The sequence below is a fragment of the Sciurus carolinensis genome, chromosome 8, assembly GCF_902686445.1.
Source record: "Sciurus carolinensis chromosome 8, mSciCar1.2, whole genome shotgun sequence".
NCBI lineage: Eukaryota > Metazoa > Chordata > Mammalia > Rodentia > Sciuridae > Sciurus > Sciurus carolinensis.
This window is the reverse complement of record NC_062220.1, coordinates 146,937,333-147,043,518: the sequence shown is the minus strand read 5'-3', so window position 1 is coordinate 147,043,518 and position 106,186 is coordinate 146,937,333. Positions and strand designations below refer to the sequence as shown.

Below are 106,186 nucleotides of genomic sequence, written 5' to 3'. Positions count from 1 at the left end.
TTATCTTCTAAAAATGCATTTAAGTTCCAATTTTAGTTTGAAGAGTAACACAAAATTGTACATATAACCTGCTGATAACAGGTTACTTCATCCAGCTATAAAACATCAAATGACATGAATAAATACCAACCAAATTTGTTGTTTCTATACAAATCTGAAACTTTTGCTACACACAACTTTAGCTGGGAGAACACCAATGTGGCAAAGTGTCCTTCCTCCTTAGCTTTACATTTAACCACGTTTAATTTTTTTTTTTTTCATCTCATCATTCTTCTTTCCCAACAGGGAAGTTTTAATTATGTATTAAAGCACTCTGTATGAAGCAACAAAATTTATCAGAGCTAACACTTTCTCTGAACAGTTTTATGTACATATTTATCATTCCAGGATAATAATAAAAGGAAGCACTCGGTCACTTCACATTGAAGAATTTTGAGGGAGAGGAGCATCCAGCAGCCATTATGCATCTTTAAAATCTATGCTACTCCAAATCACAGCGACTTTGGTCATATTAACCACATTTAATTTTTTAAAGTACAATTTAGAATCCAGAGCATATGGTGACAAAAATCAAAGAATAGCCTTTAATCGCTTATGCATTTAGGAAACAGTGTTAATGATCAGAAATTTACTTAGACAAAGCAAACAGATACAAGATAGGTCTTTAAACTTTTACATAACACACAAGGCTTAGATTGACAGTTCTCAAATGCACACATATACCTACCTATTCATATATATTTTGGGAGCCAACAATATTGTTATTACCTAAATAAGGTCGTTTGTTTTAACCAGTTACAAAGCATTCATTTAAGACTTTAGAACAGGAGCACAGACTTAATTTTTTAAAGACTTAGTTTCCCCAAGTAATAAAACCTGACAAATACAAGAAATCATCTTGATAGGAGCAGATCAATGTTTTGGACTTTGTTTCATATCAGCGCACTAAAGTTTGAGTAAATTTAACGACTATGATAACTATAGCCAATTTAATCACAAACGCAAACTTTCTGAAATGTGCCCTTTATTTACTTAGACCTTCCTGTCACTTACACAGACCCCTTTTATGTTCTCAGACCTGCTTATCACTTACTCAGATGTCTGATTTCCATCACAAGTCTTCTCTCTCTTTCCCTTCGCAAACCTTCTTATATCTTTCTCTCCTTTTAAATTTACAATTTGAAAACAAATCTTAATAAAATTTTAAATCTAGACGAATTACTCCATTTCAGTAAGATGAAATACTTTGTTACAGTACTCTAACGGAAATGTAGTTGAAACTTTTGGAACCTTTCTTAAATTTATATTCTGAAACAGATCTTATGACTGTTACCTGTGCATTTAATTTACCCAACAAATTTCACCCCAGGAGAGGGTTGGACGGCGCTGGGATACTGGTTTAGCAAGAACTGTCTTTGTCCCCATGATGAACATCCTCTAGGCAAATGGGCAGTCCTGTCAGATCTTAAAAGGGGAAATTATTCTCATCCCCAGGTCATAAACGGATAGTGCTGGGATCTATTGCCACATCCTTTATGGACAACAGCCTCCACCCTCCAGGGGTGGAGGTGCTGGAAAGCAGAGATGAGGACAGGTTCTCTTTGAACACGTTTAGAGACCGGGCAGCTTTGGGGGGCTGGAGGGCGGGCAGGCGTTGAGCCCTTGGCCCCGCCCAGGCCCCGGGACTCCGCCCCAGCCCCGCCCAGGTACCGGGACTCCGCCCCTCAGGCTCCAGCCGCTGGCGGGCCTGTGCCTTCCTGGACAGGAGCAGCTGAGACCCCACCCACCCCGGTGCAGGGGCGCTGGGCACTTGGTGGGCAGTGGCCGCAGGGGAAGCCCCCTGGCGGCGACCCCGGGGCCCCCAGCAGAGGCAGCGGGCGGTGCTCGGAGCTGGAGGGGCGGACCCAGGAGCGGCCCGAGGCCGGAGTTTCCCGTGCCAGCAGCCGCCGCGCCTGCGCCCCCGCGGCCCGGCAGCTGGGGTCCGCGGACGGGGACAGAGGGCCGGTTGGCAAAGGCCACACACCAGGCACGCTCGGGGGACAGAATTTCCGTGGACAGGACAGCGCTAACAGAAGACGAGACTTAGAGGGGGGTTTACTGGAAATGTAACGCAGAGAGGGGTCAGCGCCGCTCAGGTGGCACAGGCGACGAGGGCAGAGGAACTCCTCCTGCAGGGACAGGCCAGCACACCGGGTCAGCTTCCGGTGGCCACCAAACCAAGGTGAACTCGAAGGAGAGTCCAGCGCTCCTTTCCTCAGAACAGATAACAGAGACCAGAGAGGACAAAGACACTGACGAGGGACATGTTGAAGCAGAGTGTCCACCCAGAAGGTGGTCAGTCGTTCACGCGACACCACAACCGACCATGAGCCGGACACATCGAAACCGAAGCCAGTTTTCTCAACAGAGTCAGAAAACCGATCCTCCACTATTGGCATCCCAATATAATGAGAGAGGACAGGGGAAGACGCCTCGTCGGGAGCTCCTTTCCCAACCCGGAACCGGAGCTGACTTGCCCCCTAGGAGGGTTAGAAGGACCTGATCCCTTTGCTGTCCGGGAATACAGCAGTCACTGCAGACATCCCCGCACTCGGTGGGAGGTGTGGGACCCTGGGATTTCATCAGGGGGCGCCCTCCTTGCATCTTCCTTACTGATCAGGAAGGTCCGGAGTGAGGCTGAGTCCTGGGGCCTGGGGTGGCCTGGTAACCCCCTTTCTCCCTGGGGCCTCCAAATGTAGGAAGTGCGGGATAATTACAAACCACCAAGCATGCTCAGTCAAATCGAAAGGGAAAAAAGGTCCTTTAATGAACGTGCCAGGCAAGCAGCAGATGGGAGCAGGCTAAGGCCTCAAAGAACTCCCAGCCCCTAATTTTGGAAGTACAGCGTTTATAAAGGCAAAACCCACAAAACCCTCAAGAACAAGTGAGGCACATATAGGTCAGAAAGACCCTGTACAGTGGAGTCAGGTCAGAACCAAATGGAATTACTTTGGTTTTCCATTTCAGAATCTCTACATCATTTGGGGAAGTACATCCTTCTTACCAGATTATGCCTTTCCAACCATGAACACAGTATGTCCTTACATTTATTTAGTTCTTCTTTAATTTCTTTCGACATTGTTTATGGAGGAAAAATTGATATAACATAAAATTAGCCATCTTAAAGTATATAATTCAGCGGTATTTAGTGTGTTCACAGTTACTATTAATAGTAAATTCTGAAACATTGTCATCATCTCCAAAAGACCCTATAACAATTAAGCTGGCAAAACCCACTCAACCCTACCCCCATCCCCTGGCAACCATCAATCTGTACTGTCTCTGTGAACATATCTACTCTGGAAATTTCATTTGAATGGCATTGTATAATGTGACTTTATGTATGTGGCTTCTTTCACTTAGCGTGCTTTTGAAGTCCATCCATATTGTAGAATGTATCATTAGTTCATTCCTTTTTATGGCTAAATAATATTCTTCAATAATGTTGTGTAGTATTCAGTGTAACATTCTTCTTGCACTTCCTTGGTTAAGTTTGTTCTGAAGGATTTTATTCTCTGATGGTATCGTACATGGAACTGTTTTCTTAATTTTATTTTTGGGTTGTTTATTGCTAGTGTTCAGAAATATAGTTCACTTTTGTATACTGATCTTGTTTCCTGCAACTCTGCGGAACTCACTAGCTCTAACGGGGGCGTGTGTGTATGCATCCTTCTACGGTTCCTATCTATAGAATCAGGTCATCTACATGTTCACACAGTTTAATTGTCTGTGGCCATACCACCCCGATGCACCCACTGTCACCTGACCTCAGACACTAAGCAGGGTCAGGCCTGATGAGGATGGGGAAGAGAGAAATAATTCTACTTCCTGCTTCCCAGACTGATTGCCTGTGTTTCTTTGTCTTGCCTAAGGGCTCTGATAGACCCTCCGGCCACGTGACAAGAGAGGCCAGCAGGCCTCTTGTCTTGCTCCTGATCTTGGTGGAAAGTTTCTTTCACTATTCGACACAGTGTTAGCTGTGGGCTTTTCCCAGAAGCCCTTTATCAGGCTGAGGAAGTCCCTTCTGTTCCTGGTTGGTCAAGTGTTCTCACGACGAGAGGTAAGGCTTGGTGTGAGAGGAGGGTAATAATGCCTAAGGGCGTTTTGAAGATAAGTACGGGACAATGGCAATGAGATGCCAGCGCATGTCTGCTGCTGCCCCCGGTGGGGGGCTGGGCTCTGGGCTTATGACGGGGCCTCCCCACGGGGTCTACAGCTCAGAGCAGCACTCGAGGTAGTGACGCTGGGCAAGTTATGCAACTCTCCTGGCCTCAATTTCCTTATCTCTAAAGTGGGGATAATAATAGCACCTGCTTCACCGGGCCGTTGCACCACCCTGGCAGGGAGTGGTAGATGTGATTTAAATCATGACCTTACTAAGTACCTGGGGTACAGAAGCTGCATGCTAGGCAAGATGTCTGATAACATGAGATGTGGTCCCCGTCCTTAAGGCAGAATGGTGCTGTGAAGGTGGCATCAAGTTACATCACCAGGCAGAAGGTGTCATGTGATGGGTGACAGACATGGTGTGCCGGTGAGAGTTCGGAGTCTGAGGTGTGGTGGGCCAGGTCAGGCAGGCCACGGGGAGTGAGAGGAAGCACCAGGAGTTCAGGGTGGGGAAGGGACAGGACGGCAGAGGTCGGGAAGACGTGGCCATGCTGGAACCCGGGATCCCGGGGTGAAGGGAGGCGAAGCTGGTGCTGTCCCGAGCGCTGGGCAAGGCACGGGGCCTTACTCTGGAAGAGCGGCAGCGGTGCTCTGGCGGGGGATAGGAGGGGCGGAGGTTTGAAGGGATGGTGTTCCGCAAGCTGCCCCTTTGGATCAGGAAGAATCTGCTAGGAGATGACCCTGACCGGAGCCAGTCACATACGTCGAATGGATGTACTGTCGGTGACATTTTGGAGAAAATAAATCGCACATTTGGCAGAGGAGAAGCGGAGGGCAGGCTGCCGGGGGAGAGTGGACTCCGGAATGCCTCCAGGATCTACCAAGGACAGTGGCCCAAGGGGTGGCCCTAGCAAGAGTGAGAACTTGGAAGATGACGAGAAACGAGAAACAGCAAGAGCTGCCACTCCACGGGAGCTCGCGGTCCACCTAGCACGTTCAGTCCCCGCAATGGCCGGGCGTCGTTCAGTCCACCATAGGGGACAATCCAAGTCCCAGGTTGTCGCTTTCCCAGGGCAGCCGGCAGGCCGGCCCGCAGGCCTCCCGGTGAGGACCGAGATCTCACTCTAAGCACAGTGGGAGCCTCAGGAAGTTTAAGCCCAAGGCCACCATCGGGGGTCTTAAGAATGGCCATTCTGGCCTTGTGGGTGGCGACTGAAGGAGGAGCCCCCAAGGTGAACCACGAGGACACTGTGTTGTCCAGGCCAGAGGCTGCGGGCGGGCCGAAAGGAGGCTCTGTGCCCCTGAGGGAGTAGCGGGGAGCCTCCCCATGGGAGCGGGGAAGGGGAGAGGAGGAGGGGGCGTCCCTGGGGATGGCGGTCAGCAGGGAGGCTGAAGGTCACAGAAAGGTTGGTTGGCGGAGGGGCCTGAGGCAGGGAAACCTGTGAGATGAATGGGTCAATGGAGAAAAGGACACTCGGGCAGGAGGGCAAGAGCAGAAAGGCCCTGGGGAGACAGGGACTGGAGGCACACCTGACCAGAGAGCAGAGGTCTGGCAAAGGCTTCTTCCTTTGAAACCCGCTCTTCCCTGCGGGCTCGTCCTGACGGCTCCTGGCCCAGGTTCCAGCTCCTCTGGGGTCTCACAAGGCCCCTCTGCTCAGGTTCAATACCCATTCCCCGACCTCACACAAATTAAGCCTTGGGCGCTCCAGGCTTGATCAAAGGGGAAAGCGGGTGAGGAGGGACGTCAAGGGAGGAGCTGGTGGGGACCCTGGTGCAGGTCAGTGACACTCCGCTGCTGGAGGCAGTGGGGACAAGCCTGGGAGGAGGGCGGGTGAGGGTGCTGACCCCTGCTCCCCAGGCCTCACTCCCACCACACAGCAGTCATGGAACCACCAGCCCTGTCGGGTCCCCTCCCCCAGCTCAGATCAGTCACCCTAGATCAAGAGATTATGCCCACTTAGGCAGGAAAGTAGACTCTTATCTTAGAAAGCTTTTCCCCTCGCTAAACAACAGGGTTTTCTAGCTAATGATTCAGCGAAACAGAAAATCTGATCAATCACAATACCCCATTCTCCAGGTTTCTCACCGAGGGTGACTTTTATAGCTTTTCACAAAGCCTTTGGGACCTTTTCAGTGACCGACACTGCAGGATTCTATGCAATTCTGGAAATGGTATTAAAGAGCACATTTGCTAGTAATGGGTGAAATCTATACTGTACCTTGGATTTGCTTTGAAATAATGGAGGTAGGACTGAGGTATAAATGGAACAAAACTGGCCTGCAGTTGACCATTGCTGAAGTGGATGATGGTTCATCAATGCCTTCTCTACTCTGGGTGTACTGGAGATTTTTCAGAACTAAAAAGTTAAAAAGCATGTTTATTAAAATACAGGACAAGTGCAATCACCCTACATAGGTTTAAATTCAAATCTTGATACACAAAAAGAGCTACCAACAATAAGAAGCAAGACTGTTGTCCATAAAACCAAGGCCACATCAGGATGAATGAAATGCTTTTATGGGGGCACAGAGGCATATTCAGGAGGCTGAGGCAGGAGGATCACAAGTTTGAGGCCAGCCTCAGCAATTTAGCAAAGCCCTACACAACTCAGCAAGACCCTGTCTCAAAATAAAAATGACTGGGTTCAGACCTCACGAATAGCTCTGTGGTAAAACATCCCTGAGTTCAATCCCCAATACCAAATAAAGAAATAAAATAAAAGATGAAATGCCTGTAATGGCATTTGGAGATTACTGTTACATCTGCAACCCAAATTACTGAAATTCAGGCGTCAACTCTATCATCTCAAGACTCAACCCCTTCTTTAGCCTGACATCTGTACCTGCTGGCTCCCATCTCCCTGCCCGCCTCCACCTCTCTGAGGGTGTGGGGTGGCTGGGGTGGGCCTGGGACTGAGTTCATTCCACATTACCCTGCCCCCGCCATGGGCCAGTTCTCTGCCCAGGACCCTTGTTGTAATAGGGAGATCAACCGAATGATCACAAACATGAGTGTCCTGGGCAGGCGCGGCACCGCTGCGCTGGAGGGGCAGCTTCATGGTGGGGTTGGGTGGGCGGGAGAGGGCTTGTGCAGTGCCCAGGGCTGCCCCTGGGAACCCTGGAGGCCCAGCAGAACAGCCCTCAGTGTGAGGGGCTCAGCCGATGGGCTGGAGCTCACGTGAGCAGCTGGCAACCCAGACACGCCCGTGGCCGTAGGATGCGGAGAGTGGAGGACGGATTTGGAGGAAATTGGGATGTTCTTGGTGTCAGGATGAAGGACGAGGGAGAGAGAAGAGGGGCATCAGGGCGATTCTCCCAGGTGTGGGCTTGGCAACTGGGGGGTGGGCAGGGCATCCTGGAGGGGTGTCCAGAAAGACGGTGGTCCTAAAGAAGCCTGCACTCACAGGGGAGGTGACAGTCCCCTGCGCAGTGGCTCTGCCGGGGGAACCATGTCCCAGGAGCATTGGAATTAAGAGTGTAGGCGCCACATCACGGCCATGGCCCCGGGACCTTGGGGTGGCCTTCTGTTTAGGTGCAGAGGTCTAGCGTCTCCTCTTCCACACCATCTTCCTCCACTCCTCGCCGCCCAGCCTGGCCCTGGTGCCTGCACAGGGCGGCAGATGGGGGAGCGAGCCCTGTAGGGAGCCGCTGGCTTGTTTCACAGGACAGCGCCCGAGTCTACCTCGACTTGAGTGGCTGAGGCACAGGCTCTTGTCTGATCGGACCCCCAGGACGCCAAGGAAACTCTTCATGCAACACAGCAAGACCTGGGGCCATGAGGACCACACCCTGCAGAGAAAGGCGACGGTCCGCAGATCCCTTCCGGCTGGAAGGAGCCTGGTTTCAGAGCTAAGCAACAGGCATCTGTTGTGTTCTTTCCACTGACTTGAGCCCAGTTCCATATCGTGGGCAGGATCTTAAAAGGTGCTAATGGTGGAATTTGGAGAAGGTCGGTATGGCTGGGCCAGGGAGGGAGCAGTGGTTAAAGTGTCACCCACTCACCCCGAGTCCTCCGTTCCAGGCTGAATCTACATCTCCCAAGGTCTGGCCTCCTTGCTTTGCCTCACCCCCAGCTCGATAGGCAGCATTGAAGGGCACACAGAACAGCTTTTCAAAAAAATAAGTTTTTTTTTAATTGTCTTAGATGCAAATATAGTTTAAAAAATGCATTGTAGTGTTGAATACAGCTGGTGGAAACAGGCTTCTTGACAGCAGAGCGCCAGAGGCTGCGCTCAGGTGATGCTGGCCAGGAGCCTCTGGTCAAACCAGACCCTTTCCTGCTTTGGGTTTTCATATCCCCAGGTATAACCACCTCCTCAAAGCAGCCCTGCAGTCACTGAAGTTCACAACAGAAAAAATTAGCCATGTACGTAACTGAAACCTGAAAGAGGAACAGAACGTGCTTTGCAGCCGTGGCGCTACAGAACAAGCCAGTGAGCCCGCTGCCCTGGGTCGGTGGGGGGCTGTGAAGATTCAAATCGGCACAGGGAGGGGCACTGGGTGCTCCCCGGAGGAACTACCTGGGAGAGGCCAAGCCCTTTAGGCCTTCCCACCTGCAGGATGCAAATCTCAGAAGGAAATGTGTAAAACTTTGGCTTCTCCCACCCTCCAGAGAACACCAGATCTCCACTAGGAAACGCCCAAGAGAATGCGCCAAGTTCACTACACCCAGGATATGACTGGATCCAAAGTTTGAAAGCCAGATGGAGGTGAGTTTTGCTAAATAACTGGAAAGGAATTTTATAAAAATAAAACTCCATGAAGTAAACACACACACACGCAGGCCTGTGCAAGCGTGAGGACAAACACAGTCTACATTCAACACGAAGAGCTCCCTTCTTCCTTAAAGGTTGGATTTTACACGTGCCATTGAGCAGCCTGGTCTGGTGAGCTGGGTGAGGCGCCTGTTTTCAGAACAGTCGGTGACTGACCCAGCCTGGCCCACCCGCAAGGCCTGCCCTGCGAGAGGCATAGGCCAACCCCATTCCTAGGGCCTCTGACAAGCTGCCCACGCACTTTGGAGTGGCCTGCAGATGGTGGCCAAGCTGCCTACCAAACCGTTCGAGTGTCAAGCCTATTGAGCTTTCAAGCTCTTCCATTGCTACCTCACTGTCTCGTGCCTGCACACGTGGTCAGACGTGGTTCAGTCCTCTTTAATACTAGCAGGCACCGAGGGGACGGGGTCGGAAGCCACGTCCTTCTGCTGCATGAACATCCCAGCAGACGGCACCTGCTGGCGCTCCCAACGCTCCCCACTGCACAGGCCACTGGAAGACACTTCGCAAAGCCAGTTCTCTTGCAGTGGTGGTGCTGCCTGGAGGCACTGCCCCAATGGGGAAAGGCTCCCATGCACCTTCGATGGGAGGCCTCAGGGGGTCCAGTGAGGACAAAGGGAAAGGGGCTTCTGAAATCAAGGAGGGGTGATGTCCCCTCCAAGCCTGCCCACCTGGGAGCCAGGGAAGAGAGGAGCCGAGCCCTGGCTGAGGCTAGGAAAGCCAGTGGGGGCCAGGACCCATGACCCTCCAGACACCCAGCGGGCTGCTGGCCACAGGTGGCCCAGTGCTATCTGCCACCTTACTCCTGCACCGGAGCACAGCTGGGGTCTGGGCATTGCCTGGGTCTGTGTGCTGTGTCCTCTGAGAATCCAAGTGGTCATCTCAGTCACCGCACAGAAACATTCAGGACCCAGCTCTGGAAAAGGGGTGGGGTCAGACCCCAAGTACAGTGCATGGGATTAAATTGGGTCACAAGAGCACGCAACGCTCCCTGTGGGTGGCAGGGGCGGGGGCAGGGCTGGGCTCCACTGCTCTCCAGTCTTCCTCCACAAGACCCAGTGCGTCGTCAGCGCAGACTCCCGAGTGCTGTGAAAAACCACTGGCTGGCTTGTCATAGGGTCAGGCCCCAGGAAGGTGACAGATAGTGTGACCTGCAAAAGCCCCTGGTCCCACCCCACCGTGGTCTCCCACTCATAGTGAAAGAACAAGCAGAGCTGCTTGCAGGGACACTGATGGCTTCAGAAGATTTCACAGAAACAACTGCGGAGATGTCTCCGCCCGCTGGCCTCTGGTTTCATCTCTCCATGTCAATGTTCTCATTCTCCAGAGTGTCAGCACTGACAAGGGGCGGGCACGGGAATGGGGGTGGAAAGAGGTGTAAACAAACTCCAGCGCAGGGGAGCGCCACGGAAGGTTGCTGGCAGCACGGCCTTGGCTGCCCCAAACGCCAGCCAGGGAAGCTTGGGACAAAAGTCAAGGACAGGCCCTTCCTTCTTGCCCATTTTCATCAGGCAAAATTATAAACCAAGAAAATTTCCAGGGCAAGAAACAATCCCGTCTGAAGCAGAGACAGCACTGTGGCCTCACGGCCACAACACTCAGGAGCACCAAGAGAGAAGCCCGCCTCAGACACAGACAGGCATGCACGCCCACACGCCCACACACACCCGGTCCAGTCTCACGTGACCTAACAGCCTTCGCTATCTGAGGAGACAGAACCATGAGCAGAATTCAGCAAAAGGGAGAGGGAGGCCAAAGAAGCAAGAGGCCGATTTCACATCCCGCCAAGCTTTGCTGTCTTCAGTTCTCCCAGCCGGCGGAGCGGGGAGTCTTGGCTGCTGCTGCATCATCTGCAGGTTACAAGGCACAGGAGTGGGAAGGGGCTGGGCCTGGGTCCTCCATGAGGCCCTCCCAGCAATGTCTGGTGTCCCTCTCTTCCTTCTGATCCTAATGGGACTCTTACCACTGTGGCCTTAACCTTCTGAGGGGAACCTGGAATCAACCTGGGTAAGGGATGAATTCCATGACCATCTCCCAGTGCAAGTCCCAAGGACCAGCGCCCACGTCTTGCTCACCCCTCAGCCTGTAAACACATTTTCTGAGGTGGCTGAGGGGTGCCACCACGCTGTTCCCACATGGGGCAGAAGTGCAGACAAGGGAGCAGGTGGCCAGTCAGGGGTCCACTACAGAGAGGGTGGCTCAGCCAGTGGTTGAGGAGAGTCCGCCCTTCTCCATCCTCTGCCACCAAGGCTGAGGTGGAACTGGCAGCCCATGCATGGGTTGGAACCTCAAGGGCAGCCCAGGGCTTCTCCTCAGGTGGCTCCTTCAGGATGCTGCAGGCAGGCATGAGGGTGAGGCCAGGCAGGAGGCCAGGGTTGAAAGGACAGAGCAGCACATTCCTTCCAGGAGTATACCTGAGTGCAGGGGAGAGCACCCGGCCACCTGCAGCTGTGCGCAGAAGCAGTAGAGAGAGGGCAGGGACCGACTGGGCTGCCCACCTGTCCTTCCGCATCCCTTCCAGCTGCAGCATGCACTAGGGACCCCTGTGCCTTTGGATGCCTGCCACCCTCCAGTCACGCCTCCACTGCACCAAATCTGAGTGCAGTCGTTCACATCTGACCCAGGAGACACCTGCAGATAGCTCAGAGGGCAGACCCCCTTGACCCCCAAACATTAGACAGGCCAGACTTTGAGCATGCTGACATTTGGTCCAAGACCTGCCCTTGTTTGGGGCTCCCAGCTGAACACCATCAGAAAAGATGGCCAGCTAACTACAGCAGCGAGGCCGTGGCCTTCTGAATATGGGAACTTGGGGAAACAGTTCCTGGGGCACACCCCTCTTCCTTGGCCACTGGGTGGAGGTGGGTGCAGGTCAAGGGCAGAGTGCCTCAGCTGCGCGGGGACACCCGGACAAGCCTTGGGCCAAGTCCCCAGCAGCACTGAAGAGAGTACAATGCCAGGTGGGACTGCAGGGCCTGAGCCAAGCAGCCACTCTGCAATGCTGTGTATGCCGGCACCTCTGCTCTGCCCTGTGCTCCAGGGTCTGGGAGGAAGGCACTTCCCCTAGCAGCTGGTGGGGCAGAAGAAGGCAGTCCACCCAGCCAAAGCTGGAACTGAAGCCCAGGTCGTCCACAAGGGACAGGTGCCGTCAGGTTCAGGGGAAGGAGCAAGGCCTCCACCCGCCCCGGGGCAGGATCACCAGAGGAGTGCAGGGAGACGAGGTGTAGGGCAGGAAGTCTCACGACAGGAAATCAGAGGGACCCTGGAGGTCTCCACTAGCAGGATTAGGCTTCGTCTCCCTGTCCCATCTGCTTTACTCACTGGTCCAACCCAAACAGGCCACCAGCAGGTCAGGACTAGAAAGGCGCATTTCCCTTTGTCTGGGCTGCCCTGTGGGCAGGGGAGGTTGGTGACTGAGGTCACTGAGTGAGAGAGGTCACAGCAAGGGGTTCCCAAGATGGGCTATTGCTGTGGGCATGCCCTGAGCATGGCATCCTGACAGCCAGCAGAGTAGAGGGAGGCCCAAGGCTATGTGTCAGGAAGAGCAGGGACAGTCAGGTCTCTAGGCCTCTCACGCAGTCACGCGCCAGCTACGTGGCTAGGATTCCCCTGATCTCTTGCCAATCCTGGTGACAGCTTCTGATGCCTGCTCTGGCAGCTGGGATGGGTCTGTCAGAACAGAGGTGGTGATGCTCAGCTGCCGGAGGGTACTCAACACCACTGAAAGACAAAGGGCACGTCAGCTGGGGACAGGGAGGGCCCCACGGCATGCAGAGCATATGACTTCATATACAACACGCCACATGATGATTTTTCAGGCATGATGATAACAGCTGGAGCCACTGCAGGGAGGACCCCCGGGAAGGCCCCGTGCCCCCCACACCCACCGGTGTGCAGCTCTCCAGTCCTTGCAGAAGCTGCATGAACCCCACAGAGCCCGTCTGTTTAAATGCTAAGCTTCTGTAACCTTCGTGTCTGGGAAGAGCTTCATCAGTGTTGTAGGAATTAAACCACCTAGCAAGTAACAGGTGCTCAAGAACGGAGGCCGGGCTGATCCCACGGGAGACATGGGGCCGGCAGCTTAGGGATCTGCTCCTGCCCTTGCAGCACCTTTTTGGGCCGGGGCCTCCTGTGCAGCAGCATCCTCACCCTGGCACTGCTGGCACGATTTCCTAGGCACCGACTCCAGCTAAAGGCCTCCCTCCCTCCAGGACCAGCACCAACCACCCGACTCACTTGGCCTGAGGATGGGCAGGGAGCAGTGCTGGTCCAGCCAGGACAGTGCTGTCTGCTGCAGCTCCTCCAGGCTGCGGGTGGACACCATCCCTTTGAAGGACTCAAACAGCGGCTTGATGATGATGCTAAACTGCAGGGCTTGGGTTAAGGAGAAGGCGAGCATGGAGCAGGGCCAGAGGACTTGTGGCTGAGGGAAGCAGAAGCCCCGCTGCAGCCAGGTTTGCCTCCCGATTCCCCCGGACTGGCAAGTGTCAGCCAGGTTGTTGATTAGAGAGTCAGAGAGACAGTCTTGTCTCCAGGCAAGCTGTGTCCTCGTGTGACTAGACAGTTTGCTCTAACTACCACTACTGAGTGAGCAGAAGGCGGACACAGGTCCTAGTACAATGCTGTGGGCAGATATTTACCTAACCCAGGAGGCCCAAAGCGCACTGAGGAGCAGCTGTCTGCAGGGGCTTGTCTTCTTGCTCCTTGCTGCTTCCTGAGCCGAGTGCCACACCATCCTAGGTACGCTCAGTGAAGGCACTCCATGCGGGCTGTCCATGAGGAGTGTAGTGTTGTACCAGACAGGTTCTAACTCACTTGAGACACCAGCTGGCTCCACTAATGACAGGAGGTGAGACAGGGCCAGACAGTGACACCAAAGCAAGCTGAGTACCATGATGGGTCTGTCGTCTCTTCACTTACAACCACCCACACGAGCACACAGGCACTCTGCCCTGCTTGACTGCTGCAGCTGTGATCCCCTCATGCCATGTGCCTGTCTCCTCCAACTGCCAGACCCTGGCCCCACGTCACAGCTGACCAGCTTACTCATCGGAGGCAGAGTGGAAGCTGGGTGGGGAATGACCAGGCAGAAGCTGTCCCTGTAAGAGTCATACTGCCATTTGGAAGGCAAAGACATGGCCCAGCACCCAGGACACTCAAAGCCAGGTGGCACAAACACAAAGGAGTCTGAGGGAACTGGTTTTAAATCCAGGTTCTGCCACTGTCAATTTTTTTTCTTCTTCTTTTTTGGTGCCAGGGATTGAGCCCAGAGGTGCTTAACCACTGAGCCACATCCCGGTTCTTTTTCTGAGACGGGTTCACTATGTTGCTTAGAGCATTACAGGCGTGCACCATGGCGCTTGGCTCTGCCACTCTGATTCCATAAGCCCTGTTTCTGCCTGTCAGTGGGGCAGGCGCCCCTCCCTGTAGTAGAAACTAAAAAGGTTGCTGGACAGAGACCCCTCTTCCTTCCCCTCTTGCTGCCTCTGCTGGTGGCTCCAGCATTTTTTGCAAACCTAGAAAGAAAAGTCAGCCTTTTGGCCTCCCTGGCTTCTCCTGTGAAGCGCCCTGGAGGTGCTAGCCCTGGATGCAGGCCGGGCCAGAACAGACCTCCCTCCTCTGAGAGAGAACCTAGCACTGCCTAGCTTGATGAACCAGTGACAACCACGCAAAGAACTTTCTAAGGGAATGGAGTGTCACTGTGCTGCTTCCGTACGCTGCCGATGGGAGGGAAGAACAAAACCCCAAAGATACAATCCAAAACTTCCAATTCTGCAGGATCCGACTTTTCACGTATTCGTCAAACATGTCTCTCATGTGATCAAACTGGAGCCGGGTGAGAGAGACTCCTGTGTCGGGGAGCAGCTGCTGGCAGGAGCTGAAACAACAGGAGGAATCAGGGAAAGCTCTGAAAACAGCTGGAGGCAGAGAAGGACCCTGGGCACCAGATGGAGGGTTGGCCTGCTGCTGGGCCACCGCCAGGCACAAACACAGGCCTGTGGGCAGAGGGCGAAAGCGAAACGCTGCAGCAGAGGCTCCATCAGCAACAAAACCACCAAAGGCCCCACCGTCCCGGGCCATGTGAATGTGTGGGGCTGAGCACCCAGCCAAGCCTCACAGGATGGTGGCGTTCAGCTCCTCGATCTCGTCCCGCAGCCGCCGGGCCTCCTCCTGCATCTGGCTCCGCTCTTGCTGCAGCTTGGTGATGTACTCCATAGTCTTCTGCAGCGTGATGGCGTGGCTGGTCTGCGGAGGGCAGGTGACTCAGAGGCGGCAGCACCTGGTGTACCAAAGGCACACAAGAGGGCCATCCTGTCACCCCCACCCAACGCTCTCAGGCAACTCACCGGCTTGGAATTATTGGAGATTAAACTGTTGAGGGTGTGAAAGCCCATTTTGATGTTGAAGCGCCTCTTCTGTTCAGCTGAGATATGCTTCATCTGCCGGTTCTGCTGGGGAAGTGACTGGTCACTAAGACAAGGGGCAAACCTTGGGCCGCATCCCTCCTCACTGCCCAACCTGCTGCTGAGCAGCTGGAGGCAGACTGGGACCCTGGGGCACATGATAGGCCATGAGAGCTATGCAGGAAGAAGGACAGCAAAAAACGAAGGGGCTGGGTGCGGTGGCACCTGCCTGTAATTCCAGCAGCTCAGGAGGCTGAGGCAGGAGGATGATGAGTTCAAAGCCAGCCTCAGCAAGAGTGAGGCAGTAAGCAAACTCAGTGAGCCTGTGTCTTTAAATAAAATACAAAATAGGGCTGGGGATGTGGCTCAGTGACCAAGTGCACCTGAGTTCAATCCTTGGTGCCCAAAAAAACCAAAAACCAACAACCAACAACAAAAAACACCTAAGAGGATCCAATGAGGGGCCCGAGTGGGCAGACACGTTACAGCCTCCACCTCTTCTCTCCAACCCAGGGCTTCCAGCTCCACTGCTTTCCTCAACTGGTGGTAGCCGAAGCTGCACCTCCGCCACACTAGAGGCTTCAGAGCTGATCTCTGGGTTCAGGGTCCACCCAGAGCTTTCTGACAGGTCCTCATCACCATGGGGCTGGCTGGGGGAAGGCAGGCAACAAGGAGGCCGATCTGCTCTCAATGTTTCTGGTGCTGCCTCAGCCTGCTGTACACCAGACAAGGCCAAACCAGTGGCTCTCCTTTCCAGATGGACACAGCTGCCAAGGTCCCCTCCCCATCCTGCCGAGGGAATCGCCACCCAGGAGAGACGCGTCATACCTTTAACGCAGCCACATTTTTGGTGTCTGCAGATTTCCCTGAGCAGTTGTTCTGGGGAGACTGAGGACTGGGGCTTTGCTCCGATGCACATGGAGAGGCCTGCCCTGAGTTCGGGCAGTCTCGACCTGGGAACAGAGACTGCTCTCAGGGCACAGCCTGAGAAGGGGACTCAGGATCGTGCAGCAAGGTTAGTGACCCTCAGCACAGGGATCCCCCAACTATTGAGACTAGCAAGTTCATTTTTTAACCTTCCAAACTTGCCCCAGAGCAAAACCTGGAGAAATCCTTGTAAAACTGCAGTGTCCGCTCAGCCTAGGTGAGGCCTGACACAGGGCAGTCAGTTGGGGGCAGGAACGCAGCCTGAGCTCTGCAGTCCCAGGTCTCGGGGAGTGGCAGCAATTAGAGGAGAGGTCCGCCTGCTGACCCAGCCCCCTACTACGACACCTCCAGGCAGCCAGGAGTTTCCACAGGGTTTGTAAGGTGCCCATTCTTACCCTATGTGTGCAGCACACTGGTATCTGTTTTATTCCTGTTCTTTAAACTCTACCAATATGCTTTCTTAAACTTTTATCTTACCCACTTCCTGAAATTTTCAATTAATCCCCACTATCACCTTTGGACCCACACAGAACACAATGGAGCAGCACTGTGACCTCTGTGGCTCTAGTCACTCGTGTCTCTTAGGGAGACATTTCCTTTCCAACCTTCTTGGCCTGCCCCACTTTACTGAACCAACACCCCTGGTTCACTTCCTCTCTATTGGATCATTTCCCCCAAACTACGGTCGGGCTCCCTAAACCCAGGTTCCTCTATCTCACAAACAGGGCTGTGCTGGCTCTTGGCCTTCCCAAGCTTACTTTAGGGACTAGACTCATAATTCTCTCAACTCTTTACCTTTCCAGACTGGAGTCCCTCACAGAAGACACTGGCTGCCCAAGTACGTCAGCAGCCTGTGCCCGCAGCCTGCCGCGAGCACTGCTGCAGTCACCCTGCTGACCACTCAGCATGTCCCACCTGGGCCACCTGCAGGCTGCATGTCCCAGAGGTCTGTGGGCAGCTGCTCATTCCTTATGGAGTCCCTACTGCCCTGATGAGTGTGAACACTCACTGGATCCTGTGGCAGGGACCTGGGGACTGCCCCCATGCAGCGGGGCCTGCTCGCCCTTCACCAGGGAGTCTTGCACTGTGCTTGGAGAGAAGATCCGGGAGACAGGGGTGGGCTGGCTGCTCGTGCTGTGGCTGAGGTCTGTCACCAGGACGCTGCTGTGGAACTCTGTGACTCCAGGGGCCTACGGTGCACAGGAAAGACTGGTCACCCGACTGCTGATGCACAGCAGAGCAGACCAAATGCAGGCTGCTCTGGGGTGATTCGACACTGAGGTCTACCTGGGGCCCTCCTCACCCTAGCGATGGCAGCAGGTGCGATGACCACACTGGACTGGGACACGGTAGATGCCAACATTCCTTCTCTCTTCGGAGGGCCTGACGTCATGATCACTGCTTGTGGTTGGCCTGAAAAGGCAGCTGACAGGACAAGGAGAAGGTGAGGTGACGGCCTGGGCCTGCCATTACTGACCCAGTCCCCGAGCTGCAGACGGCTTGGCTCCCCAGAAGCAGCGTATGCCCCCACCTCTTGGCCCCTCCCACAGGGGACAGGGAGACAAAGCCACCTAAGTTTATTTTGCAACTTTTTTTTTTTTTGGCAGGAGGAGGGGATACTGGATATTGAACTTAGGGGCACTTAACCACTGAGCCACAACCCCAGCCCTATTTTGTACTTTATTTAGAGTTGCTTAATGCCTCGCTTTTGCTGAGGCTGGCTTTGAACTCTCAATCCTCCTGCCTCGGCCTCCCAAGTTGCTGGGATCACAGGCATGTGCCACCATGTCCAGCTTTTGCGATTTCTTGAAGGAGACACATTATAGACCTTTGGAAAGAGATGCCTGGGACCATGTGTTCAATTAATTGCTTTCTTTCTCTCTCTCTCTCTTTTTTTTTTTTTTAATAATTTTAGTTATAGATGGACATAATATCTTTATTTTATCTATTTTTGTGTGGTGCTAAGGATTGAACCCAGTGCCTCACATGTGCCAGGCAAGTTTTCTACCACCGAGCCACAACCCCAGCCCAGGACCGCAGGACCGCATATGTTTTCAAACTGTGGGTTGATACTAACTTTAAAAAAAGACACAAAATAGAAAATAGAACAGATCATACGTATGGATTACCATGGCACTTCTGCTTTGCTTAAATGTGTGTGAGGGGGTGGCCTCAAATTTGACAGCCTTTGGTACAGGGGAACATCCCTCCCTGGAGATCCCATGCTGGTGCACTCCCCTGACTCACCTGGGGTCAGGTGAGCGTTCTTCAACACCAAAGACATGGGCTTGGGTTTGGAAGCAGGCACTATTTTGGGGGACTGCTTGGGCCTCCCTCCAGTCAAGGATACAGGTTTGGGGTGTACAAAAGTCAAACGAGGTTGCAGAGGCCCAGCAGCTGGTGGCAGGGGGGCAGGAGACAACGCCAGACCACAGGGGGATGGGGTGGAGGTGGGGTGGCGGGCTGTGATCACAAGGCCCTGGCTCTGGCTGAAGGTGGTGGTGCAGGCTGTGTGGGTGAGGGTGGTGGAAGCCGTGTGGGTGATGACGGGGGGCGACTTGCTGACGCCAGTAAACTTCTGCGGCTGCAGAAAGGCAGGTAGAGTTGGGGGGTTCAGGGTAGTGACAGGAGGGGGGACTAAAGGTAATGCAGGTGGGACAGGGGCTGGGGCAGGGCTGGGGGAGAGAACGGGCATGGCAAAGATGGGGAGGAAGGGTTGCGGGACGCTCGGAGGCGGATCCGAGGGACCAAAGTTCGTGGGCTGGATAAACGGGTCCTCGGTCTGGGAGGCGCGCTCACAGCCCTGCCCACCTGTGGGGTCAAGGGAGGGGGCAGCAGAGGGTGTGATGAGGCTGTCGGGAAGGCTCACAGTGGGCAGAGCGGAGGCTGGCAGGACACTCCCCTAGAAAGGAAGAGAAGTGAAGGGCCAGCATGGATCAGACCGTCCCTACGCAAAGCCTGACTTCAGACACTGGGACTGAGGGGCTGAAGTGACACCGCTCTGCTGCTGTGCTGGGGAAATGGATCTGTGTCCCCTGGGTGTCCACAGGGGTCTTGTTTCCATTAGGAACTGAATGATAACACAGCTCAGGCAAAGCAACAGCCTCCACACAGTTGGACGGCAGCCTGGGAATATCTGGTTTCTGGAGTCCAGGAAGGGCCTCCCCCCATCTCTGCTGTCTTCTATTACAGAGCAGAGGCGGCCTGGACTGCAGCTGCTCAGGGCTTCCCCCAGGACTGCTTCAGATGTCAACTTCTAGGCAGGCCACATCTTCTTAAGTGGGAAAAGCTACGAGGAATCAATTGTGCAGACCTCGATCTCTATGAGAAATTCTTCCCTGAGTCAGGTGGAAGGAGATGGTGCCAGGTTACCAGTGACTAACTGGACACAGGCACCAGTCAGAGAGGGCTCTCCCAGGGCAGCTCGTTCAGCTCTGTAGCCCAAGCACCTGGTAACCAACTCTTGTTGACTGCTTAATAAAAAAGTGAAAGAAATATACAGAACTTACTTTTACTAGTTATCTGTGTTTTTGTTCTGTCTAGCTAATCCTATCTCAACAGGTCAAAATAGAGCTGCACACATAGGTCAGGAGAAGCCTCAGGGGAGAACACGCATTTGCTGACAGTCTCCCACCTGTGGTATGTACGAACGCTTCCGAAGAGGGCTGGGGAATTCCTTTACACATGACCCCGGCGCTCAACACTGTATCTAGCAACACCCACTGCTTTGCTTGTGACTGCATGGTTATGTCGCTGACCTAGCTCTGGCTGCCAACTATGATAACAGCCCAAGCCTGCCACGCCTGGCCACTCCCCAACGTCTTTTACCTGAGCAGGTGGGCTGTTGGGATCTGGTACAGGTGCTGAGGCAGGTGTAGGCAGCATAGAGCCAAAAATGGAGCGACTGGAAGAGAAGAGGTCTAAAAGAGAACAAGGCGTGCAGGGGAGGTTTGAGCTGCATGCGCCCACAGTTCCTTAGGAGACAGACCCAACAAATGTAGGCTGGAACCCACCCTACCTCAGGGCTGCCAGAGAGAGCACCCAACCTCCCAGGGAAAACCTGGGTAAAGAGGCCTGTCTAGAACCACCACTGTTGACTGAAAACTCCCGAGGCCAAGCGTTTTCACAGGCCTGTCCACAGCAGCAGCTCAAGGACCTGATCTAACTGCAGGAACCTTTGCTGGGAGGTGGCTGTGTCACCAGTGCCCTCTGTTGCTTAGAGGGAGAACTGCTCACAGTCACGGCCAACCCGAGGCTCCAAACTGGTGACAAAGCCTTCTGAGAATGCCAACTTCCTTCGAGGGAGCAATGTCTCAGAAAAATTTCCCAGGCTTTGCAGTTACTACAAAATAAAAGTTTAGTTTTTGAAAAATTCTAAGTCTTCTCCCATGTCCATTCTAACCACTCTCTTTCTGAAAGGGAAGCACCAATGTGCTCTGTGCCAGGCAGGGACAGCCAGGTCCCGTGGTCCCTCTGCCCTGGGGTCCTCACCCTGGAAAGGTTCAAAGGTGTCCATGAAGTCCAGATTGGGCTGCAGAGGGATCAGCCCTGGCTGGATCATGTCTGCATTTCCTAGGTGGGCTGCAAGAATCAGGAGGGAGAGTTAGGAGACAGAAATCATTTTGCCTTCTCAGATAGGGTGTGGGAACATATAAAAGGTCTGGAATAGATCTTCCTGGCCCTGCTCACATTCTAGATTTTTCCAAGGAGAGCTGTGGGCAGCTGGCTGGAATTTCTACATTCTTGGAGGTTTATGGCCAATCTCATCCTCAGAAGGCAGGAAAAAAAGGGAGTTTTTACAAGATGGGTAAATTGAGTATAGGAATGGGACACCCCTGGGAAACCACGAATAGCTTGGCAGACGCCACCCTCTACTTTCTCTCCCAGTTCCAAGTTTCGATCTTCCCTGAGGGGTCAACTGGAAGACTGGAGGTCTCTGGTTGGGAGGTCAGGTCCAGGAGTGCTCCAGTTTTCTTTAGAGTCACATGCCCTGATCTGCAGGCCTCAGTACTGGCATGTGTCCCTGACTAAGAGGACCGTTATCAGAAATAGTACATTAGTCTCAGAGTGGTACCAAGGGAATGAGAGCTGCTGCAGTAAGACTGTCTGTGGTCCCCACCCCATTCAGTGCAGTGGTCCTCAGTTAAGCAGGTTGCTGGTCCTTATCTTCCTCTCTGCCTAACTTTGACCAGTGACGTGCAGCAGCTCAGTGATGACCCTGAGAGGCCTGGTGGAGAGACGCCAGCTGTTCTAGGACTGCGCTGGGGTTACCTATTTCCCGAGGGTTGGGCCAGGCCACCGGCTGGTGTGAGGACAGTGTGGAGAAGAGGGTGTCACTGAATTCTGACATGAGCATGTCTGTGTCCAGCAGTGGATCCTCTTCCATGGGCACTGGGGTCTTCCAGCCATCCCCGTGCTTGTGCCAATACAGCATGTCATCATCCTACCACCAACAGGGGGAGGAAGAATCAAAGGGCAGTAGTGGAACCCAGAATCCTCAATCCCACTGTGCACAGAGCTACGCTGGGACGATGAGTGGAGGTGGGGACACACAGGGAGCAGTGCCTCCCAGGCTGCTCAGCTGGTCCTTCACGGCTGCCTCCTCTTCATCCCAGGTCTTCAGCTGGACCTATCTCCACCTTAGGCAGTCACACGTGTCCCACGGCAGGGCTCACAGGAACGCTCACCTGGGCCAGGCTGGAGAGGTCTTCATCCTTGTGCTGCTGCAGCTGTGGACAAAACGAGTGGGATAAGGGGGTCACCAAGAACCCTGGCAGGGAGAGGGCCCAGCTTCACATCCCTGCCATGGTAGTGGACCCTCTGGAAGCACCCAGGTCTCATCTCTCTGGGAGGCAGGCGAGGAGAGGGATCCTGCTTGTTCCCATGCCCAGGAAGTGGTTAAAAAGCAGGTTCCCAACCAGGGTCTGTATGAGAAACAGCCCTGTTCAAAGCTGAGGAAACTGAAGGCCCCCACTTAGGGTGCGAACGCTGGGTCCCTGCTTTCCTTCTTGATGCTCTCCCTCCGGTGGACCAGTGTGGAGCCCAGAGCCTTGGGCCAGTGTCTGAATGGGGGCTGTGCTCCTTTCCTCTCCTACAGTGGCTTCCTGGACACGTTCTTTGGGGGAGCCCCAGCCCAACGCCTCTTGCATTCATTCATTCATTTTGAGATACCCTTTTCTTGAAGTAGGTTCTCCACTTGTGGTATTCCCTGATCACAAACTCAATGCGACTTTTCCAGTACTTCCCCTCTGTGGTGATGGCCTGTAACAGAGAGGCTACAATGAAAAGAGCTGTCTTGGAAAATCAGCAAAACTCAACCCGCAAACACTGAAGTACCCAAAACTCAGAGTGGGCCTCAGGCAAACCAGCTCAGGAAACCCCATCGCCGCCTGGCTACAGCTTCACTCACAGAGCATATCCCATTTCTTCTGGGCTATAACTGGCCCTCTGCCCCCAAAACACATCTTCATTTCAAGACCTAGAACAACCAAGCAGGATCCATGGTCTGGGTCCTAAGGCTCTGCACTGGGACACAGGATCAATGACCCAGCGGGAGGAATGCTATAGAAACGTGTGGGTAACCCACATATGTGCTTTTCCAGTAGACTCTGCTGTACTACCAAAGGGTGAAAATGAGCAGGTGATCACAAGAGTTTCAGGTGGACCAGGTACCCCAAGAGTACCAAGTCTACCCTTCCACGACACATGCCTTCCCTGTGGCCCTGGAGACTCAGGAATGAGCCCACTCTGCCCAAAACAGGCCCAGACTTCAGGCTTCAAGCTCACATCACTCCACCTGCAAACCCTTTACTGTGTGTCAGCAACAGTGAAGGATCATGTTTTTAAAAACAGGATTTCTTTTTTTTGTTTGTTGTTAATTTTTATTTATTTTACTTATTGATGGATTGATTTTTGAGACAGGGTCTCACAAAGTTGCTTAGGACCATGCTAAGCTGCGGAGTCTGGCTTTGAATTTAGTGATTCTCCTGTCTCAATCTCCCCAATTGCCGGGATTATAGGTGTGTGCCACTGTGACCAGCTAAAACAGAATTTCAATATTACCATCATACCTAACGAAACCATATGATGTTCAATACCAGATTGTACCTGAGAGTTTCAGGACTATTTCATTAGGTGACTTTAAATCACACCCCCGCCTTATCAGAATAGAAAGGCATTCTTAGACAAGAAGAATAAAGTGAAAACAGAGTCTGCCCTCCTTATCTGGCCCCCACTCTAATCTCACTTCCCAAAGGGACCCTCTATTGAAAGGTTTCTGGAGCTGGGGATGCAGCTCAGTGATAGAGCACTTGCCTTGCATGCATGAGGCCTTGGGTTTCATCCCCAGCAGCTAAATAAATAAATAATAAACGAATCCATATGCCCTTCTAGACATGTCATGCGTACATAGCATCACAAGTGCACACTTTTAAAATTTACATAAATGTACTAAAAATACTGTTGGGCAACTAGCTTTTTAAAAAGGTGCTCTTTCTTGATCTCAGTATCTAGAGATCTCAGGTCCCTGTAACTGTTAAAGATGTCTATTCTAAGAAGCCAGGCTTCCTTCTTGATAACTTCCAAAAGAAGGACCCACTTACACTAGAGGAGAGGATGAGTCTCCACCAGGTTGGCCTGAGGAGCGAAACTGGGCCAGAGGGTGTTGGAGGCCACTTGAGTCTTCCTAAGTTCACAATGACTGCTATCACAGTATGGGCCTCTGCCTCGTCCCCAGCCTCCCCTACAGAACCCAGCCCTCAGAGAGTCTATCCTGGGAAGTGAGGGCAGTTCCCTTTCCCAGCCCACCATGATCACTTGCCAAGTACCTCTGGCCGGCGGTGCTCGTCTACATCAACAGAGCCATCCAGTGGGGTGACAAAGTGGCACACGGGATTCTTGCGCTTCTCCAAATCTGGAAAGAAGGTGAGACTTTGTCATTGCACCAAGAATCCCTCCTATCAAGATGAGATCTTCTAGGGTGTTCCTCCCTTCTTCTCCTGGAAGCCACCCAGGTGCAAGGCAAAGAATCTGACAATAATGTGTGAGCAGGAAAGAGAATCAGCTCATGGAGAGGGAGGTGGCCTGTGCTAGCATGCTTCACCCACTCAGCTGGAGTCACCAGGTTCTCAGGCATCCAGGCCCCTGGGAACAGGACATAGTTGTGCCTGCATCTTATTAAAAAAAAATTGAGTGTGTGTACTGAGGTTCACCTGGGGGTCCTCTACCTCTGAGCTACAACCCCTGTTCTTTTTACTTATTTTTTAAAATTTTGAGGCAGGGTCTCACGAAGCTACCAGATGGGTCTTGAACTTGTGACCCTCCTGCTCAGCCTCCTGAGCGGCTGGGATCATGGTGTGTGCAGCCATGCCCAGTTGCCTGCATTTCAGACCTGCCAAAAATGAGAACCACTTCCCAGCTTCTCAAACGTCACCTCTTGACTTCACTCCTCTTCCTCTGGGCACAAGTGTCTAACATGCTACTAAGCACACTACACTGTGAACAATAGTCTCATACATCTGTACCTCCAAGACTGAGCTGTCAGTCAACTGTGCCTGGACACTGTTGAGTGTCCAGGTCCCTGGGATTTGGCTTGGTCTTCCCATCTCCACAGACTGCTTGACAGACTCTCCTGTTAGAACACAATGCCCCCAGAGCAGGTTCTGGACCCTGAGGTGCTCGGGCCTCCAATGGGTAGAGCTCTGACCCCAGAGAACTGGAGGCCCCACAGCCCCACACCCAGGCAGCGAGGCACTCACACTGCATGTACCAGGCCCGCCAGATGGCATTGTTGAGTCGGATCTTGTCTCTCCACTGGAGCTTCAGGCCCTTGAAATTCTTCCACTTTGGAGACACCAACTTCCCACTGAAAGAGAAGACAAAGCGGGGAGACTCAGTAGTTTCTCAGAAAATGAAGTGAAATTAAACAGTGCCACCCTGTTGTTCTGGACCCCGGAACTCTCAATGGATCCATCACCAGCCACAGGCTGGGCCCGACAGAACACGTCACTTCAGGAGTTTTCAGAGCATATGGGGTAGGAACAGGGCACGATGGCGAAAGCATCAGGGCATGGAGGACATAAATACGCAGCAGTTGATACCACGAGGGTTCACTTAACTCTTTGGACTACTTTTGCCTATCTGTAACATTTTCCAAATTAAATACCAAAAAGAAATCTATTGACCACTGGATGAAAACTAGGTTCCTTTCCTCTGGTCTTGACCCACTTCCTTTGTTCCTGGTCCCCATTTGCCCATATCAAGCCTTCTGAGAAGGGGACCTCTCTGCATTGCTCAGAGGTGGCTCCTGGTACAGGACTTAGAAACCTGAACCGACAAGAGGGCAATGCTTTCAGTAACGTTCCTTGCTTGCTGTTAACCTGCTCTGCAAGTGCCCTTCACGTATTCCCGGAAGAAGTGGAAGATAGACTCTAACGATTAGGGGTGGCACTGGCAATCCAGGAACAAATGTCCTATGGACCTTGGCACGTGGGAGTCCCTCCTGTTCAGAGCCCCTGACACTGTGTCCTCACTCTGGAAGGAAGGCCCAGCCTCTGCTCTGCCTTCCTGACGCTGTTCCAATGCCACCTCTTCTGGGCTGGTCTGGCCTCCCTTCTCAGCTTTAGTCAGCCTCTGGGACAACGATGCAGTGATGTCTGAGCATAGGTGCACACACACGTGTGACTGCAGCTCTCTTGCTACCAAGAATGGGTTTACTTAGTCATTCTTACTGGAATAAATTATAAGCACTTGCAAACCAAGCTAATAGTCAGCAAAGAAAGCTCCCTGGAGGGTGCAGGCTTCTCAGGCAATTCAGTGTTTCAAGAGCGACACCAGGAGTCACCTCTGACAACTGGCAGAGGGGTTCTTGTTCAGATGGTGTAAGATGGACAAGGTGCTATTTCTGATCTGTATCAAAGGAGGTTTGGAGTGATCCACCTCATCACAGGCCACAGCCTTAACTCTTCTCCAAACCCATTCAGAAAGTCCCCGGGAGGGCAGAGGTGTGCCTGCAACCAGGCAGCAGCTGGACTGTTGGAAAGAGGCCCTCAAGTAATAAGCATTCTTTGGGTATGTGTGGGATTGAACCCAGGGTATTCTACCTCTCCACTCAAGACATCAAGGAGCCCAGGCTTTGGATTATGTTGGCCAGAAAACTCACCCCCACAGAAGACATGTCATGGAACATTCTTTTTTTTTTTTTTTTTTGCGGTACTGGGGATCGAACCCAGGGCCTTGTGCTTGCAAGGCAAGCACTCTACCAGCTGAGCTATCTCCCCAGCCCTCATGGAACATTCTTTGCATGTAGGGGACACACAAGTAGCGGCAGCCTCTGCCCAAAGGATCAGGAACCTCAGAAGAATCACAACCCTTTGTGATTCCTTTGCTTCCCACTCCAAAGACTCCTTTGGTCCACCTCCATGTGACTGACCTGTCACCGCAGTTCTGGGGCTCTGAGCCTCGCCCGCACAGCACACCCCAGCTAAACAGGCACCCACCTGTCCTGGCACAACCTTTCCCTGGTAAAATCAAAATAAAATGCCCCGCCTCCAGGGGATTTTACTAAGGACTGAATGAGAGTGTGCATGTGTGCATACATATAGATCCCCCACCCGCTCTCTCTCACATACACGCACACCTGGTGAACCCTAAAGAAAATATAAAAAACTATGAGTAACCAGGATTAGATTTTAGTTATTTCTGAAAGCTGACTTCTGACTTGAGAAGTCCTGGTGTTTGCCACACTGCCAGGTGGCTGCACCTCCTGCACAGATGGAAGAGGGAGGTGACTTGTGTCCACCAGCAGAGACACCGGCAGGTCAGCCCTGTGGTGCCTGCAAGCCCCCAAAGTTGTGGGGCCAAGGGCTCCCTTCTTCGGTGCTTCCCATTTGCTCAACAAGTATCAAGCACCTACTCTGTGGTGTGGGGCTGAGAACCAAGGAAGGGCACGGCAAGGCAGTGGGGCCCTCGCCTCCCAGGCCTGTGCTGAGCAGGCAGGGTGAGGAGGGGCCAGGAGCACTGTGGGGCACACCAACCCAGTCGGAGAATCAAGAAGGCTTTCGGGAGGAAGCAGCATTTAAGCTAAGGCTCCGACTGCCTGCCACTGGCCAGGGCAGTGAAGTCCCCGGTGGCCAAGCAGACAAGGCTGGAGGCAGAGCCTACCAGAGGCTAACAGCCTCCACCGTGAAAAAGGCAACCCCCTCCCCCTCCCAGGAGAGGTTCTCAAGCAGTTAGACACCTGGCCGGTCTGGCAGGTGGTTCTAGAAAACAAAATAAAATAAAACTGCTCTTGTCTCTTTATTTCCTTAAGGAAAAAACAAAACAACAACAATAAAAAAAAAAACCCAACCGTGGCAACTCCCATTGGGTCCCCTCTTGCCCCTGCCAGAGTTCTATTTCTATTCTTCACACTTGAATAAATCCTACTTCTTTCACCCTTTTACACACAAAAGAAAAACAAAAACTTTTTCCATAATTGACACTCATTCCTCATCTGAAGCCGAGACTTCAAGCCACTCCACGTGCTCAGCAGCACCAGAATCTGACCAGGCACTGGCCTCCCAGAGATGACTGTGGAGCACTGATATCAGCTGGGGACTTTGGGGAAGAGGTGGCTGCTGGTGTCCTGATATGGGCTCTGAAGAATTAACCACCCGGCTGACACAGACCCAGCTCAAAGCTGGAGCAGTGACACCTACAATCCCAGCAACCCAGGAGGCTGAGGCAGAAGGTTCACAAGTTCAAGGCCAGCCGGGGCAATTCAGTGAGACCCTGTCTCAAAATTAAATAAACACAAAGAACTAGGTATGTACTTTAGTGGTAAAGTGTCGCTGGGTTTAATCCCCAGCATCGAAAGAAAACAACAAACAAAAAATCCAACCCCAATTCTGTCGAATACTTAGGCGAAGGGGCTGGTGTGCCACAGAGCCGCTTCTCAGAGTTGGAGTACCTTCAGCTAGGCACGACCGGAGCGGGAGGTAAAGAAATTCAACCGTATGGGCTAACAAGGAATCCTGACAGGGTGAGTCTGGGGATTCCTTGCTTCTTCCTCCCGGCTTGATGAAATATTCCCCTTGCTCCCCGATGTTTATGTCAAGTTCAGTCCCATTTCAGCAGGAAGTGCAGGATTTCAGAACTTCCATCACTCCAGGCTTGTGCTGCCCTCACAGCCAACAGGTGGCGCTCCACAGACACAAAGAAATGAGCCCAAATGCAAAGGCAAAACCTAAGACGGATCTCCTTGCCGCCACAGCAAGTCCAAATCAAGATCTGAAGAAGCAACACACATAGCAAATGCCGGGATGGGCCCAAGTCTCCTTCCTGAAGGGTTCCTTGGCCTTCAAGATGCTCAAATGCACTGTGTGTAGTAGGGAGGGAAGAGGAGACATTACATATCCCATGCAGACATCCACAGGAGCCTTTTCATGGAGGACCTCTAGTCTAGTTTCCCCTGAAACTAGGAGAAGCTTCTCTACATGGTTCCTCAAGGGCGCTCCAGAAAGCAGGAAGGGAGTTGCTCCCTGGCAGAGCCAAGAACAGTGCTCCCAGAAAGTCTCTCTAGTTAAGACTCTGCCCCCACCCTGCACAGCAAAACTCAACTTCCAGATGCTACGGAGGACAACGCTTCTCAGTCCAAATACACTCCTTCTTCAAAGCATAACCAGGACACTGAGGAAATTTTCTGAGACCACGAGCTTTCCCCCAAATACCCTGAAGTCCTCTGCCAGCCTTTGCCTCCCAACCCTGCCCCTGCTGACATCAGAACAATGATCCTGGTGGGACTTACCATACACTAAGCCTCCCTGCCCGCCCTGTGGGAAGGTCACTGGCAAGTTCCAGCTCATCCTGGGGCTGCCAGCACAGTGCCCGCTACAAAAGAAATGCCTTTACATCCAGTTTTTAAATCAACACTGTTTCCATGAAGAGAAGTCTTCACACCACTCTGCCTGGCCACCCTTCTTAGAAGGCAGGTTCTGGACATGAAACAGGAAATTCACAAGGACAACAAAGGTCCCTCTCAAAACTTTGCTGGACCGAGTGAATAAACCATAAATTCTTCAGAGATCTGGCAAGAGACTATTTGGGAATGAAAGGAAATTAAATTGCAAGACTTGTGCAGGCCAAGCTAGATAATTAGTAAAACAGGGAAGGGCAGCAAAGTGAGGGAGGGCAGGAGCAGGTCACAGATTTGAGCTTGTGGGTCCCAGGTAGACTTGGAACCTAACTCCTGGTCAAACCTGCTCTCCAAAAGGAAGCATGCTGAGGGCTCAGGGGCTATTCATTTGTTCACTCCATCATGTACGCTCTGGACAGCACATCCCTACTGTTACTGAGGCTACGTGGGCAGTCGGCCAATAGCGAAGCATCTCTAGCCCTTCCCCACAGACAGGTGGAGGGGGTGTCAGTGCAAGTACAGAAGGAGGGACTGGGCAGAGCTGCCCAGATCTATAAGCGGCATTATTAAGTGAAAACCAAAACCAAACAAGGTACAAGATGCACAGTGTCCCTCTTTTCTTGAGAGGGAGCTGCCCATATTCACCCTGCTCTGCTCTGCAGAGTGGACATGGAGGGAGAAAGTCAGCCTGGGGTTAACTCACCAGCCCACCCTCAGCTTGATCAACAATAACGGTAATATTCTGGCCATCATCTGCTGGTGCTTTTTATTTTTATCATGATCAATCACATATAACATAAAATTTGCCATTTTAGCCATTTTAAAGTATATGATTTAGTGCCACTAAATATGTTCACAATGTTATACAACCATCACCATTACCTAGTTCCCAAACTGTTTTTGTCACCTGTTAGCAGTCGCCCCTATTACCTTTTGGACAATTCATATAAATGGAATCATACAACATGTGGCCCTTTGTGTCAGGGTTCTTTCTTTTACCACAGTATTTTCTTTTCTTTCCCTTTTTTAAAAAGTGTGCTGCTGGGCATTGAACCAGGGCCTCCCAAACACTAAATAAGCACTCTACCACTGCGCCACACGCACGGTTCTACATATTTTCAAGGTTTACCCATGTTGCAGCAGGTTCAGAACTTCATTCCTTTTTATGGCTGAATCATATTCCACTGTGTGGCTAGACGACATGTCTGTCTACTCCTCCACTGATGATGTTTCCACCTTTGGGTTACTGTGAAGAGTGTTGCCCAAAACTAATTCCTTTGTCATATTTCCCAACTGGTTCAGAACACTGGCAGGGGAGAGAGGTCTCATCACTGAGCTGGCACTGGGGGCTTATGATGGGCAGAAATGATTCTGAACCTCGTTGGAGAGCACGCTTACAACTGTCTATCAACATTTTAAATGCACATCCTTTTGATCCACAATTCAAACTGTAGAAATTGATTCTATAGATCCAATTGCACATGGGCACAAATACATACACAGAAGTACATTAAACTCCAGCACTGTTCATAGAAGCAGAAGGCTGGAAACGACTAGATGTTCGCCAGAGGGGATTGGTTCAAACACTGTGATATATTCATGTAGTGGAACATTAAGGGGTCATTAAAAAACATTTGTATGTGCTGATATAGAAGCCAAATCTATAATTAAGTAAAAAACAAAACAAAACAAGGTACAAGGTATACAGTATGGTTTGCATTTGTAATTTTGTTTGTTTGCGGTGCCGTGAATCAAATTCAGGGACTCAGACATGCTAAGTATGTGCTTTACTACTGAACTACAACCCCAACCCCACCTGTATTATCAGGGGGGTATATAACATACACAGACACCCAAGAAGGGAGGAAGAAGGGGAGTAAGGAGGATAGACAGCCAGTCAATCTCAGGAAGGACACACGAGAAAGCGGTAACAGTGACTGATATCTGCAATTGCCTTTGGAAAAACAAACTAGAGAGTTATGGGGACTGGTAGGAAGGAATTTTCACTGCTTATTGCTTTGTCTTGTTTAAATGTAACATAGGAATATATTATTTTTTCAAAATAAGCAAAGAAAAGGTGTGGCGGTACATGTCTGTAACCCCAGTGGCTCAGAGGCTAAGGTGGGAGGATGGTAAATTCAAAGCTGGCCTCAGCAAAAATGAGGCCCTAAGCAACTCAGTGAGATTCGGTCTCTAAATAAAAGACAAAATAGGACTGGGGATGTGTTTCAGTGGTCTAGTGCCCCCAAGTTCAATCCCCGGTACCCACCCCGCCAAAAAAAGCAAAGAAAAATGATCAGACACAGTTCAGAAACATACAAAGCTCCAGTTAATTGGGAAAGGCAATTAACCACACAGACAGACATCAACTTGCAAATGAGTCCAAATGAATCAGTTCTGTGCATGAGACCCAGATAGGATAATGGTTAGTAAGTGGCTGTCTTTAACAAGTGAGTGGAGGAACAATGACCAGCCTCGTCTCTCCTCCAAGACTCCAGTTCTTTTTCTTCTAAAGAACAGTCTCTGTTGGATTGTCCTGGGTTCTGGGCCTGGTCCCACAGGCTGTAAGAGCCAAAACTAACGGCTACAGAGGGACAAAGGTTCATTGAGGAGCCGGGACAAGGGGAGCCAGCCACAAATGCAGGGCAGGAGAGGGCAACGTGTACACAGGAATCGCCATGGCACCTTGCAGCTGCCACCCAAACAGAGGACACTCCTGGCCCGAGGGTTTGGGGCCTGCTCCCATGCCTGAGCGTGGGCACCTCCTGCACCTGAAATCCATCCTTCGTGTGGGTCGCCTGGTTTGTTTGTTTGCTTATTTATTTATTTTACATTCAAAGGCAGCCTGCAGAGGAACAGTCTCTAAGGGCCGCAGCAGCAAGGCAGGAATACAAACTGCAAGTCCTGTTCCAGGTCGGTCCTACAGCAAGGTGAGCAAGAGCAAGAGCATGTGGAGATTCTACCTGGCTCCAATGCTGACCTCTGCTTCAGCCTGACTGCAACCTCTAGTGAACTGTGGTCTTGTCTTCCACTTGCAGATGGACACCACTTCTAAGCAAAGGAAAAAAGCAGAGGTTTCATTTCTGGACAAGTCTCATAATCTACCTGAGTCCACCTTTTGTACTGGTGAAATGTCCCCTGCACAAGAGCAGTGGGTGGGTTACAAGTAGGCATGGAGGTCTGGGTCCAGCACAGAGGAAATACTAGTCATTGTGGGGCACATCCCTTGGTTTTAAAGTGTTACATTCTGGCCATGGCTGGACTCACAGGGCAGGATACCACTTAAAGTTCTGTACAAATGTTTATCTGCACTAGGAGTATAGCTCAGTAATAAAGTGTGTGCTCAGCATGCACTAAGCCCTGGGTTCAATCCCCAGGGCCAAAATAAATAAATAGATAGATAGATAGATAGATAGAGGCTCATTTGCCAGGAAACTAAACTCAGGTGGCTCCCTTCCTCTAGATTGGGCATGGAACCAGACTTGTGACTGAAAAAAAGTAGTACCTCACTTCATTTTGTGTCATTTGTTAGTGACATTTAATAATTTAAAAAATCTGCTGGGCATGGTGACACATACCTGTAATCCCAGCTACTTGGGAGGCTAAAGCAGGAGGATCACAAGTTCAAGGCCAGCCTCAGCAGTTCACTGAGACCCTGTCTCAAAAATAAAAAGGGCTGGGCATGTAGCTTAGTGGCAGACTGCCTGCCTAGCATGCATGAGGTCCTGGTTCAATCTCTAGGACAGCATTAACTGTCTCTTTTATTTATTTTATGATTATCTGATTGTGTTTGTTTGTTTATTTATTGTAGCAGGGATTGAACTCAGGGGCACTCAACCACTAAGCCACATTCCTAGCCCTATTTTGTATTTTATTTAGAGACAGGGTCTGAGTTGCTTAGCACCTTGCTAAATCGCTAAGGCTAGCTTTGAACTTGTGATCCTCCTGTCTCAGCCTCCAGAGTCACTGGGATTACAGGCGAGCACCACTACGCCCACCTGGCTATGTTCTTTGTACTGTAAAAATGTAACTTTTAATTCTGAAATAATTACAGACTTACAGCAAGTTACAAATGGAACAAAGAGTTCCAGGTACCTTTCAGTCAATGGTAGCATCTCATATAGTTGCAGGATAATATCAAAACCAGGATAATGGCTTTGGTGCTTTACAGGTGAGAAGACTACAATCTTACTCAGCTTTTCAACATTCACTGAAATGCTGATTACTTTTTTCTTGCTATTTTATACTTAATATTATTATATTAGAGATATTTACAGTTAATGATATTTTAAAAGATGATTCCTCTAGGTCTTTTGCTTGTTTGGTTTGGGGTGTTCTGTTGGTCTTTGCAGCGCTGGGGGTGAATGTGGGGTCTTTTGCATGCGAGGCAACTGCTCTACTACTGAGATACATCCCTAGACCTCTCCGAGGTTTTTAATAGTCTTTTATGTATTCTTATAGCATGTCTTTGAGTAGGTAGTTCACAATTTTGTGTAGTTGTAACTACTGGTCTTTCCTTATGTGTTTTGTTGCTTCCCTCCCGGCCCAGATGCTGCCTTCAAAGATTTGGTTTAAACATTAATCTCTTTTTAAGCTTTTTTAATCTCACTGATTTTTTAAAAAAGATCACATGTTCACATTAAAGAAAACTGAAACAATACTGAATGGTACAAAGAGCAAAAGCAAATTCACATGCAATTTCAACACCTAGAAGTAACTATTGTTTAAATTTTGGTGAGAACATTGTGTATCTTATCTAAAGACAGGTATAACTTACCCTCAGTCTTGAATTCTGGGCCCCTGCAACTCCTGCCTGATAGGAGTGTTTTGTTTGCATGGGGACTCTGGATCAGGGGATATCAGTTCTCACCACCAGAGCAATTAAGGTCTCAGCTGGACCTCTGGAGGAGCTGGAGAATAAAGGTCAGCTATGAGCAATATGGATGGAGCCCCAGTAATAATTCTGCTCTTGGTTGGTGTTGAGTTCTTTCCCTGTAGTCAACTATAACTGGAAGTGCCAACAGTCTTCAGTGAATTCTGGGGTCTTTCTAGCAAATCACTGAACCTGGAGATGGTTTTGCAGACCCCACAATGTGCATTTGGTGTGTTTACTGAAGAAGTCTTAGGGATTGTTCTGACTTTGTAGCTGGCCCATGAGCCCTTTTACCGCATATTTATTCAGATGAAGACATAAATATATGAACAAATGTAACATATAAATAAGGGATCATGCTTTTATTTTATAACAGTTTTTTTACTTATATGTCACAGGTATTATATGGAGTTTTGCATTATTTTATTGGCTACAGAATAATCCACTGTACATATTTATCATAATGTACTTAACTACTTTTCCACAGATAGACATTCATATTAACAGACTCAAACTCTTTCAATTTTTTACTATTATAAACAACACTGTAATGAACATTCTGGTATATATATTTTTGTGCAATTGTGTGACGGTTTCTATAAAAATAATTCCTAGAAATGAAAAAGTTGAATCATAGCGTTTATATATAATTTGTTGACAAAGAATCTTTAAAAATTTATACTCATTTTTGCTCCCAACAGCAATGAGTAATGCCTATGTCCCCAAAATATTACTTATATTAATTACTAATACTTCCTAATCTGACAGGCAAAATCTGGTTCAATGATACTTTGATTCCTATTAGTATCTCTTTATGTGTGTTCCCTACTGGTCTTCTTAAGATTAAATGTTTCCTTCCCTGTTGGCTTCAGGCTCTTCATCTGGTGGAAATGTCTGCAACTTATGACAGTTACCATGCCCCGTCCTATTTGTCTTGACTGTTGAGGTAAAAAAAAAAAATTTTTGCCCCACTTAATGTTTTAATGCATGGTGGGTTATTGTTGCTATTTTAGCAGAAGTTTTTCATTAATGTAGTCAAAAGGTAAGCCCTTTCCTTTACGTTTGTTTTTTGTCATACTTTAGAAAGGGGTTTCCTACCCTAAGCCTGTAAAACTACTCATCTACATTTCCTTCTAGTACTTCCACAGCTTTATTTTATACATCAACTCTTGGCATCTGGAATGTATTTTGGTGGAATGAATAAGAGAGGGATCCTGCTTAGTCAGTGGTTCCCACCAACTTGCTAAACCCTGTTATACCAAACTTCCACCCCATCACATACCCTTTCCACACACACACGGGACCACTTCTGAATGCCCCACTTCTTATGCGTTTTCATGTATATGGTTTTTTGTAGGGGGGAATACTGGGGATTGAACCCAGGGGTGCTCTACCCCTGAGCAACACGCCCAGCTCTTTTTATTTTGAGACACAATTTCACTAAGTTGCCCAAGCTGGCCTTGAACTTACTTTCTTTTCTTTTTAGCATCTTGCTTTTGCTGAGGCTGGCTTTGAACTTCATCCTACTGCCTCAGTCTGCAGAGCTGCTGGGATTACAGGTATGTACTACGCCTGGCCATACACGTTTTTAATGATTTATCACTTTTAACATTCAACTCTTGATTCTTCACGGAGTGGGGGAGGGAATCAATGCAGTTCCTTACATAGCTCTCCAAAATAAATTCTGACTAGGTGTCTTACTGTCTCAGCATCCCCCACTAATTTACGGCATTTCCACAAATACATATGTCATCATGACATACAGTAGGGTCTTCTCTAGGGCCTCCTATCACTGATTGGTGTCCAATCATCTGCTAACATGACCCTGACAATAATTATAACTTTGTGACATACTATGTACTGTCTAGATAAGGTTAGCCCCCATCGTTTATTTAAAAATAATTTTAGAATTCTTGACTATATATCTTCCATTTGAACTTTACAATCATGTTGTCAACTCTCAAAAGAAAACTCTTGCCAGGCTCAGTGCATACTTTAGTCCCAGATACTTGGCGGGCTAGGGCAGGAGGATTACTCGAGCCTAGGAATTCAAAGACACTCTTGACCCTGTCTCCTAACAGAAAGGAGGGGAAAGGGAAGAAGATTAGAACATGCCTCTAGAATTCTGACTGGGGCTGTACCTATGGTGGCCCCACTGACATTCCGTTTGGGCCGCCCCATTCCAGGCTAGGCTTAGGTTCTCTACTTATGCGACCCACTTGAAAGGGAAGAGAAAGTCTGGGTGCAGCTCAGTGTGAGCTTGCCTGGCACTCAGCACTATAGGGGAAAAAAAGGAAAAGAGAAATCTGAAGCTGTTTGATTTTCTATATATGTCTTTCACATTTCTATCATAATACTTTTATAACATTTTTAAATAGTATAAAAATAAAATTTATAAAATGAAACCAGTAAAACAAAACCAAATTGTGGGGCTGGGGAGATAGCTCAGTCGGTAGAGTGCTTGCCTTGTAAGCACAAGGCCGTGGGTTCGATCCCCAGCACCAAAAAAAAAAAAAAAAAAAAAAAAAGGGTTAAAACCAAATTGCACAGTTACGCCCCTGAACTACAGCAACTCAATACAATAAATTTTATTGTATTCAACACGGCCCCACCTAGCTGATAAGGTAACCGTCCAGGGGTGAGCAAGGCACTGGGTACAGAGAAGAGTGAGTGACTTCTATTATATTTAGTACCAGGAATAATGTCCCCCCAAAATACACCTGCCCTAGCCTCTTCCCCTACCTGTGCAAGAAGGCAGGTTCAAATAGTCCATGGTAAGATTTTATGGTAAAGAATGAAAACCTTCACCCAGATGCAGACACCTGGCTTAAAGAGGAAGTGAATCGACAAACAGTTCTCTGGCCAGAGACCACACGAAGAGTGAAGGCTCTAGAAACTGGCTACCAGAGATGCAACAGAAATGGGTCATGGGTCAGCGAAGACTGGCAAGCAACAAATCTGTTATTATCACCTCAGTCATTTCTGAGGCATTGCCAGCTACGCAACCTACTTAAAAGTCAGGGAAACCTGAAGCCGTCTGAAGCATCTCAAAGGATAAGATAACACTCTCCAGGTAGCCAAGACCTATAAATAGGCTTCCATAGCTTCTCCCTTTTAGAGAGAATTCCAGCAGCTTAGTCCAAATTCTGTTCCAGTTCCAACAGTCCCAAAGCATTCCCCTCCCTAGAAAAGGAGATGGAGGTCCTAAAGAATCCAAGTGAGAGGTACCCAAATAGGAGTGGTTGGAGGTCACACCTGTTGCCATTAAGCAAAAGAATAAATACCTGGATCTGCACCACCTGGTTACAACCACAGACTGGCTTATCTCTGAGAAAGCAGTTCAACAAAGCAAACAAAAAGTTTTTACTGCCCTCTTCAGTCAAAACTCCCAAAATCTGTTCTCCTTGCCTGCTACAGATGACTTCCCTCCCAAGTGCTACTGCCATCCCAAACAAAATTCCCTCTTTTCATCAACTTAAAAACAGCAGAGGGAGATAAGGTGAAGTTGTAGTTTACTATCTGATCCCAATTTTAACATCAGACCTTTGTATATTATTAGCCCTGATGCACAGGTATTTCCTATCTCAACTACTAATGCAAATGCATAAAGAGAAATGTATGTTTTAAAGCTGCGTGTGACAGCAAGAACACCTTTAGTTACTCGGGTGCTATGAAAATCAAGTGGAGGGGTAACTAACGGATATCTCATTTACCCCAGCTTCAAGGCCTCCTGACAAAAGAGATAAAAAGAAAATGAGAATGCCTAAGCCACAGAATATTTAAGAAAACTATAGAAGTCAGCACAGAAAGTAATGGTCATTAGCCAGGCACAGTGGCCCATGTCAATAAGCCCAGTAATTTGGGAGGCTAAAGCAGGAGGATCACAAGCTCGAGGTCAGCCTCAGCAACTTAGTGAGACCCTGTTTTGTTTTGTTTTGTTTTTAAAAGTGGGGGGGTGGGTGGTGTATGGCTCAGTTGTAAAGCAACTCTGGGTTCAATCCCCAGTATCACACACACCAAAACCACATGGGCATTTATCTTCTCTTAACTGAAATCCCTATATACTGATGCAGCCAGGCCTTGCAAGAGCTTGTGGAACAACCAAGTCTAGACCAAGGGAGAGGAGCTCTCCTCCTTCTCGGTTCCCATAGACATTAGGGGCCAGTGAATTCTGCATGGGAGGAGGCGAGTAGGGAGAGAGGAATAAAGCCCGAAGCCAAACTTTAAATGGATTTTTTGACTGTAGGGTTTCAGTAGCCTGTGCTGGCTACGAGGGCCTGCTATGTTTTCTCAGCATAAGAAAGAAAGACAAAACCTGACTTTGCTATAGTCAAGACCCCAGACAGTATGGGGAGGAAATCTGGTTTTGTCCACTATATCTGTCCTGATGTCATAAAGTCATCTGACCTTTCAGCAGAAACTTGGCCAGGCACCCTTCATGGGTAGAAACACAGCGCCTCCCAATCAGGGTGACTTCAGGCACAGGGCCAGCTTTTCTAATCAGAAAGACACTTTCAGAATTACCCTGTTACCTGCAGCCACAGGAGAACAAGGGAAAAGGACATCGATGTCCCCCACTGTAGCACCGAGCACAGGAAGACCGCTGGCCTCTCTGAACTTCACTTTCTTTGGGAAGAAAGAAATAGATCTCACAGAGCTATGGTAAGAAAAAATGAAGTTGGCGGTTGCAGCAGACGGCTCCATCTGGAACACAAGTCTCCATTAAATAGATTTATGCAACCAGCTTGCCATGCCTTCAGATACAGGGACAGGGCACAATTAAAGGTCTCAAGGCATTAGAGTCAATGTAGAAAGGGAACAACTGGGGGCAAGGAAGGGGATGAACAAGGTCCTGGGAACTGGCCAGACCCTCTGAGAAATCACACCCCTTAACGAAAATACAAGACTTCAGCCAATATGGGTGGCACAGAGCAAGCAGTCTTTCTAACATCAGCCTGTTCATAGCCCACCACAGAAGGGCCCCTGCACAGTGGCAGCAAAGGGTGGAGCTGGGGACTTCCAGCACCCACACCCGCAGCATCATATCCTAGCTCCCTCAGCAAAGAAAGAAGTGCTGCAAAGGGACAGCCGGCCTTCATCCTCAGCTCAGAGGTACTGCATCACGCAACACCTCTCCCTGGCACTGAGCAGTCAGGCTAGAGAGCTGAGGGCCTGGCAGGAGCCGAAGGGAGGGCTGGACATGCCAGCTACTGCACAGTGCTCCGGGCGGCAGTGGGCCAGCCCATGGGCTCAGACACTTGGTCATGTAGTTACATTTCATTCAGTCTGACAAATCCACAAAAACAAAGAATACTGAAACAGATGGGTGCGGTGGCACATGACAGAGGCTGAGGCAGGAGCATCCCAAGTGAGATGGCCAGCCCCCGAGTCTTAGGGAGACCCTCACAACTCAAGATTAAAAACTAAAAAGTGTTGGGGATGTTGCTTAGTGGTAAAGCACCCCTGAGTTCAAAACCCAGCACCAAAAAAAATAAATAAATAAAATAAAATAGCCAGGTGTGGTGGAATACTCCTGCAATCCCAGCTACTCAGGAGGCTGAAGCAGGAGAGGAGAATCAAAAGTTTGAGGTCAGCCTGAGCAGCTAAGTAAGACTCTGTCTCAAAAACAAAACAAAACAAAACAAAAAGGCCTGGGTAGACAGCTCAGTGGTAGAGTGCTCGCTTAGCACAAGACCCTAGGTTCAATTCCCAGCACCACTAAAATAAAATAAAAATCATAAAAATGAAATAAGAAAAGATCCCCCTCGAAGGCTGAGAGTTAGCTGCAAGAGTTACAAAGGAAAAGGCCAAAAGACTTTAATTCTTCAACTACTTATAAGGAAGGTACGAATTTAATATGTTTTTTAATAAATGAAGGAAAAAGAAAAGAAAAGAAAAGCGTTGGCACCTGCATCTTGCTTTCCCCACCAGGGATCAAAGCATCCTACTGTAAGGAAGCAATCTTCCACAGGCCAGGAAATGAAGCATCCCAGCAACACCCACCCAGAGCCCGCAAGGTGTCCGCTTGCGCTGAGGACCAGGTGACAAAGTCAGTGCCTGGGCTCTACCCTAGAACCTCACAAGCTAATGGAAATGACAGAAACATCCACCTCCGAGTGAGCTGAGGTCTGTACAGAGCAAGCACAGGGTAACACAAAGGAAGGCCATTCAGTGGTGGCTTCCTCCAGCAGGATGACTCCGCTTGTCTCCAGGCTGGACAGAGCTGATCAGGGAAGGGGAAACAGAGGAAGGGCTCCCGGCAGAAGGAAGGATCCCCTCTCCAGACATGAGCAGCCTTAGCTCCTGGGCTCTTCTTCCCTCCCTCCCCTATCAGCACCATAAATGGGTCCTTAGTTTTGAAGGAAGGAGTTAAGATAACAGCACCTGAATGCAGGGAGCCAAGGGTCAAAGTCTGTACCTTCCTGCTGTGTTCCCTGCTAGTGGGAGACCAGCAGGTGTCAGTTAAGTTTTTGAAAAAAGAAAAGGGCTATGGGAAAGTCTGCTGACTTAAATCTCACATTTAGGCAAAGGGTAATTTTCTGAATTTATGGTCCAAAAAGATGGTGGAACAGGAGGAAGAGTTCCCCTGTCAAACCAGTGTTTGAAGTGAAGCAGAAAGGGCAGGGCAGGGGCAGGAGGGAGGAAGAAGGGGAGAGAAAGGCTCATAAAAGGGATGTTCTGGAGAGACACCTCTTTTCCACTGTTGGTGGTCTGACCATAAAAGACTAAAATCTGTTGGATGTGGTTTCACACACTGTAATCCCAGCAGCTCCAGAGGCCAGGGCAGGAGGTCTAAAACATTTCTTTACAGTGAGATCTGGCAGTTAATACCAAATCAAATGACTGAAGTGGGCATCACCGACAGTGGGGCAACCTGACATTACACACCCACGAAGCACCCACCAAAACTGTTTAGCCCAATCTAATCAAGTCTTTTAGGTCTCATATGTGTTTTACAGGAAGTGAAAGGGGACAGGTGCACAGTGTGAACACCCTAACAGAAAAACAAATGCAGAATGTGGGACATTCTCAGCTAGGTCAGTCCCTTTAAAAGGTCAATGCATGCACGGCACGTGCCTATAATTACAGTGATTTGGGAAACTGAGGCAGGAGGATTCCAAGTTTGAGCCCAGCCTAGGTAACTTAGCAAGACTGTCTGAAAATTTAAGGGGAGGAGGGGCTAGAGGTGTAGCCCCATAGTAGAACACCCCTGAGTTAAACCCAAGTATCACCAAAAAAAAAAAAAAAAAAAAAAAAAGTCACTGCATGGGGAAAAGGTAGAAGGGTTATACTAGATTAAAAGACTAAAAAGATGAAAACCAAATACAAAGTATAGGCCTGAACTGGATCCTGACTCATAAAAACTAGTTACAAAAGACAGTTTGAAGAAAAACTGGAAACTTTCATGTAGACTGTGTATTTAGGAATGAAACTTCATAAATGTATGCAACTCCCACCTCCCCCCACCTCCGGCCCTATTTTGTACTTTATTCAGAGACAGGGTCTCACTGAGTTGCTTAGCGCCTCTCTGGCTTTGGAATGTCTGCAGCTTTGTTCCTGAACCATCTGAAAGCAAGAGACACAGATACAGCAAGTGTGGCAAAAGCCAACAAATGGGGTCTGCAGGGGGGGACAGTAATGGTGGTGGCTGCACCATTATTTAAACTTCTCTGTTAAAATGCTTTATAACAAAAATCTGAAGAAAAAAAAAATTGGAAAATAGGGGCTGGGGCTGTAGCTCAGTGGCAGAGTGCTTACCTAGCAAGTGTGAGGCACTGGGTTTGAGTCTCAGCATACAGAAAAATAAATAAAATAAAGGTATTGTGTCCATCTACAACAAAAAATATTTTAAAGAAAAGCCTGGAAAACAAAGGCCCATGTCCCAATTTTTTATTTTTTTAAGGAACAAAAAAGGTTGGGGGTAGCTTCAGGGCTTTCCAGGAAACTCATAAATATATAATAAATGGTCAAACTTTGGAAACAAAGAAATTACTAGAGATCAAAGAAATAAACATTAAAATACTGGTGATACCATTGGTGATTATCAGATTAACAAAGATCTTTAAAAGCAGGGTAATACTAGCACACAGCTTAACAAACAAACAAAAAAAAGAATACAGTCATTCTGGGAAACACTTTCACAGTTTCTTGTGACGGTGAATACACATTCGCATACGACCCCAGCATGTACTCAAAAGAAATAGAAACTTTTTTTTCTCCCCCAACCCTTTTTTGTTTAATTCTATTTTCCTACAGTCTAATTGCCCAGGCTGGCCTTGAACTTTGATCCTCCTGCCTCAGCCTCCGCAGACAGGTTTGCTTCCCCTTGAAAACTTTATGTCCACAGACTTGCAGATGAATGTTCTGAGCAGTTTTATTCATTATAAAGTTGAAAACAATAAAACTGAATAGAAGCCAAAAGTCCCATCAACTGGTGAATGGATAAAACTGTGATGCACAGTGAATGCCTGTTGGTGCCCACAGCAACTCAGATCAATCTCAAAAACGCTGACAAAAGAAGCCGGGAGAAGTACATCCTATACATTATGCAAGGCCATCTCTGATGGACACCCAGTGGGAGAAGCGAGCTTCTCTGGGAAGGACTCAAGGAACCTTTCAGTGCTGTACCTTGATTCTGTTTTTCTGTGGTGGAGGGGGTAACTGAGGATTGAACCCATGGCACTCAACCACTGAACTTTGCCCTTGGCCCTTTTTTAGATTTATTTTGAGACAGGGCAGGGGATAAAAAGGCCTGGGGATATGGTTTAGTTGTGGAGTATCTCTGGGTTCTGCAAAAATAATTAATTAATTAAAAATTTGCCAGGTGCCGTGATGCACAAGGCTTGGGAGGCTGAGGCGGGAGAATTGCAAGTTCAAAGCCAGTCTCAGCAATTTAGCAAGGCGCTAAGCAACTCAGTGAGACCCTGTCTCTAAATAAAATACAAAAAAGGGCTAGGCTTGTGGCTCAGTGGTAGAAAACTTGCACAGCATGTGTAAGGCACTGGGTTCCATCCTCAGCACCACATACAAATAAATAAATGATATAAAGGTATTATACCCATCTACAACTGAAAAAGAAATATTGAAGGAAAAAAAATAAAAGAAATGCTGCACTCTTTAGCTATCACCCTCCAAACCTAAATAGCTACTAATCCATTCAGTCTCCACACGTATGTTCACTCTGGATAGTTTGCAATAACTGGAATGTACTATATGACTTTTTGTGACTAGCTTTTCCACTTAGTATAATGTTTTTGAGGTTCACTCACATTAAAGCACGTGTCAGTACTTCATTCATTTTCATGGTGGAATCATACTCCCCTGCTTAGATTGTTAACATTTTGTTTATCCATTCAGTTGATGGACACTGAGTTTATTTCTAACTTTTTGCTATTATGATAATGCTTCTACAAAAATTCATGAACAAGTTTTTGCACGGACATATGTTTTCATTTCTCCGAAATGAAACTGCTGAATCATAGGGTAATTCTATGTTTAACTTTTGAGGAACTGCCAGACTGTCTGCCACGGCCACTGCACCATTTTACATGCCCTTTAGCAGTGTCAGCAGCGCAACAGTGCTGAATCCTCCATGTGGGCTGCGGCCTAGGAGTAGGAAGTGGGATCTCACTGTAGTTTTGATTTGTATTTTCCTAATGATTAATGATGCTGGACATCTTTCCATGTGCTTCTGGTCATTGTGTGTCTTTGGAAAAATGTGTAGTCAAGTCCTTTGCTCATTTTATAAATTAGGATTTTTAAAAATTTTGAGTTGTAAATCTCTTTTTAAAATACCTTTATTTTTATTTATTTATTTTTATGTGGTGCTGAGGATCGAACCCAGTGCCTCACACACGCTAGGCTGAGCCATAACCCCAGCCCAAGTTGTAAATCTCTTTATATGTTCTAAATATTTACTAGATACATGATTTGCAAAAATTTTCTCTCATTCTAGGGGTTCTTTTCTAATTGGTACAATTTTTGAAACCCACTCTAATAATATATATCAAAGATTTCAGCCACGTGTGGTGGTACACACCTGTGATCTCAGTTACTTAGGAGGCTAAGGCAGGAAGACTACTTGAGACCAGGAGTTCAAGGCCAGTTTGGGGAACATTTTGAGATTCCTGTCTCAAATGAACAAAAATTGAAATAAAAAAATAAAGAAGTGGGGTGGAGTTGTGGCTCAGTGGTAGAGCACTTGCCTAGCTCATGCAAGGCACTCAGTACCAAATAAAATAAAAGTACTGTGTCTGACTACTATATATATATATATATGTATATATATATATATATATATATATTTTTTTTTTTTTTTTTACATAATAAAAAATACAAAATAAAAAAATAGAGAAGTGTAATGACAAAAGGTATAAACAAGGTTATTCATCCTATGTAAACTGAATTCCAACCCTTACCTCAAACTATATACAAAAATTAACTCAAAACGAATCGCAATCCTAAGTGTAAGAACTACAAGTATAAGGTTTCTAGAGGCAGAGGGTATAGCTCAGTGGTAGAGCTCTTGCCTAGAATGAGCATTTACTTACCATGTGAAAGGCCCTGGGTTCAATCCCCAACACCACAAAAAAACTTCTTGAAGAAAACAGAGAAGAAAATCTTAGAGGCCTTGGGTTTGGAAAATATTTTGTTAATAGAGCACAAAAAGCATGAACTGTAAGAGATGACTGGTTTTTAAAAACTTCTGCTCTACAAAAAACAACTGAAGTCAGGCACAATGGTGCACACTTGTAATTCCAGCAACTCAGGAGGCTGAGACAGGAGGATCATAAGTTTAAGGTAAACCTCAACAAGTTAGTGAGACCCTGTCTCAAAATAAAAAGTAAAAAAGGGGCTGGTGTTAAAATGCCCGGGTCAATTCCCAGTACAAAAAAAAAAAAAGAGAGAGAGAGACACCTGAAAATGATGGGGCAAGTCTATTTTACTTACGTGGGCACAGAGAAAAGTTAAAAGGACAGTAACAAAATGGAACCCCCAATGGGAGTGTTTCCAAGGATTCTGCCCTTTCTTCCTGTCTTTAGGGAAGCATGTATCGCTATGTACTGAGGAGGGTGGTAGGGAAGAACCTACATAAAAGAATTTCCACTTGGAAAGGGGAAAAAGTGAATGTTCACCTCACATTTAACATAAAGTAAAATTCAACTAGTCAGGACACACAGTTTGTCCTGTTGACTGGATTTTTTTATACTTGGAACATTTGAGAAATGAGAACACACTGTAATTTTCTTTCCTTTTTTTTTGTGGCACCAGAGATTAAATCCAGGGTCACTTAACCACCGAGCTGCATCCCTAGTCTTTTTTATTTTTTATTTTAAAACAGGGTCTTGCCAAGTTGCTGAGGCTGAACTTGTGATCCTCCTGCCTCAGTCTCCTGAGCTGCTGGGATTGCAGTATCTGCTATCATGCCTGGCTGTAATTTTCTTAGGAGTCTAGTATCCATACCCGTTCCCAGAATTTGTAGGTCATTTCTATCTAGTTAATTTGACCAACACTTTCAGTGACATAAGTGGGTAATTACAGCTTCAGAGCATTCCAGAAAAGAAGTCCATACACGGAACATTCTCTCACAACTATCTGGAGCTCAATTTAACTATCTAGGAGTGAGTAAAAGTAATTCCAGATGGATGAGAAAGGTCTGTGCACTTGACTCAATGGACAGTCTCCAAACCTAAGTTAATTACTCTTATTTCACACTCAATTTAACAATTTATGCAAACCAATAGAAAATGGGAGACCTGGCTGGCAGTGTGGTGCATGCCTGTAATCCCAGTGTTTTGGGAGGCTGAGACAGGAGGATTATAAGTACAATGTCAGCCTCAACAACTCAGCAAGACTCTAACTCAAAATAAAAAATAAAAAAGGAGTTGGGGGTGTAGCTCAGTGGTAAAATGCCCCTGGGTTTGAGCCCCAGCACCCTAGACAAAGGAGTGGGTTCTGCAGTGAACTCACTGCAGAGCCTGTGGAGCTGACAGTCTAGAAGGGACAATCATTAAAGATTTGAAAACCGGGGGCTGATCCATTCCTAGATTCTTCTGTTCTCCTCAGATAGAATCATGAAGGTGCTTCCCAAGTGTCTCTGAACAAGAACTAGCCCTACGGAGAAGGTCATTTTATATGCACCCTACCACATGACTCTGTCACCGTGCAGTCTCCTCTCACTCCTGCAACCCAATCTTTGAGAAAAAGAACTTTAACTTATTAGTTCCATGGGGCAAGAGTCTTAAAACTTTTTTTTTTTTTTTCACACTCTGTTGCTTAGGGCCTCACTAAATTGCTGAGGTTGGCTTTGAACTTGTCATCCACCTGTCTCAGCCTCCAGAGCTGCTGGGATTACAGGTGTGCGCCATTGCACCTGGCTTACCTTCTAAACTCTTTGGATGTCATTTGTATGCATACTGCACTTAAGAGCTATTAATTCAAATGTACAGAAATGAAGTTCTTGAAAAGGGGGTCCGGATCTCACTACAAACACCGTCCTCTGTGAGCCACCTCAACCCCAGGGGAGTTCCTGATCTCCCTTCCCTTCAGGAGTAGGAGTTCCAGAGACATCTGGATGTCATAATTTGACCCCACAAATAGGACACTGCACTGAGAGGTGGAGGTGAGACGACCCACTGAAGCTGGCATCGGAAACCAAACTACCGAGGCTCTACTCCTGTCCTTGAGGGAGCTCAGCCAGACAAACTCTTCGCTCTCGCTGATTACCTCTATAACTTGAAACATCATACACAAGATAGGGACAGATGCCAGGTCTAAAGGGTCAATTGGGAGGTCAGCCTTGGCAGCAACAATAGCAGGCAGGCAGCCTGGCCAGAGCAGGAGGTCTATGTAGGGAGTAGGCTAAGGCCACCAGCAAGTGTTGATTCCTGCTCAAGGGGCCTTACCCAGAGGTAACATGGACTGCAGCCCAGTTGGGGTCCAGGGTGGTTCTGGGATGCCACTGGAGCAGGAGACAGCTGCCTACTCTGGGACAGCTAACAGATGCCCTGCTGTTGCTGCTGAACTACAAAGGGAAGGCATTTCTCCCCTCCATGGCTGGTGGTCCTCCTCCCCACCTGCCCTGAGAAATAGCAGCAGAGGTAGAAGGAAAAATAAAGCCAGTTTCAGGGCACTGGTGCAACTCAAACCAAACCAACTGACACTTTATTCAAAACAATGGTGGCTTTGTCAGGAGATTGCAACAGCCCAAGAAGAGTTGAAAAACCTGCCCTCCCCATCCATGACTACCCTCCAGTCCCCATGACTTTGAGATATCATGTTAAAAAGAAGGAAAAGAGTTGGGCACGGAGGTGCACGCCTGTAATCCCAGCAGCTCAGGAGGTGAGGCAAAAGGATCACAAATTCAAGGACAGCCTCGGCAACTTAGCAAGGCCCTAAGCAACTTAGTGAGACCCTATCTCGAAAATAAATAAATAAAAAATTAAAGTTAAAAAATTTAAAACGGCTGGGCACCAAGCATGGAGGCACACGCCTATAATCCTAGCAGCTCCGGAGGCCAAGGTAGGAGGATTGTGAGTTCAAAGCCAGCCTCAGCAACTTAGTGAGGCTCCAAGCAACTCAGAGAGACCCTGTCTCTAAATAAAATACAAAAAAAGGGTTGGGGATGTGGCTCAGAGGTTGAGTGCCCCTGGGTTCATTCGCCAGTACCAAAAAAAAAAAAAAAAAAAAAGCTGGGGATGCAACCCTGGGTTCAATCAAAAAAAAAAAAAAAAAGAAAAAAAGAAGAAAGAAAAGAAATTATACACATAAACCAACATCAGCCAATGCATGTGATGCAAGAGAAGGTCACCAGCTGCCCTTCAGAGACGACACATCACTAGAGCCACCTGTTGCGCAGCAGGGATCTCCTACCCAGGAGCCAGGGCTCCCGGGACATGTCTAAATCTCACTGATGAATTTCCAGTGATCCCAGCCAACAAAGAACAAAGGGTTGAAACATCAAGTATTCTATGGGCTGCAGTGTCAAGTTCCAGTCACTTGGGAGGGAAGCACTTAAGACCTTAATGTGAGCTACCAAGTTGAGATGGCTACCTGCTATCTCTCCAAGACCCTAGAAGCGGCTTCCCCAGGGTCCTCTAGGACAGGATTCAGGACACTCCCTATGCAGAAGAACTGGAGGCTCGGAGAGAGCAGGTTCCAGTATTTCTCACGCCACACCCTGCCCTCCTCACTTCATCCTCACTTTCCAATCCGGGCAACCTCCTGCACTCCACTGACACACCCAGAGCTCCAAGGAGCCAGCAGCAGGCACAACAACAAAGGTAAGCAAACAAACTTATCAGGTGAAGAGCAGCTGGTTACACACAGGCCACACCAGCCAGCTCCGCTGTAATCTCTGGTAAGCTACTGAGAAGGATCTGGAGGGGCCCTTGCATATATCACAGGTGAGTTTTACCTGCCTGCTCGCTCTCAGCTACTGTGCAAGGACAATGCCAAGGACAAGCCAGAGCCGAGCTGATAACTGGGTTTTTGGTTGCTGTGAGGGCAGGCTTTCCTATGGGCACTGCCTCTGCCAAGGTTTCACAGTAGGGAAAAAACATGAATTCTAAAACTAACAGGAGGCCTGGGATGTAGCTCAGTGGCAGAGCGTGTGCTTAGAAAGTGTGAAGACCTGGGCTTGGGCCCCAGCACCATGAAAAACAAAAACCAAAACAACAACAAAAACACTCCAAACTAAATGGAAACAGATGGTCCAATGGATGGGATTACCCGCAAAGAACAGGGAGCTGGAAGTCCAACCTACAGGTTCCTCAGTAAGCGGTCTGAGCAAGAATGTGAAAGGTGGACATAGATGCCTAGGGCTCCAAGGCTCTGCACTGGGACCCCCCCATCACACAGGACAGGCTAAACATAACCAAATTCCTTGTATCTTGAATCACCAGGCCCCTGCCCAGCACTCAGCTGACAGTGCAGGAGGTGGGACAGACAGGACCACAGAAGCCCCTCAAGTGAGGAAGGCTGCCAAAACCTGCATCTCAGAACTCCACCTAACAGAAAGTTTTTAAACCATGTTTCAGAGTGAGTCAGCCCTTCCTTCCATGGTCCTTCCTCAGTCCAGTTCCTAAATCGCAGGAACATGCACCCACAGCACTCGACACTGGGAGCTCACCACTGAGCATCCGCAATCGTACCCTTCAGAAGCCCTCCCCCTCCTGACTGGAACAAAAGGTCAAGGGAAGCCGGGCATAGTGGCGCACGCCTGTAATCCCAGCAGCTGGGAGGTTGAGACAGGGGGATTGAGAGTTCAAAGCCAGCCTCAGCAAGCCCTGTCTCTAAATAAAATACAAAACAGGGCTGGGGAGGTGGCTCAGTGGTTGAGAGCCCCCAAGTTCAATCCCCAGTACCCAAAAAAAGGCCAAGGGACAGCATTCACCACCAGCACCACTGTGATGACTGCCTCAGGATTCTGACAGCTGGCAAAGCACACTCAGGCTCCTGTTGGCAGCTACCAACTGTCTTCTGTCCCCTGCCCCTCTGCAGGGAAACACAGGGAGCTTTCAAATAAGCAGTCGGGGGCACCAGAACAAGGCCACCGTTCAGCTCTCTACCTTCTCACCACAGTTCCTGCACACACCTACCTGGTGTGGTCATATGAGGTGCTGCCTCTTTTCCTAGAGTCCTAAAATGTTCTCAGGGCTAGGCTAGGGTTGTAGCCCAGTGGTACAGCGCTTGCCTGGCATGTGTGAGGCACTGGGTTCGATTCTCAGCACCACATATAAATAAAGAAAATGAAGGCCCATCAACAACTTAAAAAAAAAACTTAAAAAAATTTTTAAAATAAAATGTTCTTAGGGCAAATTATTCTGTCAGGAAGGAGGAAGAGGCAGAGGGACGTTTTGGACAAAGGAGCCAGCCTGGAGTTTGCAAACAGAACAGGGGCCCAGAAAGCTGAGGTTCCAAAAAACACCTTGGAAGTCACTCTCCAGGGTCAACAGAGGGTTAAATAAACAGCTCGCACAATGAGATATGGTTCAGCAACTAAAAACACTGCAGATGAGTATTTTGGAACTTGGAAAGATGTTCACAATCTCTTAAATGGAAAACAAAATATACTCGCCATGCCAAAAATAATTTTAAAACAAGGTTTGGAAGGATAAACACGAGGGAATTGACAGGTTATCTCTGGGTGTTGTGATTTTTCTTCGTCTTTTAACTTTATTTGTATTTTCTAATTGTCTATCATAAAAATGCAGTTTAAAAGGAAAAGGTTCGTTTTATTTTTTAATATTTTTAGTTGCAGTGGACAAAATACCTTTATTTAACTTTTTTTTTTAATGTGGTGCTGAGGATCAAACCCAGTGTTTCACACGTATTAGGTAAGCGCTCTACCACTGGGCCACAATCCCAGTCCCTCATTTTATTTTTAATGTTAAAAAATACTATGGACATAGAGAAATAATGACAAATAAAATCTGGAAGGAGGCCTGGAAAGTAAAGCCAAACTCTAAAAAGTAAGAATCAAAGCTTAGAAGGATTCACCAACTTTTCAGTGAACATGTCTCAGCAGAGGAAATACTGTATCTCCAATAAATTTAAACTCCGTTTTAATCTGGTTTAGAAGCAGAAGTAATGCATTTGTGAACCATAAGTCTGTTTGCCAACATCTTTATAAATCACATCAAAAAGAGACAAACAGGCGAAATCTGATGGCTGTGTGTAGTGGGTGTGTAGGTGGGGGGCTCTTAGTGGCACCCACTATTAGGCTACCACACACACACACACAAAGCAATAAAATGAGCAGGTTAGCAACTTCAAACGGGAGGCAAGAAAGAGGCCCACTCCATCCAGAAGCTGTAATTTTGTTTGAACTGTAACCAGATCAACTGCTTGAAGTCCAACTTTTTGCCACGCTCCCCAAACTCAGAATTACCCTATGAAAACAGCCCCATTCTAGTCAAGTGTGGTGAAGGCTGAGGGGTAGTAATTCAAGAAGGAATGTAAGGCTAAGATTAACCTACAGTACAAGAATTTCCTCCCTGGGAAAAGAGCATTGAGAATCCTGGTCCTCCTTATAACAAAGAGCCACTGTCTTTGAGGAGCATGAAGACCTATGGAGAGAGTCTCAGATTTGGTATTCAAAGGCTTCAGCCCAGATGGTCACAGTGGCCACACCTGTAATCCCAGCTACTTGGGAAGCTGAGACAGGAGGATCTTGACTTTGAGGTTTGTCTGGGTAACACAGTGAAACTCTGTGTCAAAATAAAAAGGGCTGGGGATATAGCCCAGTGCTAGAGCACCCCTCCATTCAATTCCCAGTACCAGGGGTGGAGAGGTGATTATGGTCCTGTGACCTTAAACAAAGCTGACCAAGAAGGTACATATAGCCGTGAGAACACCTAAAAAATGTCCTTGTGCCAGAGCTGACGTTTGGCTCACAGCACAGTATCTTTATCTCTCTCTTTCTTTTTCCCCCCACTTTCCACATTTCACTACCTTCATCTCTTAGGTGAGGCTCACTTTACACCAAATCCAACCTTAGATTACAAACAGAACCAAATTTAAAAGTAGAGTTCACATAAAAATTCAGATTTCTGGGGCTCAGCGTACTCTAACTCAGTGGTATGAGGCCCTGAATTCAATCTCCAGTACCCCTAGTCCCCCAAAATCCAGCTTTTCAAACATGCCAGATATTCTAACACTGGGCTCACATTCCCAAATAGTAAGAGTCACCCAGAGGGCTGGGGATATAGCTCAGTTGGTAGAGTGCTTGCCTCGCAAGCATAAGGCCCTGGGTTCAAATCCCCAGCACCACAAAAAAAAAAAGAGTCACCCGGAGGTGGGTGAGGGCTGCCTTCTCAGGCAAACTGCAGTGCACCGGGCGTGACCACTCCCTAGTGCCTTCCCATCACCAAGGCCAAGTCGATTACAGTTTACACTCAGATGGTTTTCATAATAAACATTTCTCTGTAACTACAACTTTATCAAAAATAAAAAACAAACAATAAAAAAGGGCCTCTTGGGCTTACAGATGGCCCACTTTATTTCCTGGTCCTTGTGGGCATTTACATGTAACCCTGACCCAGAAAAAGCAATGTTAAGAGGAGAAAGGTCTTAACAGGAAAACTTTACAGAGGGTAATTTGGCAAGCTCTGGTGCAAATGCAGATAGCAATTCCCAAGCCACTTTTGATCTAGGAGGAAGGCTCAGAGAAGGTCACTTTCCCCAACTATTCCTACATTTACCGTATAGAGTGAAGATACAGAATCATGTTCTAGACACTGACGTATTTAGGATTCTTCAGATCATCTGGTCCTGCATTTTCCAAGTCAGATTCCCTAAAGATAATGTCGAAAATCTGAATTGTTTTAAATATTTCTAAAAAAGAATAAAAGCTATGTTTAGATATAATTTACGTACCATAAACATCACCCTTTAATAAGTGTTCAATAGGGCTGGGGTTGTGGCTCAGTGGTACAGCGCTTGCCTAGAATGCCTAAGGCCCTGGGTTCGAGTCTCAGCACCACATAAAAATAAAAAATAAAAGTACTGTGTCCACCTACAACTAAAAAAAAAAAAAAAAAAAAAAAAAAGCGTTCAATAGTTTTTGGTATATTCACACCAGAACCACTTTTAGAACATTTCATCATCTCTTCAAATATATGTACCCTTGCTGTGTCCAGGGGCACAAGCCTGTAATCCCAGCACCTCAGGTAACTGCGGAAGGAGGATCACAAGTTCAAGGCCAACTTCTGATACTTAGCAAGGCCCTAAGTAACTCAGTGAGACCCTGTCTCAAAATAAAAACAAAAAGGGGGGGTGGGTTGGGGATGCAGCTCAGTGGTAAAGCATCCCCAGTATCAAGAAGAGGAAAAAGAAATAAAACAGAAAGGAAAAAAAGTATTCAGGGGGCTGGGGATGTAGGTCAGTGGTAGAGTGCTTGCCTTATGTGTGTAAGACCTGGGCTCTAATACCCAACGCCACAAAATTGTAACAAAACAAAAATGTTAGCAGGGACTATCCATTCTCTCCTCCCTCAGGTCCCCCAGCAACCACGTTGTCTCTATGGAGCTTCCTACTCTAGACAGCTCGTATCAATGGCGTCACAATACGTGGGCCTTCTGTGTCTGGCTTCTTTCACTCCCCATGTTTTCAAGTGCATTCATGTTGTAGCCATGTGTCAGAGCTTCATTTCAAGTTGTTTTCAGTTTTTTGCTTTTGTTTTAGTTTTTGTGGTGCTGGGGATCAAACCCAGAGCCTCATGCATGCTACCCAAGTGCTCTATCATTGAGTGACAGCCCAGTCCTTCAATATTTTTAAAGTATAGATTTCTTTGATTGAATCACAATGATCATTCGTTAAATACATGCAGTTTTTCTCATTTCTCTAGCATGTTATGAACATTTTCAAACATACTGGAATGTTGAAAGAATTATCCAATGAACACTCATGTAACCACCACCTGGATTCCGTATTCACATGCTGACATACTTCATTTGTCCCTAATTCATCAGTCCCTCCATCAATCCATCTTATTTTATTTAAGCAGTGGTTCTCAGTGTGGTTCTCACAGGGTACCTACGACCCTTCTAGGAGTCCATGATATCAAAACGATTTTCAAAGTAATACGAGAAGTTCTTTGTCTTTTTCACACTCATTCACTGCAGAGTATGCGGTGCAGCTTTCCAGACAAGTAGTTAAAGTTTGCTTGGGATTTTTTGGTACTGAGGATTGAAGCCAGGGTGCTCACTGAGCCACATCCCCAGGCCTTTTTATTTTTTAGTTTGAGACTGGGTCTCACTAAGTTCCTTAGGACCTAACTAAATTACTGAGGCTGGCCTCAAATTCATCTGCATCAGTTTCTGGAGCCACTGGGATTACAGGTGTGCACCACCATGCCTGGCTAATGAGTTTATTTTTTAAATGCTTAATAAATACTTCAAGTTTTTCTCAGATTTGGCTTCTAAGATGATAAATATAAATAGATATAATCTGCCAGGCACAGTGGTGCAGGCCTACATTCTCAGGTGCTCAAGAGACAGAGGCAGGAAGGTTGCAAGATTGAGGCCAGCTTCAGCAATTTCATGAGGCCCAGTCTCAAAATAAAAACGAGGGGCTGGAGAGATAGCTCAGTCGGTAGAGTGCTTGCCTTGCAAGCACAAAGCCCTGGGTTCGATCCACAGCACCCCCCCCCCCCAAAAAAAATGAAAAGGGCTGGGGATGTAGCTCATTTGCTCACTGACTCTCCCACTGAAGAGTAGGTTCCATGAGGGGAAATGACAAATCTGTCTTATCTACTACTGTGGCCCCAACGGCTGACCTGTGCCTGGCACACAAGAGGCCCAATGAATAAGCGTTGGGGGAATAAGCCTCTACACCAAGACCACAGCCAGACTCATGCTGTGGCCCGCGAGCCTCGCTCAGAGAGGGAGCCTCCCTCAAACGTCTGAACTGGAGACTACAGGGCTAATGTAATTAGACGACTGGCAAAGAGCACTGGTGATGACAGGAAGCTCCAAGTTAGGTCTGCAGGTGAACACGCAGGCCCCAGGGAGATCAAGGTGGCAGACAGAAGCTCCCATAAGCAGAGCAGCAGAGAGGAGAAACAGCAGCAGGAGAGAGCGCCAGCAGGCAGCAGGAGTGAGATCGCCAGGAAAGCGGTGTCTAGAGGAGCTGAGGACAGCATGGTGGTTCATCAGCAAAGAGGAGCATCGCCCCTGCTGACCACTAAGGCCGCCAGGCACCAGCACCAGTCTCCAATACCTTCCAGTAGTTCTCTGAGTCCTGGAATTGGTGTGACATGACCAGCACCCTCCCTGATCCTTGCTTTGTGTTTTGTTTTTCTGGTACCAAGGACTGAACCCAGGGGCACTTAACCACTGAGCCACATCTCCAGCCTTTTGACTTTTTATTTTGAAATATGATCTTTTTAAATTGTGGAGGCTGGCTTTGAACTTGCGATCCTTCTGCCTCAGTCTCCCAAATTGCTGGAATTTACAGGCATGTGCCAGTGTGCCCAACCTTATCTGTTTAATAAACCCCTATCCTACAGGCAAGCAGCCCAAAAAGCTCTGTCTAAAACACAGTCCTGGGCTGGGGATATAGCTCAGTTGGTAGAGTGCTTGCCTTGCAAGCACAAGGCCCTGGGTTCAATCCCCAGGACTGCAAAATCAATCAATCAATCAATCAATCAATCAATCACTGTCCTGGGACCTGGAATTCTAACCACAGACCAGGGATCTCCACTAAAAGATAGAAAATAATCACTGGAGACACAGGATATCTAGACTGCACATTTTATACCCAAGAGGTTATTCAATTTCCAGGAAGGGGCTAGATGCCATGGCACTCTCCTGCAATCCCAGCAATTTGGGAGGATGAAGCAGGAGGACCACAGGTTGAAGGCCTGCCTAGGCAACTTAGTAAGACCCTGTCTCAAAATAAAGAATAAAGGGCTGGAGATGAAGCTAAGTGGTAAAGTACCCTGGGTTCAATCTCCAGTATAAAAAAAAAATTCTGAGGAAGGGGTGCCTCATGATCTTAATTTTTCATCAGCTACTATAGGAATCCTTCAAAATAAATCAAATTGGGGCTGAGACTGAAGCTCCATGGCAGAACACTTGCCTAGCACGCACTGAGGTCCTAGTTCAGATCCCCAGCATTACCCGCCCCCATAAAAAAAAAAAAGGTCTATTGACTTTCTCCATAAAACCCTCTTATGAGAATTATACCAGGCAGGGAATAAACAACGACACAATCCACTTTATAGGCTTTTCTTTGACCAGGGTCTCCTATGGCTAGAGCCCCCTGAACTGGAGCCCAATATACTCAGCATAATCAATATAATCCTGGGTGGGTTCTCCGATGGGGGAAAAGGAGTTAAAAGACTTTGTACCATGATTGTATGCTTATGTTTCCCCAAGAAACTTTGAGTCAGGTGCCACAGCACACATCTGTAATCCTCACTACTCAAGAGGCTGAGGTAGAACTGAAGTTTGAAGTTAGACTAGCTTACAACAAAAAATTTTTTAAAAAGACTGAGGAACTAAGGATGTAGATCATGGTAGAGTACCCTGAGTTCAGTTCAATCCATGACAAAAAAAAAAAAAAAAAATCATTAAAAGAATCTACAACATAGCAGCTGCTCAGTTAGTAAGAATCTTCTTCTCTTGCCCTAGCAAATAACCCCTCTTACTTCTCTTCTCTTTTTTAAATATTTTTTTAGTTGCCAGTGGACCTTTATTTATTTATATGCAGTGCTGAAAATAAAACCCAGTGCCTCACGCTTGCTAGCAAGTGCTCTACCAGGGAGCCACAACCCCAGTCCTGCTCCAACCTCTTTACTCAGACTCTCCCCAATTATCACCCATTCTTCACCCTTTCATTGAGCTGGCAATTAACTATTCAAGCTCTACATAAAAATGGAAATCTGGTTCTCAACTACTGAGGGGTAGAAAGTAGGTAAGAAGAATAGTGGGACTTCCCATTGGGGAAGAGAATCCAAGGCTTTTGACAGTTAATACAGGGAAGGGGAGATAAGCACTGAAACTGATGTCGGCAAAACTGTCCCCACAGATACTAGTTAGAGCAATGCACACATTCTCGGTACAGTGCAGACACTTCCTCAGGACTGCCATTAGACCTGGTTCACCTTGTCACAGTCCTTAATAACTGTTCTCTCACTGCCTGTGTCTGTCCCACAATTAGTCTTCTGTGAACTCCTTTAGGGACTGACATTTTCATCTCTGTAGCCACATCTCCCATCTCAGTGCTTGAGTGTGCAAACATACACACACACACCTCTTTTTTTTTTTTTGGTGGTGGTGGTGGTGGTACTGGGGATTGAACCCAGGGTCTTGCACATGCCAGGCAAGTGCTCTACCACTGACCTACATCCCCAACCTTTTTTTTTTTTTTCTTTCTTTCTTTTTTTAAATGTTAAGACAGTCTTGCTAAGTTGTCCAGGCTAATCTCAAATGTATGATCCTCCTGCCTCAGTTTCCTAAGGTGCTGTGATTACAGATATGTGCTACTACATCCCCACCACCTTTTAGAAGGAGGCTCTTGCTACACTGCCCAGGCTGGTCTTCAACTCCTACACTCAAGGGATACTCCTGCCTCAGCCTCCAGAGTGCTAGGACTCCACGGTGCAGTTAGTGAACGCTATCTAATAATTAAAGGTTAAAGACAGCACGAGAGAAGAAAAATACCTTATCTTGTTGTGGAAGCAGAGAGTAAAATTCAGTTGGGCGTGGTGGTACACAACTGTGAATCCAACTACTCAGAAGGCTGAGGTAGAAGGATGGCAAGTTTGAGGTCAGCCCCAAGAACTTAGCAAGATCCTGTCTAAAAATTAAAAGGGTTAGGGGATGTAGCTCAGTGGTAGAATGTTTGCTCCGCATGCACAAGGGCCTGGTCAATTTCCAGTAACCCCCCCAAAAGAGGAGGAGGAGGAGGATCAAGAGGAAGAGGATGCTACTTTGAAACTTAAAATTGTGGAGGACATAATGCTCTAAGTCTTTAGTTCTTGTTATTCCTCAAGTGTGGCCCAGACTCCTTCCTTAGGCCATGAACAAAGGGTTATTACACAGGGCACACATGTGGGGGTTACATCCTGGAAACTAACATACCTAGACTACTTTACAGTTCCTAGTAAAAATGTCTCCTCCAATATCCACTTAAGTAGAAAGCTGTTTTCCAGAAACTACTGTTTATCTTTAAATACATGAAAAGTATCTCCTACCCTCGGAAAACTTCATACCAAGGCTCCTTGACAAGGAGTTAAAAGGTAGAAAAGTAAAACCAAAACTGACCCAAAAAGCTGCACACTAGATGTGTTCAGAATCTGTGTGGGGGAAAACTTCATACCAAGGCTCCTTGACAAGGAGTTAAAAGGTAGAAAAGTAAAACCAAAACTGACCCAAAAAGCTGCACACTAGATGTGTTCAGAATCTGTGTGGGGGATGCACATGTGTGACATTCCTTAAAATGTTAAGAGGGCAAAAACCATGAACTATGTTCTAGAGTGCATAGCTCCATTGTGGAGCCCTAGGAAGGACTCCGCCAAATCAGGAATGCTTCTGTTTAGTATTTGTTAGGCAGACATTTAAAAACTACCCTAAAAGACATCAGTTAGATACATTATTTTTTTTTTTTTCTTGATTACAAGACGAGAAACTTGGGATCCTAGAAAATGTCAGTAGAATGAGAATGCAAAATTGAAATTCCATCATGCCCTACCTGCTACCATCCGACTGGCAAACCTCCTCTTCCCTGTCACTTGCCAAGTACCAGGCACCTTCACAGACGTATCTCAGTTAATACTCATTTCCACCCTGCAGAAAAGTTCTATCCACCACATTCCAGAGCAGCAGACAGGAAGATTTAGGAAAGTAAAGCCACCTGTAGCTCTCCCATGTCTTCTACCACCTAAATTTTGCCTAAGGTAGAGGCAATTTCTTCCCCTCCAAGATATCCCAATAATTGAACATATATTTTAGGACCAAATCAAGACATTTTGCCATAGGGCTACTTAGCATCACAGAATGAGTGGCCATGGCTTTTAAAGCCAGTTGCAAAGAAACTGGAATCCCCTTCACAGGCCTTGCTCACAGTCTCCTATCCCCAAATACCATATCCTCCCGACCAATGTCAGTCCTAGCCAGACTTCAGGAGTTGAAGCCTTTGCTTGTTCTGGAACAGATCATGTTCATGATCCCTAGACCACTTCTCAGAACTGGGTGAAAAATAACTGCAACTTCCCCTGCACTTGGTTCCTCCCCAAAGACTCTTGAACCTCAGCTGGAAACAGCTGGGAGGCAGCAGTTAACAGGAAGCCAAAAAAAAAAAAAAAAGTACAGAGTGTACCAGGGAGACTTAGGCAGCTAGAACCAAGACGCCAGGGGACATGTCGCCAGGACGCTGAAGTTAGGAAAAACCAAGACAGAAACGGTCACACAGAAGAGCCATTTCAGCTGATCTTCCTCTCAGTTGAAGTAAAGAAAAAAAAACAGGAAAAGTAGTAAAGGCTCTGACCCCACTGAACAGGAAGTCAGACCACCTCTGAAGATGAGCCTCTTTCCTCCCTGGCCCCCACCTCAACCTTACTTCTCTGAAAGTCACCTGGTCATTGTGGCAGAAGAGCTGAGGTCAAAAACTCTTCTCCCCAGCTTTTTGGTCAATCTCTACCAAAATTCCATAATGACAACTAAACTCAGGAAGGTCAAACTGAGCCTCACACAGAGACAAAGAGCATCTTCATGAGAAATTAGTAAGCAGATCCCAGCAGGGGACCTTAGGTGGTGAATAGACCTAGGGTGGCAGTAGACCTTAGGCACAAGGGACAGCAATAAAAGCAAGAGAGCCGAGGGCTAGAAGCTCTGGAAAGCAAGGTAAGCTCCAAACTAGTGGTGCATTTTGCAATCAAGAAAGGTAACTGAGCAGTGGCCAGTTGCCAAAATATTTTTGAAAGAAATGAAAAAAAAAAGCCATTACTGAAATTCTTTGGTGTTATTTAATAAGCCTTTAGGTTATCCAAACAAAGGGCAAAGGGGAGACTAGCTTAATTTTCCTTTTGCTGAGCTGACGTAAGTGAGGCCTTCTAGCCTGCACCTCCTATGACTCAAGCATCGTTCTTTCCCTGTACATGGTGAAGTTTATATTAAAGTAAAGAAGAGGATTAAGTTTTCTTAATAAAACACATTCCTGTCTTTCACCTCTGGTTTTGTTTGAAAAAGCTTTCTCATAGATCATGCTGTGGTCTAGTTGGGTTTAATTGCAATGGAAGTTCTCAAAATTTGAGACTGAAGGGTGCACAGGGCTGCCACATCAATGCCATTTTTTTTTTTTTTTTTAAGCAGAACATCTTCCAGGCTCAGTGCCAGCTCAAACTGGCAAGACCTGAGAATCAGAGCAGAGACTGACCAATGTGCCACGTCAGGGGGATAGGATAAAAGCTACAGAACAATCCATCAGAGAAACCTTCATAAAAGCAAACAGGGGTGAGGGGCGTGTTTCAAAAACAAAGGAACAGGTAGACTAATCCAGAGGAGAAAAATGCCATTCAGAGCTAAGTAACTAGTATATTAAATTCAGGTAAAGAATGTTTTAACTTGGATTTATTCAGGGCTCACCACTCTTAAGAAAGAGAGGAAGAAGAAAAGAAAGGAAGGAAGGAAGGAAGGAAGGAAGGAAGGAAGGAAAAAGAAAGTCATTTGTGCAGAAAGATTGCTTGAACCCAGGAGTTTGAGACGAGCCTGCTTGCATAGCAAGCACTTTCTTAAAAAATAAATAGAGGAGAGGGAAATATTTGTGCTCTTCTACACTGTTAGTGGAGTCTCATAGGAAACTGCCTGTGCTGCCTGCAAAGCAGAACTAAGTGAGCCAGGGCCACTGCATTTACTAATGCTAGAAGCTCAACTCTGTAGGAATCCCATGGGGAGTTCTGTGCAGGGATGGACTGTTCAGGCCAAGGCAGCCAGGGCAAAGAAATTCTGTAATTGAGTGAGAAAAGTCACCTGAAGCAAAGGTCTAACACATAACCTGGGGAAGGGAGAGAAGAGTGGAAAGACTTTTCAACCCTTGAAAGCCAGGTATTTCTGTGACTTTGGAAAAAGAGATTTCTGCCCAGAGCCAAATCCACACGTCAGGATGGTATCTGGGATGTGTGCCCTAAACACTGACATCTCCCTCATATAATGTTTCAGGGACACCCAAAAAACCCTTCAACTTGCCAGGAGGACAGACTGCACTTCCAACAGCTGTGGCTCCAAAAGTCTTCCTAGGAGCACCCAGGGCCCTCCCCAAGGGCCACCCAACAAATGGGTTGCGAGGCGGCCCAGCCTCCAGGTACATGGCCAATACCAAAAGTAGCTAACATTAACGGAGCACCTAACTGTGTAAGGCGCTGTAATAAGCACCTTACCCATCTCAAACCCTCCCCACAATAGCCCCCCGGAGGCAGATGACTGTCATCCCCTCTTTATAAAAGAGGAAGCAGGTTCCGAGGTGTTACACAACCAGTAAACCGTGGAGTCAGCGCCCCAGACACCCTGGACAGGTGGTCTTAATCACCCGCTGGGTATTGCTGGAAACACACAAAGAGTTTGGGGGAAGGCGTCGACAGAGCTGGGCACACAAGGTGCAGCCTTCCCACAAGGGTTTCTTGCCGGAGATCGGTGGCTCCCGGGACACGGGAGGGGAGGGCCTGAATGGGGAATGTGAAGGCGGAAGAACCCGAGCAGCGATGACAGGGGAAGCGGCCAGGACCGCGGCGCCTCTCCCAACGTTGGGACCCCCTCCCACAGGGAGACCAGAGGAAAAGCGTGAAGCCAAAGAGACCCCCGGCGGCCCGGCGCTCCGCGCTCGTTTTGTCTAAGGGAGGCCCGGTAGAGAGACGGGGCCCAGCCGGGTCCGCGAGGGTCTCCGGCTCCCACCTGTAGGCCAGGGTCATGCACTCGAAGAGCTTGGTGAGCGAGGCGTCGATGGACAGGTGGCAGGAGCTGGTCTTGCCGAAGCTGTAGGTCTGGCACGTCTGCTTGTTGACCGTGTCGAAATCGTAGCCCTTCTTGGGCGGGTGCTCGCGGTGCGGCGACGACACCATGAAGTGGCCGCTGTGGATAATCTGCTGGGGGCGCGGAGGCTCCTCGCGGCCCGGCCCGGCCCGGGGCGGCAGTGGCGCAGCGCTCGCGTGGGCTCGGGCCGAGGTGGCCGCGCCGGAGGCGGGTGGAGGGGACGGCTCATCCGTGTCCGAGTCGTCGTCGTCCTCAGGTACCTGGGGCTTGAGCAGCACCGAACGGACCCGGCTGCGGGGTCGGCGCGGGGAACACATGAAGACGTCGGCGGCCATGAGGGAGGCCCACCCGCGGGCATCCCCCGGGGTCCGGACGACGCGGAACTGCGAGGCTGAGGGGCGCCGGCCCAGCCCGCGCGCGGACCGTTCGCGAGCGCGCGGCGGGGCGGGAGGGGGAGGGCACCGACCCGCGTGACGTCACTGGTGCGCCTCGGCCAATCGGAGGCCCGCGTCGGCCTCTTAAAGGCGCAAGGGCACTTTTCCTTATCTAGGAGGACAAAAAAAAAAAAAAAAAAAAAAGGCCACGCCTCTCTGCCCTGCCCCTCGCCGCCCCCACCCCTCCGGGCAGGCCCGGGAGCAGCGGGACGCAGGGGCTGGGCCGCGCCCCTTGAGGGTGTTTTGGCCTAACAGAGACCTCGGCCCACTGGCTGTTCTGGTTCCGCCCCCGCCCCGCCCCGCGCAGCCTGGCGCTGGCGGAATCGCCCGGCAGCCCAGCCGCTGGCCGAGCGCGAGCTCCACGTGGTGGGTGGGGGTGGGGCTCCTCCTCCCGGGCCGGCTTTCTCCTGCAGAGCCCGGAACTAGGTCCTCCGCAGCTCCTTCCCGATCTGGCGCGGTGTTGTGGCTGCTGTCTTCATTTTTATTGTCGCTGAGTGCCGAAGGGGCTTTCCAGATGTGCAAACCAGAACAGGAGCACTTCTCACTGAGATGTGACCTCCACAGAGGTCCGAGTCAGACACCGTCCAGGCACCACAGCTCTTCAGTGGCAGAGCCGACTGGAGCCCAGCTCCTTCGGGCTGCAACTCAAAGTACTGTTGTATCGTTTTTGAGACTGATCGGTGAACCTGCCCCTAAATAATCCCAAAAGGGGAAATTCTGAGCCATAGCTTTCTTCTCTGTCAAATTGTAACAGTGGTTCACCTTGTGAATGTAGCCCTCGGTTGCTCTGAGTTTTGGACTTGTTTTGAGCTGGGATGTAACTCAGTTTGTAGAGTGCTTACATGTCAAGCACAAGGGTTTTAATCCCCAGCACCGCAGAAAAATGAATAAATAAATAAGTAAAAGATACGTTTTTCTTTTCTTCTCCCTCTCCCTAATCTGGGGGTGGAAAACAAGATTACCTTGAGTTTCAGTGCTCCACAGGAAAAAGATGTCTGCCAGAGGATCTAGGAAGTGATTATCTCCCAAATTAACAAGTGAAACCTCACACACTATCAGGTACCCCCAGTCAGGGAACACCTGGAATGAAGCCCTTGAATACCTTCTTTAAAAGCACTCTGTTTTCCCTGATGGGCAGAATAACAGCTTCAGGGACAGGAGTCCCCTGTGCTTCTCCTTTGCCTCCAAAGCAATAAAACTTCTTTTTCCTCTTCTCAAAACCGTGTCCTCAGTGTTAAATTAGCAAGAATTGGCATTGGGTACAAGGCACGAGTTTTCAGTTGCAAAATGGAGAAGAAATCCTGTGCCTCAGAAAGAAAAGTTGTAACAATTTACATATGTTATGGTGCTGTAGCAAGGTTCCTGGTGCAGAACCAGCGCTCAATAAATGTACGACAGGCTGAAAAGGAACAGAATGGACCAGGCCAGAGGTGCCTAGAAGTTGCCAAAACTCAACTCATTATATGGGGCATCTATAACATTCAATGAATTTCCTTGTTAAGACATTACATTGTTTCTAATATTTGCTCATATAAATGATGCTACAATTACTTGTATACATATCCTTAGAGTAAAATATTAAGTTATTAATAACCATTAAAATAATAATGATTGGGGATGTAACACAGGGCCTTGATGTTCTAGGCAAGCACTCCACACTGAGCTACACCCCAGCTCTAGGATGAAATTCTTAGCTGGAACTGCTGTAGCAAGAGACTGGGCATATAAGTTTACTAAAGACAGAATTCTTTGGGTAAAGGAAGGTGACACAAAGCCTGGACTTTTCAGACAGTTGCAACCAGAGTGGGAATGGTGGTTTGGGCAAGAGGGAAATCTCAAACCCACTCCCAGGAGCTGGCAGTCCATCTGGCCCATCCCACCTCACTGGCAATTATTAGGTTGAACCATATAAAATTGTGGCTTCTGTAGGTCAAAGGGCTGGCGATGTATAGATCAATGGTAGAAAGTTCCTGAGTTCAATCTCCAGTACCAATAAAAATAATAATATTAATAATAAATTTAAATTTAAAAATAGAGTGAATTTTATTTCATTTTAAATTTTTCTTCTTGTTTCTTAAAATTGTTATTACATATAAATTAAACCTCAATAAATTTTGGAGAATAAAAGATTAAATGGTCTTTTCATCCATACGTCATGTCATATTTAAAAGAATTACCAGGGGCTGGGGTTGTGGCTTAGTGGTAGAGAACTTACCTAGCACATGTGAGCCACTAGGTTGGATTCTCTGCACTGCATATAAATAAGTGAATAAAATAAAGGTCCATCGACAACTAAAAAAATTTTTTAAATAAATAAATAAAATATGGTTAAAATTAAAATTGAGTTTTAAAAATTATGATTTAGCTACAAGAGCAGTAACACAGGCCTGTAATACCAGTTACAAAGGAGGTTAAAGTAGGAAGATTACAAGTTCAAGGTCAGCCTCAGCAACTTAGTGAGACCCTGTCTCAAAATAAATAAAAAGGCCTGGGGATGTAGCTCAGTGGTAGAGCACCCCTTCTTTAAATCCCCAGTACCACAAACTGATAATAATAGTATTATAGTTAAGTCAAGTATCATTAAAATCACATTCAATATTTCCATTATTTCAAAAACAAAAAATACTGTGTGCTTTTCTTCGGGGGGAGGGGGTGTTGGGGATGAACCCAGGGTCTCTGGCTCACTAAGCACACACACACGTCCACTGAGCTACCCGCCCATCATATTGTGTGCTCTTGATCCAACTTGTGCACTGAGTTCTATTCCTTTATTGTCCCAATTTTTCACTCTCCTAGAGTTAATCATTGTCTTACTTTCCCCCCTATTCGCTTACCTTTTTTTTTTTTTTTTTTTTGGTGGGGGAATTAGTGATACTATAACAACTAAATTCTACTTTGATTTCCTCTTGATATTTTTGTGTATGGTTTGAATTTTAAAGATTGTTACAGATGAAGGGACACTTTCTTTTTTTTTCAGTATTTTTTTAGATGTTGATAGACGTTTTATTTATTTATTTATTCAAAATATTTTTTTAGTTGTAGAGACCTTTATTTTATTTATTTATCATTATGTGGTGCTGAGGATCAAATCCAGTGCCTCACACATGCTAGGCAAGCACTCTACCACTGAGCCACAACCCCAGTCCCCAGGACATTTTAATTCTTAGAGATGATAATATTACCTAAAATTCTTTTTTTTTTTTTTTCCTGACAGGATGTTGCTATGTTATCCAGACTGATCTGGAATTTGAGATTACCCCCCTATTTTAGCCTCCCAAACAGCTGGGATGACAGACATGCACCATAGCTTCTGGTTTGCCTTAGCTTGCTTGCTTGCTTGCTTTGTTTAATTTTATTTTGGTAATACTGGGGATTGAATCCCAGGGTACTCTACCACTGAGCTACATCCCCAGTACTTTTGAATTTGTATTTTGAGACAAGATTTTGAGACAGAGTTTCATTGCATTCCATTACACTTGACTCAGATGCAGATTTTTTTCCATATATTTTTTTATCCAAGGTTGGTTGAATCCTTGAGTATGAAACCACAGAAACGGGGGACAACTATATTTTCTGATTTTTTTTCTTTGACCTACTTTTAGGGAAATTTTACTAAAAATTTAAAAGTTTAAATAATGCCTTTTTTTTTTTAACTTTCTTAAGAGCATCTCTTCTTGTTTCATGGATGCAATGTTGACTCTTACCTCTTTCACAACTCTTTTGAGTTCATTTGAAGTTTTGGTTTTTGTTTTGTTTTTAGTACTAGGGATTAAACTCAGAAGCATTTTACCCCCGAGCTGCATCCCCAACACTTTTTATTTTTTATTTTGAGACGTGGTCTCACCAAATTGAGATCTCACTAAACTATTCACTAAATTACTGAGGCTGGCCTTGAACTTTCAATCCTCCTGCTTCTGCCTCCCAAACTACTGGGATTACAGGTGTGCACCAGCCACCGTGCCCAGCTATTTGAAGTCTCTTTTGCTCCCTACATTGTTCATCCCCCCCGCTTCCCTCCACCCCAATTAGTCCTGAACTCTCTTCATGTTGGAAGCTTTCTTCAGAAGTCTGGAAAGGAGCCATTAGGACAACCCCACCATCAATGTGGTGGCAGAAGCAAGGCCCATCAATGGCTGAGTCAATGTGTGGCCAGCAGCTTTTTGAATGGAGGCTCCTAAATGTGGGTGTCTGGAAGTCTGCTGATGGGAGGGGTGTCCCAGCCATACAGGGGAGGACCTCCAGTTGTCTACTGGGAGGGCCTGGGTGAAGCCATGGAATCCCTGGAGCAAGGCCAGGGAAGGGGCCGTGAACTTGCTGCTGCTGTACCCACCGCTGCTGTCCGATGCCTCGGATTCTAGAGCCTCTGGGATCTTGGGAGAGACCTGGCCTGTGTCTCCTTGGGATCTGCTTATGCAGGTCTTTGGTCTGCTCTTCCTCCACCTTGCCAAGTTCATTTCTTTTTTCCTTCTGTCTTGTTTTTGTTGTTAGTGCTGCTTCTGGGGATTGAACACGGGTCTTGTACATGTTGGCTAAATGCTCCATCACCAAGCTACACCCCAAGCCCTGCAAAAGGTCATGTCTATTCCTCCGTTCTCCTTCCCACTTTCACTTACTGTGGTTTAGGGCTGCAGATAATGCTTCGTTTCACTAACTATGAATCTTCTGCTTCTGCTTCTCACTCTTTTGTACCTGGGGAGTGATTTTGGAGAAGGTGGAGGGAGAGTATGTATTTTTTAACTAACATCTACACAGTTTTTAAAATTTTTGACTATTTGTTAACATGTTTTTCAGCACTGAGGATTGACCCTGGGGGTGCTTTACCACGGAGCTTCATTTCCTGCCCTTTTACACTTTTTTGTTGTTGTTGAATCAAGGTCTCATGAAGTTGCTGAGCCTGGTCTTGAACTTTCAATCCTCCTGCCTCATCTTTCCAAATCATTGGGAATAGAGGTGTGGGGCACTGAATCCAGCTATTTGCTAACATTTTAAAAATCCCAACATTTCATATAAACATTAGAATGTTAGGGTATTCTCAAACAATCAGAATATCTGACAACCCTGGGCCCTTATTTCTCCTGGTAGCTGCTGGAACTTAGGAGCAACTATCCCCTCCAGGCAAAGCCTCTGCTCCCCAGTCCCCACCCCTCCCTATTGTCCTGGACTGTTGTGCTTATTTTTATTACCTGCCTGGTTGCTGTGGGTGTTTGAGTTTGAAATTCCTGCTAAGTCTCATTTATTAGCTGTGGGCCCCTCGGTGGAACGAGTTAGTGGAGACTTTTTCTCCTGTTGCTGTGGGAGTAAAGAGGGACCAACAGAGAAGAGGTGAGGTTCACAGAAGGAAGACAATGGGGAACAGACCAAGGCAGAATGAAACCCAAGTTGAGGGACTCTGGGATAGAACTTTCACAATTTGAGTTAACACCTACCTGCTCCATAGGATTGCCAGGAGGACTGAGTCAAAACATATGTAAAGGACTTTAAACAGTGCCTGGCACAAGAGTATGTGGCCCTAAGTTTTCCATGGTTTTATCAAGGTAAAATTTACAAAAGGTTCTTTATTTTTTTGCACACAGTTCCAGGAGTTTTTTTGGTATCGGGAATTCAGGGACTCTCACATACCAAGCGAGCACTCTATCACTGAGCTACATCCCCAACTCTTTTTTTTTTTTAATTTGAGACTGGTCTCCCTAAATTTCCCAGGCTGGCCTCAAACTTGAAATCCTCCTGCCTTACTGTGCACACCTGTAATGCAGTGGCTCAGGAGACTGAGGCAGGAGGATTGCAAGTTCCAGACCACGCTGGACATTTTAGCAAAACCCTTTCTCAAAATGAAAAATAAAACAGGCTGGGAATGTAGTACTGGGGGGGAGGGGGGTAAAAAAAAAGAAAGAGGAGACCAGCTGGGGTTACTTGAGCCCCATCTCGATCAATCAATATTATTATTCAATCATTCAATAAACAGTCTTGAATCTGACTTTTATCACTTAACATAATGCATCCAAGATCTTTCCCTGTTGTATGTCTCTGCAGTTCATTACTTTTTATTGCAGAGTAGTGTTTCATTTTATGAATATGCTATAGTTTTTCTATTCGCCAGAGGAGGGTCATTTTAGTTTTGTCTAATTTTTGGTAATTATGAATAAGGCCACTGTAAACATTCACATTTAGGTTCTTGTACACTTTCACCTCTTAGGTAAATATTTGGGAGTGGGGCTACTGGGTCATGGGTAAGTTTATGTTTAATTTTATATGAATCTGCCAAACTATTTTTTTGTTTTGTTTTGTTTTGGGTATTGCAAACTGAACCCAGGACCACACACTTGAGTTCTCTACCTTGGAGCTACATCCATAGTCCTTTTTATTTTATTTTGAGACAGAATCTCCCTAAATTGCCCAGGTTGGCCTCAAATTTGCAATCCTCCTGCTTCAGCCTCCTGAGCATCTATGATTGAAGGCTTGTGCCACCCAAATCTACCGAATGCTTTTTTCCAAAGAGCCACACAGTTTACATTCCATTAGCATCGCATGAAAGTTCTGGTTGCTCTGCATGTCTGTACTTGACATGGTCAGTCTTTTTAAACATCCTACCAGGCGGGTCAAGGAATCTCACTGTGGTTTTAATTTGCATTTCTCTAATGCCTAATGAGGTCAGCATCTTTCATGTGCTTATTTACTTTCCATACATTTTCTTTGATGAAATGTCCATGCAAATATTTTAGACACGGAGAGAGATGTTTGCTTTGTTGCTATGAACTCTTGAGTGTTCTTTAAATATTCTGGTTACAATTCCTTTGTTAGATATGTGTTTTGCAGAAATTGCCTGCCAGTCCAAGGCTTGTCTTTTCATTCTCTGTGCAGTGTCTTTAGCAGAGAAGTTTTTAATTTTAATAAAGTCTAATTGATCCATTTTTCTTTGACAGTGCTTTGCTGTCATGTCTTAAAAACAAACAAACAAACAAAAACCCAGCGTTGCCAGGGACCATGGTGCACACCTATAATCCCAGCAACTCAGGAGGTATGGCAGAAGGATCACAAGTTCGAGGTCAGCCCAGGCAACTCAGTAAGACTCTATTTCAAGGCTGGAGTTGTGGCTCAATGGTGGAGCGCTTGCCTGGCACGTGTGAGGCCCTGGGTTCCATCCTCAGCACCACATAAAAATAAAGAAATAAAATAAAGATATTGTGAACTCTTTGCTTTTTTTAATTTTTTTTTTTTCTGGTATTGGGGAGTGAACTTGGGGGCACTGGATCAGTGAGGCACATTCCCAGCCCAATATTGCGTCCTTCTACAACTAAAAAATATTTTAAAAATCCATTGACAAAAAAAAAATATATATATATATGTATATATATATATATGTATGTATGTATGTATATATAATCCTGTCTCAAAACAAACAAACAAACAAAAAAGAGAGTGGTAGAGAGTCCCTGGATTCAATCTCCAGTACTAAAATTAGTTAATTAATTAACTATTATTATTTTTTTTTAATTTATTTGTCAATGGACCTTTATTTTATTTATTTATATGCGGTGCTAAGAATCGAACCCAGGGCCTCACACATGCTAGGGGAGGGCTCTACCACTGAGCCACATCTCAGCCCTTAAATTTAATTTTTTTTTTTTTTGGGTGCTGGGGATTGAACCCAGGGCCTTGTGCTTAAAAGTCAAGCACTCTACTGACTGAGCTATCTCCCCAGTCCCCTTAAATTTAATTTTTAAAAAAGTTTTGCTTAACCTCATGTCACAAAGATTTTCTCCTGTTTTCCTCTAGAATTTTTGGGTTTCTGAGTTGCATTTTAGTCTGTGGTCCCTTTTGAGTGAAGTTGCAATAAGGTGCAAGGTATTAGGTCATTATTTTTGCATACAGATATCCAATTATTCCAGCATCCTTGTTGTGTGGTTGTGATGGCCATTAACACTATCAGTAGTCTCCCACTGGTCAATCTGACAAAGCCCCCTGGGGCAGGGACAGTTCTGGCACTCCTCTGCAGTGCGCCGCGGCCCATCTGCCTGCCCCGCCAGCCTAACAGCTGGGGCCTCCTGCAGTTCTTCGCTGGCAGAGGGATTTGTTTCTGGCCTCTCTACCTCTTCTCTCTCTTCCTGAAATCTCCTGGATAAAACAAACCATGAAAGGGCAGGGGTGGCCTCGCGGTCTGGCAATGTCCCTTTGAAAATAAACAAGTGCAGAAACTGAAAGGCGGCGGCCACCTCTGGGGACTACTCGGAGAAAGAGTTCAGGGTCAGTGCATCCGCCGCGCGTGGCTCAGCAGCCCTGACCCGGCGGCAGGTCGGATACACACAGCCAAACAGGATCCCGATAGCTCCAGACGTCACCTCTGGCCAGAGAGGACCCGGTGCCTTTACAGAGAGGACCTGGTTGTAGGTCCTGGACGGTTTGCACAGCATGACCAATACATCCTCTTCTTCCCTGTCCCCTCGCGACCTGGAAGGCAGGCAGAGCAGGGGTAGTTAACCCCATCTCACAGATAGGGTGATTTTTTTTTTGGCTGTGTTGGGGATTGAACCTAGGGCCTTGTGCTTGTGAGGCAAGCGCTCTACCAACTGAGCTATATCCTCAGCCCCCATAGACAGGGGAAATTGAGGCACAGGCGTGTGAAGAAATATTTTGAGATTTTTAAAAATAGCCTGTCCAGGTATTATTTATATATTTATTTATAATTAAATTTTTTTTTTTTTTTTTTGGTCCTGGGGATCAAACCTAAGGCTCAAGGGCTTTTTAACACTGGGCTATACCCCCCCCCCCCCCCCCAATCTATTTTTTTTTTTTTTTTTTTGCGGTACTGGGTATCGAACCCAGGGCCTTGCACTTGCAAGGCAAGCACTCTACCAACTGAGCTATCTCCCCAGCCCTCTTAATGTATTTTTTAAAAAATTTTTGAGACAGGGTCTCACTAAATTGCTAAGGGTATCACTAAGTTGCTGATGCTGACCTTGAACTTGTGATCCTCCTGTCTCAGCCTCAGGAGTAGCTGGGATAAGAGGCATGTCCCACTGTGCCTGGCCAGGAGATATAATTTACATCCCTTTAAATTCGCCCATTTTAAATGTACGATTCATGCAGTTGTCAAATCATCCCCACAAACCAGTTTTGCATTTTCATCATCCAAAAACATTCCCTCAAGTCACTTTGCAGTTAAGCTCTGTTCCCAGCCTTAGGAAAACTAGACTGTTTTGCTTTTTCTAGAAATTTCACAGGAATGGAATTATATAGTACAGGCCAGTCCTCCATATAGAGGGGATTGGTTCTAGAACCTCTATATGTACCAAAGCCAAGGATGCTCAAATCCCTGTGGTCCTCTGAGTCTTGAGTTCAACATCCTCAGGTGCAGAGGGCTGACTGTGTGTACCCACAGTGGATTTCAAGCCAGAATCGAAGAAGACAGCAAACATACTTTTTTTTTTTTTTTTTTTTTTTTTTTTTTTGCGGTACTGGGGATTGAACGCAGGGCCTTGTGCTTGCAAGGCAAGGACTCTACCAACTGAGCTATATCCTCAACCCACAAACATACCTTTAATGACAGCTTCCCACCTGCTGTGCCACGGTCTTCAAACCTCAGTTTTCACATCTATAAAATGAAGCTCCGAATCTGCCCCTCTCTCGGGGTAGAAGTCAAGGTGAAATGAGATCATGGAGGTCTAAGATCTTGCATGGATTATTAAAGGTCCCTCCCATCTCTGCACGCTGGAAACATCCCACAGGCACAGCAGCGGAAGAGCGGGTAAGTACACTGGAGTTGACTGGCCCCCCAGAATGTTCTCCAGCTCTGAGGATAAATGGACTCTAATGATGTGAAGCAATGTCGGTGAATCTCACACCAACTTGGGGATGAAGCTCAGTGGTGGGAAGCTTTCCTAGCATGTGAGAGGCGGTGAGCTCAATCCCAGGTACTGCAAAAACCAAAACAAAGGAGCATGTGCTTTTTGATTCCATGAATATAAAATTCAAAAAACAGGGAAAATGAATCTGTGCAGGGAGCAAAGCAGGGTAGCAGCTACTCTTGAAGGGGAAGAGACGGCAGGGGGATAGGATGCGGACTTTTGGAGGGTAATATTCTGATTTTTGAGCTGGGTGGTGATAACGTAATACAGGTGTGTTTAGATATGTGTGAAGATTTATACCTGGGGTAGCTCAGTGGCAGAGCGCTTGCCTGGCATGCTTGCAGGCCTGGGTTTGATCCCCAGAAAGAAAAAAATATTCATTGAGCGATATCCTTACATGTCAATAAAAATTTCATTAAAGTCTTGCATAGTGTCTAGCACATAAGAGGTAATTATTCTTCTTCTTTCAACTACGTAGTGTTTTAACAGGAAAGCGCAGTCTAGGGCAAGCGTTGGCAAACCTTTTCTGGGAAGGGCCAGATGGTAAATATTCTCACTTCAGAACCATGGAGTTTCTGTGGCAATTACTCTACAGTTGTGTGGTGAAAGCAGAAGGGGACAATATGCAAATGAATGAATGTGGCTGCCTTTCAATTAAATCCCCGGCCTAGGGCAAGGCAGGCTGCTTTCCAGACCCTCCTTACCGAGTCTCTATAGTCACCCCCCTGGCCTTGGTTCTTTTCTGCAGAATGGAGGAACTCTCTTTTTGTTGGTAGTGGGATTGAACTCAGGGCCTTGCGGGTTGCAAGGTGAGCACCCTACCAACCTAACTATATCCCCAGACCGGAGAAAGTCCTACTCTGCTCTAAGCTACCATTCCGGATTGCAAGCAGGTCAAATGAGCTCATCACCCTGGGAGCCCCGAGGGAGAAAGGAGCAGGATTAAGAGCCTCTTGAGGTTCTATGTTGCAAAGCAGGTTGCTATTTCTGCCAAGATCTGGAGAGAGAGAGCCATAGACCCCAAGCCTGCCAGCACATTCATGGAGATGCTGTTGGCCCAGGGAGCATCCCAGAGGGAGACAGGATCCACAGGCACAGCACCAGATTCTGGTCCTTGCCTCCTGGAGGCCTCTCCCCAGAGACCTTGTTGAAGATAACGTTGGTGAGGAGCTGAAAAAATGTTTCACAGAGACCAGGGCCCTGAAGCCCTGTGGGTGGCTTCCCTGAGCAGCCAGCGCCTGCGGCAGGGATGTCGCCTGAACTCTAGCCCTGTGCTCAGGCCCTTCCTCAGCCAGGAATGCCTCCCTTCTGCCTGTTTCCTGGTGCTCTTCCACTCATCCCACAAGGCCAGACTCAGCTATGGAGGGAGCATCTGGGACAACTCCAGGGTCCATCATTTGGAGAAGAGGTGGGTCTTCCAAGAGCAAAGTGTAACTCTGAGAGGGAAGTCCAAGACAGCTGGAGATGGACAGTTCTTCTCTTTCCCTGTGCCTCATGCCCTCAGAGCTGGACTTCCAGATGTTAGGGGAAAATAACAGTAATAGCAATAAAAATAGCAGCTAATATTTGAGATTTACTGTGCGCCAGGACCTGTTCAGAGAACTTTATGTATGTTCATACATTTAAGCCTCACAACAATGCTGAGTAGAAGGCACTATTATCCTCCCCATTTTACAGACGAGGAAACTGGGAACCAGGGGGATTGAGATACTTGCCTGAGGTCACACAGCTCTGGAATGGTGGACCTTTGGATGCTGAAGATTATAGAAGATCCAAAATAGGTCCATGTTACCTACCCTCTGCTTACTTCCTTGTCATCAGCTGGGAAACTCCCAAGTCCTTGTCACACGGGAGCACTAAAAGGGGAGTACCTTAGGAGAGGGACAGAAACTTCCTCCAAGAGAATGGCATTCAGTCAGGAGTCAGAGCTACCATACCAGAACCACCCCTCCCATGCAGAGGGGCTCCTGGATTTGTCAAGGACACGCGTTGAGCCCTGGGATGGCAAGGGGGGAGCTCACTGGGGAGAAAGATCCAGTGAACCCTGACCTAACAATCAAGGGTATATTTATTAGCCCACAAAACAGAAGTTCAGGGGGAGGGTTGTCCTCAGGGCACGCTGGAGCTGAGGGCTCAAGCGCTGCTCTCAGGAAGCTCACACTCAGCGTTTCAACTCTCCTGTGCGGGCTTCATCTCCAGTATCCTCTGGCTGTGGGCAGACAGCCCCCGCAACTCACCTCTGCCATCTCCCTCCCCACCATGCTCCACCAGGACTTTTTCCCACCAGTTTCACAGAAATCCCAGGGCTGACTGTCACTGGACCGCTGTGGGTCACGTGCCCATTCCTGAACCAATGGTGGTAGCCTCAGGGTGGAACCATGGGATTGGACAGGTCTCATTAACCCACAAGCACCAGCTTCACTTAAAGCGAATGAATGAGGGCGACCCCTAGTGGAAGGAGAGGGGAATGCAACTGGACAAAGCCAGTGGCTGCCCACCCTGCGTCTCTGGAGAATAACTTGTATTCCTCACCCAGAAGAGCTGAGGAGGAGGTTAAATTGGCTTTCAGGATTTGCGGGCTATCCTCAGCCTCACCACAGACCTCCATGACACCATTGGCTTGCTATGAACTTGGACCTGAGCCTGCCTCCCCCAGCCCACCACTCCCCTCCCTGCCCACCTGGCTGCAATACTGAGTGCCTTCATCATATCACTTGGGGGCACAAGGGCCCTCTTGCCAAAGCGGGCCTCCTGCTTGGACTGTTGTTCCAGTTTCCAAGCTGTGCTGCCCCCACCTCCAGGGTGCCATTTTCACTCCCATGCTATTGGCTGGCAGCTCCATCCCTCAGCCAGCAGAGCCCTGGCTCAGAAACCATCAGTCACTCTTTCACATCAAGGAAAACTGCATTCCTTAGCCTGGAGTTCCTCTACCATCCTAGGAGCTCCCCTGACCCTGCCATCAAAATGCAGGTCTGCCTTTTCCCCAAGTGTGCTAGGCAGCTCCTCAGTGCTCCAGGCCACCTTTATACCTAGGGGAGAAGGGTCATGTTTGAGTCATTGCTGCTCAGGGTCCAGCACACAGATGGTGCTCAATGAATGCCTACAAAACCTCCCTTTTCTGCTCTCGTGCATGACTGCTTCTTGATGCAGATGGTGGAAGTCACTCAGCTCCAGAGACAGAGATGCCAAGTGACATTGAAAGTGAAACAGAATAACTGGGAGATCAGAGATTGGGGGCTGCAGACATGGGTGGCAGAGATCCGCTGAGAGATCAGTCTGGAAGGGGACAGACAGTAGGGAGGACAGAAACAGTGTGATATGCCAGCAAACTAAAGTTTTTTTTTTTTCCGGTTAAACAAACAAGGTCCCTGTGACTTGTTTTTTATCCATCTGAACTTTCCATATCAGGAGTTAATTTAGCTGAGTAACCAATTCTGGTAAAAACAAGGAAACACACAGTAAAAAAAGATCAGGGTGGGTCAGAGAGGCAGGCAGAACAAAAAGGAGAGAGTTTGCCTCCAGGTCGCTCTCCATAGTGAGACTTGGCCCAGACCTTCTAGAACAATATTCCCTCCCCACATTATCCAGGAAGCTCACGCAGGCCAGGGCCAGGTTTCAGCTGGAAGAGGAAGTGAAACTGGACAAGGGGAAGAAAAAGTCAAAGGGGGAGGGGAATCTCGGCTAGGAGGAAAGGGCCAGGGAAGGTTCTGGTTCCAGCCATACCACAGGCGATCAGATGCCCATTTATGGAGTCAAGACAAGGTCACCGCCCATCTGCAGGTCCACGTCCCAGAGTCTCTCCCGCAGGCCAAAGGCTTCCAAAGTCAGGGAAGCAGCAAACTGATGTCCTTGCTGGAACCCAGGCCTGGGGTATGTGTCAGGTGAGGCTTTATTATTTTTTGTGATGCTGGGGATCAAATCCAGGGGCCTTGCACAGGATAGGCAAGAGCTCTACCACTGAGCTACATCCCCAGCCTCAGGGGTGGCTTTTAGACTGGGGCTCTGCCTGGCCACATGAGCTGGACAAGGAACTCACCTGCCCGAGGTGGTTGACAATACCTGTCCACAGAAAGGAGTGTCTAGTGGTCCACCTGACCCCCCTCTGATGCTTAGTAATACCAGCTATCATGGCTGTGGACACAACAGTTGCTGCATGCGAGGAGCTCACCTCGTACCATCAGGGACTAGCCATGCGGAAGCAGCCAGTGAGCTCATTCTTGCCATCTGCCTGATTTTTTATGTGGTGCTGGGGACTGAACCCGGGCCCTTGAACATGGCTAGACAAGTGCTCTGCCACTGAGCTACACTGCTAACTTGTGATCCTTCTGCCCCAGCCTCCCAAGTAAGCTGGGATTACAGGTGTGCCTCACATTGCCCACACATCCACCTGCTTTGACTCTTTATTATAATGCAACAAAGCCATGTGTACTCATGATTTGAATTTTTTTTTTTTTATTTTCTGAAATGGAACCATTGTACATTGTACAAACCATATCTACTGATGGAATAAATAAGTGAAAAATTATACTGCTGTACAACACACCAAAAAAAGAAAATCGTTTAAGAGGGGGGACAAAAAAATTAGGTAACGGTGGAAAAAAAGGTCTTTGTACCTCTAACCAGGTCCTCGGCCATAATGAACATTCCAAACCATGACACCGTTTGACGATGGGAGGTCACCGCCCATACGAATCCGTCGTCAGCCTTCCGGGTTATGGGGGTAAGTGCCAGCACTTTGTGGAATGTGTAGCTGCAGCTTCCCCACCTTCAAGTTTTGGGGGGAGAACTAAGTTTGCCCTGGGAGCCCTTTAGGCCATGGGGCCTGATGTCCGCGGAAGGCATTCGCTTAGGAGCCCCTGCCCGGGCTCGGCCGGCTGAAAGGTCTTAGATTCGGTAGTGGGGACGAGGGCGAGGGGCGCAGGGTGGGTGGGGGGCAGCAGCTCCGAGGAGCAGGCTGCGCTGGGGAAGGAAGCACATTGGATTTCTGCAGTCTAACCATTCCGAGCGGAAGGCCTTCCCGGCCAGCGTGGACTGCTGGCGCTTTGCCTGGCGTGGCCTTGGTGGGGCCCAGCTGGTCCCAACCGCTGGCCCATTCCTACCTTCAGGCACTTCAGAGAAAAACTAATGACAGCCTCAGTACCGTGGACATCTTCACCCTCCACCGGGCCAGCTCCCATCGCCTGTCCAGAGAGGCCGCGTGGGCAGAGGAGGCCTGGCTGCCTTCCTGTCTCCATGGATGTGGGTGTTGGAGTCTCCTTTAGCTGTCTGGGTTGTAACCTCTCATTTTCCAAAAAAGAAATAAATATCCAAATTCATCTTTCATCAAAATGGAGTTCTGCTGCCAAAAAAAAAAAAAAAAAAAAAAAAAAGTTACCCTAACTCTACAGGATCTGGAGATAAAGCCGCCTTGAGATACGTTGAGAGGTGGCGCCTTGGGTCACTTCCAACGCCCAGGCGCAGAACACAGTTCCCAGTAGAACTGACAGCCTGAGGGGCAAAATTGATAAGTACAGGATTTTTTTTTTTTTTAAGACAGAACCTTTCGGCATTGCTAACTTCAACATTAAGATTTTCAGTTTTTTTTTTTTCTTCCCTTATTTCAGGAGACATTTTGCATGAGGTATTTGAAATTCAGGAACATTTTGATTCTTCTTGAAGTGCAGGAAATAGGCTCCCTTAAAAAAAAAAAAATAGGAGCTTCACCCTCAGAAACTCTTAGAAAATGGAACCTGGCAGACACTTCCCATGGTGGTCGGGAGAAAGAGCCACGTGTCAAGTGGTACCTGAATATGCACCAATTAGCCAAAACAAAAACAAAAACAAAAATCCCCAACAAAACCCAAAGTCCCCCTCCCGCCCCCCATAACACACAACTCAAAGGGAGTCAGAACTCCAGTGCAGTAAAGAAAGCTTAGGCAAAGGGTTAGGGTCCCAGGGGCCGTGTGTGAACTAGGAGCGAACCAGGCCTCCAAACTCAATAGCTAGGCAGTTCATCCAGGGCATCTCCACTTGGAGAGGACTGTCCCAGCGCAGGCCGGGCACGGGAAGGGGAAATTCAGTCGCTCCTTTCTGGAGGCTGTGCAAATCTTTCCAATTCCTTGGTGCCTTGTTTCTGGCCTTTAAGGCCCAACCGTCAAGGCCGGATCCCTGGCGGAGACCACGGCAGGTCCTGGGAATGAGATTCAATCCAACTGTCAGCTCTGAGAGTCAGAACATTTCCCAGAAGCCAGTGGGTTTCCTCCGATTGCAATCTTGCCTCTGGGGGCCGGGGGAGGCCCAAGGCTCTGGGGGGATGGGGTTCAGAGGGCAGCAGGTTTCTGTGGATTTGAAATCCAAGCAACGTCCTGTGAGAAAGTTCAGCACCAGCTATCCCTGCTGCCTGCTCCCACCTCCTGGTCCTGCTGTTGTCTTAAGGAGACAAACACACAGTCAGCCAGAGAAGCCACTTCGTCTTCGGAGGTCCAGGAGAAAGCAGTGATGGAGGTGGTGGAGACGGTGGGGGCAAGACATGGAAGTGCCAGAAAAATCTAAGGGCTTTGCATGTTCATCTGGGCTTCTGGGAGCTTGGAAACGCCCCGTTCTCGAGGCCCCCTCCAGGAGGTGAGGGCGTAGCCTGAACGCGAGGAGGCCAGCCCTTGAGGACTGGGCCCTGGCACCTGTGACTCCAGGGGTCCTGGAGGCTGGTGCCAAGCCCACACTCAGGGTGTGCCCAAGTCCCCCCTCCCGAAACTGGGTCAGCTGAGGAGTGTCTACTGTCCTGCAGCTCCAGCCCACCTCCTCCACAGCAGTCCTGGGCAGGGAGGACAGGGGCAAGGAAGGTGGTGGTCGCTGCCTCAGCTGGACCGAGAGGGCACTTCGTAAAGGGAGACACAAAACAACCAGGAAACATGCCAGAGGTCACCTCAAGGGCACAAGGCACAAAAAAAGAAAGCGGAAGGAATTGGTAGAAGAGTGAAAAGCCCCCGACAAAAAGCGAATTCCTGATGGGTACCACCCTCGAATAGCTTATATCGTTAAATAGAGAAGTGGGGGAAACAGCAGCAACACAAACGTAATCTTGGCTTCCGAGACAGTGTGGACGCTCCTGAGCGGCCGGCCGCCTCCCAGGACAGCCGCCTCTGGGTTCGAGTGCTCGCTTCGCAGCAGAGTTCTTCAGTGTCTGAGAAGTTTCACCGTTCTGGGTCTTCTTGGATTTGCACTTGGTAAACTTGAAACGTTAGTAGTCCTGTTCGCGCCCAAGAGAATTGCTGGGCAGCACTTTTGTAGAATAAGCCTGCTGATGCGCCTGCCGCAGAACACGGACCGGAGGACGGAGCTCGGAGCCTACATCTCCTCGGGGTTCTGGTGAGAGGCCTCCAGCTTCATCTTTTTAGAGGGTGGCACTCCTTCCAAATCCTTGGGGGAGAAGGAAGAGCAGAGAGACATGGGTTAATAAGCAGGAGAGGGATTCTGGCTGCAGCCCAGGAAGACGGCGAGGGAGAGGGGGGCTGTGGTCCCGGCCCCAGCCAGGCACGGTCACAGGGGAACATCACGCCCCAGTGCGTTCAGGACTAGGCAAAGCCCCAGCCTGGCCCTGCAAGTGCAGTGTCACCCTGGCATCCTCTGCCTCTGAGCTTCTCGCCCCTCACCCCACCCAGATGATCCAGGCTTCCTTGTGAGTGACTGTCCCATCTGCAGTGAAGTGTGAGGGTGATGATTTGTACACCAGCTACAGTTGCCCTGCCCAGGCTCTAAGGCCGTCTCCCCAGGCCCAGACCCACTGAGTCGCCTGAACCATTGTTCCTCCAGGACACGGGTTCCCAGCCCAGGGCAGACACTCAGCATTTGTTAAATGTACGCACATGCACATAATTCTGGTGGAAAAGTCTGCAATTGTCCCAAAATTCCCAAGATGTCTCATGACCCCCCAAAAAGATCAAAATAGTCACTCACTCACCACCCAGTCACCCTGACACCTGAGAACACCTGAGGTCAAACTCCCGATCACACCCATTCTGACTGGTGGTTCCCAGTCTCTGTGTCGCCGCTGGCCTGGGACACAGCCCAGGCTTGTTCAGCACCTTGCGGCACCTACCCCCACCCCACCCCGTAGTAATTCCCATTTGTGGCCTGCTCGCCTCTCTTGCTCACCACTGCCCAGCCACTCCTGAGCCTCCACCTGCCTGGATGACACAGGAGCTTCCTCCGCGGCCGCCCAGCATGTCCTCCCACACAGCCCGAGTACTCCTGCCAAGGTATCATTACTTCTCTTCATGTCGCCCTGTGCCTCTCTCCCACACGGCACTCGGTCAGACTGCGTGTCTTGCCTGTGTCTGCTGGGCCTCCTGGCATGAGTGCCTATCCTTAGCCCATGAGTGCCAGGAGGGACCTCTCAGCTGAGCTGCCCTCTGTCCCTGGTACCTGGCATGCAGCAGGTGCTTGGTGTTACATCTGAAATACAGGCACTGGACCTGGTGTGGGGTGGGTGTCAGGCTTGGAGGCAGGCTGTGCGAGGTCTTCTGGAGACCACGCAGCAGGAGCTGGGGACTCTGGAAGACCTGCTCTCTTCCTCCCTGCATTTTCCCCCCTTAATTTAAGGAAGCATACAAACTACACATGGGTATCGATGGGAGCAAGTGGGCTGTGGGGATCCTGGGGAGGGTGGCCCTGTTCAGGTGAAAGGCCATCTGTTTTGCAAAGCACTGGGCCAGGGTGACAGCGAGTGAGCGTGGAGCTGGACCTACAGAGCGACCTGCTCCACCTCGGGAGAGAGACAGAGGAGGCAGGTGAGACAGGTGAGGCTCAGGCCAGATCTGATATCGGGGAGGCAGAGGGGTCCTCCCAGTGTGAGTGGGAAGGTAGGGATGGGCAGACAGCATGACTGATCTGAGCCAGATTCTGATACTTGGCTACCACCCAGCAAGGGGTCCAAGCAGCGGCCTGGGCTGCTTGCAGAGGCCTTTAGGTCTCTGAGACATGGATGCTGAGGCTGAGAGGAAGGTCCCTCCCTCCCCTACTCAGAGGCTCCCTGACGGGAGGGCCCATGTCCTCCTCCTCCATCGCTGTGGGACAGGCACCCAGTGCGATGGTCAGGGACACTGCTTGGTGGATAAATGGCAGGCCCAACTGTCCAAAGACAAAACAAAATGACAACACCTTTCAACGTACCCCCAACAACCCCCCGGGCTCCTGGCCGCTCTGGCTGGCCCTCTGAGGCCTGGCTCTAGGTACCTGAGAGATTGTGGACATCTCTGCAGCCAGCCCCGACTCTGCAGATGGCTGCCGTTCTACTTTCTCTGAACTGTTCATTGAGTTTTCCATCGAAGACTGTGAGTTCTGCTCATCAGACGCGTCTGAGAAAAGCAAGACGACAGAAGCTGTTTTCAGATACGTGAGATGCGACGCCAGATGGGCCAAGTGCTAAAAATACCAGGAACTGGGTAGTTTTGTGGCGGGCATCTTCCAGGCCTGGATGAGCTGTGGGCTTGGAACGCCTCTTGTTTATTTGTTAGAGAGACTGTTTTAAGCAGTGGGGTCACAGGCCACTCCCAGAACCTCTCTCGGCTGCCGGGCAGGAGGACAACCGCAGGATGCTGCAGGCGCCTGGCGCCCTCTGGTGGGCCCAATGCACCCCACAATCATGGCTGGCCACTCCTGCCCCCAAAGGGAGGCGGCTGCCAGGGAGGCTTTGCCCTGTTTCTGTACAGAGCCAGCACTCTTCTCCTGGGGGACATCAGAGGGAACTGACCCCTTGTAAACATTTCTCTTAATAATAGGGGTGTTCCTCTGATATCAGAGCAATGACTTCATGCAGGAAACAGAATACAGAAAAAAAGTTAAAATCACCTGTCATCTCAAACCACCACCCACAGATACCGCAGAACATTTTTAGAGGATTTGTTCCCACTTTTCTAGCCTGTTCCCCTACATGCTTCTCATTTTCCTACCTCCCCGGATGGCGATCACAAGTTTTCACGTCCTTTCCAATTCCCTAAACACAAGAGCTTACAAGATGGCTGCACAGCATTCCAGTGAGCAATCCCTTATCTGACGATTCTGGGGGTTTGGGTTGTTTCTCACGACTCCGTCTCCTGGCTTCCCCATCCTAAATTTCTTTGGCAGCAGGAAGGTGTGGGCTGGCAGAGGAATAGAGCCTTGCGGGGCGGCACTGGCTGTGGGTTACCCGGAGCTTCTGGGACTCAGGGAGGGAACAGCAAGCTCCTACCTGGGCCTGAGCTGCTGCACACAAGGCTCCAGCAGGTCACGTGGTTTGCAAAGCACACTCTAAAATAGTACTCGGGAATGCCTAAGCAACCAGACTTACTTTCTGGGGTTTCTGAGGAGGACTATAAAAAAGGAGAAGAGGAGCGAAGCATTCAGGCTTGAATCGAAAGCCAAGCAAGCAATATGGGAACGCGGGAAGAACCAGTGGCTGTTCAGGGTCCCAAACTGGTTGGGCTACAGCGGGCTGAACTCGCCCTCCTCCTGCCTCAGCCTCCCAAGCCACTGCACCCAACCTGGAGCTGGGCTTTCTTGTTGTCCCAAGGAAGAGTCAAGGTCCCCCATCACCAGGGTTGGGCTCTGCCTGCACCTGGTGCATGAGGAACACAGGATTTGGATGATGGATCTGGGTTCAAATACTGCCCCTTCTTCCTCTGCCACTGTCTTCTTGTAGGGCCAGGTGCTCTCAGTCCCAGATGCCCCCTCTGTAAAAACATGGCTGACAAACGTCACCCTGTCAAGTGGCTGTGGAATGATAGGAAAAGATCCCAAACTGCAAACTAACTCCAGATGGGACTAATCGAGGGATTATTTAGGGCACAGAGTCAAACTCTATATAAACCTGAAATTTCTTTGATGTTTTATGTTTAAAATCCATGTTAATGGAGGTGCCTCAAAAAGTTAAAGAATTAGAAAGGACCCAGCAATTTCACTCCTAGGTATAAGCCTAGAACTAAAAATGGAGACTCAAATAGATTCTTGTACATGAATATTCGTTAACAGCCCCCGAGTGGAAACAGCCCAAATGTAAATGGACAGATGAATATCCAAACCAAATATGGTATATCCATACAACAGAATGTTATTCAGTCATAAAAAGGAATAAAACAGCTGGGTATAGTGGCAGATACCTGCCATTCCAGCTACTTTGGAGGCTGAGGCAGGAGGATTCAAGTTCGAGACCAACCTCAGCAATTTGGTGAGGCCCTGTCTCAAAATCACACTGGGTGAAAAAAAAAAAAAAAAAAAGCTGGGGATGGAACTTAATGGTAGAGCTCTTGCCAATGTACACACACACAAAAGCAAAAAGAAAAGGAATAAAGCACCAAAATGTGGTACAACATGGATGAACCTTGAAGATACGATGCTAAGTGAGAGAAATCAGACTCAAAGGACCACATGTTGTATGCCCTAAGAAGCTTCCAGAACAGATACAGCCACTGAGACTGAAAGTAGACTGCTGGTCTGGGAATGGGGGAGGGAGAAATGGGAATGATGGACTTATGGGTTTAGTCTTTTTTTTTTTTTGCGGTACTGGGGATCGAACTCAGGGCCTTGTGCTTGCAAGGCAAGCACTCTACAGCTGAGCTATCTCCCCAGCCCGGGTTTAGTCTTTTTTGGGGGTGATAAAAATGTTCTGGAACCAGAGAGAGGTGGGGGGTTGCACAACAATGTAAATGTAACAAGGTAATAAGTGCCACTAAACTTTTGTGTGTGTGTGTGAAACTGGGGAGCGAACCCAAGGGCACTCTACTACTGAGCACTTTTATTTTGAGACAGGGCCTCACTAACTTGGTGAGGCTGACCCTCAACTTGCAGTCCTCCTGACTCAGCCTCCTGAGTAGCTGGGATTACAGGTGTGTGCCACTGTGCCCAGTACCAGTGAATTCTTGTTCACTTACAAATGGTTAATTTTTTACATTTATTTCTTGATGCTGAGGACTGAACACAGGACCTCATGCACGCTAAGCAGATCTATCACTGAGCTTCACCCCCAGCCACAAAACGGTAAATTTTGTGAAATTCATCTTAGTAAAATGGAAAAAGAATCCATTTTATATTTTATATTCTATTTCATAACATATTTGTTTGCTTTAAACAAAAACATTTACAATTTTTACTGACCTAAAAAATCTGCCATGTCTGTAGCTTCACCTCTGTGGCCACGGTTCTTTCTTCGCCTTACACACAGTGGGCTTTACAGACAGAAGGGCAGGAGGGTGCCCTGGATGTTGGCTTAGAAATCATGAGGGTGGCCGGCCATTCACCAGATAAATTCATGGGGCCCCTCTGCCGGGAAGACGCATCCCAGCCAGAGGCCTCTCCAGGCCTGGGCTCGCGGTCCAGGGCAGCAGTACTGTTCTCTGAGTGTGCTGCTGCTGGAACTTACCCAGGGGAAATTTTTTTCCTGGGGCCTAAATTTAGTCCAGGGAGCTTGGACATTATGTCATTCCCTGAACTCACTTGGCAGTAAACAAGTTCAAAGCAAGGTCAATATCTGGTAGCCAGCCTGCCCTGTCCCAGCGTACCCACCTGGGAAGGCCACATGGGCCTGTCCTGTGCCCGTGGAGGTGGTGCAGGCCCATGGCCTGGAGTGGCTGGAGGAGGACCTTGGTGGAATGCAGGGACAAAATGTGGGAGTTATGGAAGCTTTAGCCCAAAATGTAACTCCTGCAACCGAGCTTCATCTGACCTTTAGGACACAGGAGACACAGACCCCAAAAACAGGGGAAACAAGACCACGGCCAGAGAAACCAGCTGGGCGAAGAAGCCAGGACATGGCTGCAGACACGGCCCACACCTGTCAGCACCCCAGAAGCACGCCTGCCACAGAGGGCGGCCACATGGCCTCCCGGCTCCCCAGGCCCTTCCCGCCCCGTCACTCCTTGCAGGGACCTGACGAGGGAGGCAACTTTTATCATCCCATTTTATAAGCAAGGAAGCAGGAAGGTGTATGGGAGGTGATGAGTGCCCAAGGCCACTCGGCCAGTAAATGTCAGCCTTAAGGTGACCACACCACCTGTCCCAGGCCCTCTGCCTGCTACCTGCAAAGCGACCTGACCGGGAAGGTGCTGGAAGCCTGGCAGGTGTGCCGTAACTGTGGGGCTGACGAGGGGGGATGAGCATGGATGTCCACAGACTGTGCGTGGTGGGGCCACAGCAAAGCCACTGGGACGCTCAGCTAGGACCATCCCCACCGTGGGGACATTGGGTAATATCTGGAAGCATTTTTGGTGTCACAGCTTGCATCTAATGGGCAGAGAGCAGGGATACTTCCCAATGCCACATGGTGCACAGGACGGACCCCAGTGCTGAGGCCAGAGCCCCCGCTCCAGCAGTCATCCCACCCACTACCACCCGGGCGCAGAGCCCAGCTGGGTCTACACACGCTGGAGTCCCACGTACTTTCCCTACCTTTTTGGTGGAATTGGGGACTGAACCCAGGGTCTTATGCATGCTAGGCAAACGTTCTACCACTAAGCCACATCCCTAGCCCTTTTTATTTATTTGAAAATAGGGTCTGGCTAAATTGCCCAGGCTGCCTCAAGCTTGTAATGCTCCTGCCTCAGCCTTCCAAAGAGCTGGGATTACAGGTTTATGTCACTGGCTCAACTTTTATGTTGTGCTGGGGATCAAACTGAGCATGCTAGGCACGCACTCCAGCACTAAGTCACATCCCCAGCTCTACCTCTGTTCTTTTTTTTTTTTTTGGCCCCACATTAAACCCAGAGGGGCTTAACCACTGAGCCATATCCCCAAACTGTTTTTTTTTTTTTTTCTTTATGTTGATTAGGGCCTCACTAAGTTGCTAAGGCTGGCTTTGAACTTATGATCCTCCTGTCTCAGCCTCCTGAGCCGCTGGGATCACAGGCGTGCGCCACTGTGCCTGGCTACCCATGTTCTTAATGCACGTGCCCTCTAAACAGTTCTACAGGTGCAGGTCCTGCAGGTCTACTTGTACCCGGACAAAGGTGCAAAGAGATGCATGTATGAGACTCCCTGCCAGACCACGTGTTAAAAAACAAGATGAGCCGAGTGCGGTGGCCCACACCTGTAATCCCAGCAGTTTGGGAGGCTGAGGCAGGAGAATTGAGTTCCAAGTCCACCTCAACAACTTAGCAAGGCCCTCAGTTACTCAGAGAGACCCTGTCTCTAAATAAAATACCAGAAAGGGCTGGGGATGTGGCTCAATGGTTGAGTGTCCCTGGGTTCAATCCCTGGCATCAAAACCAAAAACAAAAAACAAAAAAGACCAGACCAACCTGAGTGACTGTCAGTGGAGGGACTGTCTAAATAAACTATGGGACATCTGTATAATTGCAAGGACAGCAGCAAGTGAAGAGAACGGAACAAAGCTCTCATCCCAACAAGGAATAAGCTCCAACGTGACTGCCTGCCGAGGGAAACTGGTGGCAGTGGTCTCCTGCCGTGCTGGGACCCAGCCCGGAGCCTTGCACGCAGGCAGGTGCCCTGCTGCTGGTCCACCTGCCCAGCCCCTGGAGTTTTCAAACGGCAGATGTGACGATCTCACGCAGATGTTTCTAGGTGTGCAGACAAGCCCGAGAAGGCCACAAAGCAGCCTGGGTGATGCACCTCCCTGGCGGAGGGAGCGTGGGCACACCAGAGGCCTGCGGTAGGACAGACTCACTTTGGCTTGCATCCTCCGCCGCTCCTCGTGCTAGGATGCCTGGCACCCCTGCCCCCACCCTTGCACACGGGCCCCTTCGTGTGCTCAGATGCTGAGGCCCCTGCACCCAGAACACCTCCACCTGACCCCAGGCTGCCCCACTGGGTCCTCTAGGTCTCTGCCAGCTTCCTCCAGCCTGAGTCTGGGCCACACCTTCCCAGTTATCTGCAGGAGGTGACTGCCTAGCCTGCTGACCAGCAGAGGCCGCCTAAGTGCCCCGTTCCCAGTCTTCTCTCCCAACACTCCTTATTTCCACTTCTGCGGTCCAGAGCCACCACACTTCACATAGATCTTTCATGTGACACCATTTCAAGACTTGGTCCTTCTGCCTGGAATGCCTGTCCCTTTTCTAGTATCCGTTCATTCTTCAAGTGCTGCTCAGATAGCACCACCTCTGGGAAGCCTTCCCAGAATCCCCAGCCCCCTTTTCTTACTATGCCCATCACAGCAGTGACCACATATTCAAAAGCCCCATAGGGGACAGGAATGCCATGGATGACTCAGGATGCAGATAAGCTTCACAAAGAACTGTAAAGAAATATTCTCTTCTTCTTTAAGACATTATTTTCCCAATGTCTTCAAAAGCACAGCCTTTATTAGTACAGTGGTGCTCGCCTATAATATCAGTTACTCAGGAGGCTGAGGCAGGAGGAAGGCAAGTTTGAGGTCAGCCTCAGCAATTTAGGGAGGCCCTGTCTCAAAAACAAAAGGGGGATCTGGGAGCTGGGGATGTAGCTCCATGGTACAGTGTTCCCAGGTTCAATCCCCAGTACTGCAACAGAACAAAACAAAAAACAAAACAGCCTTCTCAGTCTTTTTCACTATGGATAGAGAAACGAATTCAAGAATTATCTTAGTGGCTGTGGCTGTGGCTCAGTGGTAGAGCGTTTGACTGGCATGTGTGAGGCCCTGGGTTCGATCCTCAGCACCACATATAAGTAAATAAAATAAAGGGCCTTCAACAACTAAGAAAAAATATATATATCTTAATTTGTCTTCTAAATCCTCAATGAGAAAAACTGGCTGTGGGTAACATGCATGACTGTCCTTTGGTCGCGGGGTGGGAAAGGCAGTAGGGAGAGGTGGGGAGTGCGGCAAGTGGAGCCCGCAGGCCCACCTGCCCTTCTTCCAGGAGCAGCCACTACTCCACTCTTGCTTGTCGCTGCCCCTGGAAAGCAGGCCCAGCATTGCCAGAGCTCCTGACTTTTTTGAGAGAAGATAGAAATCAATCTTATGTTAAGTGAAATTGTTTCATTTTAAATTCTGACCTCATGTTCAAATTTAAAATGAAAAATAGCCCTGAGCTTCATGGCCACACCCACGCCCCATGGACTGGATCTAGTCTATGACCTGTGCTCTTGTGGGGCAGGAAGCAGGATGTAGCTGTGACCGAGGCCTGGGACCCAGCACAGAGCCTCTCTGGGATGAGGACAGACTCTGCAGCAGGCGACGGCCGCCTCCAGAAGTCCACCAGCTGCTCCCAAGGCACACGCTGGGACGCAAGCAGCTGCCTGGGATCCCAGGAAGCAGACTCCAGGGCCAGGGGAGCTCTGGGCCTGCCTGCCTAGGCCAGACCTGCTCCTCTGCTGTCCCTCCCTGTCTCTCATGCCCAGGTACCCCCACGAACACACACTCGCTCCTAACACTCAAAATACACCCCACATTAGACCATCGGAACGACTGTCCCCTTTCTTAGGCTTCACAGCGGTGATTCTTTAAGAGGACGTCCTTAAGAGGCACGCTTAGGATGAAACGCCCTACTGTCTACAGCTTACTTTCACAGGATCCTAGAAAAAACAATTACAGAGAAAGCAGAGAGGAAAAGAAACCCCAAAATAACAAATGTCAAATTTAGCTGGCAGATGTGCAGGCGTGTATGACACTATTTCCATTTTTTGGCAGGGACCTCAAAATAAACACACACCCATACCTACGAATGCAGATGTTTGTCCAATCCTCCCCCCACAACTCTATCCCAGTCGCCACCTTCTCCCACCAGGGCAACTTCTGTAGTCTCCTGCCTGGGGTTCCTGCCTCCACCCTGGCACCCCCATCGTCTGTTCTTAATTCTTCAGGTCATGTCACCCAGATCTCCAGTGGCTCCTGTCTCCTCCACTGTAAAAACCCAGGGGGGTACGGTGGCTTTAAGAGCCCACCACTCCTGATCTCGTCTTTCTGTTTCCACCCCTCTCTCTTTCCCAGACACTGGAAGCGTCCTCCTGCCCCAGGGCCTTAGCACTGCCTGTTCCTCTCCAGCAAGCTGCTTCTCCCAGGACCTGCTGCTTGCTCAGTTTGAGTCTTATCTTCCCTGTGTCACCTCGGTGAGGTGCTTCCTGACCATCCTATTTAAAATCACCACACCCTCCTGCTGTAACTCAGTAAGATGGCCTGTTCCCTTTTCTATTTCATAATTATCACATCCCCCATGTCTCCAAATACTGGATCATCTGATTTTTAAATTGCTGCACAAGAGTACCTCTCTAGGTGTTTTACCTTCCTCCTTCTGTCACCTTCTACGGCTGCCAGATAGCAGAAGCTGCTTAAATACCTGTGCCCTGACTGACTGCAGGCTGGCAGGAGGGGGGCCCTCCGGCACCCCAGCTGCGGCGGGCACATACCTTCAGCCCCGGGGTGCTCCTTCCCATCTGCCTGTGCCTCATCCACTTTGGCGTCTGTGCTGTCGCTGGGCATGGCTGAGTTGGGCTCTGGGGCAGGGCTGGAGTTGCTGCTGTTCTCCTGTTTGATGGGGGAGGCGTCTGCTATGGAGCTCTGGTTGCTGTTATCGTCTGCAGGGGGAAAAATGGCACAGGGTGAAATCCCGCCGCTGCCGAGGAGCAGCAGATTGGGGGCAGCGTCAGCGTCCCTATGCCTTGCTGCCTCGGGCCCCATGGGCTGCTCTCCCGGGGAAAGGTCTGGGCACCTCCTCTTCCTGAGACTCTGGAGCTGATCACCCAGGGCCACCACACATGTCCTGTGGAGCAAAGGATTCTGGAAGCTGGTCCAACCTTCCCTTGGGTGGCCTTCACTGTGTTTTGAGGAAGCCAGTGAGAGACAGAGGCCTGACACATTTAAAATCTTTGGGGACACCTGAGACCTACTTCTGGGTGGGGAACCAGACGAGGATCTGACCATGAAGCGCCATGAAGCAGTATTGCCAGGGCATTCCGCCTGACAGCGCCAAGTCTCTTGTGCTGACTTCCAGTTGATCCCAAACAAAAGGGAGCGTTGGGCTTGTGGCTCCGGGGTGGAGCACTTGCCTGGCATGCATGAGGCCCTGGGTTCCATCCTCAGCACCACATAAAAACGAATAAAGGTATTATGTCCATCTACAACTAAAAAGAATTAAAAAAAAAAAAAAAAAAGGGAGAGAGGGACAAAGTAGCAATAGCAGGCTACCTAGAACAAGTGGCCCAATCTCATCAAGTCACTATCATTAAAAAAAAAAAGGACTGAGCCAGGCATGGTGGTACATGCCTGTAATCCCAGCTGTTCAGAAGGCTGAGGCAGGAGGATTGCCAAGTTGGAGTTCAGTCTCAACAACTTAGCAAGGCCCTAAACACCTCTCTCAAAATTAAAAATAAAATGGGTTAGGGATGTGGCTCAGGGGTTAACACTCCTGGGTTCAACCCCCAGTTCCAAAAAAACAAAAATAGGACTGTAGTTGTAACTCGGTATAGTCGTGGAATACTTGCCTACTTGCCTACCAACCTGGCAAGCAAGCAGCCTGAGCTCCATTCCATCCCCAGCATGTCTGTCTCTCTCTCTCTCATACACACACACACACACACACCAAGGAGAAGCAGGGGAGATTATTACAGATAAAAGAAATCTAAGAGACTTTTAGACTAAACATGATATATGGAAATTATTTGGATTCTATTTAGAATGCCAGCTGTAATGCAGGAATTTGAATATGGTCTGGATTTTAAAAGCTATTAAGGAATTATTGTTAATTTTGTTAGCAGTGATAATGGCACAGCGGGTATAGAGAATGTCACTCCTTGGCAATGTGTTCTGAAATGTGTAGGTACAGACTCCAACATCGTGAGGCAGGGAAACTGACTTGAAAATGTGTGAGCACAGGCTGCAGACAACTGTCAGAGCTCCTGGAACTTCACACACAAGGGCCGTTTTTGAAAAAAAAAAAATGTAAATTACATGTCAATTAAGAAACTTAACACATTAAAAAAAAAATTGATGCAGCAAATACAGTCTGGTGCTCATAAAAACCAAGACTGGGGTCCACAGGGCCCATCATATAATCTGCTCTTCTGTTCTCCACAACGAAACTCTTCACAATAAAAAGGAAAACGGAAAGAGAGGTAATTGGGTTGTCGCATTAGCAGTCGGGCTAGTGGCAAAGCTGGGGGCCAGGGCACACCTCCCCTGTCCTACGGTGATTTCAAAAATAACACCATGATCTGACACTGTCTTTCTGGGACATGCTATACTTGGGGCCAAGTGAAAGTGAGTGTGGGGGCCAGCGAGGCCCCCCGATAGTCCTGGGTACCTACAATGAGCAAGGCACTGGGCACAGGCACTTAGTTACCTTATAGCTCGCTCTGAGGCCCAGGCTGGCCACAAACTCCCAGGCTCAAGCAATCCTCCTGCCTCAGCCTCCCAAGTAGCTGGGATGAGAGTTGTGCACCACTGGACCCAGTCACGTGGATCAATCCTCCCAACAACTGACCAGGTAGCCAATGTTGCCATGTCTACTTTATGGAGGGGAAAACTGAGGCTCAGAGTGGCAGAGCCACTAGCTTAGGCTGGTCTGCCCGATTCCTAGCCCTAGGTCTCTTCTCTACTCAACATGCTGCGGAGGCCCAGCTGGGTAAACTGGATCTTATATTCAGTATACTCTGGGGCTCTCATCACACAAAGCTTTCTCTTATGAATTCTAGACTTAAAAAAAAAAAAGCGTGCTCTCCTGATTTACCCTGCGAGACAGTCTGAAGTTCTTTCCTATGCAAAGATACACGTGCAGGTACTGCATTAATGAATGACGACACACACTCACGCGTAACCAGCTAGCTACAGAAGCCGGGCCTGGGAACTTGGTAACGGCGGGACTCTGATACCTGGGCCTCTTTAGTGGAATCTTGCAGACCAAAGAATTCCGTGCTAATGCCCCCACCCTGCCCAGCCTTGTGAACACTTGCCAGGCCACCTTCTCTCCCTCAGCCTTCACACCTGTCTTGCTGTACATGCCCTAGAATGGAAAGGAGCAAGAAGGTGGAGGTGGGCTCACATTGGGGGAGCTAGTCCCTTCAGCATTCTGGATTTCTGTGAAGCATTAATCCAGGTGGCAAGCCTGGATTCTGCCTTTGAAGGATCTCAAAGGCCAGCACTAGGATTGGAAGTTGCAAACTTTCCAACTTCAAGTTAGGCAAGTTACTTCATCTCTTTGAGCCTTAGTTTCTTCATCTGTAAAATGGGACTTTTATTAGATTCAAATGAGGTAATGCTCGAAGCCAACGTAGTGTGGCGCCTGGCACGTCACGATGATTTTGTAAGTGGTAGCTGTTAATGTGCCAAGGCTTGAGAGAGACGATCTCATTTAATCCTCGCAAGGGGTTCACCAAGCAGGCACTGCTACACTGTCCACAGATTAAAATGAAACGAACCCCAAGGCCAGAGGTTAAATCATTAGCCCAAGATCACGTGGTCGGGGGAAGTCCTGGGAGAGTCAGGGTCTGAATACAGGTGCCCTGACCCCCGCCTGAGAGTGCCCTCCCCTGGAACTCCACAGTCCAGCCCGATCCGGAGCCAGGCTGGCCTCCTGGGTTCCTGAGAGAGGCTGCCGAGCAGTGCCGGGGGCGGGGGGAGAGGTCACATACCAGTTCAAAGGTCTGCTTCCGAATCGTGACTATGATGACGTGGGGCTTTCTTTCTTTCTTTTTTTTAATTGTAGGTGGACCCAATGCCTTTGTTTATTTATTTTTATGTGGTGCCGAGGATCGAACCCTGTGCCTCGCACGTGCTAGGTGAGTGCTCTACCACTGAGCCACAGCCCTGGCCCCTGTGGGGCTTCCTAGCATATTAATGGGCAGCAAAACCCCATGTGCCTTTCTGAAGGCAGGTAAGCAAACAAGCAAGACTTCCTGGGATCTGGAGCCAAGTACTGGGTCTGCCACACTCATCAGTTTGGACAAATGAGGATGTTTGTGGGACTTCCTTCCCCAGAACAAGACGGGCCTGGGTCTGGAGGTCTTAGAAACTCCATTGACCCGATATTCCTTTCTCATTAACGTACTTAGTTATTCGTCTGGTACCGCCTTGCTATTCAAGAGGTCTGGGGTGGCCAAAAGTACAAAGACAGTGAAATTAGGATCGAGAGGTGGAAGGCGGTAGGGGCGGCAGGCACTATTACCCTCAGGCCAGCCAGGTGACAGAATGAGAAGCCGGTGCGTACAGTCAGGACCTCTCTACAGGACCGCTCCTGCTCAGCTGGCCGTTCCAGGGCTCTAGATCTGACTTCACAAAGGATGGCGGCAGTGCACGTTTCCTGATTTATAAATATTGAGGGCTGCTATAGTTTGGATCTTAAAGGTCCCCAAGAGCCTAAGTGTGAGAGGCTAAGTCCCCTGCACGGCATGGTTGGGAGGTGGTAAAGACCTCAATAGGGGAGGCCTGGTGGAAGGTTTTCAGGTCACTGAGGGCATGCCCTTGAAGGCCGGGGGGGGGGACCTCAGCCCCTTGCTCTTCCTCTTTTCCACTCCCCCCAACAAACACACACACATCTAGGCCAAAGGTGAGCAGTTTTGCTCTACTATGGCCCTCCTGCCACAATGTGCTGCCTTGCCACAGGCCCAGACACAATGTCCATGGACTCAAACCTTTGAAACTGTGAGCCAAAAGAAACCTTTCCTCTTTTTAAGTTCATTAACTCAGGAATTGTGTTATAGTAACAGAAAGCTGGCTAACACAGAAGCTAACTCAGTGTTGTAAAAACTTCAAATCTGAATCCCTGAGAACATTTTCCTTATAGGGATGGGCGGGAGGAGGCCCACTGGCACTGGCTAGAAACAGTCTGGGTTTTGAGCTGGGCTGCTCACATGGGAGTATGCAGTTTGTGAACATTTCACACAGCCATATGCTTAGGATTTGAGTCTTTCCTCCAAAATAAAAAGGTAAAAAGAGAAACAAATATTAACAAGGTGAGAAAATGGGAATCTGGCAAATCACATTTTCAGCCTAGATTTGATAGACACAGGTTACAACCTTTTTTTTTTTTTTTTTGTATTAGGGATTGAACCCAGGAGCACTTTACCACTTAAGTATATCCCCAGCCCTTTTTAGTTTTTATTTTGATGAAACAGGGTCTTGCTACATTGCCTAGACTGGCCTCAAACTTGACATCCTCCTGCTTCAACCTCCCAATCACCAGGATTACAGGCGTGTGATTACTGGGTTACAGGCATATGCCACTGTGCCCAGCTCAGGTTACAACTTTTGAAATTAAATAGCAAGGAGCTGGGCTTGGTGGCCCATGCCTGTAATCCCACCAGTTTGGGAGGCTGGGGTAGGAGGATCACAAATTCAAAGTCAGTTTCAGCAACTTAGCAAGGCCCTAAGCAATTTAGTAAAACCTGTCTCAAAAAATAAATAAATAAATAAAACAAAAAGTGCTGGGGATGTGGCTTAGTGTTTAAGTGCCCTTGGGTTCAATCTCTGGTACAAAAAAAAAAAAGGAAGGAAGGAAATCAATCAATCAATCCAGTTTGCAGCTTCCCAGTAGCAAAGCAAAATGAGAAAAAGAAAATACAGTCATTTATATGGTCAGGCCAGGTCTAGGAGGGAAAAAGAAACATATACCCCCCAAAGTTCCTGGGCATACTGGGCTGTAGAAACATCTGTGAGGTTTCTGGTCAAAGAGGGAGGAGTCTTTTTTTTTTTTTTTTTGCAGTACCAGGGATCAAACTCAGGGCCTTGTGCTTGCGAGGCAAGCACTCTACCAGCTGAGCTATCTCCCCAGCCCCAGGAGTCTTATTTTTGTCTCTGGTTCATTTTGTTTTCTGGCTTGGTACACCAGGCATAGGAACTCCCTCTTCTCTGCAGAGCCTTCTCCTTGGCACAGCGGCCTCCTAGTCCTGCCCAGCCCTCCTACCCCTTGCCTGGAATGTGAACAAACCTGCTAGAGATACAAAAACACACCGAGTGCTTCCCAAGTCCCAGGGCCTGGCCACGGTGGCGGCGGCCGGCCGTGGGGAGCTCACCGTGCATGTCCATCATCCCAGGGGAGGAGCTGTTCTCCGGTGTGGTGACCTCCGAGCCACACTTCTCGTCTTTGCCTTTCTTCTTATTCTTGCTTTTCTGGAGGGGAAAACAGAGCAGAAGCCGAGTCACCGGATTGCATGTGTGTACACATACACGTGTGACCCTGGGGAGTGGCATCAATGTTTCACTCCATTCAATTGACCTGGAGCCCCCAAGCCTCTGCAAGGTTTGCTTTGGCCTGCATTTAAATGTGTCCCCCTACAGGCCGAGCTCTGGGCCTCATCCACTTTGGGGTCAAGGAGGTGAGATTTCCGGGGCTGGCCCAGGTGCAACACCCTGGGAAATAACCCCATCTCTGTGGAGGCATCGCCAGGGCAGGGGAACGCCTTGGCTGGCGGGAATTGTTTCCTCCTCTAGGAAGAGTGGCTGGGAAAGGCCATCGTCACTGCGCCAGAGCAGGTGCACCGTGAGGCCAGGTGAGCCTGGGAAGACAGAGGTCACTCACTCCCAGAAGCTTCGAGTCCCCTGGGGCTGCCGTTCTGCAGGTGTAGGGAAGGAGGAGGGGATGTGGACTCCGGGCTACTCTGTCCCAGTTTTCAGCGCAGGGATGGAACCCAGGGCCTCGTGCAAGTTAGGTGGGAGCTCTGCCACTGAGCTGCACCCCACCTCTGATTCTTCACTGTAAGAACAGAGTCATGCTGGAAACCACCGGAGTCCGTCAGACTCCTTAAATACATTATGGTATGTTCGCCTGGTGCGATACAATGTAACGATCATGGAGAATGCAGCCGCTTTTCCTGTACCAATATGGTGCTATGGGCAAAAATCTTAACCTATGAAAATATTTCAGTATCTCCAAGATATAGAAAAGAAAGATGCAGAACATGTGAATTTCTCATTAATGGTGAGAAAGGATGAGCACGGGTATGTTTCCCCTCGGTGTGTAAGCGTATAAGCGCAGGTTCCACCTGGAGGGATGAGACCAAAGGGAACCCCCGGGGGAAGAGAGGTGGGGTGGGGTGCCTGCAGGGACGCGGGGGTCATAGTGGTAAAAGTGTAGCGACACACAAATGCAGAGAGGAAGGTAGACTGGGGTTTGATGGGGTGGCGGGAGGGTGAATGGGGAGTGAGAGATCACAAGTATGGGCTTGCTTTCTGGGGTGATACAAATGTCCTGGAATTCTAGTGGTTGTGGTTGCACAACCAGGGACATACCAACACTGAAGTGCATGCTCTGAAGAGGGAGGAATGTGGAGTGCAGCTCCATGGTGGAGCGCCGAGGAGGCCCTTGGTTGGATCCCTAGCATTGCAAGAAAAATTAAAATTAAAAATTTTAGGGGCTGGGGAGACAGCTCAGTCGGTAGAGTGCTTGCCTTATAAGCACAGGCCCTGGGTTCGATCTCCAGCACCCCCCGCCAAAAAAAAATTATTTTAAAGTAAATTTTGCAGGGTGCCGTGGCACACACCTGTCATCCCAGCAACTCCAGAGGCTGAGGCAGAAGGATCGTGAGTTCAAAGTCAGCCTCAGCAACTTGGTGAGGCCCTAAGTAACTCACCCTGTCTCTAAATACAATAATAAAAAAGGTCTGGGGCTGGGGCTCAGTGGTTAAGAGTCCCTAGGTTCAATCCCCAGTACCAAGAGAAAAAAAAAAGTAAATTTTATGGTATGTGTATTGTCTTAATTAAAAACAAACAAACCCTCCTTAAAGTAACATTTGAATATCCAAAACATTTTACTATGTTTCATTTTACAATGAAACCTTCCAGAGTTCTAACTTTTAAAAAATGGTATAACTGGGGCTGGGGTTGTGGTTCAGTGGTAGAGAGAGCGCTTGCCCAGCATGTGTGAGACACTGGGTTTGATTCTTAGCACCACAAATAAGTAAATGAATAAAAAAAAGGTCCATCAACAACTGAAAGTATATATGAAAAAAAATTTTAATGGTAGAACTGAATAATAATTGGGTATTCTTTAAAACAATTAAAAGCTAATTCCCCACAATGCAGATTCCCCAGGCCCAACCTCAGAGATTGTGATTCTGTTGTCTGGGGTGGGACCCAGGAATCTGCATTTTTAATCAAGGCGCTCAGCCAGGCTGGGAGCCATGGCCCCAGAGGGAAAGGGGAGGGTGCCCAGGGCACTGCACGTCCCAGCTCAGGGATGACGGGGGAACAGTGCTTCCCGATCACCGCACTAAGCACTGCCTGGGTGATACATGGCGTTGGCTCGGGGGAGAAACCCAGGAACTGGAGAGCACAGCTCCACTGCCGGAAGAGGGAGCAGAGTCCCACCCAGTGGGCGACCCGTCCGGCCTCGCAGGCTGAGCAGGGCTGCTCTCTCCGAATCCAGCACTCTTGGCCCAGCCTGGGAGCTGCCCGTCCTTCCAACGGCCCACCTTTTCCACGTTCTCCTTGATCGTGTTCCATGAGGCACCTCCCTGTCGTCTGCTTCATGCTATTCTATAATTATCTTCCCCCAATAGGATTATAAATCCCTTGAGAGCAGGGACCACATCTTCTCGCATGCAGCCTAATGATGAACAAGGCCCAGGAACCACCTTCCAGGAGCTGGGCTACCCTGCCCTTCCTCTGGACACTTGCAGAGGGACCAAGTCTCAGTCCCTCCTGCAGAAGCCCAGGACGGGACCAGAAGGGAAGACAAACACCAAAGTCCCCAGCCCAACACTGACCCACTGGGGACAGGCCTGCCATCACGGCATCAGCATGGTGCCTCAGCCCTGCCTGGAGCCCCAGTACCGTGGGGCAAGTCGTAAAATGGAAGAGGGAGGCTTAGCTCTCCTCTCTAGGGAGAAAGCTGCACCCCCAGATTACCCCTCATTAAAAAGTTATCAGCCACAACCCGTTGGTCCTAGGAGGGTCTGGAGCCAGTGTTAATTGGAGTCATCTTCCTGGATGAGATGACTGAATTGGGTGAATAGGGAAGGCAGTCCAGGCAGGAGGGACAGCCACCGAATGAGAATAGCTGGCCCAGCGTCTTGGGAGGTAACTGGCACGGGAGCCAGGAGCTGGGAAACCCTGTCTGCAATGCCCGGCTGCCTGCTCTGGATCCCTCCATACCCATCACAGCCTCTCTAGCTCCCTCTAGGTGTCGCAGACGGCATGGTTCCACGCCCCCTCCAGCCCCTCCCAAGAGCCCAGGCAACCCTGCACCAGGCTTTCTCACTCCTAGGGCCACCTGTCACCAGCAGCTGCAACCAGCAGAAGGCTCCCAGGAGCAAACAGCAAGCACTTCGGAGTTAGACCGACTTGAACTCCATTCTCAGCTTAGACACTAGCAGTGTGACTCTGGGGAAGTGGCTTCTCCTCTCTGAGCTCGTGTCCGCAATTGTATAGAGATTTAAAAAGTTCAATTCCATAGGCTCAGTATGAAAAGTAAATGCGATAATAAGGTGAAGCATGAGCTCAGGGCCCGGCAGATGGTTAAGTGCTCAGGAAGGGGGCCACAGCAGTAAGGAGGGTGGGCATGTCTGTGGGTACCACTGTCTCCACTCCCAAACCATGGTGCCCGGACCCAGGGAAGGGAGCAGCCCTGTACTAAGGTGTGTCTCCACTGGCAAATCATGGGGCTCTCAGTACAGAGGGCCAAACTCTGGAGGGAGGTGGGGACCCAGGTCCAGCAGCCTCTCTGGGTCCATCAGCGTCCTTGAGCTTCCACGGTGCTCGGCTCTGGCAAGCAGAGGCCGACAGGCCCTTTCCCCGCAGTGGAAGGAGCACAAACTGACAGCCCCATCCCCGGGGGCCACCCCACATACTCACGTCGTCAACCTTTGGCTCCGTCACTGGGACCCACTTATATATTCGTAGGGATGTGTCACCAACGGTCACCCACTTCTTCTCCCTGTGGAAGATGAGGAAGAACCATTATCAAGGGGGGTTGGGAGCAGGAACACTCCTTGGGACAGTAAGGGAATAATCCCTGATGACACAGAAGTGGCCTGGAACCCCAGCTCTGCCCCTTGATAGCCAGGGGCCCCGGGCAAGTCACATCACCAAGTTAAGCCTCATCCTCCCTCTGGAGGGCAGGAAGCATGAGTGCTCCCACCCAGGCTGTCTGGCACCTGCCCGTTGGAACGGTCGGAGGGCTAGAGAGCCGCAGCTGCATCCGGGGCCCCAAGGCTGCAAAGGCAGAGCCGACCTTGTAGGGAGCATCCCAGTGCCCGCACCGCCTCAGGGCTCTTTGGCTCTGTCTGCAGGCCACCTCTGAACTCGGAAGGACAGAATCCAGGCTTTCCGCTGCAAGAGGGAGGTCTCCAGATGAGGAGGAAATTACAAGCCACGGGAAGAAAAAGGGGTGGTAATAATTACTGCCCTCTCCACACCACCGCCCTGCTCCTCACCACCACCACTTTCTAGATCGTTACTACCGCCACCAAACTTCCGTCAGACTGTGTCACTTCCTGCCCCACTCACTCAGAGCCATGCACCTACGGGGACGGAGGCTCGGGGACAGCTTCCAGGAATGGAGCTGGGGTCTGAACTCTGACGTTCTGGTCTCCGGCTCTGCCATCTCAGAGAAGTGGGAAGTCACTGAGGATCTGCTCAGGGCCTGGTGAGGAACCTGGCTGATTCAAGGGACCCACAGGAAGCCCTTGGGGCCAGAGGCACAGCTGGCACAGGTGGCAGAACCTCCAGGGACCCCTTCGGTGGTAACAGTTCCACAGGAACTATACGTGGCATGAGGACCACTGTCCTTCAGTGGCCTGACACTTTTTTTTGTCCTTTCTACCCAAATTCACCCTTGGGTCTTCCCCTCTGTGGGTGCAGGCCCATGCACACTCAAAACCAGCTAACCAAAACCACAGACACCTCCACCCCCAGCCTCTGCCGCGTGGGTCCCACATGTTCCCACAGGAGAAAGCTACGGCTTGGCTTTGATTACACTACTGGCCATTTCTAGTGCCTTCTGTGTGTTAAGCACCAGATAAACTTGCTCTAATTTCTACAAAATCTTGTGTCACAGGAAGTGTCCTGCTCCCCATCTGACAGAGAAACTGAGGCATGGGGAGGGGAACTCGTTCTCCCCAAGCCAGTGTCCAAGCCCCTGAGCCGTGCTGCTTTTGGGACTAGTCTGTCAGCCGCCACCCCTGTCCCTTTTAACTAGGAAAAAAGGAAGTCAAGGCAGGTATGTTTCCCTGCCGCTGTCTCCTACCTTCTAGAGGCAGAAGAGACAAGCCAGCATGATTCCAATCTTTTGCCACCTCTATTCTAAATAACCAGAGGGTACCTGAAGAGATGGGGATGTTCCCAGGACAAGGAGGGCCACAATCATAATGGCCACTGTGTATAGAGGGCCTGGGGCAGGTGAGGCTTCACATCAAGCACTTTATTTATATGTTCTCGCTCATTTAGAGATTCCCAAAAGGTGGAAATAGGGACTGCTGTCACCCTGTTTTGTAGGTAGAGAAATAGGAGGCCCAGAGAGGCTATACCACTAGTTCATGGTCACACAGACTGTAAGTGGCAAAGCAAGGGTTGGACACAGGCTTTGAGCTCAGCATCCACCTCCTACTATGCTGCTACCCATGAAAACTGAGTCCACTCTCAGGAGCACACAGGTAATAGAAGTTGGACAAAGAAGCATAACTTGGGGCTGGGGAGGTAGCTCAGTTGGTAGAGTACTTGTCTCACATGCACAAGGCCCGGGGTTCAATACCCAGCACCACACACACACACACACACACACACACAGCACAAACTGCTAGAATCCCACCTATGCAAATAGCCACTCACAACTCAAAGGACCTCAGCTAGCTTCCTTGGCCTGGGCCCCAGTAACCAACAAACTTAAGGTGTGATTGTGGTATTAAAAAAAAAAAAAAGTAATTGACTTGCAACGCACAGGACAACTTTCAAGACAGAAAGTGTGCCAGGGCTCTGGGCTTTGCAGGCTGACACAGAGCCAAGATGAACGTGGGGTGTCTGTGGCCACCCTCTTCCTGGAGGGGTTTCAAGCACTCAAGGCCCTGAGCTGAGGGCAGCAGGGCTCTTGTGGTTCCCTGGGTCTCAGCTGGGGATCCCTTTGCTGAGTCCCCAAGTCACTCCAGAGACGGGAAGCTGTTCTCCTGGTGGTGGACACAGAGAGGCTTCTGGATAGAAGCAGGAGCGTGAAGAACCCCACTGGACATTGGGGCTCCACCAGCCACTTCCGGAGGGGAGGGGCTCGGAGCTCAGGTGTGAGTTATGGAGGTCGTTCCTGGGAGGACTTCATAAACATGTCTGTCGGGTGGGAGCACAGGCTCAGAGGAGCAGCTGAGACTTCCCACAACTGCCTCCCAAACCCATCACCCCAGGACAAGTGGCTCTTCCCCGATGAGGGTACTAGGCTGTTCCCACTGCTTCACAGCCAGGGTGACAAATGAACAGCCAACAGACACGTTTTGTTTGGCCTGCAGAGTACTTTTAAAAATTTGAATCGATTGCCAAACTTAAAAAAAAAAAAAAAAAAAAGACTCCCCATGAAAAAACCCCAGACTTCTGGCTACTCTCAAACACACAATCTGGACCATGTGCCCCAAGGAGTGACCCCTTGCTCCAGATGGCACCCACCCCCCACCTGTAGGTGCAGGGGCTGGCATCCAACATGACCACCAGAAGTACCCCAACCTACCTATGAACTTCCCCTCATCACAACAGACTGGGCTCCTGAAACAAAAGCACGTGATGAGGTCCCATGTTAGGAACGTACCCCAAATGCTCCTCCCCAGCACATCAACTACAAGTGCCCACCCTGGATTCTCTGGGCCTAGGTCAAGTTCCAATGTTCTCCTCCATCCAGGTCCAAGGACTGGCCAAGGAGACCATCTGGGGATTGCCCCCCATCTAAGGGGACCCTGCTGACTCCAAAGAGAGCTCTCTAGTCCTCCCTCTGCAGCCACAGTCCAGGGTTAGTCCTGACACCTTAGGCCAGGCCATCCTCACTGGGCGCAGGTCCACTTCACCTGCCTGTGCCGGCAGGAAGGTAGGCAGCTGTGACAAAACCCCAGACGTGACAAAACCCCAGAGGAGCCAAATGAGGCCCCAGGCTCAAACCCCTGTCTCTTCCAGAGACGGGTGAACAGGCCTCAGTCTTCACAGCGAGTCGCTGAGGGAACAAGCGCTGAGGGGTCCCAGGTCTATGCTTACCTTGCGGCTCACGCCTTTGCCTCCCCACCAATGACTGCCCTTCCTTCCCCTTCTCTTCTCCACCCACACTAGGCCTCCTAACCCTGGCCCAGCTTCCCAAAGGAGAGACCCACCATTTTGCTTTTCCTTCTGCCATCTTCTGCCTCGCACTCCAGCAGCCTGCCTTCCTGGGACACCGGACAGGAGGAAAAGCAGCCAGCAGCTACAGACAGGGAGGCCATTGCTGGTTGCTGGCTTTTTCTGCAGGAGCAGGGGAAGGGGAGGCCTGGCAGGGAAGGGGGTGTAAATTTTTAGGGTCACTGGCGCTGAGAAGAAATTCCCCCGTAGGCTTAAGGGCTGATGGGTATGCCAGACACCTCACTGTCCTCTGCGGAAAACACAGGGCGCGCAGGGGTGCAGCTCAGTAGAGCATGTGCCCAGCCCGAATGAGGCCCTGGGTTCCCCGAACAAACGAACACAGATGCCTAGTTATGTGTGAACTTCAGAAAACTGGGGAATTTTTTAGTATAAGCATGTCCCAAATTTTGTGTGGAATACACTTACATTAAAAAATACCATATTTATTTATTTTGGGGTGGTGTACCAGGGCTTGAACCCAGGGCCTTCCACATGCTAAGCATGTGCTCTACCACTGAGCTATGGCCCCAGCAGAAACATTTATTTTTTAAAATTATTTTGTTGTTTATCTGAAATACAAATTTAACTGGGTGTTCTGTATTTGCTAAATCCGGCAACCCTTCCTCCCAGTCAGTGGTGAAATGCATGGTTGGTGGCCAGTTAATAAACAACCCAAAAGCCTCCAGGGCTAACTGGAAGCCTGTTCTAAAGGCACAGCAAAGCCAGATTCAGCTTCTCTGGGCTAGAGAACCCTGGGCAACAAGACCATGCTTTCTGCTTAGAAGAAGGAAAGGAGTTAAAAAAAAAAAAAAAAAAAAAAGTCAAGTTTCTACAAAGTCCACCCTATAATAAGAACATTCATAAGCGCTCCTGTGAGCAGGACAATGTGCTTTTGGAGACATGACCTTACTACCTTCGGCAGCCCCAGGAGGGGAGACAGCCCCTGAGCCCCTGTTGCTGGGGTCAGAGAACTGAGTTACATGGATTGCCCAAGGTCACAGCAAAGACGTGACAAGGAAGCTCAACCAGGAGATCCCAAAGCTGAGGTCTGTAGAGGATGTGAGGTGCTGTTGCCTGAAATGCAGGGAGGGGCCCCGACAGATCCCCCACCCCAACTGGTGTCTGGCTGCCGGTGGGGCTTGCCCAGGACAGAGAGGCTGGCGGCTCTGCAGCCCCCTGGGTAGAAAGCCCCAACCCTCCATCTGCCCTCCCTGCTGAGCAGCTGGCAGCCCTGGCTGCAGCTGTCACTGGGTGCAGGAGCCTGGGCAGGGCTGAGAACCTGGGGCAGGAGGCCCCACCACTCCTCCAGGAGCTGAGAAGGGCAGCTTGCTTGGTCCCCTTCTACCCTCCAGGCTGGTGACAGCCAGAAGGGACACAGGCCCAAACACCAGCTCTCTCTTTGCACAGGGGCTGAGGCAGGGAGGGAGGTGGCTCCAGCCTTCCCACTGGGAGTCCCACAGGAGAGAAGGTTATGGGTTGTTTTCCTGTGTGTGTTTTGGCCTGCAGCTGTTTCTGCCATTTTTAAATGGCTCCAGTTGGGCACTGGGCGCCCTGCGCGGCAGGGGAGCTGCTGCCGGCACCCAAGACTTGGATCTCAACTTTGGAAAGCCTCTCCTTCTCACGGTTGTGAAAATTCTTTGTCCCATTGGAGCCAAACCCAGCCCACGGCCGGGCATCCGGCCATCCGCAGACAGCCCTTTCCATAGGAGGCCCGGGAGCACGTGGACTTTATTGATTTTCCCCTTGCCTTTTTTGTTGGGTTTGACTCAGAAAGGACAGCTAACTTGTGACACCACCTGACCGGAGGCTCGCCCCCAGTGGTTTTTAGAGACCAAGGCGTTAGTCAAAGAATGACACCCCCAAATATAAACACAGCCTGCCACGGGGCCTGGTCAGTCTCTAGGATTTTAATAAAGGGTCAGGACAAGCCCGCGGGCGCTGACACTCAGGGACACAGTCGCGGCTGCTCCTCTCCCTCCCGGACTCCGGTGAAGCCGTGGGAAAAACATAATAAAGTTGAAATCAGGGAGCGGGGAGTTTTCAACAAGTCCAATGCGACCTGGCGATCTGCTGGCGCCTCAGGCCTGGCCCTGGGGTCGCTTCCGAATCAGACCCTGCCGAGGCCACGAAAACGTGCCAACCCACGGATTCTAACGAGGCCACGCCGGACACGATCTAATTCGAGCTTGAAACACACGCCCGGCCCACGCCGAATCTCGCCGTTCTCCAGTGCGGAGAACAAAAACAACGGCTCTCTCCGCAAAACAAACACGAGCCCCGGGTCGGGGACGGGCGGACGCGGCCCAGGACCGGCTTCTGGCCCCGAATATGGGCCGGCCCGCGCCCCCCGTGCTCGGGGCGCCGCGCAGAGCCGGGTGGGACCCAGGTGCCCCGCGCCCCGCGGCCGCCCGCGCCGCTGCCTCCCGGCGCTCGCCCCCATCTTTCTTCCTCGCCAGGAGCCCTCGCTCCAGGCAGCCCAAAGCGCTAAATTTAAACGGCTCGCGCTCCGCAAACTCCGCAGACTCGAGGGCGCCGGGCCTGGGAGGCGGGGAGCGGGCGGGCGGGCGAGCCGGGAGGGCAGGAGGGCGGGAGGCCCGGCGCGGGCCAGGGCGCTGGGGCCGGCGCTGCGCCGCCCCGGGCGCGCGGGGAGGAGACGGCGGTGGCGGCGGCGGCGGCCCGCTCGGTGCCTGCACAATGGAGCTCGCGCTCTGCCCGCCGCCGCCGGCACCGCGGCCCCGGCGCGCGGGAAGCCGCTTTCATGTGACTTGCACAAAACGAAATGGCTTCTGGGGCCGGCCCCGAGCCCCCCTCCCGGGAGCCAAGCGCCGCGGCGGGGGCTGCCCGCCGCTCCAGCCGCCCGGCCCCGGGCGCCAGCCGCCTCCAGGCTGCCGCCGCCGCCGCGCCAGGTGGGCGACAGGCGCGAGCGCACCTGGGCAGCGGCCGTGGCCCCCGCCTGGCGCAGGTGACCCGGCTCGCGCGCCGCCCGCCCGCTCGCCCGCCCTCGCCAACTCCGGGCCCGCGGCCGGCAGGGCGGCCCGGAGCGCTGCGCCCCGCGGCTTTCTGTGCCGGGCTGGGGTTCCTGGCGGCCGTGGCGCCCAGCAGCGAGCGAGCGGGCCGGCGGGCGCCTCGGCTTACCATTTGCGCACTTTCTCGATAGCCGCCATGACCCTCTTGATATCATCTTTGGCCCGGCTCCTGGTCTCGGCTCGAACCGACCTGCCCGACATGGTTCTGGCGGGGAGAGAGGCTGGGGGAGCGCGCCCGCCGGGTCCTGCTCGCGCTCCGCGGCGGCCACACTCGCGCCCGCCCGCCCGCCCGCTCACTCACTCACACACAGACACTCACACACTCACACACATACACACACAAAGCCTGCTGCCGCCGCGCGCCCGGGGCCCAGTGCGCAAGCGCCGGGCGGCAGCTGCACGGAGCAGGGGGAGCAGCGCCGCCGCGGCCGCCAGCAGTGCGGCCTCCGGGCGCCGCCGGCGCCGCCGCCGCCGCCCACCCCGGGGAGCCACCCGACCCCCTTCCCGGGAGGCGACCCAGACCCTCGGCACGCGGAGGGGCGGGACTCACTCGGAGGCCGCAGGTGCCGCGGGGATGGCAGTCTGGCTGGGTGGCCCGCCGCGGAGGGGCGCATTCCTTGGGAGACAGCTTGGCCAGTGCCCTGCCCCGGGTTTGTGGCAGCGGATGCAATAATGCAAGTTTCCTGCGGTGCTCTTGACTTCTCAGAGTTGGAGGTGGCGATTCCGAACGCGAGGTGCTCTTGGAAGAGTTGAGAGACACCGATCTCTCCTGGCCCGCTGCTCTGTTTAAATAGGAGCTAGGACGTCGCTCCATGCTACGCCCGTTTGGAAAACTAGGGTCCTGGGAAAGGCGCCTGGAACCTAATGATTGGCATCATTCTCATAGGGAATCTTCCTTTTCCCCAGAGATAAGTTGCCCTGTCATAGATAAGATGAAGGGGCCCTCGCTGGGGCTGGTCAGAGGACCACAATTTAACCGTAAGTCACTCCTGACGGAAGTACCAGGCTGCAACCAGGTGCTGCCACTGCACACATGACGGTAGACGGTAAAATGTACTGATCTGACCCACAAGGAGGTCTTTTGAGGATCGTTCCATCTCTCCAGCCCGCCAGGACGGAGCTCTGGAAGAATTTACAAGGGTCAGGAGAACCAAGTGCCATGTCCCTGTGTGCAGCTGCAGCGAAGCCGACTTGACCAGACTGGATGCCTGCCCAGATGGATGCTGGGAAAAGAGTGACCTAATGTGAGCAA

General features: G+C 49.4%; 2 protein-coding genes across 6 annotated transcripts; both read right to left on the bottom strand.

Annotated features, from left to right (window-relative positions):
* Positions 1-8,251: 8,251 nt before the first annotated feature.
* Mlxip (MLX interacting protein) lies at positions 8,252-61,934 on the bottom strand. 4 transcript variants are annotated; one of them, XM_047560574.1, is made up of 18 exons: positions 61,410-61,934; positions 25,009-25,115; positions 24,079-24,164; positions 22,424-22,513; positions 21,940-21,981; positions 21,524-21,695; positions 20,744-20,833; positions 20,081-20,172; positions 19,122-19,154; positions 18,500-18,836; positions 17,556-17,677; positions 17,262-17,442; positions 16,154-16,278; positions 15,269-15,373; positions 15,040-15,167; positions 14,676-14,799; positions 13,158-13,287; positions 8,252-12,641 (listed from the first exon to the last, which is right to left on the bottom strand). In XM_047560574.1, the coding sequence occupies exons 1-18, from the start codon at positions 61,820-61,822 to the stop codon at positions 12,520-12,522; spliced, it is 2,499 nt and encodes an 832-aa protein (XP_047416530.1). In that variant the 5' UTR covers positions 61,823-61,934; the 3' UTR covers positions 8,252-12,519. The 4 variants fall into 4 exon arrangements, 3 of the variants coding, with proteins under 3 accessions (XP_047416530.1, XP_047416528.1, XP_047416529.1); XM_047560572.1 differs by having other exon boundaries at positions 18,500-19,154; XM_047560573.1 differs by having other exon boundaries at positions 15,269-15,370; positions 18,500-19,154.
* A 15,321-nt stretch (positions 61,935-77,255) lies between these two features.
* Bcl7a (BAF chromatin remodeling complex subunit BCL7A) lies at positions 77,256-105,255 on the bottom strand. 2 transcript variants are annotated; one of them, XM_047561992.1, is made up of 9 exons: positions 105,044-105,185; positions 101,905-102,056; positions 101,277-101,311; positions 98,805-98,902; positions 98,426-98,507; positions 94,648-94,744; positions 89,050-89,217; positions 80,974-81,095; positions 77,256-79,158 (listed from the first exon to the last, which is right to left on the bottom strand). In XM_047561992.1, exons 4-9 carry the CDS (start codon positions 98,816-98,818, stop codon positions 79,087-79,089), a joined length of 555 nt encoding a protein of 184 aa, XP_047417948.1. In that variant the 5' UTR covers positions 98,819-98,902; positions 101,277-101,311; positions 101,905-102,056; positions 105,044-105,185; the 3' UTR covers positions 77,256-79,086. The 2 variants fall into 2 exon arrangements, with proteins under 2 accessions (XP_047417948.1, XP_047417947.1); XM_047561991.1 differs by lacking the exons at positions 98,805-98,902; positions 101,277-101,311; positions 101,905-102,056 and having other exon boundaries at positions 105,044-105,255.
* Positions 105,256-106,186: the final 931 nt, after the last annotated feature.

What these genes read in the sequence shown, in the direction of transcription:
- Mlxip (XM_047560572.1), bottom strand. Translation starts at nt 61,822, where the DNA reads ATGGCCGCCGACGTCTTCATGTGTTCCCCGCGCCGACCCCGCAGCCGG. An exon ending in GCGGGCCTGGTACATGCAGT is followed by an intron (nt 24,165 to 25,008) that starts GTGAGTGCCTCG and finishes CCTTCTTTCCAG; the next exon opens with ATTTGGAGAAGCGCAAGAAT. An exon ending in CCTGCCCATCCTCAGGCCAA is followed by an intron (nt 12,642 to 13,157) that starts GTGAGTCGGGTG and finishes TTTGTCTTTCAG; the next exon opens with TGGTGTTGAGTACCCTCCGG.
- Bcl7a (XM_047561991.1), bottom strand. Translation starts at nt 105,135, where the DNA reads ATGTCGGGCAGGTCGGTTCGAGCCGAGACCAGGAGCCGGGCCAAAGAT. An exon ending in TGGGATGATGGACATGCACG is followed by an intron (nt 89,218 to 94,647) that starts GTGAGCTCCCCA and finishes TTCCCCCTGCAG; the next exon opens with ACGATAACAGCAACCAGAGC. An exon ending in AGATGTCCACAATCTCTCAG is followed by an intron (nt 79,159 to 80,973) that starts GTACCTAGAGCC and finishes TTCTCCCCCAAG; the next exon opens with GATTTGGAAGGAGTGCCACC.